Source organism: Pyrus communis, chromosome 9 (assembly GCF_041283825.1).
Source record: "Pyrus communis isolate YQ-2024b chromosome 9, ASM4128382v1, whole genome shotgun sequence".
Classification (NCBI taxonomy): Eukaryota; Viridiplantae; Streptophyta; class Magnoliopsida; order Rosales; family Rosaceae; genus Pyrus; species Pyrus communis.
Window position 1 is genome coordinate 7,400,927 of NC_142573.1, and position 106,269 is coordinate 7,507,195.

Sequence of the window (106,269 nt, forward strand, 5' to 3'; positions counted from 1 at the left end):
ATTATTACATTTTTTGTTAATTTTAAATAAATGTCTTACTCCATAACTTCAAGACCATTCTTCAAATCAACGTAACATATCAATCAAGATCCTCATATATATAAATGGTTGATTTTTCAAACTTGCTGAAATTTTGATTAGTTCAACTTTCTCATCTTTTGAAATTTCTATGGAAGAATAATCCTCCGGATGCCAACAAATCTTTTGGTATAGCCAACTAATACAACAGTCTTCATTTCTAATTGTTTACGTGTTGACTGTTAGGTATCCCAGATTCATGAAGTTTCTTGATTCACCAAGCACTCACGCACGTCCAACTACAACCAAACTATTGTGTTTAGTTTATGATTCACTAGCCTTCATGCACGCGCTCACGCGCGTGCATAAGACATTTTTTGAATTATGGCATGCTACGCTTGACTTACACATTTTAAATGTATTTATATGTGTAAATTGACAAAAGAAAAGTCAAATATTTGAAGTAAATAAATAATCTTAGATCATGCTAGAAGAAACCCCTCATAAATCAATTAAAGTAGATGAATACACATATAAAATTGGTCTCTATTGAATTTATATTAAGAATAGAGAAAATAATATTTAACAAACAATTGATTGAATCACATTATTGCTAGCCCATTGTGAGACTAAGCCCACTCCCATTTTCCGTTAGTATAGATAATATCGTTTGTTAAAAAAAAAAAACAAATAAACAACTGATTGAATCACATCATTACTAGCTTATTGTGAGGCTAAACCCACCCCCTCTCCCTTAACGTATAATATCATTTGTTAAAAAAAACAATCATTTGACAACTAATTTAATTACATTATTATCCACTTACGAAAGACATTTTTTATAACTGGCATTACAGCCTCTTAAGATGCAAATTGCATTATCCCAACTTGGAACCTGCCACTCTTGTTCCTTAAAGACTTAAAAAGTAAACTGTTTGATTTTTCCACTATTTTAGGTAATGTGTCAATGAGTACCCCACCATTTAGACAACCATTTGTCTAATTATTACATTTTTTTGTTAATTTGAAATGAATGTCTCACTCCATAACTTCAAGACCGTTCTTCAAATCAACGTAACACATCAATCAGGATCCTCATATATATAAATAGTTGATTTTTCAAACTTGTTGAAATTTGATTAGTTCAACTTTCTCATCTTTTGAAATTTCTATGGAAGAATAATCTTTTGGATGCCAAAAATCTTTTGGTATAGCCAACTGATACGACAATCTTCATTCCTAACTTATATTGTATGCGTGTTGACTGTTGGGTATCCCATATCCATGAAGTTTCTTGATTAGGAAAACTAATGAAAAGGGCTTGAAAACTTTGAGTTTTAATCAAAATGACAAAAAGCTATTGTGAGTGAATAGTACCAGGAGTGAATTTTTAGAGTAAAATTGTCATTTTTCTTTAAAGTGAACAATACCGGGAGTGTTTCATTAAAACTCCCTTCTTGATTCACCAAGCACCCACGCACATCCAACTACAACCAAACTATTGTGTTTAGTTTATGATTCACTAGCCTTCATGCACATGCTCACGAGCATGCATAATGCATTTTTTGAATCACGGCATGCTACGCATGACTTGCATGTTTTAAATGTATTTATATGCGTAAATTGACAAAAGAAAAGTCAAATATTTGAAGTAAATGAATAATTTTAGATCATGCTAGAAGAAACCCATCATAAATCAATTAAAGCAGCTGAATCCACATAATAAAATCGGTCTCTATTGAATTTATATTAAGAATAGAGAAAATAATATTTAATAAACAACTGATTAAATCACATTATTGTTAGCTTATTGTGAGATACTAATTATTTGAAAAAAAAAGAAAAAAAAACTGTCCAAAAGAATATTAATTATTAAATAACATTGTTAAAATGACGAAAATACTCCTACCACATTTGATGCATTATTTTGAGAGCATTTTTGTCCACTTATTTTTAGTGATGCTTGTGACCTCTAAAACACTATTCACTTTAGGCTTGCCTTTTTATATAGAGATGAAATTGAAATTTGAATACAAGAAAGCAAACGTGTCCTCAACAAACTTAGAAATAAAATAACCCACATCTCCATCCTCATCGCAGAAGGAGAGTCCAATGGAAAATGTTGCTTAGCTTCCTCAAACCCTTTTCCTCGAGTTTGGTAGTGCCATTTGATTATTATTTTTATTTAGGTAAGAAATTAACTTAGCTCCTCAATAGATGAGATTAAGGAGGAGTTTCTTCTCAACATACTTTGTTACTGATGTACAAAATTAAATGCATTTGGTGAAAATCGTTCATATTATAAATCACACTATAAAGATTTTATATTTTATTATTATTATTATTTTGTAGTTATGACCTTTATAATATGATTTAACTTATACACGATTTCGATTATATGCAAGAAGTTTCGTAAGTCGGTATAACAAAGCATATTAAGGAATTACTCCTTCTCAATCTTAAGGAGTCAAGCTTTTCTCTTTAATGTGATTCAAATGCCATACATAAAACATGTGGATATCACCAAAAAAGAAAATTTTAAATTTTAAAGGGCAATAACAATTCTCTGTTAATAATCCTATTTATCATTTCTCCGGAAAAAAATTAATCAAAATCATTCATTACTCCAGCAAATGTCCAACCCTCCCCCCAAACCTCAAAGCAATCCCAAATGGTTCACCACTCTCAAAAGACCAATTTTATTTTCTTTCTTCCCGTTGCTTCTGCTCGACATTGTATTCAATGCACGACGGTGCTCGCTTGTTGCTCGACGATTGTAATTGCCGCAGTGAATCAGAGAGTCAGAGCTCATTGCCCGCCATTTTCTTCATCCTCTGCCCCTCCATCAAGGTTAGTCGGTCATAAGTTGATTTGAACTCTCGAATCAATCCAAGAATTTAACTCCAGAAAACCCAATTCGATGGACAAATTCCTAATTCGTCAGTTTTCGAGTTTGCCCAATTCGATTCCGAAAGAACCCACCGTTACAAACCCCACAATTTCTGGGAAATTGGGGAAAATGAATCGGAATCCAATTCATATACCCCACAGAACGATCCCTTTAACCAAAGGGCAGGACCTTGATTTGCGTAGAGCTGATGTTGCTTTGGCGTTCTATAGAGAAATGCGGCGTTGTAGGATTTCGCCAGATGTTTACACTGGCAATAGCATGTAAAAGTAAGCATGCGCTTTAGATCAAGACCGCAGTTATACCTTCACACTGGCAACGACATCTGTAGCACCCATCCTGACCCTTGCCGAGCCATTTGCCTGGGCAACGGCCACAAAGAACGGAAATTATAACAAAATGTGTAAAATTTCATGTCACACCAAAAAATAAAATCCATTATTTTTGTTGAAACATGACAGGTATTAACCTGGGAAATGACTCCAGTTTTGACATTGATGGGCCGAGGAGTCGATCTTTTTCGGTCATTAGAACGAATGTCCTGAGCAAAGCCACCCTGTATAAAATGTTTTTTCTCCTATGGATAGTCCCACCATTTCTGAACATATGATATGAAAAACCATTTCTGATCTAATTAACTTCATAAATATCAAGAAAAAATAATTATTACAGCAACATAAAAATAATAAAAGCAATAAATTAAAAACTAAAAATAAAGGCAGCAATCCTAAGCGCTCATATTTCACAGAGAAACTCTACAATTTGCTCAATCAACGTAAACAAATAGCTCAACGTAAAGTGAAGATACGTTAATCGTACGGTGAAGATGCGAAAATATGTTAATCGTAAATGAGGGACAAGTAAGTTCTCCCATGAGGCGAACACAAATATTATCCAAAATGTTGAAATTTTGTTGAGTATTTCAAAATACAAATTCAATGCAACCGTTTGTTTTCCTCCCATTCACTATGCCATATTATTGTTTTTTATTTGATATTATTGCATGGTCGTTTCATCACTTATAGTCTTATTTCTAGCTAGCCAATTCATTTCATTCATATTATAATTGAGAGTTAAATGAGGGAGTTATACATTGAAAAGTATCATCTTGATTAACCCATTAATTGGGTAATTATATAGTCTAACGTTTTAGACCATTTTGTTTTCATATAAATATATTCTCATCTATTCCTTTCCCAAACCAAAAAAGAAAAAAAAACACCGCTGTAGCCATCCTTTTATCCATTATTGAATCATCACTCTTCAAAGTGATATATCCTTCAAAAGTTTTACATACCAAAGGAAAGAATCGAGTTGTTTACTCGATCTAAGTATTGAGTGTGTATACTTCCGAGGATTATAGGTTGTTGTATGATGGAGGGTAGGGCGCTATAACCTGTTACACCAAGACATTGTCTTAGATGGGCAAAATCAACTCTTAAGGACAGTGAATTTACACACCTCAACCTCAAATCTTGTTATAATCAGTGATCAATGAAGAGAGTTCTCTACCTACAAGAGATGAGTATTTTATCATATTTGGTTATATTTAATAAATTGTGGTAATAAAATTGTGATATATTAAAATTAATTTTATGTGATTTGTTGTAGAAGAAGTAGCATCCCAATCGCCAATATTTCCATCACAAAAAACTTTATGCCAACACTTACGTCCCCCACTTGAGAGATAGCTCATTCTCCCACTTACAAATAAAGTATCTTTCACTGGAGAATTTTTTAATTAGAATCATTCAATTTCTTAATCTTCATTTGAAGATTTTTTGTGGAGATATTTTGTAAATGAAGATTAAGAAATTGAAAGATTCCAATTATAATATTTATCTATTTGTAAGTGGGAAAATAATCTCATCCCAAAAACGTGAACACAAGTATTATTCTTCACAAAACAAACCTAGAAAAATAAGGGGATGGGATGGGTGATGAGTCATTGAGTGGTGACAAAAAAGAAATGAAAAAGAAAACCAAATAAGGAGACGATGAAGCCAATAAAATGCCGATCTCCATCACTTGAAAACTTAGAAGTCATATGAGTCGTTTGCAAGTAAACATCTCTAGCTAGCCTACAAGAGTCTGCCATTAGCTAGTCTACAAGAATTTACCATTAGTTAGCCAACAAGTAAACATCTCTAGTTGTTACTTGTTGGCGTTGCATAGCAGCCAATTGTTCTCAGTTGAAGTCAAGCTATTAAGGCCAAAATTGCCTTGTCCCACATGATAAGGCATCGCCAATTAGTAATTATCACTCATGTTCTTGTCAAGATAAATACTGAAAGTGACATCAAGAAAATATAGAAATTGCATTCATAATTCAATAATACAAAGGACCAACACAAGGGTTACATCAATAGCATCCAAAAATCTAGAGTTTCTCCGGCCACGGTAACAAAGGGCTAAAGCCCCATCGAAACCCGAAATTACGTACTCCTTTGATGGACAACAATTACTCGTCCCTTCTTCTTACGTCCAAGATGCCACCATTGGATAAACAAAAGAATATGCAGGAGCAGACTTGTTGATCGCAAAACCATTCCTTGGATTGCAACAAGGCAGAGCACTTATCCATGGAGTCAAGTCGATTATTGTACATCCGTATGATTGAAACGGTCGAGCTAGCTAGTAGGTTTAATTCTGTGTTTATCACGCTAACTTCTATCGGCGTAAGTATTTTCATTCGATCAGTCATCAATCGATTATCACCATAAATATTCTAGTCATGCTCAACATGCATTCGAGTCTTACAAATTGTTTTCTGTCCATTTTCAGTACTTTTTTTTGGTTGCACAAACAAAATGTAGATTATACCAACAAAATTTTAATTTTGAGATATGATACAAACGTCCCTACTTTGCCTCTAATATTTTACAAACACTAAGCCATTTATAAAGTTTGGAAGAAAAAAAAAGTTACATTATACATGTTTAATTTCCATACACTAGCCTTCATGTACGGGCTCATGCGCGTGCATAAGGCATTTTTTGAATCATGCTACGCGTGACTTACACATTTTAAATGTATTTATATGCGTAAATTGACAAAAGAAAAGTCAAATATTTGAAGTAAATGAATAAATCATAGATCATGCTAGAAGAAACCCCTCATAAATCAATTAAAACAGTTGAATCCACATAATAAAATCAGTCTCTATTGAATTTATATTAAGAATAGAGAAAATAATATTAAATAAACAATTGATTAAATCATTTTATTGTTAGCCCATTACGAGGCTAAGCCCACCCCCTTCCCCCTTTAGTGTAGATAATATTGTTTGTTCAAAAAAAAAAAAACAAATAAACAACTGATTGAATCACATTATTGCTAGTCCATTGTGAGGCTAAGCCCACATCCATCCCCCTTAGTATAGATAATATCATTTGCTCAAAGAAAAAAAAAACAATCATTTGAAAACTAATTTAATCACATTATTATTTACTTGCGAAAAACCTTTTTTATAACTGGCATTACAACCTCTTAAGATGAAAATTGCATTATTCCAACTTGGAACCTGCCACTCTTGTTCCTTAAAGACTTACAAAGTAAACTATATGATTTTTCCTCTATTTTAGGTCATGTGTCAATGAGTACCCCACCATTTAGACAATCCTTTTTCTAATTATTACATTATTTTTGTTAATTTTAAATGAATGTCTCACTCCATAACTTCAAGACCGCCCTTCAAATCAACGTAACACATCAATCATGATTCTCATATATATATAAATAGTTGATTTTTCAAACTTGTTGAAATTTGATTAGTTCAACTTTCTCATCTTTTGTAATTTCTATGGAAGAATAATCCTCTGGATTCTAAAAAAATCTTTTGGTATAGCCAACTGATACGACAGTCTTCATTCCTAACTTATATTGTATGCGTGTTGATTGTTAGGTATCCTAGATCCATGAAGTTTCTTGATTCACCAAGCACCCACGCACGTCTAACTACAACCAAATTATTGTGTTTAGTTTATGACATGCACGCGCTCACGCGTGTGCAGTAGACATTTTTTGAATCACGACATGTTACGCATGACTTACACGTTTTAAATGTATTTATATGCATAAATTGACAAAAGAAAAGTCAAATATTTGAAGTAAATAAATAGTCTTAGATCATTCTAAAAAAAAATCCTCATATATCAATTAAAGTAATTGAATCCATATAATAAAATCGGTCTCTATTGAATTTATATTAATAATAGAGAAAATAATATTTAATAAACAATTGGTTAAATCACATTATTGCTAGCCCATTGTGAGGCTAAGCTCACCCCTCCCTTAGTGTAGATAATATCGTTTGTTCAAAAAAAAAATAAAATAAATAAACAACTGGTTGAATCACATTATTGCTAGCCCATTGTGAGGCTAAGCCCACCTCCATCTCCCTTAGTGTAGATAATATCATTTTTTCAAAAAAAAAAAAACAATCATTTGACAACTAATTTAATTACATTATTATCCGCGTGCGAAAGACCTTTTTTGTAACTGGCATTACAACCTCTTAAGATGAAAATTGCATTATCCCCACTTGGAGCCTGCCACGCTTGTTCCTTAAAGACTTAAAAAGTAAACTGTATGACTTTTCCTCTATTTTAGGTCATGTGTCAATGAGTACCCCACCATTTAGACAACCCTTTTTCTAATTATTACATTTTTTTTTTGTTAATTTTAAATGAATGTCTCACTCCATAACTTCAAGATCGTTCTTCAAATCAACGTAGCACATCAATCATGATCCTCATATATATAAATAGTTGATTTTTCAAACTTGTTGAAATTTGATTAGTTCAACTTTCTCATCTTTTGAAATTTCTATGGAAGAATAATCCTCCGGATGCCAAAAAATCTTTTTGGTATAGCCAACTGATACGACAGTCTTCATTCCTAACTTATATTGCATGCATGTTGATTGTTAGGTATCCCAGATCCATGAAGTTTCTTGATTCACCAAGCACCCACGCACGTCCAACTACAACCAAACTATTGTGTTTAGTTTATGATTCACTAGCCTTCATACACGCGCTCACACACGTGCAAAAGGTATTTTTTGAATCACGGCATGCTATGCGTGATTTACACGTTTAAAATGTATTTATATGCGTAAATTGACAAAAGAAAAGTCAAATATTTGAAGTAAATGAATAATATTAGATCGTGCTAGAAGAAACCCCTCATAAATCAATTAAAGCAGCTAAATCCACATAATAAAATAAGTCTCTATTAAATTTATATTAAGAATAGAGAAAATAATATTTAATAAACAACTGATTGAATCACATTATTGTTAGCCCATTATGAGACTAAGCACACCCTCTCCTTCTTAATGTAGATAATATCGTTTGTTCAAAAAAAAAAAAAAACAATTGATTGAATCACATTATTGTTCGCCCATTGTAAGGTTAAGCTCACCCAAACAATCATTTGACAACTAATTTAATCACATTATTATCCACGTTCAAAATATTTTTTTTATAACCGACATTACAGCCTCTTAAGATGAAAATTACATTATTCCAACTTAGAACCTGCCAATCTTGTTCCTTAAACACTTAAAAAGTAAACTGTATGATTTTTCCTCTATGACATCCCACATCGATCAACGGAAAGGGTGTGATGTGCCTTATATATACATACTCACCTCCATATAGCACGAGGCCTTTTGGGAGCTCATTGGCTTCGAAGTTCATCGGAACTCTGGACTTAAGCGTGTTCAGGCGTGAACATTCCTAGGATGGGTGACCTACTGGGAAGTTCTCGTGTGAGTTCCCAGACGTGGTCGGAGCCTAAAACGGACAATATCGTGCTACAGCGGAGTCGAGCTTGAGATGTGACATCTTCTATTTTAGGTCATGCGTCAATGAGTACCCCACTATTTAGACAACCTGTTTTCTAATTATTACAATTTTTTGTTAATTTTAAATGAATGTCTCACTCCATAACTTCAAGGTCGTTCTTCAAATCATCATAACACATCAATCAGGATCCTCATATATATAAATAGTTGACTTTTCAAATTTGTTGAAATTTGATTAGTTCAACTTTCTCATCTTTTGAAATTTCTATGGAAGAATAATCCTCTTGATGCCAAAAAAACTTTTTGGTGTAGCCAACTGATATGACAGTCTTCATTCCTAACTTATATTGTATGCTTCTTGATTGTTGGGTATCCCAGATCCATGAAGTTTCTTGATTCACCAAGCACCCACGCACGTCCAACTACAACCAAACTATTGTGTTTAGTTTATGATTCATAAGCCTTCATGCATGCGCTCACACGCGTGTAGAAGACATTTTTTGAATCATGATATGATACTCGTGACTTACACGTTTTAAATGTATTTATATGCGTAAATTGACAAAAGAAAAGTCAAATATTTGAAGTAAATGAATTATCTTAGATCATGCTAGAAGAAACCCCTCATAAATCAATTAAAGCAGCTGAATCCACATAATAAAATCAGTTTCTATTGAATTTATATTAAGAATAGAGAAAATAATATTTAATAAACGACTGATTAAATCACATTATTACTAGCCCATTGTGAGACTAAGCCCACCATTTTCCCCTTAGTATAGATAATATCGTTTGTTCAAAAAAAACAAACAAATAACAAATAAACAACTGATTGAATCACATTATTGCTAGCCCATTGTGAGGCTAAACCCACCCTCTCTCCCTTAGTGTAGATAACATGTTTGTTCAAAACAAAAACAATCATTTGACAACTAATTTAATTACATTATTATCCGCATGCGAAAGACCTTTTTTACAACCGGCATTACAACCTCTTAAGATGTTTTGAACGTGTTTAAAAATAAAGAAAATAATATTTAATAAACAACTGATTGGATCACATTATTATTAGCCTATTATGAGGTGCTAATTATTTGAAGAAAAAAAAAACTATACAAAAAAAAATTAATTATTAAAAAAAAAACACTATTAAAATAATGAAAATACCCCCACCACATTTGATGCATTATTTTGGGTTGCTTTTGAACTTTTTAGCTTTGGAGGCATTTTTGTCCACTTATTTTTTGTAATGCTTGTGACCCCAAAAATACTATTCACTTTAGGCTTGGCTTTATATATAGAGATGAAATTGGAATTTGAATACAAAAATGCAAACTTAGAAATAACCCACATCTCCATCCCCATTGCAAAACGAGAGTCCAATGGAAAAAGTTGCTTGGCTTCCTCAAACCCTTTTCCTCGAGTTTGGTTGTGCCATTTGATTATTATTTTTATTTAGGTAAGAAATTAACTTAGCTCCTCAATAGATGAGATTAAGGAGGAGTTTCTTCTCCACATACTTTGTTACTGATTTATGAAACTTCGTGCATCTGGTGAAAACCGTTCATATTATAAATCATACTATAAAAAATTTATATTTTATTATTATTATTATTATTTTGTAGATATGACCTTTATAATGTGATTTACCATATACACGATTTCAATTATATGCACAAAGTTTCGTAAATCGGTAACAAAACATCTTAAAGAAGTACTCCTCCTCAATCTTAAGGAGTCAAGCTTTCCTCTTTAATGTGATTCAAATGCCATATATAAAACATGTGGATACCACCAAAGAAAAAAATTTGAAATTTTAGAGGGCAATAACAATTCTCTGTTAATAATCCTATTTATCATTTCTCCGGAAAAAATTAATCAAAATCATTCATCACTCCGGAAAATGTCCAACCCTCCCCCCAAACTTGAAAGCAATCCCAAATGGTTCACCACTCTCCAAAGACCTTAGTGTACATAATATCGTTTGTTCAAAAAAACAAAAAAACAACTGATTGAATTACATTATTGATAGCCCATTGTGAGGCTAAGCCCACCCCCTCTCCCTTAGTGTAGATAATATCGTTTGTTCAAAAAAAAAAACAATTATTTGACAACTAATTTAATCATATTATTATCCGCGTGCGAAAGATCTTTTTTTATAACCGGTATTACAGCCTCTTAAGATGTTTTGAACGTGTTTAAAAATAGAGAAAATGATATTTAATGAACAAGTGATTGAATCACATTATTGCTAGCATATTGTGAGGTACTAATTATAAAGAATAAAGAAATGGCTGCTTTATTAGCACCCCACATATTGTTGAATACACCACACGTACTTAAAACACACTACACTTACTTTTTAAACTTAAAAAAATATCTTAATACACCCCACTTACTAACCAAAAATACCCTCACACCCCCACACATTTCATACACCCCACACCGAAATCTACCTAAGTCTTCATCTTGTCCAAAAAATAAATTTAAACCCTTTGCCTTTAGCACACAAACACTCCGCATGGTTCTACTGCTTCAAGGTTTTTGTCAATTTAGGGGAATTAGGCTTTAGATGTGAATTTGTTTTTAAACTCAGAAATGGATACTTTGCTGGCTTTTATGAAAAAAAAAAAAAAAAAAACATGAAAGGGCTAGTTGATCGTGCTATTACTGTGTCCATGCATATTCTCTGTTCTGCAAAATCGCACCACAAACCATCCTAAAAAATAAACAGCAAACATGCCTGAAATTTTTTAGCAAAAGAAAAACAATACTACACTATCTCAAAGAAGATATGAATATTTCAAATACTTCATCTCTTATGTTGCAGAATCCTTAACATTATATATATATATATATATATGTATATAATCACAATCCAAGAAGTTGATTTGAACTCTCGAATCAATCCAAGAATTTAACTCCAGAAAACCCAATTCGATGAACAAATTCCCAATTCGTCAGTTTTTGAGTTTGCCCAATTCGATTCCGAAAGAACCCACCGTTACAAACCCCACAATTTCTGGGAAATGGAGGAAAAGGAATCGGAATCCAATTCATATACCCCACAGAACGATCCCTTTACCCATAAGGGCAGGACCTTGATTTGCGTAGAGCTGATGTTGCTTTGGCGTTCTATAGAGAAATGCGGCGTTGTAGGATTTTGCCAAATGTTTACACTCTTAACATGGTTGTGGCTCCTAATACAGTAGGAGATGGGCAATAGGCTTTTCGAGAAGATGTCGGAGAACCGAGCGAATGCTGATATACCAACCATGGAGAGAGATAATATCATACAATAGAGACCTGGAATGCAAAAGACACCAAAATAATAACTCTTTAACAGCGTAATGATACTAATCTTGGTTAAACGGTGCCAAATATGCGTACAACAAACCAAATGTTTTCGTCAGCTGTGTGTTAAGTATCGGAATTACAATTTTCATCTAGCTAGGACCTGCTCGAACCACCTATTTAGATATAATCAGAGATTCTCACTCAGTCATGATTCATCTTCACCAGCTTCAGCAGCAGCTATCTGGGAATCCAATGTGCCACTGATACCATGTCAAGAATGATGCTTGGATCTAGGCCTGCACCACCCCGTTTGATCAACCCGCAGATGTGCCCCTGCCTATTGACGGAAATAGAAACAGCCGAGCTCATTTGTGATTCCTCTTCTGAAGTGGCATCCACAATATAGTGCTTACCTGCTTGAAAAATATATGCACATGACTCAGTACAGGGCTAAAAAGCATTTGCAATTTGCTAAGGGACAGAAGGGATGGCTAAATTTTGTCACCTTTGTTAATGTAACTATGACAGGGACCTTAGATGTGTCAAACTGCAGAAATTCCTCGTCACTTACATCAACCTCAGGTTGCTCATCACCTGATGCACCAGCTGCAACATTTACTCTTGGGATGCCTGTATCGCTCAAAGCAGCCTTTGGGAACATCAGTTTCTTTTCCTGTCATTTTTTCACTTTATTGGAAACAACAATTAAGTGCACTTTAACTCTTGTTCCTTGCTAGCCACACTAAATTTAATGTGTAAAAATTAAGATGGACAATGAAATTATGAAGACACTTTAGAGACTCTGAGTTGTCAAATACTGCCATCACAAGATACAAATCGTTATAAAGACTGGTTTGCAAGAGCAGTAAGCTCAAACTAGGAAGTATCAGGATAGAATTATTTTTACTTTCTAATTTATTTATGTTCAATGACATTTTATAAGTAATGTATAAAGAAAATCAATTAACTTTATAGCAGCACCTAGGGCATCTAGAAGATTCCCATCTGAACTGACAACAAGGCCGTCAATGTAAAGATCCCAACAGATCTTTCCTTCCACAACTACCAGAGAGGAGAGATCAATTCCAGCACCTGAGACAAACAAGGGCACCTTCATTTTCAACTCTGAAGTTGGATTAAAATACGCTCAACTGAGAATCCATTGCCAAAAGAGAAAACAGACCAGATCCACTTTTACCACCCAAGAGGCAACATCGAAGAGCCACCGAGAGTTCTGCTGACAGCTCCTCACCCCCTCTACCCTGCAGAAGTGAAAAAACAACAGCTTTACAATAAGTATAAATGCATTGGTCCTACAAAAGCAGAATAGATACTCATTCTCTGCAATGGACCAGTAATTCATACACCAAAAGGAGAAGTACAGATTCTATATGCCTTCGTATTTTATCAGAGCATGAATTCAACAACATTGGTGCTGCAGTTGGACTGCAATCAACATTGGTGCTGCAGTAAAACATGAGAAGGAAGATAATAAAAGTGTTAACCTCAAACATTGGTGCTGCAGTTGGACTGCAATCAACATTTATAAATACCTTTCCTTTGTCGGGTTGCAGCGCAGTTGGCCTTCCAAGTTCAGCCTGCACTCGGTCAACATTACCAGCAAATATGATAGTATGAAAAACAGGGGCAGCTCAAATAATTAGACTAACAAATTACCTAAATTTGATCAAGGACATTCCAATAGCATGTAAAAGTAGGTATGCGCTTAACATCAAGATCGCAGTTATACCTTCACACCGGCAATGACATCTGTAGCACCTATCCTGACCCTTGTCGAACCATTTGCCTGGGTAACGGCCACAAAGAACGGAAATTATAACAAAATAAGTAAAATTTCATGTCACACCAAAAAATAAAATCCATTATTTTTAGTGAAACATATGACAGATATTAACCTGGGAAATAACTCCAGTTTTGACATTGATGGGCCGAGGAGTCAATCTTTTTCGGCCATTAGAACGAATGTCCTGAGCAATGCCACCCTGTATAACATGCTTTTCTCCTATGGATAATCCCACCATTTCTGAACATATGATATGAAAAAACATTTCTCATCTAATTAACTTCATAAATATCAAGAAAATAATTATTACAGCAACATAATACGTATATAAAAATAATAAAAGCAATTAATTAAAAACTAAAAACAAAGGCAGCAATCCTAAGCGCTCATATGTCACAGAGAAACTCTACAGTTTGCTCAATCAACGTAAACAAATAGCTCAAAGTAAAGGGCAGCCGCTTGGAGTGAAAAAACATCTGAAGGAAGTACTCCTCCTCAATCTTAAGTAGTAAGCTTTCGTCTTTTATGTGATTCAAATACCATACATAAAACTTAAGGATACCAAAGAAGAAAATCTGAAATTTTAGAGGACAATAACAATTCTCTGGCAGCGGCAAGAATACTTTGTGTGTGCTGAGCTCCAAGGGTAGTCTTGGAGCCTTGTCCTTTGTGTGTTTATGGTCCATTTTTGTTTGTGCTTAACTTGTTTTGGGCTGCTGTACATGTAGGTGATTTTTTATTTTTTTCAAGTAGCTTAAGCTTCCTTAAACCCTTTTTCTCGAGTTTGGTTGTGTCATTTGATTATTATTTTTTATTTGGGTAAGAAATTAACTTAGCTCCTCAATAGATGAGATTAAGGAGGAGTTCTTAACTTAGCTCCTCAATAGATGAGATTAAGGCGGAGTTCTTCTCAACATACTTTGTTACTGATTTACCAAACTTTGCACATCTGGTTGAAACTGTTTGTATTATAAATCACATCATAAAGATCTCATATATATATATAATATGCACTACTTTGATTATAAGCACGAAGTTTCGTAAATTGGTAACAAAACATCTCAAGGAATTACTCCTTCTCAATCTCAAGGAGTCAAGCTTTCCATTTTAATGTGATTCAAATGCCATACAAAAAACATCTGGATACCACCAAGGAAGAAATTTTGAAATTTTAGAGGGCAATAACAATTCTCTATTAATAATCTTATTTATCATTTCTCCGGAAAAAAATAATCATTATCCTTCATTACTCCGGCAAATGTCCAACCCCACCACCCCCCCCCAAAAACTTGAAAGCAATCCCAAATGGTTCACCACTCTCAAAAGACCAATTTTATTTTCTTTCTTCCTGTTGCTTCTGCTCGACATGGGATTCAGTGCACGACGGTGCTCGCTTGTTGCTCGACGATTGTAATTACCGCAGTGAATCAGAGAGTCAGAGCTCATTGCCCGCCATTTTCTTCATCCTCTGCCCGTCGATCAAGGTTAGTCGGTCATAAGTTGATTTGAACTCTCGAATCAATCCAAGAATTTAACTTCAGAAAACCCAATTCGATGAAGAATTCCCAATTCGTCAGTTTTCGAGTTTGCACTATTCGATTCCAAAAGAACCCACCGTTACAAACCCCACAATTTCTGGGAAATTGGGGATAAGGAATCGGAATCCAATTCATATACCCCATAGAACGATCCCTTCGGCGTTCTATAGAGAAATGCGGCGTTGTAGGATTTCGCCAAATGTTTGCACTCTTAATATGGTTATGGCTGCTTACCGTAAATTAGGAAAATTAGAGAACGCTGTTGAGGTGCTCATGGAGATGGAGAGCATGGGTTGTAGCCCTAGTGTGGTTTCCTACAATACACTGATTGCAGGGCACCATGACAAGGGCCTTCTGAGTTCGTCTTTGAAGTTCAAAAAACTTGATGGCGAAGAATGGATTGCACCCGACTGTGGTAAATTTTAGCACACTTATTGATGGGTTTTTCAAGGCAGGAAAACTACAAGAAGAAAATAGAGTTTTTAGTGAGTCAAAGCCGCGAATGTGGCTCCTAATACAGTAACTTACAATAGTTTGATAAACGGATACAGCTGGGCAGGTAGTAGTGAGATGGGCAGTAGGCTTTTCGAGGAGATGTCAAAGGACCGAGTGAATGCTGATATACTGACTTATAATGCACTGATATTGGGACTCTGCAAGGAGGGTAAAACAAAGAAAGCTGCGTATCTGGTTAAAGAACTCGATACAAAGCACTTTGTCCCAAATGCATCAACCCTTTCTGCCCTTATTGTCTGGCAGTGTGTGCGAAAGGATGCAGATCGTGCCCTTGAGAGTCATGTAAAAGCATGATAAGAAGTGGTTATCATCCTGATGAGCAAACCTTAAAGTTGCATATATCAAGCTTCTGCAATAACAGGGATTTTAACGGGGGCAATCCAAGTATTGAAGGAAATGTTCGAGAGATGTATTGCTCTTGATTCAGGTATCTTATCTTATTTATGTCTAGGACTTCGTGGATATGGGAGAGAAGAATTGGTAAAGTAGTTATGTGGTGAGATGGAAGCTAGACGGCTCATGCCTCAAGGTTGTGATATGGTGAAAATTATCTACTCTGGAGTAGAGGGTTTGGACTGAACATTCTTCTTTTCCGAAAACATGTAAACTTGTTTACTGTTTGTAAGGTCTGCAGTGTTTCTATTAGACATGTAGATTGTAAAATTAGTTGATCCAGTTTTGCAACCACAATTTATGGTATACATTACAAGGCCATAACTGTTTCCACTTCCCTCTGTTCTTTTCTCTCTTTTTCCTCCCATCTGTTGCGAATTCCTGTAAAAAATGGGAACTGTTGAGTTTGTCTGCAGGTTTCACATCTAAGTAATACCCTATCCGATATTATACATATACTGCTTACCTCTGAAAAACAGAGGTCCGGTCGAAGCCAAACAGTAATATTGAAATGCACCTAAGATCAAAATAATAACTCTTTAACAGCTTAATAATACTATTCTTGGTTAAACGGTGCCAAATATGCGTACTACCAATCGAACGTTTTCACCAGCTGTGTAGGTATCGGAATTACAATTTTCATATAACTAGGACCTGCTCGAACCACCTACTTAGATATATCATAAGATTCTCAGTGTGTCATGATTCATCTTCACCAGCTTCAGCAGCAGCTATCTAGGAATCCAACGTGTTTATCAGCTGCTCACTTACTGTTTTTGCCACAGATACCAAGTCGAGAATGATGCTTGGATCTAGGCCTGCACCGCCCCGTTTGGTCAACCCGCAGATGCGCCCTTGCCTATTGACGGAAATCGAAACAGCTGAGTTCATTTGTGATTCCTCTTCTGAAGTGGCATCCACAATATAGTGCTTACCTACCTGAAAAATATATGCACATGACTCAGTACAGGGCAAAAAAGCATTTGCAATTCGCTAAGGGACAGAAGAGATTGTTAAATTTTGTCACCTTTGTTAAAGTAACTATGACAGGGACCTTAGATGTGTCAAATTGCAGAAATTCTGCATCGCTTACATCAACCTCTGGTTGCCCATCGCCTGATGCACCAGCTGCAACATTTACTCTTGGGATGCCTATGTTGTTCAAAGCAGCCTTTGGGAACATCAGTTTCTTTTCCTTTCGTTTTTTCACTTTATCTGGAAACAACAATTGAGTGCACTTTAACTCTTATAAATTGCCACCGCCTCCTCATCGGGGACGCAGGCGGAAGATCTGCTAACCAACCTCAACAACCTTTGCAACTGGACTGCCATTGTTTGTGACCGGTGACCGCAATAACAAAACAGTTTCCAAAATAAATCTCTCCAACTTGCAGATCACAGCCACACTAACCCACTTCAACTTCACCCCATTTCTTAATCTCACTCAGTTCTACCTCCATCAAAACAGTTTCCGAGAGCCTATACCATCTGCCATTGGCAACCTCTCTAGGCTGACAATCTTGGACTTGGGCAACAATTTATATTCGTTAGTGTTTGTTTTTGTTTTTGTTTTTTATTTTTATTTTTATTTATTTATTTTTTTTAATTCGAGTAAAAGCTAAAAACAGAAAACTGTATGTAGTTGGAATTCATTTTTCCAACTGGAATCTCTCCCTCCCTCACATCTTCCAATGCAAGATTTTCTCAACAATAGTGAAGAGCAATACTTGTTACTCAAAGATGAGTAAGAACTTTTACTCAAACTTCTTAATGTTTTAATCATAGAGTTTTGTACTTATGATCAGAACCATTCACATTATGAATCACACTGTAAAGATCATCTCTACAAAAAATAATTAAAACTAAGGTCGTTTAGTCAATCCATTCTAGCAAATACATATACAGTCTGTAATGCTCTTACCAATACCGTTCATTTGTTTTTAAACAGTTTGATGACTAAACGATCATAGTTTTAATTGATTTTTTGTATAAGCGATCTTTATAAGGTGATTTATAATATGAACGGTTCTGATTATAAACATAAAGTTCTATAAATTGACAACGAATAATTTTGAGAAATTTTAAATAGAAGTTCTTACTCATCTTTGAATAACCAAATATTGTTTAATAACGCATGCAGCTCATGTAATCACTTTTGAGATTTTAGACGGTGATGTTAGATCCTTTAACTTTTGGCTTTCCGTATAGGTTGGAATATTACCTATTCTAAAATTGAGGAAGGATTTGATTGTAGCTTAGCTACAGTCAAATTTTTGCCCCTTGATTTTGCTTTATCTACACACTGCTGCTACCAAATCAGTGTTGGACTGGGATAATTACTAAAAGTTAGGAGGGTAATATTGTCCGTAGGATTGGGTGCCCTAGGCCTGATTTGGGCCTATTTTGGGTTGCTGGTTTTGGGCCAGGTGTGGGCTTCAGAAGTGGGTTGTCCAATATGTTGGGGTGCGGGTGTAGGGTTGGTTATTTCCACACCAAAAATCATCATCCTCTTTTCAGTAAAAGCTGAACAGAGTTCCTCTCTGCAACTCCTCCTCCATTACTGCATTCGAATTTTCGACAATGGTGAGTAATTCAAACGCTTCTTTTGTTCAATCGTGTTTATTTAATTTAATTTGAATTCTTTCCGATTTTGTTTTCGATGTATGGGTTATGAATTTCCATGTTTCCGGTACTTATATGCAGCTGATTGCTTTCCTCGCTTTTTATCCATACCGTTTGGCTCAAAGAATGAAAACACGCATTGACCTGAGAAATCTTAAGAGTTGTTTACAAATTAGTAATTAACTTTGCAGTGTGGATGGCTGGTGTTTTGTTAAACTCTATACAAAGGCTCTTGATTGTTCCTAATGGTTTTCTCTTGCCTAATAATCGGGTGAACATAAAGGTTTATATGGATTTACGTGTTGGTGATGTCATCCGTTTTGGGCTGTGAGGATCTTCTTATCTTAACTCTCACTCTGCAACGCGATTGACCATCTCTTCGATCTCTGTTTCGTTATCTCTTCAATCCCTGCTTTGCAATCTTCGTTGTTCACGCTGCCTTCTCATCTCCGTTGGTATTTCCACCAACCAATGAAGTGTCCGGAGTTTGAACATGAAATGCCCAGGAGGCCGCCCAGTGCAAGGTAGCTTTTCTTTTTTCACTTTTCTGGGTGAAATGTCAATGTGGGATTGACCTAATTACTGCAATTGATAAATTATTGGTTTTGGTTGATGGTTTACCTTGCGCTGGGTTTTAGTTGATGGGTTTTGCTTGCTTTTGGTTTTGGTTGATGGCAGGTATATTTAATCTCCGTTGCACACCTCGCCTTCTCATCGCCGTCGCACACCTTACCAGAACTTGAATCAATGGTAACGTATAAATTGTATGGATTTTGCGCCTATTTTAATCTTCATTAACAAAATTAGCATTTAAATTGAATAATTCATACTCTTTTGATATTGGAAATTAGGATCTGATTTCTCAGTCCTATGCTTCTTTGCTGTATAAGATGAGTTTGGTTATATTACTCAGAAACGGGATATTTTTTTTTTTTTTTCCAGTGAGAGAGTGAAAATCCCTAGCCTTTAGATTTTCAAGTATTTTGTCAGCAATAATAATTTGTTTTTGCAGCTTTATATGTGTGTCTGTCTCCAAATATGAGGATCTCTTAATTTGCTTGTGTAGCTTTTGTAATATGATGATCTCTTAATTTGCTTGTGTAGCTTTTGTAATATGATGATCTCTTAATTTGCTTTTGCATATCTTCTTTGCTTCCTCTACTAGCTCTATATGTGATTCTATCTCCAAATAATTATTCCATATTTCCTATTTTTATAGGAACCAAATCATTGAATACACATGGAAAATTAAAAGGGTTTTAGTTTTTGGATTGGTTTAAATTTTCTATTGTTATTGGTTGTATTGCTGTCAAATATTTGATGGGAAGTTTGAAATGGAGAACTTGGTTGATTGTAGACTCTGATTTACTGGCTTCGAAATGGAGAAGTTATTTCTTGGTTCACTTCCGCAACATAAACCAGCTTCTCAGTTCAGTTCTCAGATATGAGGTTTCTCAGCTACCTCTTTTCTGTAATGAAACATTTGAATGGTACTCACTGGGATATCCCATTAATTAGGTCAGTTTTTGTGTAATTGGGATTCTTAAATTTGATATTAGGGATTTTAATTTGATTTGGTTTGGATTGCATTGTACACTGTTTCGGGTATCTTTAGCAAAATAGGATCTTTTTTTGGGGACTCTAGAAGTTTAGTTGAACACTAATATTAAATTTCTAACCCCTGTGGTGCCTCTCTCTATTTGAGTTTGAGTTGGGGATGGTGGACAATGAGCAATTCGGAGATTTATCGCAGTGCAATTTGTCATTTCCATGGACCACCTATAATACTGGCTTACATTTTTTTTCTTTTTTCTTTGCCTATAGTAATATTATTGTATCCCATACCAAAAAATTTTGGTTTGGGATTCGGGATACTAGTTTCGGTATGGTATCCCATACCGAACCACCCCTAGGTGCCGTCATGATCGATATGGGGGTAAGGTTCTAGGAGAGGGACGCATGTTTGCTGCACAGAGAGAGAAGGGGGAGATATGGTTTTGTTGGGGGGGGGGGGGGGGGGCGGAGGTCGAGGTGCGGGTGTAGGGTTGGTTATTTCCACACCAAAAATCATCATCCTCTTTTCAGTAAAAGCTGAACGGAGTTCCTCTCTGCAACTCCTCCTCCATTACTGCATTCGAATTTTCGACAATGGTGAGTAATTCAAACGCTTCTTTTGTTCAATCGTGTTTATTTAATTTAATTTGAATTCTTTCCGATTTTGTTTTCGATGTATGGGTTATGAATTTCCATGTTTCCGGTACTTATATGCAGCTGATTGCTTTCCTCGCTTTTTATCCATACCGTTTGGCTTAAAGAATGAAAACACGCATTGACCTGAGAAATCTTAAGAGTTGTTTACAAATTAGTAATTAACTTTGCAGTGTGGATGGCTGGTGTTTTGTTAAACTCTATACAAAGGCTCTTGATTGTTCCTAATGGTTTTCTCTTGCCTAATAATCGGGTGAACATAAAGGTTTATATGGATTTACGTGTTGGTGATGTCATCCGTTTTGGGCTGTGAGTATCTTCTTATCTTAACTCTCACTCTGCAACGCGATTGACCATCTCTTCGATCTCTGTTTCGTTATCTCTTCAATCCCTGCTTTGCAATCTTCGTTGTTCACCCTGCCTTCTCATCTCCGTTGGTATTTCCACCAACCAATGAAGTGCCCGGAGTTTGAACATGAAATGCCCAGGAGGCCCAGTGCAAGGTAACTTTTCTTTTTTTTACTTTTCTGGGTGAAATGTCAATGTGGGTTTGACCTAAGTAGTGCAATTGATAAATTATTGGTTTTAGTTGATAGGTTTTTCTTATGGGTTTTGCTTGCATTTGGTTTTGGTTGATGGCAGGTATATTTGATCTCCGTTGCACACGTCGCCTTCTCATCGCCGTCGCACACCTTACCAGAACTTGAATCAATGGTAACGTATAAATTGTATGGATTTTGCGCCTATTTTAATCTTCATTAGCGAAATTAACGTTTAAGTTGAATAATGCATACTCTATTGATATTGTAAATTAGGATCTGATTTCTCAGTCCTATGCTTCTTTGCTGTATAAGATGAGTTTGGTTATATTACTCAGAAACGGGAATTTTTTTTTATCCAGTGAGAGAGTGAAAATCCCTAGCCTTTATATTTTCAAGTATTTTGTCAGCAATAATAATTTGTTTTTGCAGCTTTATATGTGTGTCTGTCTCCAAATATGAGGATCTCTTAATTTGCTTTTGCATATCTTCTTTGCTTCCTCTGCTAGCTCTATATGTGATTCTATCTCCAACTAATTATTCCATATTTCCTATTTTTATAGTAACCAAATCATTGAATACACATGGAAAATTAAAAGGGTTTTAGTTTTTGGATTGGTTTAAATTTTTTATTGTTATTGGTTGTATTGCTGTCAAATATTTGATGGGAAGTTTGAAATGGAGAACTTGGTTGATTGGGATAGAGAGAATCCGACATCTGTAGACTCTGATTTACTGGCTTTGAAATGGAGAAGTTATTTCTTGGTTCACTTCCGCAACATAAACCAACTTCTCAGTTCGGTTCTCAGATATGAGGTTTCTCAGCTACCTCTTTTCTGTAATGAACCATTTGAATAGTACTCACTGGGATATCCCATTAATTAGGTCAGTTTTTGTGTAATTGGGATTCTTAAATTTGATATTAGGGATTTTAATTTGATTGGGTTTGGATTGCATTGTACACTGTTTCGGGTATCTTTAGCAAAATAGGATCTTTTTTTGGGGACTCTAGAAGTTTAGTTGAACACTAATATTAAATTTCTAACCCCTGTGGTGCCTCTCTATTTGAGTTTGAGTTGGGGATGGTGGACAATGAGCAATTCGGAGATTTATTGCAGTGCAATTTGTCATTTCCATGGACCACCTGTAATACTGGCTTACATTTTTCTTCTTTTTTCTTTGCCTATAGTAATATTATTGTTTATTTCCAAGATCTGAGCTTGTCATTCAGAAGAGATGCTTCATTCATAAAATTGAAATTTCCCAAATCTTTGTTAATAGTTGTACCCCTTGCAGAAGGATTTAATTTTCTTGGATGTCTACTTTGGAGCTTTAAGTTTTCATGTATCCAGCATTACTAGACCAAAAAAAGCGCAGTGTCGTGGAGTAATTAGGACTGTTTCTGTTCCTTTTTTTTAATGTTGAAATGACAAGTGGTTTTAAAAAATGGATAATTTTTTTACTGGATTTAGTTTCTGTTTTTGGCTTGAGAGTAAATTCAGAGAGCTAAAAGGCAGTAAAGTTTGAGTATTTACGTTTAATATTGTTTTGGGTTTGGATTAATTTTGTTTGTTTGATATTAGAAATTGAGTGATAGGGAATTTGCACTTTTCTCCCTTTTGAATAGCGTCGAACTCATTTCTCATTTTCTGTTTGGTTTCCAAGAAAATCGAGGGAAAAAAAAAGATAGAAGATTAATGAATTCACTGAATTGAGTGCTTTAAGTCCATTTATGATTGAAGTTATTCCCTTTGCTTTCATTTCTGTTTTTGTTCTTTTGGGTTTCGAGCACGTTGAGGATGGTAAAATCAATTATTTTGATTTTGGAAGTCTACTTTGTTTTTCAGCTTTAGTGCTTGGGAGAAGCGAAAATGTGATTTCATGTATGGTGGTTGTATTTGTCTGTCATTTGAAAGGAATTCAGACAAGAGAGAGAAGGGAGAGGGTAGGTTTGTTGTCAGTGAGATTGAACTTTGAAGGATGGTCTGATGTATCCTTGCAGGTGAACTATATGCTCGCGCACCCTCATCCAGTGGAACCTATTATCCTAATGATTTAGTGAATCCTATTATCCTATTGTTGGAACAATTCAAAGAGTGTTTTAGCCTGTATTTCCTTTCGTTATTGACTCCTAGGGTAGATTTTCCCCCGTACCCAGTTTACTGTTGTGCATTTGACCTATAATCATACATTGGAGATATTGGGTGAAAAATTGTAAAAGGATGTTTTGAGAATCATCTGGTGAATAGCTCTTTAATTCTCACTTTCTCCTTAGAGTTGTAGTTCTGGGCAGTGTGATGGTGAGATATTTTTAAATTCGTTCCAATTATAATAAAAGGTAGCATACTTTTCTTCCCGTGGTTCACCTATCTCTTGGTTATTTAAATTCTCATCAGCTCGGTTCACCCATCTCTTGGTTATTTAAATACTTATCAGCTCGGTTCCCGCATCTCTTGGTTATTTAAATCCTTATCAGCTTGGTTCCCTCATCTCTTGGTCATTTAAATTCTTTAGAGATGCCTGTATTGATTTGTGATTTTGTTGGATTTACTCTAGTGAAATGCGTGTTATCTGCATTGGTGCATTTTAGGGTGTGACTCCGTTCGTACCGTCTTTGTAGTGCATCTTTTTGTGCAAATTATTCATGCATGTTGTGGATAAAGGTTTTAAAACCCGCAGCGAAGCGCGGGCAATTTTTCTAGTTATAACCTAAATATAAGCTTTTGTCAAATTCGAACCCAAATATAAGTTTCATATAATACACAAGTTATATTGTGGAGCACCAATGTAACAACGAAATATAAATTTTGCCTTCTACAATGCAGGGTATGAACTTTGAACTTAAAATTCAAATTTGAGTGTACAAATTGGAGGAGAAAATGTGAAAACTCAAATCATTTTTCGATCCACTTGTGAGAATATAGGTACGTGAATACGAATTTTAGGATTAATCTGTAGGAGTATACATCCATGTTTTATAACCATTTCTCTTTTTAATATAATATTTGCTTGAGGTTGATTGATGTGATTTGTTCGATACCAAATTAGGTTGTTTATTGTGTGGTTTAGCTGAACTCTTCTTCCTTCTTCTAGTGTAAAATATCGATGTACTAAAAAAAAAAATAATTAAGTTTGGATCCAAAAATTGAAGTTGGTCTTATGGAGGGTTTACACGTGAAAAGTTCCAATAAATTATCCATACTAAAGCTCAATAAGGAAAAAAAAAAAAAATTCCTAAGCACAATTAAAGGACAGAAAAGCCTCTGTTTCACTATTATTATTCAGTGCCATTTTTTTAGCTGCATAGTAAAATGGCCAAAAAGGCCCTGCCTCTTCAATTTGTCCAGAAATTTTTTTCTTGTGCGCGTAACACAAATGATACATCACATGTTATTATATAAATAGTAGAAAATTTTATTTTTTATGTTATTAATTTTTTAATGCAAGAATCTTACCACTTATATAAAGACAAATGGTAAACTATCTTGTGTTCGCGTACATTAAAAAATCTCTTTAGTTTATCGACCCACCGTTTGTTTTTTTCACAGCTAAAACCCTCACCGCGTTGCTTGCCTCTACTCTCCCCGTCTTCCTTCTCGCCTCATTTGCTAAAATCTCTTCGATTCTACCAACCGCCGCAACCGGTGAGACTTGCCCAAAGGTAAATTCTTTTCTCTTCCTTACAAAATTTAATATTGATCTTGAAAATAGTGAAAACCCCATAAAACAAACTGACTTTCTCAACCGAAGATTATGATATATGTTTCTAAGCTGTTTGCCTTTGGAAAGTAAAAAACAAACTGAGCAATTATAAGATTTGACCAAGTAAATGGTTTCGCATTTGATTATTTAGGATAATTACAAGCTTGAGGATTATTAAATGATATATTTGATAAATACGTCCAATTTTAAGGTAGGAGCCTTTAGATTACAACTCACTTTATGGTTTTGCATTAGAAGACAATCTGTACTCAACATCTTAAGTAAGTTTGGAGGAAATCTACTCTTAGTTGATGCTCTGTCTCCATCTTTTTTGCCTGCTTTAATATGCTTTCTTCTGATCTCTAACTTTTTAAATTTTTTATTTTATTAATTTGATTCGGTCGATTTTCAGAGAATAGCTTCAATTGAGTTAGGTTTTGTTCAATTTAATCTTATTAGTTTCATTCCAATTCAATGATTTTCTGTAGCGCTGAGTTTTCTGTTGGAGAATAAATGTTCTTCATGGTTCATTCAACTTTGTTTTATCTTCTGATTTGGATTTTGAAATTGAGACTCCTAGCTTTGCCCTCATCAAGAAAATTTTATTGATTCCAATTGATAATTGTTAACAGGATAGGAAAGGCATCACCAATTTGAAATCAGCTCTTCAGGTATGCATTCATTCCAGATTTAAAACATCACTTCTGTTTAGTATGTTGTTTATCATTTTTCATCATAACACCGTCATGCGGTGTTACTGTCCGTCCTTTTATCATTTTGCAGATCTGAGTTTTCTGTTGGAGAATAAATTTTCTTCATAGTTCATTCAATTTTGTTTTATTTTCTGATTTGGATTTTGAAATTGAGACTCCTAGCTTTGCCCTCATCAAGAAAATTTTATTGATTCCAAATGATAAATGTTACCAGGATGGGAAAGGGATCACCAATTTGAAATCAACTCTTCAGGTATGCATTCATTCCATATTTAAAACATCACTTCCGTTTAGTATGTTTATCATTTTTTATCATAACACCGTCATGCGGTGTTACTGTCCGTCCTTTTAGTTGTTAAAATATGCTTTTTTGAGTTGTACATAGAACTCTTAATGTAGAATTAGTAAAATGCAGGTGCAAAATGAACGACTAATCAATGTGGAAAACTTTTGAAAATGTATATAACTGTAACTTAGAAATCTCCCATTTGGATTGCACATATGCTCTTGATGCAAAGTAAATAAAATGTAATGTAACTTAAAGACCTGTTTTACCTTGTTGGTTTAGCTGTTCTGTTAATTTTTGAAATATTTAGAAATGAATGGGTTGATTTGTGATTTTATGGAATTTTCAGAAGTATCTATTATGTGCATAGTGATATATGTGTTTGTGAATGCAGTTAAGCTGTTGGTAGCTTTTGAGTATCAATTGATTATTATGTATTGTTATTCAAACTCCATCTCTTTTTTTGGGAAATGTTTCATATTTGCTATAAACTATGAATTTAAAACCCACAGCAGAGCATGGCACTTTTGCTAGTTTTGAAGCAAATGAAAACGGGAAATGTAATTCCAACTACTTAGTTGATAACACTGAATGTGATCAAGTAGAAATATTATACAAAGCAAACTTATAGAACCCCATTATTGTAATATAACATAACAACATGCTGAAGCACAAAAATCATAAAAAACATGACATTGGCCTTGAAGGCCCAAACATTTCTCTAGCCGATTGACACATCAAGCTTAAGTTCTGCGTCCCCTCCTCGCCCATGTGGTTGTTGGCTTCCTCATCTTGCTGAATTTCTCCACAAACCATTCATGCTTCATGTCGGCCAATGTGTTTCCAGCAACCACTCCCACTATTAGTCCGCTAACAACTCCGGGCAAGACTACATACCAGGCAAACACAAATGGAAATCTAGCCTCTTCATCTTCTTCAAAGCTTGATGGTGGCGGCAGCCTCGAGCTCGTAGAACCCTCGCATTTGTTGGACAAGGGCTTTCCACAAAGACCTGAGTTTCCTTGGTATGAACCTTCTAGGAATGTACCAAATTGTTGGCCAAGTGGTATAGGCCCCCAAAGATGGTTATGCGACACATTGAAGTACTCAAGGAAAGTGAGTTGTGCCAAACTACTGGGGATCCTTCCTGAGAGCTTGTTTTGAGAGAGATCCAACGATTCAAGAGCAGTCAAGTTCCCTAGAGATGAGGGGATGTGACCAGAGAGAGCGTTGTTGGAGAGGTTTAGGAACCTAAGCGCTCTTAGACTCCCAATGATACTTGCTGGAATCTCTCCTTCAAATCTATTACTTGAGAAATCTATGAGTCTCAGATCATAGGGGGTATAATCATAGTTCAACTCAACACCTTTTACAGGAATTATTATACCGTATGAATATTGAATGTAAGATCCATCTTTATTTATACTGTCGTTCGAGTAGACTTCAAAGTACTGGCTTCCATTGTTTGCGACAACATATTTCATGAAATTCCAGTTCTCCATGTACTTAGAAGGCAACATACCTGAAAACAGATTGTTGGATAAATCAATGATGCACAAGTTTGGGAACTCATGATTAGTTGGAGGCTTCCCAATTATCCCATGAAATGCGTTCGACCCCAAAGTGAGACCCCTCAGTACTAGAAGTACCCCTAACCAAGAAGGGAAGATGTCACTGATCTGATTGTTGCCAATGTCAAGAAACTCCAACTGAGTGCAATTGGCCATTGATCTTGGTAGCTTCCCCTGTAACTGATTGTAACCCAACTGAACCACTTTCAAACTATTTTTGTTAGCACAAAATGGAGGAATATCGCTGTGGAAAGAATTAAACCCCAATTGCAGTATTTCCAAGCTACTGGAGTTCCCCAAACACTGTGGAAGCATACCACTCAGGTTGTTGTTGGCCAAATCAAGAACTTGAAGATCATTCAAGTTGCAGAACAATGGTGAAACTTCTCCACTATAATTATTGTTGTCGACCATGTAAACCGTGATAGATTGTGGTGGAATTGGCAATGACCCATGTAACCGATTATTCTCAAGACTAAAAAGCTGTAGATTTTTCCATGGAAGAGTGACTGGATTTTCCTCAAAGCCTGTTAAGAAGTTAGAGTCGAAGTCGAGATGGACCAAAGTTTCTCTAGTTGCATTCCAGAGCCATTTTGGTATTTGGCCATGAAGGTTGTTATGACATAGGTCTAGGACTTCCAATTCGTATTGATTTTTCAAAAATTCTGGAAACTCTGTCAAGTTGCATTTAGCCAACCCTAGACTTTTGAACTTTGGAAGAGTAGCACTTGAACCAGATTTGACACGCACATATAACTTGTTGTACCCTAAACTAAGTTCCTTTAACTTTTTCAGGTTGGAAAACTCATCAAACTCAACTAATCCACTCAAATTATTACCGGAAAGGCGAAGAAATTCAAGATTTCTTAGCTGGAAAAGCGACTTTGGAACTGCTCCTTGAAAATCGTTGAAGGCGAGGTACAAAAGAGTTAATTGGGTCAACTCTACTGCAAGCCAAGATGGGATTTCACCAGTTAATGAATTGTACAACAAATCTAGGAATGCAAGTTGGGTCAGATTAGCCACAAAACGTGGGAAATTTCCCCTTAAGTTAATATTCGAAAGACCCAAATAGTTGAGATTGGTTAATTTTCCAAAACAAGACAAGGAATCAGGAACGAAGAATTGGCCTGTGGAAACGTCATGAAATGAAGCCATCTCAAGGAAACTAAGCTGGGTAAGGTTTCCGAAAGAAAATGGAACATGGGAATCAAAGCCACAGTTTGAGATATCAAAGTAATTTAAGGAATGAAGGTTTCCGACAGAACTAGGAAGTTCACCAGAGAAATTTGTCCATGAAACAACCAATATTTTGAGGGAATTGGTCCTGTTAAAATTTGGAAAATAACCATTTAGGTCTATGTTCGAATACAATCTAAGCTCCTCTAGGTTTGGTAGGTGGAAAATGCCTACTAGGAATTCCCCATACAACCCACAGTAGCTTAGTTTGAGAGATGTGAGAGAAGATGCATTGACCAAGATATCAGGCAAAGTGGAGTGTATGCCTACACCACTAAGATGAAGTTGTTTTATGCTGGTCAAGTTTTGGACTAGGATTCTCATGTTGGACTTCCTAAGCTCCAAACCATGATTGTAAGACAGAACAAGGGTAGACAGTTTGGATAACTTTGAAATTTCAGATGGAATTTGGCCAGAAAATGCAGACCATGAAAGGTTGAGATAGGATAGACTAGAAAGGTCATGGCCCAATCTCGATGGTATTTCAGAGGAATTGAAGTCGTTATCTGAGAGGTCAAGCATCTGCAAGTGAACAAGTCGGAAGAGGGTGCTGTTGGACTTGATAGAACCGTAGAGACAGCTGCTCTTGAGGTTAAGGCCAATGACGTGGCCAGACTCCGCATGGCACTCAACACCATCCCACGAACAACAGTTACTCTGATTCTGATCTCCTTCTCGAGCCCAAGATGCAACCTTCGGATAAGCAAAAGGAGAATAAGAAGCTGACTTGTTTATCGTAAAGCTTTCCTTGAATTGTAACAAGAAGGAGTGCTCGTCAGCGTGGCAAAGTGTCCGTGTCTGAGTCTGCACAAATGAAAAACAGTGAGTAGCATTGAGTAATAAAAAAAGAAGACAATGGAAACAGGTAAACTTGGACAACCAAGATTCCATTTTCATGGCACTGTGTTTTTCTGGTTATAGGAAATATTGTTTTATGGCTCTCGGATAATTAAGAGTGAAGAAGCTAACTCCTTTATAGACACAACTCATGCAAAGCATAAATAAAAAAAAGTATGAGTCGATCGATGAGTGGGTGGTGAATTGATGTCTCGATCAATTGAAGGCTTGAAGTCATTCATCGTTTGCATGTAATAATTACAAACTCGATCGTTTAGTTTTATCTATACGCTTGTTTGATCTTAAAAAATGCGAACGTAATACTTTGAGTAGATAAAATCAGGTGATCGCTATCACTTGAAGAATTGAAGTCAAGTCGTCGTTTGCATATGTGACTCATCTCAACGCTTATTTATCTTTTTAATACATGTTCTAATTCTGTGTATATATACTCCTTATCCTTAACTCAATTTATTTATCGTTACACTTATTTATCTAATGTTAATTACTTGAGTTGAAGTTCGTCCATGTAGTAGGATTTATTATGTATACACACAATTTATTCATAGTATGTGAATATTAATTAATTTCTCGAGCTTTGCACACATAACTATCAATTAGTTGTCACTCCTACTAATAAAAATGTCACTGAGGCTACTATCTCTTTCACCAACAAAGTAGCTTTTGTTCCATTAATCTTGGGCATGAGGTTTAGTGAACCAGATTATAAGCCACTGATCATCGACATAAACGTTCTTGTAAAGCTAACCATGCTTTCAAAGTGACTGGCCGACGAATCGATGGAAGTCTTTCGAAGCTAGCTAATATCCTATTCAGCACTTAACACAAATTTTTGGGTGCGCACAATATTAATTATATATTGCAGGATGTAACATGATTAATTTTATAAAAAATTAGATTTTAATATTTAAATAAGATAAAGTTTAGAAAAATATCTTATACAAGATTAAAATTTGATTTTAGTCCTTAAATTTTATTTAATGTCAGCATATGTATTTAATGTTTCTCTGTTTTATTTATAATTTTTAATTCTCGAAATTATTAGGTAGTACCGTACTACCACATCAGCACATGATACTTCAACTTAAAAGTTGACACATGTACAATTGTTATACAGCTGGGATTAAAGCTTATTTTAACATAAAAATGAAATTTAAAAAATAAATAAAAACTTGAAGAAAATAAAATACCCATAACCACCTCCATTCCTACGTATTCCCAGTGCAGTTATCCAGAATTCCACCCCTTGCTCTGAGGCTGCCGCCCCTTTTGATCTCTTCCCCAGACTTCAACAAGTTCTTACCCGATAAATTACAATTACAAATAACCATTAGTTTAGACAGGTAATTAGAAAAAAGGGTCATGCCCTTCCAATTCATTGCCAGATTGCGAAATGCAGCACCAAAATCCACAAAATCATCAATAGGGTTCTCATCTATTGAAAGTTATCATTATTCCCTTCGACCCTGATATTTGATAGAGAGTTGTAGAGAGAGAAAGAGGTCGAAGAAGAAAGGGAAAGTTGACAACGGCAGCGATGGCTGCAGAATTATTTTCATTTTTCTTTTTTTTTTTTTTTGAAAATTTTATTTTGTAAGTATAAAATAAATATTTATTCCAACTGTAAATAAGTTGTATACATGGCAAATTTTGAGTGGAAGTATCACAACTGACGTGGTGATACAATACCACTCTATAATTTCTCCTCATTACGGTAAGTATCTTATATAAGAAAATATTTTCGTAGTGATTTTTCGGTACACTTATGATTTTTCGTAGTGATTTTTTAACCATTCATATACATAAAATAAATAAACAATTCATTATGAATATGCTACTTGTTACTATAAACGTTGATTGGCTTTCATGAATGAATGACTAAAAGATCTCTGAATTGAAGGATTTTTGCAGATATGATTATGATAAAGAGGATAAACAATTTCGATATGATGTTTGTACAATGAAGATACGTTAATCGTAAGTGAGAGGACAAACATTATCCAAAAAGGTGTGTGATAATACTTGTACTCCTTGGGAGATGAGCTCATTCTCCCACTTACAAATAGGGGTGTGCTATTCACACAGCCTATTTTACTTCTCATACACCCTTGATAATTTATATCCGTTGATCTTCTTCAATTCATCCGATCCGACGGTCGAAAATTAAAAAGGTGTGTGAGAAGTAAAATGGGGTGTGTGGATATCACACCCCTACAAATAAAGCATCTTAACCGTAGAAATTTCATAATCAAAATCGTTCAATTTCTTAATCTTCATTTGAAAATCATCCCTATAATATCATTCGAATTAGATATTGTCTATTCATCTAAATATAACAAATAAATCAACATTTTATCATAAATATGTTAGTTGGTACTTATACCGTTAATTTGTTTGATACATTTGGATCTAAACGACCTCTAATTCAAATAATTTTCTTGTGGAGATGATTTTAAAATAAAGATTAAAATTTTGAAATGTTCCATTTATAAAATTTATACCGTAAAAATTCACTATTTGTAAGTGAAGAAATAAGATCATTCCAAAAAGCAAGCACAAGTATTATTCTTCACAAAACATATGTAAAAAAAATATGGGGATGAGTGATGAGTCATTGAGTGGTGACAAAAAAGAAATGAAAAAGAAAACCAAACAAGGAGACGATGAAGTCAATAAAATGCCGATCTCGATCATTCGAAGACTTGGAAGTCATATGAGTCGTTTGCAGGTAAACATCTCTAGCTAACCTACAAGTCTACCATTAATGTTGTTGCTAGTTATTGGCATTGGGTATCAGGCAATTGTCGCAGTTGAAGTCAAGCTATTAAGGCCAAATTTGCCTTGTCCCACATGATAAGGCATTGCTAATTAGTAATTACCGCTCATGTTATTGTCATGATAAATACTAAAAATGACATTAAGAAAAAATGGAAATTACATTTATAATTCAGTAATACAAAAGACCAACGCAAGGGTTACATCAATAGCATCTTAAAAATCTTGAGTTCCTCCGGCCATAGTAACAAATGGGCAACACAAGGGTTGCATCAATAGCATTGAAACCCGAAATTACGTACTCCTTTGATGAACAACAATTACTCGTCCCATCTCCTTCTTGCATCCAAGACGCAATTTTTGGATTGAAGAAAGTTAAGGTTCCACCATATGATAAAACTAATTGACAATATGAGGAGTGGTTCAATTTTTTTAAGCTCTTGCAAGGTTTTCTTTCATCAATGCGGAACTCTTTTATCTTCACATTCTCGTACGCCCCTTCACGTGTGGCAAATATTCAAGCCAAACACGTGACCAACAAGAATTGAGTGATGTGAAGCACATGTGGCTATTGAGCCAACCTGCTCTGATACCATGAAGAAAGTTGAGGTTCCATCATAAAACCAATTGGCAATATAGGGAGTAGCCCAACCTCTTATAGCCCTTGCAAGGTTTCTCTTTCACCAATATGGGACTCTTTTACCTTCAGATTCTCACTTGGATAAGCAAAAGGATCTAGAGAAGTAGACTTGTTAATCGCAAACCATTCCTTGGATTGCAACATCGCAGAGCACTCATCAATAGAGTCAAGTCCATTATTGTACATCTGTATAATTGAATCGGTTGAGTTAGCTAGTGGGTTTAATTCCATGTTTATCACGCTAACATCTATCTGAGTAAACAAATTTTAATTTTGAGATATGATACAAACGTCCATAATTTGTCTGTAATATTTTTACAGACACTAAGCCATCTATAAAGTTCGGAAGAAAAAAAAAGTTACATTATACATGTCTAATTTCAATCATACATGTAGTGCTCACATATGTACATGTGTTATATATTACAAACACATGTTATATTATTTTGCTTAGGGTGAAGTGCCGATTTAGTGAACTATCACTTTAGTGAAAAATTAAGTCCGTGGATTATTATTTTGGTAAAATAAGCCCCTAAATTTATTAAAAATCGTTCAACTTGCTTTAATACCATGAAGAAAGTTGGAGTTCCACCATAAAACCAATTGGCAATATGGAGAGTTGCTCAACCTCTTATAAACTTAAGCAAGGTCCTTCCTTCCATCAATGTGAGACTCTTTATCAACAATTATCATCTCAACAAAATGTTAAATAACTGTATGTGGACCTTCTTTCTATAATATTTCGTGCTCAATATGCATCGGTGTGTCCCTCCACAAGAAAATGATTATGTTTCGTGAACATAAACCCTTGCATTTGGAGTTGCCTCCAAGTGTCGAAGAATTCAAATTAGGACATTTATCTGATCTTCACTAGGAGCATGCTCAACATGCTCATCACACTCACATCTCATGTGCAATGTCAGGTCATGTGCGTGACAAAGTAAATTAACTACCCTCCAACTTATAGTACCGCTCTTTGTTTGTTGGAACGTGATCGGGATATTCTCCTTTATGTTTATTAATCTACAGAATTGTAACATTTGCCGGCTTGCAATCGAGGATTTTAGTTTTTATTTTACAAGTCTACTAGATATTTCCTTTGTAATAGAAATAGACCCTGCTTAGATCGAGCCACACCTTCCTTGTACATATCTTAAATTTAATGAAAATTTTAGTTTCTGATTATAATAAAAGTTGGAAATGCTTGTGTTTTGTCATAAAGAAACCTACTTGTGAGAATCCACAGGAAGAACGAACCAGGAGACAATGACTTTTGGGGTTATAAAAAAGGATAGGTGCAGAGACTCAATGGAAGTTGTTCTAACAAATGGCGTCAATCAATCTATCACAGGACAATCTGTCATTGTCTGATTTCTGGTTGTCTGATAAGGGCTTATAGAAAGAATTTACCTTGGTATGACCTTATCTTCTCCAAAAAAAAGTCAAGGATAAGCTTGCATTCCAGAAGCGGTAGCTTCCCGCCTCCTTCATTCCTACCCCCGTATCTTCACTTTACAAACATCATAATCCGACACCGTTTATTCTCTTTATTATCATCTAAAAATCATACATACAAAACATCATTCAATTTGAAGATCTTTGGACTATTCATATGCATAAAATAAATAATAAATAGTTCATTATGAGGATGTTATTTGTTACCAAAATCGTTAATTGGTTTGCCATGAATGAATGATTAAAAGATCTCTGAATTGAAGGACTTGTTGCATATATGATTATGATAAAGAGAATGAAAGGTTCCGATTATGATGTTCGTACGGTGAAGATGTGAAAATACGTTAATCGTAAATAAGGGACAAGTAAGTTCTTCCATGGGTCGAACACAAATATTATCCAAAATGTTGGAATTTTGTTGAGTATTTCAAAATACAAATTCATTGCAACCCTTTCTTTTCCTCCCATTCACTATGCCATATTATTGTTTTTTATTTGATATTATTGCATGGTCGTTTCATCACTTATAGTCTTATTTCTAGCTAGCCAACTCATTTCATTCATATTATGATTGAGAGTTAAATGAGGGAGTTATAAATTGTGAAGTGCCATCTTGATTAACCCATTAATTGGGTAATTATATAGTCTTAACGTTTTAGACCATTTGGTTTTCAAATAAATATATTCTCATCTATTCCTTTCCCATCCCCCACCCCCCCCCCCAAAAAAAAAAAAAAAAAAAAATCACCGCTGAAGCCATCCCTTTATCCATTATTGAATCATCACTCTTCAAAGTGATATCCTTCGAGTTGTTGACTCGATCCAAGTATTACGTGTGTATGTTTACAAGGATCATAGATTGTTGTATGATGGAGGGTAGGGCAGTACAACCTGTTACACCAAGACATTGTCTTAGATGGGCAAAATCAACTCTTAAGGACAGTGAATTTACATGCCTCAACCTAAAATCTTGTTCTAATTAGTGATCGATGAAGAGAGTTCTCTACCTACAAGAGATAAGTATTTTATCATATTTGGTTTATTATATTTAATAAATTGTGGTGATAAAATTGTGATATACAAATATTAATTTTATGTGATTTGTTGTAGGAGAAGTAGCATCCGAATCGCCAATATTTCCATCACAAAAAACTTTATGGCAACACTTATGTCCCCTACTTGAGAGATAGCTCATTCTCCCACTTACAAATAAAGTTTCTTTTACTGCAGAAATTTCATAATCAGAATCGTTCAATTTCTTAATCTTCATTTGAAGACTTTTTGTGGAGATGTTTCGTAAATGAAGATTAAGAAATTGAAAGATTCCAATTATAATATTATCTATTTGTAAGTGGGAAAACAATCTCATCTCAAAAAAGAGAACACAAATATTATTCTTCACAAAACAAACCCAGAAAAATATGGGGATGGGTGATGAGTCATTAAGTGGTGACAAAAAAGAAATGAAAAAGAAAACCAAATAAGGAGACGATGAAGCCAATAAAATGCCGATCTCGATCACTTGAAAACTTAAAAGTCATACGAGTCGTTTGCAAGTAAACATCTCTAGCTAGCCTACAAGAGTCTGCCATTAACTAGTCTACAAGAGTTTACCATTAGTTAGCCGACAAGTAAACATCTCTAGTTGTTGTTACTTGTTGGCGTCGCGTATCCGCCAATTGTTCTCAGTTGAAGTCAAGCTATTAAGGCCAAATTTGTCTTGTCCCACATGATAAGGCATCGCCAATTAGTAATTACCATTCATGTTCTTGTCAAGATAAATACTGAAAGTGACATTAAGAAAATATAGAAATTGCATTCATAATTCAATAATACAAAGGACCAACACTAGGGTTACATCAATAGCATCCAAAAATCTAGAGTTTCTCCGGCCACAGTAACAAAGGGCTAAAGCCCCATCGAAACCCGAAATTACGTACTCCTTTGATGGACAACAATTACTCGTCCCTTCTCCTTCTTACGTCCAAGATGCCGCCATTGGATAAACAAAAGAATATGCAGGAGCAGACTTGTTAATCGCAAAACCATTCCTTGGATTGCAACAAGGCAGAGCACTTATCCATAGAGTCAAGTCGATTCTATGGATGAAACAGTCGAGCTAGCTAGTAGGTTTAATTCTGTGTTTATCACGCTAAGTTCTGTCGGCGTAAGTATTTTCATTCGATCAGTCATCAATCGATTATCACCAGAAATATTCTAGTCATGCTTAACATGCATTCGAGTCTTACAAATTGTTTTCTGTCCATTTTCAGTACTTATTTTTGGTTGCACAAACAAAATGTAGATTATGCCAACAAAATTTTAATTTTGAGATATGATACAAACGTCCCTACTTTGCGTCTAACATTTTACAGACACCAAGCCATTTATAAAGTTTGGAAGAAAAAAAAAAGTTACATTATACGTGTTCAATTTCCATACACTAGCCTTCATGCACATGCTCACTAGCGTGCATAATGCATTTTTTGAATCACGGCATGCTACGCATGACTTACATGTTTTAAATGTATTTATATGCGTAAATTGACAAAAGAAAAGTCAAATATTTGAAGTAAATGAATAATCTTAGGTCATGCTAGAAGGAACCCCTCATAAATCAATTAAAGCAGCTGAATCCATGTAATAAAAATCAGTCTCTATTGAATTTATATTAAGAATAGAGAAAATAATATTTAATAAACAATTGATTGAATTACATTATTGCTAGCCCATTGTGACGCTAAGCCCACCCCCTCCCTCTTAGTGTAGATAATATCGTTTGTTCAAAAAAATAAATAAATAAACAACTGATTGAATGACATTATTGCTAGCCCATTGTGAGGCTAAGCCCACCCCCTCCCTATTAGTGTAGATAATATCATTTGTTCAAAAAAAAAAAAAATAATCATTTGACAACTAATTTATTCACATTATTATATGCGTGCGAAATACCTTTTTTATAACCAGCATTACAACCTCCTAAGATGAAAATTGCATTATTCCAACTTGGAACTTGTCACTTTTGTTGACTTAAAAAGTAAACGGTATGATTTTTCCTTTATTTTAGGTCATGTGTCAATGAGTACCCCACCATTTAGAGTCTAGACAACCCTTTTTCTAATTATTACATTGTTTTGTTAATTTTAAATGAATGTCTCACTCCATAACTTGAAGACCGTTCTTCAAATAAACATAACACATCAATCAGGATACTCATGTATATAAATAGTTGATTTTTCAAACTTGTTGAAATTTGATTAGTTCAACTTTCTCATCTTTTGAAATTTCTATGGAAGAATAATCCTCCGGATGCCAAAAAATCTTTTGGTATAGCTAAATGATACGACAGTCTTCATTTCTAACTTATATTGTATGCGTGTTGACTGTTGGGTATCCCGGATCCATGAAGTTTTTTGATTCACCAAGCACCCACGCACGTTCAACTACAACCAAACTATTGTGTTTAGTTTATGATTCACTAGCCTTCATGCACGCGCATGAGCGCGTGCATAAGGCATTTTTCTGAATCACGGTATGCTACGCGTGACTTACACGTTTTAAATGTATTTATATTCGTAAATTGACTAAAGAAAAGTCAAATATTTGAAGTAAATGAATAATCTTAGATCATGCTAGAAGAAACCCCTCATAAATCAATTAAAGCAGCTGAATCCACATAATAAAATCGGTCTCTATTGAATTTATATTAAGAATAAAGAAAACAATATTTAATAAACAACTGATTGAATCACATAATTGAGGAGAATGTTTGTGGTGACAGTCAAAGGTGTGTAATTTGGTTCCAACAAAGACTTTAAGCCTGAAAAGTGGGAGAAACCAAAGGTAGATGGATTAGCATTTTAGCAATATGAATTAATGGAACAGTACGAGTGGAACATGAGTTCAGCTTGATAAACACCAAAGAAATTAATGGAAGAGTCCATGCATTATGCATACGACTAGAAGGGAGATGGAAGATGAGGGGAAATCAAATATACTTTCAACAAATTTTGTTCAATATAGATCACCTATTTGGTTAATAAGATCCAAATGGTTTATACATCCCTTCCAAGGGGCACAGATCGATAGATTGCCTTTCTTACTTTAAAAATCTTTCTTCACTTGTAAAATATTTTAAGTTCGACTAACATAAATGACGTTGATTCTCCACAATTATGGGAGGGAAATACTAAGGAGACTCTCTAAAAAATGGGACTTTTAATAAACTCTCTGTCACCTCACAGTTTAATCAATTCCCGTGCCAACATTATAAAACATTATGCTAAAAATATAAGGTGGCAGACAGTTCATGAAGAGCCATCGACTTCCCTTAGCATTTCTCTTATGTGAGAGCCATAGACTTCCCTTTAAACATAAAACAAAATTGACATTGTAATGGAGTGGCAGTGGTCAAAATTTACTTTTTGTATATTGTTTAATTTTGCTGTTACTCGATGCTACTCAATTATTTTTCCCTTGTATGGATTCAAAAACTTCCCCACGATGACGAAAAAAGTTGTCATTTTTCAAAATTTCATCATTCATCGAGAAAATATGATTCAAGACTATAAGACTTAATTAATCAGTAGGACTAACACTCTCAAGGGATTAGTGTTTGTCGTTATAGTCAAGGGCGTATAATTTGGTTCAAGACTTTACCAAAGGTAGATAGATTAGCATTTTAGCAATATGAATTAGTGGAAAAGTATTAGTGGAACATGAGTTCACAAAGACATTTTCATTTTTTTTTTTTTTTTTTTACAACTTTCTTCATTTTATGGTCGCTTGTATTGGCCTGGAAAAGACATTTTCACAAAGACAGACCAATCGTTAGCATCTGATTATTCCAGGTCTTGGGTTGGAAAGCTAACCAAACTTGATCATTTGGGCCTTGCGCATACCAACTTAACGGGAAAATTCCCATGTTTTCTTGCTAACTTGTCTCCACTTACAGAACTAGACTTGGGTTCTAATGAACAAACTGGTTAAATCCCATCTTGGGTTACAAGGAATTTGACCCAATTAACTGATATGGACCTTTCCCTTAATAAGTTGAGAGGATTAGTTGAATTTGATCAGCCTTCCAACCTCAAAAGTTTAAAGGCACTTCGGTTATCGTTCAACTAATTTTCTCTGCAACTTAAACCCAATTTGAATGCTACTCTTCCAAGGTTTCAACTTCTGTGGTTGGATTCATGCAACTTAACAAAGTTTACTGAGTTTTTCTAAAACCAGGACGAGTTGTACAATCTTCACCTTTCTGACAACAATATTTATGGCCAAATACCAAAATGGTTCTGGATTGCATCTAGAGAATGTTGAATTTGGGTCTATCGAATAACTTCTTAACGGGCATCGAGTCATTTGACCAGAATCCACTCATTCTTCCATGGAAACATATGTTGTTTTTTGAAATGACGTCCAACTTGTTACAAGGTTCACTGCCAATTCCACCCCAATCAATCATGACTTATGATGTTGCAAACAATGATTATAATGGAGAGATCTCACCACTATTCTGCAGCATGAATCTACAAGTTCTTGATTTGGCTAACAGCCACCTAAGTGGTATGCTTCCACAGTGTTTGGGGAACTCCAGTTCTTTGAAAGTACTCAACTTGCCGAACAATTCTTTTGACGGAGATATTCCTCAACTATGTCCAAATAAAAATAGTTTGAGGATGGTAGATTTTTGGCCCGTTGCACTCAGTTGGAGGAATTACCAGCGTTAAAGGCTCTCATTTTGGGTCATAATGAATTTCATGGAATAATTGGGAAGCTTGCAACTAACCATGAGTTCCCAAACTTGTGCATCATTGATCTATCTCACAATGCTTTTTCCGGTATGTTGCCTTCTAACTACTTGGAGAACTGGAATTTCATGAAATTTGTTAATGAAACCAATCAAACTTATTTTCAAGTCTCTTCGACCAACGCAACTAATGCCACTTATATCTATCAATACAAGATCACAATTCTTGCCAAGGGGGTTGAGTTGAAATATTTGAAGACCCCTTATCTTCTGAGACTTATAGATCTATTATCACACCCTGATCCCGACATACGTCTAAGATCGACACATGACATCACCACATTCCTATTTATCTATCACGTCTCGCCTCTGAGACAAGACCACAACACAATCAATGATTTAACCATGCAGTCATTTTCTTTTATTTTATGGCTGCATCTAACTTTAGCGTTAGACTACCTACGTACCCTAAGAAGGGACCAAGCCATTCGTAGTTCACCAGTTCAATAAACTCCTATGACTACTGCAAGACATTACTACATACATGTAATCAGAATAACTATTAAAAACTGTATGTTTTCTTTGTATAGCTTGTCTAGGCAAATGAGACATATATACATATAGCTTCAGAACGTGAATCATCAACTTGATTTTGGTTTCAGTATAGGCATGCGTATAGATATTTATGTTTAATGGGACATCATTCTACCATTTAAGCAAACAACATGATACGTGTAAAGGTGAAGAACTTAATCGAATAGTAATCACACCACATTGGATCTGTCGACCATTGATATCTATACCAGCCATGACATTACTAACCAATATACTTCAGATAAATTGTAATCAACTACTATAAGCATACCCCTTTCAAATTGTATACCAAAATACAAACCCAATAGTACATATAAAAGCAACAATATAACTATAATCTAATAATAACTAGCTGGACTAGTTATAGCAAATAAAATGGTTTGTTAGAACTAATCCAATTGGAGTATATAATGAAATTGAGTGGAAGATACGTATAATTTGATATATAGGCACATAAAACTAGCTGCCTACATTTTCTCTGTATAAGTAGTTATGTATTTAGCACATAATAGTTTGAAAACAACCACCTCACATAGAATCCAGTATATTTATAACTTCACTAAATTTGATAACATTTATTTGCATTAGTTAATCAAATAAGCATGCCAAACAAACCACAAGAACCTGACCCGCCATATTAAATTGGTCTTGAATTCAGAACATAGTCATATTCAACTAGAGAATAGGTATAATGTTTGATATCAAGGAACTAGTTCTCAGGCCATAGAATAACATGCAATCCCTAAACGATAGCATTCGAATAATTAACATAGAAAACCAAACTGTTTATCCAAGTGCCTCAAAATAAAATATAAATTCCTAGCGGTCTTAAGCTCTTCATCCGCTGAAAGAACGAAATAAAGAACCACCAATAAATCAAAGACCAAAACCAAGAGTCATATACTGCTCTAGTAATAGCATTGTCCAATCAAGTATTTAGCATCAGCATCTGACAATGCCATGGAAAAATATAGAACAACTCAGTAGTTTTAGAACTCTAATTATCTACACAAACCTAGGCTACAACACATACAAATTCAGCAATGTTCTTCAGGGGTAGGACAAATATGGCACACAAAATATTCAAATATATCTGGCCTCCATTCTGGAATAACATTAATACTTATAAAACAAACGCAACTCTTACATTTCTAAAGAGAACCAAGTTAAGGTTAGGATTTCAAGGTTCTTCCCTAAATATGCAACCAATCCTTATTGCCCAGTTCGATTCAACTCCTAAACTATGCAACGAGTATCATCTCAAATATTCATACAGAATACCAAATTCAAATTCAAATTCAAGAACTGATCCCAGAACTGAAAGTTAATACCTTGGGAAAAACTTACGCTATAGGAGAGCCCACGGGGAAAGAATCATTATTTTCACTTGGGTCGAGGCCAGGTTCCAGCGGGGTCGGCCGAAATCGGAGGAAAGTCGCCGGAAAACGTCCATATGTTTGGGCCTCGTTTTCTTTGTACACCCGTTTTCAAAGGGTGGGTATGGTATCAGATTGAAGACGGCTGTGCTACGAAAGTACAGCTTCCGGCCTCGTGTGATTTCATTATCGTATGAGGAAGTTATGTTGAAAATAGTTTGCAAGGGGTGAAGTGAGCAAAGGAGGAAGAAGAAGAAAATGGCCTCTCCCCTTCCATTTTCCCTTCTTTCTTTTCTCGATGGTTCTCCACCCTTCCTCTCTTTCTTATTTTATTATTATTTTATTCTATCATTAATATTTTATATCCAGTGATATTATCTTTTTCCTCCACTTTTAATAAAATGATTGATACTTGTTTTTTAAAATCTTTCTGGTTCCAAGTTCTAATTTTCGCTACCATGTACTCAATCGTTTGTAATGACGAGTAATATACTAATTAATATCTCATACGTGTCCTGAATACTAAATAAATGAAAATTAACACATACCATCTAAGAGCATTTTGATCATTTAACATTTTTCAAAAAAATAAAATACAATAAAATTATAGACGGGTTGTAACATCTATCAAGCAATAGACTTGAAGGAGAGATCCCAACAGGTATCATTGGGAAATTAAGAGGCCTTCATTTGCTGAACCTCTCCAACAACACTCTTAGTGGTCTCATAACCTTATCTCTTGGGAACTTGACAGCTCTTGAATCATTGAACTTAGTGGTCTCACAACCCAGCAACCCTTTCCGGCTGTCTCCTGCCCCAACCTCCCCTGCTGCAAATTCTTCCTCTTCCTGTTGAATTCAAAGGACCTACAAAAATATCATTGAACATACTGCAAAAATTAAAATTCAGAGATAAGAAATACAAAAGCTAACAAGGAATTTAATTGGAGAGGGCGGGGGCTGAAGAAGATTGAGAAGATGCAGGTGTGGTGGTGGTGGGTGCTTCCAAGTGAGGGAGAAAGAAAAGAGTGGAGGGAAGGAGAGAGAAAGAGGTGAAAATAATTTGACCGTTGGATTTGTATCAACGGTTGATATTAATCGGTTAGGAAGATCCTCATGATCCGGAGAGGATCTGAGTCCTACTGCCCCATACCTTTGGTCAGCCTAGGTGTAGGGTTGCTGCCTATTAGCCGCCCTGAAACATCATTTTAATATTATGTGGGCCGGCGCCTTCACCAAAGCAGCCACTAGCCCAAAACAAAGGATTTGCACAATTGGGCTTCCTTTGATTAAGCCCAAGATTAATTATCAACCCAATCACTTGCCAGAGAGGAGGACGCTGAAGGGTGGAGAGAGAGAGAGAGAGACTGAGATTTGAAACCCATGCCTGCCTCATCAAGTCCTTTTCAAATCTTTTGTGTTTACAAACTCTATTTATTTCATACAGCTTCATATTCGAAATTGTAATTGTGGTCAGCAAGAATTCGAAAAATACTTGAGCCATGCAGATGTCTAAGAAGTAGCCATGGATGCAGATGCATATGGCCTTTCCATGGCTGCTGCTGCAAAGAATCAAATGGAAAGTTAAAAAAATATTTTGTTCCTAACCCCAATATCAAGTTTGATTGGCTTGGTCCAACGGATCCTGAGAGAATGATCTGGAGAGGATCTCACCCCGTTTGTGAGGTTTACAGAGTCTGTTTTTTCAATTCTCCTGATACTGTGTTCGAACACAAACTCTTATTCTCTCTAATTTTTACAGAGCAATCGAACATGCAAAGGTAGTGATTGAAGGTTTAAGAAGTAAAGGTGTTTCAGGATTAGTGCTGGAGGCTTCTGTTGGGCCGGTGAGTTCATTTTCTTACGTCAAGGACCATTGTTTTTTGTTGGGATTCCTCTGTTTGGTTGCAAAAAGTTGATGTTGGTTTTTCGCTGAATCTGTCTTCTTGCTCATTTTTTTTCCTGAATGATTGTTATTTTTTATCTCTTTGCTTGCTTGAAAAGAGTCATAATCCAACCATTTGTTATTGTGTGTGCATCAATCAATTAATGGATAATAATCTATCTTCTAAGTTTCTTAAACATTGCCTCGGAAATTTGCATTCGCATCCACGTTTAATGTGGTTATATGGGATACATTGGCTCCACCTACAACCTCACGAGCTTTTACTCTCTCTCTCTCTCTCTCTCTCTCTCTCATATGCCCACCATAGTTATTAACTTTCCTGCTTACAACTAAATTATCAAATGCTCTGAAATCATACTATATTTCAGAGCCTTAAACTCCATAGATCAAAATTCCAACATCACAAAAAAAAAAAATTCACACGTAAAGATGGAGGAAGGCTAAGAGAGGACAGTTTGGGGCACAAAAGGGATCTTTATATTTCCGCAAAAATACTTTGTGCTTTTTAGCTATAAATTATGAGTTTTCATGAATGTTTATGCTTTAATATAGCTGTTATAGGAGGAGTTTTTTACTTACAAATTCGTCTCATCTTCTTGATATATGTTTTATTTTTCTAACTATTAGTTGTTGGTGTTTTGCAAGCTATTACCTATTACAAAATCTTTATTGTTTGGATAGGTTTGTGTTCCTCATTCTTTATATATACTTTTTTTCTCTCTTTTTATAAGGAGTAAAGTTTATGTATATTCCGACTAAGTGATTTGGTATTTGCCTTACCCTACTGTAATTTTGCATCTCTTTAGGAATAAGTATTTTAAAATCTGTTAGCTTGATTACATTGTTGAGGAGTAAAGTTTGGTGATGTCATTATTTTATGTATATTCCGTAGCTTGATTACATTGTTGCCTTACCCTACTGTAATTTTATGTATATTCCAACTAAATGATTTGGTATATGCCTTACCTTACTGTTAACTTTTTATACACACTGCATACAGATACAATATACACTCACACACATCACATACACTTATCCGCACAGAGTACACACACTTACCTACACTTACACACACATTTTATATACATACACAGTACACACATATGCAGTGTCACACAAACACTGTCATGCACTTATACATACACAACACATACAATATATACTCACGCTTATACCTTTTTCTATCACTTGGAAGATATTGTTGGTTTTCCTCGGCAATACAATATACACTCACACACTTATGCAGCACATTCACTCACACATGCAGTACACACATTGTTGTTTTTCCTTATTTGATTATTGGGATGCCAAAGTTTAAGAATTTGTATTTAATTTGATTCTTTGGTATACTCAGTTAATTAGCTAAGAATTGGTTTACATTTAGATAATATATATATATATATATATATATATGATTTTGGACTGTTTCTCTAACTGAATTCGTTTTGATTCGATGGGTTAGTGAGTTAAAACTACAAGTGGGTTTCTTTTGGTTTTTGGGATGTTCTTAACTTTCTGTTTCCTGATTGAATTTGTTTTGATTCAATTGGATTAGTGAGCTAAATTGCAAGGGGGGTTTGTTTTGGTTTCCGAATGGCTCTTATGGGTTGTGTATGAGGTTGGAGGATTTGAACTAAACCATGCAATGGACATTCATAATAATGTGCAAGTAGGTATTACATATATAAATTGCATGTGTTTAATGGTTTGCATTGCTTGCTGTTTTTGCGTAATGGTTGAATCTGTGCTTAGGTTGGTTTAAAACCCAGGTTGTGTGAGTTTATCGGTTTAATTGGGGGAATGAAAAAATAAAGTTTGCCTTTCATTGAAGATGTGACATCCCACATCGCCCAGGAGAGTGATCCTTATATGTATATTCTCATCCCTACCTAGCACGAGGCCTTTTGGGAGCTCACTGGCTTCGGGTTCCGTGGGAACTCCGAAGTTAAGCGAGTAGCGTGCGAGAGGATTCCCAGGATGGGTGACCCATCGGGAAGTTCTCGTGTGAGTTCCCAGAAACAAAACCGTGAGGGCGTGGTCGGGGCCTAAAGCGGACAATATTGTGCTACGGTGGTGGAGCGGGCTCGAGAAGTGATCTGCCCCGGATCGGGATGTGACAATTTGGTATCAGAGCCTAACCCTGATCGCGTGTGTGTCGACGAGGACGTCGAGCCCCTAAGGGGGGTGGATTGTGACATCTCACATCGCCTAGGAGAGTGATCCTTATATGTATATTCCCATCCCTACCTAGCACGAGGCCTTTTGGGAGCTCACTGTGTGACATCCCACATCACCCAGGGGAGTGATCCTTATATGTATATTCCCATCCCTACCTAGCACGAGGCCTTTTGGGAGCTCACTGGCTTCGGGTTTCGTAGGAACTCCGAAGTTAAGCGAGAAGGGGGCTAGAGCAATCCCATGATGGGTGATCCACTGGGAAGTTGCTCGTGAGTTCCCAAAAATAAAACCGTGAGGGCGTGGTCGGGGCCCAAAGCGGACAATATCGTGCTACGATGGAGTCAGGCCCGGGAAGTGGTCCCGCCTGGGGCAGGATGTGACACACTGGCTTCGGGTTCCGTGGGAACTCCGAAGTTGAGCGAGTAGCGCGCGAGAGCATTCCCAGGATGGGTGACCCATCGGGAAGTTCTCGTGTGAATTCCCAGAAACAAAACCGTGAGGACGTGGCCCTGGAAGTGATCTGCCTCGGGCCGGAATGTGACAGAAGATGCTCAAGCAATTGGAGTTTGTTTTATTAGAAAGATGGTTAAACATTCAGTTTTATTGGGAACATGCACACATAGAATTCATCTAAAGGAAGGTTTAGATTCTTTGAGGCTTTTTATCTGGAATTATGTCAATTTGGAATAAAGGAAAGAGATAAAACACAAACACAGGAATTTGATTTGGGGGTTAATACTAAGATTGGGTCAATCAACATTTTATACTTTCAAGTCGAAGTCATTCATTTTCGACAGGAAGTTTTCATTAGAATTGGGGAGAAATTCTGATGAACTACTTAATCTCACAAATTTGTAAAGCTAATCAAAATTAGATTAACATTATATAATTTGGTTTGAAACTCGGGTTTGAATTTGTGCTTAGGTTGGTTTGAAACTCAGGTTGTGTGAATTAGTTTATCAGTTTAATTGGGGGAATGAAAACGAATGAAACACAATGAGGGTTTAGGAAAGTGAAACCCTCAATGTGTTTCATTCATTTTCGACGAGAAGTTTTCATTGTGGAAAATTCTAATGAACTATTTAATTGTGAGAAATTCTAATGAACTACTTAATCTCTAGAAATTCTAATGAACTACTGAATCTCACAAATTTGTAAAGCTAATGGAAAGTAGTTTAACAGTAATGGAAACAGAGAATTTGAGAGATTCAATTTGTAAAGCTACTTTGAAAATGCATTTTCTAGATTAATCCAATTGAAAATGCATTACGTAATTAGAACCCGCTGCAACACGTGGGCCATTTTTCTAGTGAGAGCAAAAACAAATATAATTAGGATTCAGTATAAATCAAATAAACAGCGAGGGGCGTGTGAAAATGTGAGGACAAAGTTCCACATTGGTAAATGACCAAACTATGCAAGAGATTATATGAAGTTAAACTACTCCCTATATTATCAATTGATTTTAAAATAGAACCTCAACTTTCTTCGTATACATTCGAAGAGGTGCAGATGGATGGATTGCCCTTCCTACTTTGAAAATCTTTTTTCACTCGAAAAATTAAACAATTTACAAAAAGTAAAACAATGTACAAAAAGTAAACTTCAACCACCACCATTCCATTACATGAGAGCGAAAAACAAATATAATCAGGAAATAAACAGTCATGGCCCTAGGACGGGATCCTCGGGGTGTAACTTTTGTTTCTATTAGTTGTATTAATACCTTGCTTTTACTCAATGCTACTCATTGTTTTTAATTTATGCAGACACTTTCCATTTCAGAGAGAGCTCCGCCTTGTTGCAATTCAGTGACCAACATAAAATAAAACAACTTATTCTTGGTTGGATAGCCACATTCTTCCCGTGTGTGTGTGTGTGTGTATCTTGGTCAATGCATCAGCATCCCTCATATCTCTCACACTTGCCAAATTGGCTTTAAATTGATATTCATAGATTTCGAGATTGGATTGGGTAGAATATATATATTGCTTGGATCGATTATGTAATGTCAAGAATTGAAAGAAAATTGAAGATTTTAAGCTTGAACCACAATCTGATATGCTAATGCCACTCAAACCTTAACAGCCAAATTACATCAAATGTATTCGGTAGTTTCTCCTACAAGCGATATTTTACTTTAAAGTAATATAAATTGAGGAGAGAAGGATTTGAACTCGGTGTATATGAGGAGTATTTTATTTATGTGGGGAGTATATCCGCTATAGTTCTGCAACATAAATGAAAATCCATACCAGCATAACTCTTCTACTTCGTTGTTCGTATCCTTTCAACTTCCCACTCTTTGTTAGATTCTTACTTCTAGGCAGTCGGTTTCTCTACACGCAACGTACTCCCACCACGGGGCTTATTTATTGATAACTATATCATTTTAAATCTGGGGAATTTTGTTAGAGATGAGAAATGAGAGATGAAGAGAGAAGTTGAGGAAGAAGGTGAGAAAATATTTTTACACTTCAAAGTTAAGTTTAGAATATGTCAATAATAAGGTCTAATAGTACTATTCTTAATTATAAGTGAGAGGTCTTAAGTTCAATTTTCGTCAACTGCAGATTCAAATTATCGACTAGCCAAATGTGAGGTTTAGCCCACTCTCCCACTCTTTAATGTAGATAATATCGAATATCTTAAAATAAAAGTTAGATTTAGAAAATATAACTGGAAAACATTAAGTTATACACACCTTAAATTTTTTTGTTTGTTTGATGCATTCTCTTTCATTTGTCTTACTTCCTTCCCTCACCTGAAAATATAACTGGAAGGTTAACCACCCTTCTAATACAAATGGTAGTAAACCTTGATCTATTTGACTTATGCCCTTATTATACTATCTGCTTTCAACTTTTTAAAGTAACCTGAATATCACCTCAACCAAATGTAAAATAACTACTTGCCTCTTCACTTATTATTAACACTTATTATTAACGTATCTTCACCATACAAACATCATAATCGAAACCGTTTATTATCTTTATTATCAAAGATCATGCACACAAAAAAATTATTCAATTTGGAAATCTTTTAACCATTCATATGCATAAAACAAATAAACAGTTAATCATGAAGATGCTACTTGTTACTAAAACCGTTGATTCGCTTTACATGAATGGATGACTACAAAATCTCTGAATCTCTGAATTTTTTGTAGATATGATTATGATAAAGAGAATGAACGATTCCAATTATAATGTTCATACTGTAGAGATACATTAATCGTAAGTGGAGGGACAAGTAAGTTCTCCAACGAGGCGAACACAAGCATTATCCTAAAAACTTTATGGCAACACTGGTGTCCCCCTTTGGGGGATGAGCTCATGCTCCCACTTACAAATAAAGTATCTGCTCCAAATTCACGAATTTGCGAATGTGTTCGCTCACGTAAACATACATCCATTATCAAGATCAAATACAACTCACATACGTGAATTTACCAAAAAGATGTAACCGAATATTCCGAGAACGAATTAACTCCAAATTCTCCTCTGGGTAAGGCTCGGGATACAAATATCTGCTCCAAATATACGGGATTGAACAAACAACAGACTAAAGATAAAGTACAACCCACACACAATGGCCTTGGAAGTGCGTGTAAAATCTTAGTTTAATGATTAATTTCTCAATCTACATATCTAGAAACTATCATAAACTTGACCTTTCTCATTGCTTAAAACAAAGATGAAACAGGGAACAAAAAAACCTCATCTCAAGAGCTTTCTCTTCATCATAAATAAATTTTGATAGCTTCCTCATCAAGTCTTTTATGTCGGCACCCGCTAGAGCATTGCTTATCTGTTAATATATAGGAAATAATGTCAGTCAAATACATGCTTTCGCAAAGATTATGTTGTGTTTGTGCAAATCTAAGTTTTCAAATAGGTTAATGCTGCTAAAGAAAATTTGGCCTGCCCAACTTTATACAACCTTATAGGGAATGCTCATTATTAGTAACCGACAAATACAACAGTTTGGCCAAACAATTATTGGTCTGAGCCATATGACATTGATGCTCCTATACAATTTTACCTTTGAATTAGAGATTCGTCTGTTGTACGCTTGTCTAATATTGAATTTGCATAAAATTAGCCTTTCAACGTATCTGCAAAAACAAAACGCAAACGAAAAGGAGTAAAATAACAGTCATTTCACTAAGCAAATCGTAAGTTGTTCTTAGAGTTTCTGACAAAACAAACTATAAAACAAAAGAATACAAGGTGATACCAGGCTTTCGAGATTTCAGCTTCTCTTTTCCACGACTCCATCCAAAACTGTACCTAATACATGGCGGGTAAGAAGAAGATAAGGAATACATCCATGCGGCTAGCGGCCAAATTGATGTTTTCTGGTGGCTTAAGAGAAATCAGAACATAAGGACAGGACTAAATTGCCTTACCCACTATGAGGATCTTCAAGTTCCTTCTTCACCTCTTCAGGGAGATTGGCTAATCTAATAAACGAAACGAAGTCTCCCATGACCACTGCTATATCAAACTATCCTCCTAAATTATACGAATTGCAGTTAAAATGAACATAAAAATCCTCTTTAGGAGGTTATTGGAATTTCAAACATGCAGCGTGTTATGTATGAATCGATTTATATAGAGAAGACAATTAAATTCATAATTTACAGAGAGGGGAGAAGATTACCAGAAAATTGAAGCATTTTCCTGAGAAACAAAGGGAGAGTGCTTGATAATTTGAAGAACAGAGAGCAAACAAATAAATACAAGGCTAGAAAATCCCCAAATCGATTAAAAAAAACACAAGACCATGCTGCCTAACCTAACCAAACAGTACAAAAAGATTTGTAAAATAACTTTGGCCTCTCAATCACCACATGCCAGCAGATATAAATGCAAGAAATAATAAAAATTTGATTTTTTATCAGAATCCTGGACTCAGGAGGACCATGCTCGGGCCCTGTTCACCATCCCCACCCTTCCCTCTCTGTTTCTCTCCCCGAAATCATGACGACCCATTCTCTCTCTCACTGTCACCCTCCCAGTCACCGAATCAAACATTGGGGCACTAACATCCTAACCTCTCCCTCTCCCTCTCCCTCTCTCTCTCTCCCTCTCTCTCTCTCTCATTTCTAAACACTCATCCACTCCCACATCGGCTCAGAGAGAAACGAAATGGACCCTCACCATCTGCAACAAACCAAAAATCCTCATCCACTCCCTCGATAGTCAATCCCATCAACCCAGACACCCCAACGCGGAATGACCAAAAGACCCATGCCTTTTTCAATCCATCCGTTGGATTTGGAATGCAGAGAGGGCAAAAAGGGCATGCGGCCTTTGAGGCCTTGAACCTCTTCAATGGGCTGTGGCAGCCACTGCACAAACCAACACCAAATCTCACGTTGGGCCCAAAAAACCCAAAATTGTACATGTCTAATTTTGATCATACATGTGTTATATATCACAAACACGTGTTTTATTATTTTGCCTAAGAATATATTACAAACGCACGGGTCATTTCGGAGACCCGCGGTAACATGTATTACATCTATGAATTGGGATATAGCAAGACAAAACAACACCACACTACATAAAGGATAACAAAATGCAACAGACTCAACCCCATAACAACTTAAACAACAACTAAACATGGAGATCAAATTTACAAGGACTAAAAAGCACTTTATCCCCTCCTCCTCCTCGTGCGTCTTGGCTGCCGCCTCCTGCTGAATTTCTCGACAAACCATTCACGCTTCTTGTTTGCCAGTGTATTCCCAGCAACCACCCCAACTATTAGACCACTGACAACTCCTGGCAGAACCACATACCAGTCTAGTCCAATTTCGAACCCAGAGTCTTCATCTTCTTCCACGGCTGATGGTGGTGGCGGCGCTTCACATTTCCTTGACAAAGGCTTTCCACACAAACCCGAGTTTCCTTCGTATGAATCGTTTTCGAATGTGTCAAATTGTTTGCCAACTGGTATTGGCCCCCAAAGAAGATTATGAGACACATCCCAATATGCAAGGAAAGTGAGTTGCGCCAGATTACTGGGGATCCTTCCTGAGAGCTGGTTGTGGGAGAGATCTAATGACTCGAGCATATTCAAGTTCCCCAACGATGAGGGGATTTGACCGGTGAGACCGTTATTCGAAAGGTTAAGCAAAACAAGGCCTCTTAGATTCCCAATAACACCTGCTGGAATCTCTCCGTCAAATTTATTACCTGATAGATCTATCAGTTTGAGAAGATTTGGGGTCTCTTCATATTTCAACTCAACACCTTTGCCAAAGATTGTGAGCGGGAATGCATCTCTAAAGTGGGTTACAAATCCTTGTGAGTCGATGGAGGAGAAGGTCTCAAAGTACGTGTGCTTGCTTTTGCCAACAAATTTCATGGAATTCCAGTTCTCAAAGTAGTTTGAGGGCAATATACCAGAAAAGTCGTTGTTAGACAAATCGATTATGCAGAGCTTGGGGAACTCATGGGTTGTTGCAGGGTTACCAATGACGCCATGAAATCCATTAGACCGCAAAATGAGAGCCCATAAGACTGGAAGTGCCCCCAACCAAGATGGGAAGATGTCGCTGATGTGATTGTTTGCAATGTTGAGAAACACCAACTGAGTGCAATTGGCAATTGATCTTGGTAGCTTACCCCCTAACTGGTTATAACTTAAATCAACTGATGCCAAACTACTATTTACAGTTGGACATAAAGAAGGAAGACCACCGTGAAAAGAATTGTTCCTCAGACTCAGTTTTCCAAGATTACTGGAGTTCCCCAAACACTGCGGAAGCTTGCCGCTCAAGTTATTGTTGGACAAATCAAGAGTATGCAGATCATTCAAGTTGCAGAATGACGGTGATACTTCTCCACTATAACAATTGTTTGCAACATAATAAATTCTAATGGATTGTGGCGGAATTGGCAGTGATCCTTGTAACTTGTTAAAGTCGAGAAATAAGTACCGCAGATTCTGCCATGGGAAAGTGCCTGGATCTTGCTCAAACCCTGTTAAAAAGTTGTTCTCAAGATTGAGATTCAACATTGTTTCTCTAGTTGCATTCCACAACCACTTCGGTATTTGGCCCCGAATGTTGTTGTTGGAAAGATAGAGGGTGGTCAACTCGTATTGATCATGTAAAAATCCTGGAAACTCGGTCAAGTTGCACGAATCCAGCCTTAGACTCTGAAGCTTAGGAAAGGCAGCGCTCATATTGGTTTTGAAATTCAGAGATAACTTGTTATATGATAAGAAAAGTTTCTTTAAAGATTTGAGCTTAGAAAGTTGATCAACTTCAACCAATCCACTCAAGTTGTTATCGGAAAGGTCAAGGAATTGAAGATCTCGTAATCGGAAGAACGATTGAGGAATTTCTCCTTGTAATTTGTTCTGACTGAGGTCTAGATAGCTTAGTTGGGACAAGTTCATGAGCCAAGAAGGGATTGGACCAGTCATTTCATTACTCCCCATGGATAGATACGAGAGTTGGGTCAGGTTAGCCAGAAAATCTGGGAATTCTCCCCTTATAGCATCATCAAGGCCTAAGAAGAAAAGGTTTGTTAGCTTTCCAACCCAAAACCAGGGACAAGAAGCTAATTGGTTTGTGCAAAAGTTTTTTGTAGAGTCATAAAATTGGGAAATGTCAAGGTAAGTGAGTTGGGTAAGGTTTCTGAGTGAGGATGGAAGACAGGGACAGAAGGTACACTGTGAGAGTCGTAGCTCATTTAAGGAATGAAGGTTCCCGAGAGAAGAGGGCAATTGACCATAGAATTTCGTGAGCGAAACATCCAATCTCTTGATGGAATTGGTCTTGTTAAAGTTAGGAAAATAACCGGTTAGGTCATAGTTTTCAAACAGATAAAGAACTTGTAAGCTTGGTAGGTGGAAAACACCAACTGGGAATTCCCCATACAACCCACATTGAGCGAGTCTGAGGGATATGAGAGAAGATGCATTGACCAAACCATCAGGCAGAGTGGAATATATGTCTACCAAATCAAGATGAAGTTGTTCGATGTTCTTGGTCATATTTTGAACTAGGCTTATCAAGTTGGTTTTGGTCAGTTTCAAAATGTTATTATCGTCATGAAACTTCTGACTGGTTGACAGATCAAGGGTTGAGAGCTTGGATAGCATTGAAATTTCTGATGGAATTTCGCCAGAAAAAAAAGACTTTGAAAGGTTGAGATACGTTAGGCTCGCAAGATCATGCCCCAATCTTGATGGTATTTGGGAAAAATTGAAGTTGTTATCTGAGAGGTCAAGACTCTGCAAGTGAACAAGTTGAAAGAGGCTGCTGCTGGAGTTGAGAGAACCATAGAGACAGCTACTTCTTAGGTCAAGGCCAATAACATGGCCAGAGACCTCATCACACTCGACACCATCCCACGAACAACAGTCACTTGTCTGATTCTGAGCATCTCCTTCTAGTGTCCAAGATGCAACCTTTGGATAAGCAAAAGGAAGTGTAGAAGCTGACTCGTCTATCGTGAAGCTGTCGTTGAATTGCAACAAGGCAGAGCGCTCATCGTCGTGACAAATTGTCTGCGTCTGCACAGAGAGAGAAAATTGACTAGCAATGATTAATAGCAAAGTAAAACAACGTACAGAAATGAACTTCGATCGGCGCGATTCCATTCCCATGACAACTTATGTTTTCTGATTATGGAAGTGTTTATGGCTTTCGCATAATTACGGATGCAGAAATCAACGTCCTTTTATAGACGCAACTCAACTCATTCAAAATAATCAAAAGAATAATGTGGATGAGTGATGAGTGGCTATGATAGATCGATCTCAATCACTCCAAGACTTGAAGTTAAGTCGTCTCCCTCTGCAGTAAAATCTAAGTTTTGAGAATTGCTGTATTCAAAATTATACATCCTGCGTGCTGACAAAATTATACATCCTGCGTGCTGACAAAATTTAGTTTTCAACATTATCTATTCTAAAGTTGAGGGTAATTATTAAATGCCGGGAAGCATGGGCTGCAGAGACGGAGAGGGAGATAGGCGTGGATTTGGGTTTTAATCTTTTTTTTTCCTAATGAATGAAACAGGTTGGATGATATTAGTTAAAACCTCAGTGATTATGAGGATGATTTGAAACAGGTTGGATGATGCATACGTTTCTTGGTTAACCTAATTTTGATTTATTTCAAATGGGGGGTGGGTTTGGGTTTTAATCCCTTTTTCTAATGAAGGAATAGATGAAGAATTTGACCAAGGAAGAATTCGTGCACATACTACGTCGGCAGAGCACTGGCTTCTTTGCGGGCCAGCTCCAGATATGCAGGGGTTACACTGCACAAATGTGGTAGATCGGAAGCTCGAATGGGTAGTTCCTCTGAAAAATAAAATAAAATAAGTGAGGGATCATTTTTATGGAGTTTTCAATTTTGTACTGTATGGTTTGGGTCTAGACCACATAAGCACACTGGCTGTTGGTTTGTACTTTGAACTAAGAATTGATGCAATTTTGGATTCTTAATTTCTTATGGATAACCCAATAGAATTAATACTGAAAATTTACCAATGGATAACACTTCAAAGTTGATTGTATAATATAGTTGTCCTTACTCTATAATAATTTTGAGTTTTCGTATAAAGTTTGTTACTTTGAAGTATACTTATATGGTACTTTCTCTTATATATGATTCGTATAATCAAGTTGTTTGCACGTGCAACAAATTTGATTGTTGGTCTTTCAACATGTGAGAATGACTGTAAGAGTGCATTACTCTTAGTAACCCAACTAATATACTATTTTGTATATCTTTTGCAAACAATGAGTTGACATTCGAAGTGATTGAGAAACCTTGGTGGGCTTAATCAATAATAATTTCAATTTTTTAGTATAATTTCTGTTACTCAAAGTATATGCGTAGAGTATTTCTTCTTATATATGATTGGTACAATTATGTTTGAACATCTCTCAATATGAGTATGAGCTCATTATTGCGCATGGTTATTCGGTTATACCAAACCAATACACTTTCTTTCTATGTTTTTATGAACGGGGAGTTGAGTGCAAGTTTTTATGAACTGTAGTATACTGTATTTTGTTTTTATTTTGCATATGGATCTTATCATGTTTATCTCAATATTAAATGAAATTTCTACCCTTGCCAAGCATGGTGTTCACAGATAGTCGTACTCGCTGGTTTTTCTTGTTATTTCCAGGTATAATTCCCACTTCTCTCTGCCTCCTTCCCCACTCCTCTCTGCCTCCTTCCCCACTCCTTGCTCCTAAGATGGTTTGTCAAGGAGAAAGTTCGTGAACGAAAGAAATCTAATTGAGAGGTATTTTCTTTTTTATGGAAGATATCAATTATATTTGGGTGTTTAAACATATTGTCTAAAAGTATACTCTGTTTTTTTTGTCATCGTAACTTTTAAATTTCACATTCCTATTCTGTACTTTATAGGCCAGGGAGGCCCGAAGGAAATCCATTGAAAAATGAGTGATGAAGCTAAAGCAACATTTGAAAGTTTGAGGAATTACTAAAGTGAAGTAAGAATTATAGTTTAATAAGATGGGTATGTTTCACAATCTAAAGACACATTGAGAATACGAAATATGATAGGCTATCGATAAAGCATGGCTTGAAAGAAGGAAAAAATTCATGCAGACAATTATGGGATGAGCATCCACAAAGAGTTTTTGGTATGCCAAATTATGGAGTCTATGTTTTTGTGTTTGCACATTCCATATCCAAGCGGATTTAACATTTTAGCATGTGGCAATTTGAAGTCTGTGTCTTCGTATCTGAAGTCTTTGTGTCTTCATAAATTTTGGTTCTCACTTCTCTACATATAATCCAAATTGTGACATGACTATATATAGCCCTCATAGTTGATCTAGCTATCAAGAATTTTGGTTCATCCAATTTCATTTGACTCTATATATTCCTAATTTCATGAATTAAACTTGCCATGCCGTCCATCTTGGAGTAAGACTCGAATTATGATTCAATTATAACAACATATTACCAGTTTTTTTAGTTCTTTGGTCATCCTTATATAGTGAACGAAGCTTCAATTAGTTCTACCAAATAAGCCACAAATTCTTTCTGGTAATTGAGATTAGTCTCTGATTGTTTGATCATTTTCTATATATCTGATGAAGCTTCAGCTAGCTTATACCAGAGAACCCCTGATTTCTTTATGGTAATAGAGCTTCGTCTCTAATTGTTTATTGTCTGATTACACATTTAGTCTTGTATTTGAAGACTTAAATACAATACTCCTAGTTTCATATCTAAACTAAACACTTATTGCTTCTCTATGAAGTCTTGATAAAATTTTCAGCCATGAAATTCGTTAGAAATGTTCGGTGAAAAATATGAGTTGAATTACGCACAATCCTTTTGAACACTAATGTGCACTCAAGTGTGTTGTCTTACACATAATTTACCGAATATTATCTCATGCCTTGTGACTTATATTTTCTCCTTCTATCGTCTCTTTTCTTTTTAGCTATGCAATGTTGCTTGACAATCGATATTGTTTATTTTTAAAATTATTAAACGGTTCATGTCATTAAGCAATTACATCGTACTTCGAATTTCTTTTTCCAAGTTTAGATTTTAAACAACTCTAATTAATGAAAAACTAGCCTTTATGCACGCGCTCATGCGAGTGCAGAAGATATTTTTTGAATCACGGCATGTTATGCGTGACTTGCACGTTTTAAATGTATTTATATGCGTAAATTGACAAAAAAAAAGTTAAATATTTGAAGTAAATGAATAATCTTAGATCATGCTAGAAGAAACCCCTCATAAATCAATTAAAGCAGTTGAATTCACATAATAAAATCAGTCTCTATTGAATTTATATTAAGAATAGAGAAAATAATATTTAATAAACAACTGATTGAATCATATTATTGCTTGCCAATTGTGAGTAGGGGTGGAAAAAATTCCCAAAAATCCCGAACCGAACCGAAAAAATCCCAATCCCAAAGCAAAAATTTCCCAAACCGAAATTCCCGAAATTTTCGGGATGCTATCCCGAACCGATCCCAAAATTTCGGTATGGGATTCGGGATTGGCTTCTCAATATTTCGGGAATCCCATATCGAACCGAAAATATATAATGTTAATTATTATATATATATATTATTCTTTTATAATTGATGCTAGTAGTTTCTAATTCATGCTCTGCAACCTGGAATGCCCTACACCTTGCATATTTTTCATGTTCTGTTTGATATTCATGTGGATTTTATTATTGCTGCTGCCATGGCTGATGATTTCAGAAGACTTGATTCTTTTGTCTCTCAACAGATTGCAAAAAGGGTTTAATTAATTTGAATTTTGACTATGATAAAAACAGTCAGACATGCCAGTGTTCAATTAAATGGTAGTGTGAATGAAATGAAATTCCTAGTTCATGAATGTGTTCTTGAATTATATATTTGAAGAACAATTCATAATTTCATATTTCAATTTGGGATTCCCGATTTGTCCCAAAATCCCGAAAATATTTCGGGATTCCCGAAATTTGGATTCAAAATTTGTTGAAAAAAAAATGGATTCAAAATTTGAGACAAAGAAAGGAATGTGATTGAAAGTAGTTGAGAAAATATGAAATTATTGTGTAAGGTAGATGATAATGAGAAGGTATTTATAGAAAAGTAGAAAAGTAAAAACATTTTTTTTACAATTTTTTTCAGATTTTTCAGATATTTTTTTGAATTTTTTTGAATTTTTTACAATTTTTTTAAAATTTTTATTCAATTAATTAATCTCTGCCGTTGGATATAAAAAAAATTGAATTCCAACACTCCAGATTGTGCCACGTGGCACAACGGTAACTTTTCAGATTTTTAAAACAATTTTTTCATTTATTTTTTAATTTATAAAGCATTTTAATATCCACCGTTGATCTCAGATCGAACGATGGATATTAAATCTGACTTAATTTTTTTTTTTTTACCGTTGAGATCGAACGGTCCACATTAAGTGACCGTTAGGATCTAACGCACAGTGGGAAGCCACGTGGCTTCCCAACGGTAACTGACGGATTCTGTTTTTTCTGATTTTTGTGTCGGCGACGCGCCCCCACGCGCGGGTGGGGTGCACGCGCCTGACACAAAAAAATTTAAATAATGCGCTGACGCCACCCTGGCGTCAGCCTTACGTCACCCCCACCTCGGGCTCAAGGGCTGGCAATCCCCCACGGGCCCGGAGCTCGGGCCTGCCCCTTCCATCGGGCTAGGCTACGCTGGACCTCATCACCTGGCCCTCGGGCCCCTTGTTTCTCCCCTGTCCCCCGAGCAAAACCCAACGCTGGGATTGCTCTAATATGAACGGTTCTGATTATAAACATGAAGTTCTATAAATTGACAATGAACAATTTTGAGAAATTTTGAGTATAAATTTTTACTCATCTTTGAGTAGCTAAATATTGTTTAATCACGAATGCATGCAGGTCATGTAATCACTTTTGAGATTTTAGACGATGATGTTAGATCCTTTAACTTTTGGCTTTCCGTATAGGTTGGAATATTATCTAGTCTAAAATTGAGGAAGGATTTGATGGCAGCTTAGCTACAGTCAAATTTTTGCCCCTTGATTTTGCTTTATCTACACACTGCTGCCACCAAATCAGTGTTGGACTGGGGTAATTACTAAAAGTTAGGAGGGTAATATTGTCCGTAGGATTGGGTGCCCTAGGCCTGATTTGGGCCTATTTTGGGTTGCTGGTTTTGGGCCAGGTGTGGGCTCCGGAGTTTGAACATGAAACGCCCAGGCGGGAGTTTGAACATGAAATGCCCAGGAGGCCCAGTGCAAGGTAACTTTTTTTACTTTTCTGGGTGAAATGTCAATGTGGGTTTGACCTAATTAGTGCAATTGATAAATTATTGGTTTTAGTTGATAGGTTTTTCTTATGGGTTTTGCTTGCATTTGGCTTTGGTTGATGGCAGGTATATTTGATCTCCGTTGCACACGTCGCCTTCTCATCGCCGTCGCACATCTTACCAGAACTTGAATCAATGGTAACGTATAAATTGTATAGATTTTGCGCCTATTTTAATCTTCATTAACGAAATTAACGTTTAAGTTGAATAATTCATACTCTATTGATATTGGAAATTAGGATCTGATTTCTCAGTCCTATGCTTCTTTGCTGTATAAGATGAGTTTGGTTATATTACTTAGAAACGGTATTTTTTTATTTTTTTTTTTTCCAGTGAGAGAGTGAAAATCCCTAGCCTTTAGATTTTCAAGTATTTTGTCAGCAATAATAATTTGTTTTTGCAGCTTTATATGTGTGTCTGTCTCCAAATATGAGGATCTCTTAATTTGCTTATGTAGCTTTTGCAATATGATGATCTCTTAATATGCTTTTGCATATCTTCTTTGCTTCCTCTGCTAGCTCTATATGTGATTCTATCTCCAACTAATTATTCCATATTTCCTATTTTTATAGTAACCAAATCATTGAATACACATGGAAAATTAAAAGGGTTTTAGTTTTTGGATTGGTTTAAATTTTTTATTGTTATTGGTTGTATTGCTGTCAAATATTTGATGGGAAGTTTGAAATGGAGAACTTGGTTGCTTGGGATAGAGAGAATCCGACAGCTGTAGACTCTGATTTACCGGCTTCGAAATAGAGAAGTTATTTCTTGGTTCACTTCCGCAACATAAACCAACTTCTCAGTTCGGTTCTCAGATATGAGGTTTCTCAGCTACCTCTTTTCTGTAATGAAACATTTGAATAGTACTCACTGGGATATCCCATTAATTAGGTCAGTTTTTGTGTAATTGGGATTCTTAAATTTGATATTAGGGATTTTAATTTGATTTGGTTTGGATTGCATTGTACACTGTTTCGGGTATCTCTAGCAAAATAGGATCTTTTTTTGGGGACTCTAGAAGTTTAGTTGAACACTAATATTAAATTTCTAACCCCTGTGGTGCCTCTCTCTATTTGAGTTTGAGTTGGGGATGGTGGACAATGAGCAATTCGGAGATTTATCGCAGTGCAATTTGTCATTTCCATGGACCACCTATAATACTGGCTTACATTTTTCTTCTTTTTTCTTTGCCTATAGTAATATTATTGTTTATTTCCAAGATCTGAGCTTGTCATTCAGAAGAGATGCTTCATTCATAAAATTCAAATTTCCCAAATCTTTGTTAATAGTTGTATCCCTTGCAGAAGGATTTAATTTTCTTGGATGTCTACTTTGGAGCTTTAAGTTTTCATGTATCCAGCATTACTAGACCAAAAAAAGCGCAGTGTCGTGGAGTAAGTAGGACTGTTTCTGTTCCTTTTTTTTAATGTTGAAATGACAAGTGGTTTTAAAAAATGGATAATTTTTTTACTGGATTTAGTTTCTGTGTTTGGCTTGAGAGTAAATTCAGAGAGCTAAAAGGCAGTAAAGTTTGAATATTTACGTTTAATGTTGTTTTGGGTTTGGATTAATTTTGTTTGTTTGATATTAGAAATTGAGTGATAGGGAATTCGCACTTTTCTCCCTTTTGAATAGCGTTAAAACTCATTTCTCATTTTCTATTTGGTTTCCTAGAAAATAGAGGGAACATAAGATAGAAGATTAATGAATTCACTGAATTGAGTGCTTTAAGTCCATTTATGATTGAAGTTATTCCCTTTGCTTTCATTTCTGTTTTTGTTCTTTTGGGTTTCGAGCACGTTGAGGATGGTAAAATCAGTTATTTTGATTTTGGAAGTCTACTTTGTTTTTCAGCTTTAGTGATTGGGAGAAGCGAAAATGTGATTTCATGTATGGTGGTTGTATTTGTCTATCATTTGAAAGGAATTCAGACAGAGAGAAAAGGGAGAGGGTAGGTTTGTTGTCAGTGAGATTGAAGGATGGTCTGATGTATCATTGCAGGTGAACTATATGCTCGCGCACCCTCATCCAGTGGAACCTATTATCCTAATGATTTAGCGAATCCTATTATCCTATTGTTGGAACAATTCAAAGAGTGTTTTAGCCTGTATTTCCTTTCGTTATTGACTCCTAGGGTAGATTTTCCCCCTTACCCAGTTTACTGTTGTGCATTTGACCTATAATCATACATTGGAGATATTGGGTGAAAAATTGTAAAAGGATGTTTTGAGAATCATCTGGTGAATAGCTCTTTAATTCTCACTTTCTCCTTAGAGTTGTAGTTCTGGGCAGTGTGATGGTGAGATATTTTAAATTCGTTCCAATCATAATAAAAGGTAGCATACTTTTCTTCCCGTGGTTCACCTATCTCTTGGTTATTTAAATTCTCATCAGCTCGGTTCACCCATCTCTTGGTTATTTAAATACTTATCAGCTTGGTTCCCTCATCTCTTGGTCATTTAAATTCTTTAGAGACACCTGTATTGATTTGTGATTTTGTTGGATTTACTCTAGTGAAATGCGTGTTATCTGCATTGGTGCATTTTAGGGTGTGACTCCGTTCGTACCGTCTTTGTAGTGCATCTTTTTGTGCAAATTATTCATGCATGTTGTGAATAAAGGTTTTAAAACCCGCAGCGAAGCGCGGGCAATTTTTCTAGTTATAACCTAAATATAAGCTTTTGTCAAATTCGAACTCAAATATAAGTTTCATATAATGCACAAGTTATATTGTGGAGCACCAATGTAACAACGAAATATAAATTTTGCCTACTATAATGCAGGGTTTGAACTTTGAACTTAAAATTCAAATTTGAGTGTACAAATTGGAGGAGAAAATGTGAAAACTCAAATCATTTTTCGATCCACTTGTGAGAATATAGGTACGTGAATACGAATTTTAGGATTAATCTGTAGGAGTATACATCCATGTTTTATAACCATTTCTCTTTTTAATATGATATTTTCTTGAGGTTGATTGATGTGATTTGTTCAGTACTCAATTAGGTTGCTTATTGTGTGGTTTAGCCGAATTCTTCTTCCTTCTAGTGTAAAATATCAATGTACTAAAAAAAAAAAAAAATTGAGTTTGGGTCTCAAAATTGAAGTTGGTCTTATGGAGGGTTTACACGTGAAAAGTCCAATAAATTATCCATACTAAAGCTCAATAAGGAAAAAAAAAAAAATATTCCTAAGCACAATGAAAGGACAGAAAAGCCTCTGTTTCACTATTATTATTCAGCGCTATTTTTTTAGCTGCATAGTAAAATGGTCAAAAAGGCCCTGCCTCTTCAATTTGTCCAGAAATTTTTTCTTGTGCGCGTAACACAAGTGATACATCATATGTTATTATATAAATAGTAGAAAATTTTATTTTTTATGTTATTAATTTTTTAATGCAAGAATCTTACTACTTATATAAAGACAAATGGTAAACTATCTTGTGTTCGGAAACATTAAAAAATCTCTTCAGTTTATCGACCCACCGTTTATCTAGATACTTCCGAGTTCCCACATTGTTTTTTTCACAGCTAAAACCCTCACCGCACTGCTTGCCTCTACTCTCCCCGTCTTCCTCCTCGCCTCATCTGCTAAAGTCTCTTCGATTCTACCAACCGCCGCAACCGTTGAGACTTGCCCAAAGGTAAATTCTTTTCTCTTCCTTACAAAATTTAATATTGATCTTGAAAATAGTGAAAACCCCATAAAACAAACTGACTTTCTCAATCGAAGATTATGAGATATGTTTCTAAGCTGTTTGCCTTTGGAAAGCAAAAAAAAAAACTGAGCAATTATAAGATTTGACCAAGTAAATGGTTTCGCATTTGATTATTTAGGATAATTACATGCTTGAGGATTATTAAATGATAAATTTGATAAATACGTCCAATTTTAAGGTAGGAGCCTTTAGATTACAACTCACTTTATGGTTTTGCATTACAAGACAATCTGTACTCAACTTCTTAAGTAAGTTTGGAGGAAATCTGCTCTTGGTTGATGCTCTGTCTCCGTCTTTTTTGCCTGCTTTTAATATGCTTTCTTCTGATCTCTAACTTTTTAAATTTTTTATTTTTGTTTTATTAATTTGATTCGGAAGATTTTCAGAGAATAGCTTCAATTGAGTTAGGTTTTGTTCAATTTAATCTTATTAGTTTCATTCCAATTCAATGATTTTCCGTAGGGCTAAGTTTTCTGTTGGAGAATAAATGTTCTTCATGGTTCATTCAACTTTGTTTTATTTTCTGATTTGGATTTTGAAATTGAGACTCCTAGCTTTGCCCTCATCAAGAAAATTTTATTGATTCCAATTGATAATTGTTAACAGGATAGGAAAGGCATCACCAATTTGAAATCAGCTCCTCAGGTATGCATTCATTCCAGATTTAAAACATCACTTGCGTTTAGTATGTTGTTTATCATTTTTCATCATAACACCGTCATGCGGTGTTACTGTCTGTCCTTTTATCATTTTCTAGATCTGAGTTTTCTGTTGGAGAATAAATTTTCTTCATAGTTCATTCAATTTTGTTTTATTTTCTGATTTGGATTTTGAAATTGAGACTCCTAGCTTTGCACTCATCAAGAAAATTTTATTGATTCCAATTGATAAATGTTACCAGGATGGGAAAGGGATCACCGATTTGAAATCAACTCTTCAGGTATGCATTCACTCCATATTTAAAACATCACTTCCGTTTAGTATGTTTATCATTTTTTATCATAACACCGTCATGCGGTGTTACTGTCCATCCTTTTAGTTGTTAAAATATGCTTTTTTGAGTTGTACATAGAACTCTTAATGTAGAATTAGTAAAATGCAGGTGCAAAATGAACGACTAATCAATATGGAAAACTTTTGAAAATGTATATAACTTTAACTTAGAAATCTCCCATTTGGATTGCACATATGCTCTTGATGCAAAGTAAATCAAATGTAATGTAACTTAAAGACTTGTTTTACCTTGTCGGTTTAGCTGTTCTATTAATTTTTGAAATATTTAGAAATGAATGGGTTGATTTTTGATTTTATGGAATTTTCAGAAGTATCTATTATGTGCATAGTGATATATGTGTTTGTGAATGCAGTTAAGCTGTTGGTAGCTTTTGAGTATCAATTGATTATTATGTATTGTTATTCAAACTCCATCTCTTTTTTTGGGAAATGTTTCATATTTGCTATAAACTACGAATTTAAAACCCACAGCAGAGCATGGCACTTTTGCTAGTTTTGAAGCAAATGAAAACGGGAAATGTAATACCAACTACTTAGTTGATAACACTGAATCTGATCAAGTAGAAATATTATACAAAGCAAACGTATAGAACCCCATTATTGTAATACAACATAACAACATATGTTGAAGCACCGTAAATCATAAAAAACATGACATCGGCCTTGAAGGCCCAAACATTTCTCTAGTCGGTAGACACATCAAGCTAAGTTCGGCATCCCCTCCTCGCCCATGTGGTTGTTGGCTTCCTCCTTCTGCTGAATTTCTCCACAAACCATTCATGCTTCTTGTCTGCCAATGTGTTTCCAGCAACCACTACCACTATTAGTCCGCTAACAACTCCCGGCAAGACTACATACCAGTCAAACACAAATGGAAATCCAGCCTCTTCATCTTCTTCAAAGCTTGATCGTGGCGGTTGCCTCGAGCTCTCAGAAGCCTCGCATTTCTTGGACAAAAGCTCTCCACACAGACCTGAGTTTCCTTGGTATGAATCTTCTAGGAATGTACCAAATTGTTGGCCAAGTGGTATAGGCCCCCAAAGATGGTTATACGACATGTTGAAGTACCCAAGGAAAGTGAGTTGTGCCAAACTACCGGGGATCATTCCTGAGAGCTTGTTTTGAGAGAGATCCAACGATTCAAGAGCAGTCAAGTTCCCTAGAGATAAGGGGATTTGACCAGAGAGTGTTGTTGGAGAGGTTTAGCACATGGAGTGCTCCTAACTCCCAATGATACCTGCTGGAATCTCTCCTTCAAATCTATTACTTGAGAAATCCATGAGTCTCATATCATAGGGGGTCTGAACATATCTCAACTCAACACCTTTTATAGGAATTATCATCTCGTATGAAAATTGAAAGTAATATCCATATTTATTTGTGCTGTCGTTCGATGAGACTATAAAGTACCGGCTTCCCTTGTTCATGACAACATATTTCATGAAATTCCAGTTCTCCATGTACTTAGAAGGCAACATACCTGAAAATAGATTGTTGGATAAATCAATGATTAGTTGGAGGCTTCCCAATTATCCCATGAAATGCGTTCGACCCCAAAATGAGACCCCTCAATACTGGAAGTACCCCTAACCAAGAAGGGAAGATGTCACTGATTTGATTGTTGCCAATGTGAAGAAACTTTAACTGAATGCAATCGGCCATTGATCTTGGTAGCATCCCCTGTAACCGATTGTAACCCAACCCAACAAATTTCAAACTATTTTTGTTAGCACAAAATGGAGGAATATGGCCGTGGAAAGAATTAAACATCAAATGCAGTATTTCCAAGCTACTGGACTTCCCCAAACACTGTGGAAGCATACCACTTAGGTTGTTGTTGGCCAAATCAAGAACTTGAAGATAATTCAAGTTGCAGAACAATGGTGAAACTTCTCCACTATAATTATTGTTGTCGACCATGTAAACCGTGATAGATTATGGTGGAATTGGCAATGACCCTTGTAACCGATTATTAGCAAGATTAAACAGTTGTAGATTTTTCCATGGAAGAGTGACTGGATTCTCCTCAAAGCCTGTTAAGAAGTTAGAGTCGAGGTCGAGATTGACCAAAGTTTCTCTAGTTGCATTCCAGAGCCATTTTGGTATTTGGCCATGAATGTTGTTACGAGAAAGGTATAGGCCTCCCAATTCGTATTGATTTTTCAAAAAATCTGGAATCTCTGTCAAGTTGCATTCAGCCAACTTTAGAAATTGAACTTTGGAAGAGTAGCACTCGAACCAGATTTGACACGCATGGATAACCTGTTGTCCGATAAATCAAGTACCTTCAACTTTTTGAGGTTGGAAAACTCATCAAACTCAACTAATCCACTCAAACCGGAAAGGCCAAGACGTTCAAGATTTCTGAGGTGGAAAAGCGACTTAGGAAATTCTCCTTGCAAATAGTTGGAGGTGAGGTTCAGATGTTCAAGATTTCTAAAGTGGAAAAGCGACTTAGGGATTTCACCAGTTAATGAATTGTAGACAAATATAGGAACGCAAGTTGGGTCAGGTTAGCCACAAAACGTGGGAAATTCCCCTGTAAGTTAATATTCGAAAGATCCAAGTAGTTGAGCTTGGTTAATTTTCCAAAACAAGACAAGGAATCAGGAACTAGGAATTGGCCTGCGGAAACATCATGAAATGAAGCCATCTCAAGGAAACTGAGCTGGGTAAGGTTTCCAAATGAAGATGGAACATGGGAATCAAAACCACAGTATGAGATATCAAAGTAGTTTAAGGAATGAAGGTTTCCGATAGAATTAGGAAGTTCACCAGAGAAATTTGTCGATGAAACATCCAATGTTTTGAAGGAATTGGTCCGGTTAAAAGTAGGAAAAATAAGCATTTAGCTTTATTTTTTAGTATAAACTAAGCTCCTCTAGGTTTGGTAGGTGGAAAATGCCTATTGGGAATTCCCCATACCACCCACGGTAGCTTAGATTGAGAGATGTGAGAGAAGATGCATTGACCAAGATATCAGGCACAGTGGAGTATATGCCTACATCACTAAGATGAAGTTGTTTTATGCTGGTCAAGTTTTGGACTAGGATTCTCATGTTGGACTTCCTAAGCTCCAAACCATTATTTTGAGATAGATCAAGGGTAGACAATTTGGATAGCTTTGAAATTTCAGATGGAATTTGGCCAGAAAGTGCAGATAGTGAAAGGTTGAGATAGGATAGACTCGAAAGGTCATGGCCCAATCTCGATGGTATTTCAGACGAATTAAAGTTGTTATCTGAGAGGTCAAGCATCTGCAAGTGAACAAGTCGGAAGAGGGTGCTGTTGGAATTGATAGAACCATAAAGACAGCTGCTCTTGAGGTCAAGGCCAATGACACGGCCAGACTCCGCATGGCACTCAACACCATCCCACGAACAACATTTACTCTGATTCTGATCTCCTTCTCGAGCCCAAGATGCTACCTTCGGATAAGCAAAAGGAGATTTAGAAGCTGACTTGTCTATCGTAAAGCTTTCCTTGAATTGTAACAAGAAGGAGTGCTCGTCAGCGTGGCAAAGTATCCGTGTCTGAGTCTGCACAAATGAAAAACAGTGAGTGGCATTAAGTAATAGAAAAAGAAGACAATGGAAACAGGTAAAGTTGGACAACCAAGATTCCATTTTCATGGCAGTGTGTTTTTCTGGTTATAGGAAATATTGTTTTATGGCTCTCGGATAATTAAGAGTGGAGAAGTTAACTCCTTTTATAGACACAACTCATGCGAAGCATAAATAAAAAAAAGTATGAGTCGATCGATGAGTGGGTGGTGAATTGATGTCTCGATCAATTGAAGACTTGAAGTCATTCATCGTTTGCATGTAATAATTGCAAACTCGATCGTTTAGTTTTATCTATACGCTCGTTTGATCTTAAAAAATGTGAATGTAATACTTTGAGTAGATAAAATCAGGTGATCGCCATCACTTGAAGACTTGAAGTCAAGTCGTCGTTTGCATATGTGACTCATCTCAACGCTTATTTATCTTTTTAATACATGTTCTAATTCTGTGTCTATATACTCCTTAACTCAATTTATTTTTTGTTACACTTATTTATCTAATGTTAATGACTTGAGTTGAAGTTCGTCCATGTAGTAGGATTTGCTACGTATACACACAATTTATTCATAGTACGTGAATATTAATTAATTTAGTTTTAAATTTTACTGTTTTATTTTCTAGAGCTTTGCACACATAACAATCAATGAGTTGTCACTCCTACTAATAAAAATGTTACTGAGGCTACTATCTCTTTCACAAACAGAGTAGCTTTTGTTCCACTAATCACGGGCATGAGGTCTTGTGAACCAGATTATAAGCCACTGATCATCAACATAAACGTTCTTGTAAAGCTAACCAAGCATTCAAAGTGACAGGCCAACGAATCGATGGAAGTCTTTCGAAGCTAGCTAATATCCTATTCACCACTTACACAAATTTTTGGGTGCGCACAATATTAATTATATATTGCAGGATGTAACATGATTAATTTTATAAAAAAATTAGATTTTAATCCTTAAATGATGACTGCTTGCCGAAATGTTGACAGTAAGAAAGTCAAAGAGAGAAGAACAAAAGTATAAAAAAAAATGAATACTTTACCTGCATATATCGCACGAAAGTGCTAGTATAATCAACTGCTCTCCTCTGTGCAAGCTTTCTCATCTTTTATCCAAGAAAACTGTCAGCATGAGCTGCAACAAACAAACCATTTGTCACTCATTATAAAAAAAGGGAGAATTCATTAAATTCTGCACTAAACTTCTTAAAAAAATTAAACCACTATTTGCAAATATCATTTACACCCTTGGCCTCACTGGCCCACCCTTTTAAATTGCAAATCTCAATAACTTCAAGATCCAAAACCAGTTCTAATGGTTTAATACACTTTAAAGTTGAAAATCCCAGTCAACAAAATAAGTATAAAGCAACCAAATTCTTGTTTAGGTACTTCCCCACAATTCAAATTGTTTTCTTTTATTCTCCATTAATTTCCAACTGAAACAGGAAAGAACCAGAACAAAATAGCAAAGACAAAGGCATAATTTGGTACAAACCATCATTAGGAGGAAGAGGAGGAGCGAGCACAGGCGGGTTGTGTGATACACAGGGGCCATATTGACGGCTGACGCATCATTGGGGCCGGTGGTAATGTTGAGGGTGGTGCTGCTGATGTTGAGGGTGTTGTTGCTGATGTTGCGGGTGCTGTTGTTTGTGGTGTTGTGGATCAGGCTACATCATTGTCGCCCCAAATCAAAGTACTAAGAGGAAGAGAGAGGAGAAAAGAAAAAAAAAAAAAAAAACCAAAACCAAAACCCTAGGATTAGAGAACCAAGAAGTGGAAAGTTGCACCAATTTAAACGCCTTCTGCCAAGCTAAAAATTGAATTCAATTTGCAAAAGCAGTCACACTGGCTATGAATTCAAGTCAAAGAGGGCCTAAAGAGTGAAATTTAGAGTTTCAACACAGTTTGGCCTTCTCGTAGATATGGTTTCTTTTCATATTCTCAACCTATCACAAAAAAAATATTCAAGTAAAAAAAAGGAGAACTTGAACTTCAAAATTAATCAAAAGAACTATAATATCATTTGGGGGTTTCTGCTGAAGTGAAAAGTAAGGGTTTTACATTCTATAAGGATCGATGTCTAAGGAGAGGATCTGTTCGTCTCCGTTCATCTCTATATCTTTACCTTCTTCAATTCGTCGCTGCGATTGGATCTCCAATCTCTCTCTCTCTTTCACAAAATATACCCAAAAACCCAAAAGCTAGAAACTAAAACCTAATCACCCAAAATCCCCAATCCTTAACCAAAAACATAATCAGTCACATATACTACATAGTGAATGAAATGTGGAAACTCAAATCAAACGCCTTCAATTGCTTAAAGTTTCAAAATTTCAATCATTTGTCGAGCCTAAATTTGAAAAATTACAATCCTCTCTTGACTAACTCCATCCAAAGATTCAAAATACCAGAAAGCAAATAATTGTACTAAAAAAATAAGTAAATTCGTTATAAATTCAAATCAACTTAACAAAAAACAACAAAGCTACCAATCAAAATAGGAATTCTGCAACTACACACACTATTTACAGTGCTATGCAAAACTCATATTTGAATGAGGGCCTTTACTATTGAATTGAAAGATGGCTGTTTTTTTTTTTTTTAATTAGGATGACCTTACCAATCAAACTTACAGTGCTATGCAAAACTAATATTCGTAATCTATACCAGCTCTAGCTTGCCTCCACTCGTAACAGCTCCGATCTGAGAAATACAACGCAATTTCTGAAAAAAAAAAAAAAAAAAAGAGTCAGAAAACCTTAAAATCCCCAAGAACCCTAATTTATAAACTCCCAATCAAACGCAAAAAGGATAGAGGAAACCCAAATAAGGGAAATTCAAGAAATTCAACATACCTTCATCGACAATGGAGGCGGTTGTTGACCGTCACTGTACCTCCATTTTGCGCCCACAATGTTTGAGGCTTTCAACCGTCACTAATTGGTTTGTGGGCTTCACATCGAGAGATAAAGGGACTTATGAAAACAGATCCCACTAACCTCCCTATTTAAAAACAGAACATGATTTAGGTGATTAAAACTCATTTGAACAATCAGCGAAACTTGAGTGAAAACAATTAACTAATTAACCACTTGCACCCTGCTCAAAGTGAAAAGCAATTTCAAATCAACAACTATATGAATCCAGATTCATTAACAACCACTTTTGCCATAATTTTCTTCTTTCATTCAATTGTTTGAATGACCAAATGCCAAGTTTGGCACGGTTTCATCTGTGCCCTAGATTCTTGTAAAACACGAAGTTTAAAGAAACATGAAGCTTTAAAGTAACAGAGGCATAAATGAAAAACCCTGGAATAAACTTAACTTAAATGTAAAATGGCAATTGGGTTAACAAATCTTGGAATAAAACTAAATCACAAAATGAAAAGCACCTCCAATAAATTGACATTTTATACTTTTGGCTGGCCAAAAAATATCTATCTTTGCTGGAATATGCAAATAAAATGCAAATTGACAAAAACATTGAAATTGAAATGCACAGAAGCAAAGCAAATTACAAAACCTTAAACCAAATGACAACTTGGAAATGGAAGCAAATGTGAACTGTTTTTAATCATTTAGGTTCAAATGATTGGCAGGAGAAAGGGCCATTCTTTGAATCAACATGATAAAAAACAGAACATGATTTAGGTGTTCAAATCACCGAAACTGAGAAAAACAAATTACGAAAAAATTTGAGAAAAACAATTAAATTGAAATGCACAGAACAAAACAAATTGAGAAAAACACTTATTAAATTGAAAAGCCTTCTTTAGATTAAAGTAATATTTTAAGTCATGAAATTTAGGTCTTGAGTAACATTCACTGTTTATAGACTTAAATTTTGTTTTTTAGTAAACTTAAATATTTGAGTTTGGGGTCTCAGTACTACGGTCTAATATTTGAGTTCGAAGTTCGTGGATGGTGAATTCGATACCAAATTTGGTTGCTCATTATGTGACATAGCCAAACTCCCTCTCCCCTTAGTGTAAAATATCAATGTACTAAAAAAAAAAATTTGAATTTGGGTCCAAAAACTGAAGTTGATCTTATGGAGAATTTACACGTGAAAAGCCCTAATAAATTATCTATACTAAAGCTCAATAAGGAAAATAAACACAGTTTCTAAGTACAGTGAAGGACAAAAAAGCCCTTGTTTCACTATCATTTTTCAGTGCTACTTTTTTTAGCTACATTGTAAGATGGCCAAAAAGGCCATGCCTCTTCAACTTGTCGAGAAATTTTCTATTGTTCATAACATAAGTGGTACACTAAATGTTATTATATAAGCGATGAAAATTTTTATTCTTTATATTATTAATTTTTTAATACAAATATCTTACTATTTATATAAAAACATATAACGACTCACATCGTGTGTTCTGGGCATGTTAAAAAATCTTTCCAATTTGTAAACCCACCGTTTCTCTAGATACTTCCCAGTTCCCACATTGTTTTTCTCACCGCGCTGCTTGCCTCTACTCTCCCCGTTTTCCTCCTCGGCTCATCTGCTAAAATCTCTTCGATTCTACCAACCGCCGCAACCGTTCAGACTTTCTCAAAGGTAAATTCTTTTCTCATCCTTACAAAATTTGATATTGATTTTGAAAATAGTGAAAACCCCATAAAACAAACTGACTTTCTCAACTGAAGATTATGATATATGTTTCGCATTTGATTATTTAGGATAATTACATGCGTGAGGATTATTAAATGATATATTTGATAAATACGTCTAATTTTAAGGTAGGAGCCTTTAGATTACAACTCACTTTATGGTTTTGCATTAGAAGACAGATCTGTACTCAACTTCTTAAGCAAGTCTGGAGGAAATCTGCTGTTAGTTGATGCTCTGTCTCCGTCTCTTTTTGCCTGCTTTAATATGCTTTCTTATGATCTCTAACTTTATAAAGTTTTTATTTTTGTTTTATTAATTTGATTCGGAAGATTTTCAGAGAATAGCTTCAATTGAGTTAGGTTTTGTTCAATTTATTCTCATTAGTTTCATTCCAATTCAATGATTTTGTGTAGCGCTGAGTTTTCTGTTGGAGAATACATTTTCTTCATAGTTCATTCAATTTTGTTTTATTTTCTGATTTGGATTTTGAAATGTTACCAGGATGGGAAAGGGATCGCCAATTTGAAATCAGCTCTTCAGGTATGCATTCATTCCAGATTTAAAACATCACTTCTGTTTAGTATGTTGTTTATCATTTTTTATCATAACACCGTCATGCGGTGTTACTGTCCGTCCTTGTAGTTGTTAAAATCTGCTTTTCTGAGTTGTATATAGAACTCTTAACGTAGAATTAGTAAAATACAGGTGCAGAATGAACGACTAATCAATGTGGGAAACTTTTGGAAATGTATATAACTGTAACTTAGAAATCTCCCATTTGGATTGCACTTATGCTTTGAATGCAAAGTAAATAAAATGTAATGTAACTTAAAGAGTTATTTTAGAAATGAATGGGTTGATTTGTGATTTTATGGAATTTTCAGAAGTATCTATTATGTGTATAGTGATATATGTGTTTATGAATGCAGTTAAGGTGCTGGTAGCTTTTGAGTATCAATTGCTTATTATGTACTTGTTATTCAAACTCTCTCTTTATTAGGGAAATGATTCATATTTGCAATAAACTACGAATTTAAAACCCATAGCAGAGCACGACACTTTTGCTAGTTTTGACCTAGAAGCAAATGCAAAATAGGAAACGTAATTCCAACTACTTAGTGATAACACTGAATTTGATCAAGTAGAAATATTATACAAAGCAAACTTATAGAACCCCATTATTGTAATATAACATAATAACATATGTTGAAGCACCAGAAATCATAAAAAACATGACATCGGCCTTGAAGGCCCAAACATTTCTCTAGCCGGTAGACACATCAAGCTAAGTTCGGCGTCCCCTCGTCGCCCTTGCGGTTGTTGGCTTTCTCCTCCTGCTGAATGTCTCCACAAACCATTCATGCTTCTTGTCTGCCAATGTGTTTCCAGCAACCACTCCCACTATTAGTCCGCTAATAACTCCCGGCAAGACTACATACCAGTCAAACTCAAATGGAAACCCAGCCTCTTCATCCTCGTCAAAGCTTGATCGTGGCAGTCGTCTCGAGCTCTCAGAAACCTCGCATTTCTTGGACAAAAGCTCTCCACATAGACCCGAGTTTCCTTGGTATGAATCTTCTAGGAATGTACCAAATTGTTGGCCAAGTGGTATAGGCCCCCAAAGATGGTTATACGACACGTTGAAGTACTCAAGGAAAGTGAGTTGTGCCAAACAACCGGGGATCATTCCTGAGAGCTTGTTTTGAGAGAGATCCAATGATTCAAGAGCAGTCAAGTTCGCCAGAGATGAGGGGATTTGACCAGAGAGAGTGTTGTTGGAGAGGTTTAGCAACTGAAGTGCTCTTAGACTCCTAATGGTACTTGCTGGAATCTCTCCTTCAAATCTATTACTTGAGAAATCTATAAGTCTCAGATCATAGGGGGTCTGATCATATGTCAACTCAACACCTTTTACAGGAATTATCTTCTCGTATGAAAATTGAAAGTAATATCCATATTTATCTGTGCTGTTGTTCGATGAGACTACAAAGTACCGGGTTTCCTTGTTTGTGACAACATATTTCATGAAATTCCAGTTCTCCATGTACTTAGAAGGCAACATACCTGAAAATAGATTGTTGGATAAATCAATGATGCATAAGTTTGGGAACTCATGATCAGTTGGAGGCTTCCCAATTATCCCATGAAATGCATTCGACCCCAAAATGAGAGTCTTCAATACTGGAAGTACCCCTAACCAAGAAGGGAAGATGTCATTGATTTGATTGTTGCCAATGTGAAGAAACTCCAACGGAGTGCAATCAGCCATTGATCTTGGTAGCATCCCCTGTAACCGATTGTAACCCAACCCAACAAATTTCAAACTATTTTTGTTAGCACAAAATGGAGGAATATGGCCGTGGAAAGAATTAAACATCAAATGCAGTATTTCCAAGCTACTGGACTTCCCCAAACACTGTGGAAGCATACCACTCAGGTTATTGTCCAAAGTAAGAACTTGAAGATAATTCAAGTTGCAGAACAATGGTGAAACTTCTCCACTATAATTATTGTAGTCGACCAAGTAAACCGTGATAGATTGTGGTGGAATTGGCAATGACCCTTGTAACCGATTATTAGCAAGATTAAACAGTTGTAGATTTTTCCATGGAAGAGTGACTGGATTCTCCTCAAAGCCTGTTAAGAAGTTAGAGTCGAGGTCAAGATTGACCAAAGTTTCTCTAGTTGCATTCCAGAGCCATTTTGGTATTTGGCCATGAATGTTGTTACTAGAAAGGTTTAGGGCTCCCAATTCGTATTGATTTTTCAAAAATTCTGGGAACTCTGTCAAGTTGCATTCACCCAACTTTAGAATTTCGAACTTTGGAAGAGTAGCACTCGAACCAGATTTGACACGCACGGATAACCTGTTGTCTGATAAACCAAGTGCCTTCAACTTTTTGAGGTTGGAAAACTCATCAAACTCAACTAATCCACTCAAATTATTACCGGAAAGGCCAAGAAGTTCAAGATTTCTGAGGTGGAAAAGCGACTTAGGAAATTCTCCTTGCAAATCATTGGAGGAGAGGTGCAAATGTTCAAGATTTTTGAGGTGAAAAAGTGACTTAGGGATTTCACCAGTTAATGAATTGCCAGACAAATATAGGAACACAAGTTGGGTCAGGTTCGCCACAAAACGTGGGAAATTCCCCTGTAAGTTATGCGAAAGATCCAAGTAGTTGAGCTTGGTTAATTTTCCAAAACAAGACAAGGAATCAGGAACTAAGAATTGGCCTGCAGAAACGTCATGAAATGAAGCCATCTCAAGGAAACTGAGCTGGGTAAGGTTTCCAAATGAAGATGGAACATGGGAATCAAAACCACAGTATGAGATATCAAAGTAATTCAAGGAATGAAGGTTTCCGATAGAACTAGGAAGTTCACCAGAGAAATTTGTCTCTGAAACAACCAATATTTTGAGGGAATTGGTCCTGTTAAATGTAGGAAAATAACCATTTAGGTTTGTGTTCAAGTATAATCTAAGCTCTTCTAGGTTTGGTAGGTGGAAAATGCCTACTGGGAATTCCCCATACAACCCACAGTAGCTTAGATTGAGAGATGTGAGAGAAGATGCATTGACTAAGATATCAGGCACAGTGGAGTATATGCCTACATCACCAAGATGAAGTTGTTTTATGCTGGTCAAGTTTTGGACTAGGATTCTCATGTTGGACTTCCTAAGCTCCAAACCATTATTGTAAGACAAGACAAGGGTAGACAGTTTGGTTAGCTTTGAAATTTCAGATGGAATTTGGCCAGAAAATGCAGAATGTGAAAGGTTGAGATAAGACAGACTCGAAAGGTCATGGCCCAATCTCGATGGTATTTCAGACGAATTGAAGTTGTTATCTGAGAGGTCAAGCATCTGCAAGTGAACAAGTCGGAAGATGGTGCTGTTGGAATTGATAGAACCATAAAGACAGCTGCTCTTGAGGTCAAGGCCAATGACACGGCCAGTGTGACAACCCGTTCCAAATTTTACGTTTTTATTTTATTTTAAAAGCGTGAATTTACGAAATTTGCCCTAGAGGCAAGGACTTTGACTTCCGTTGACCATCGACTTGAGAGATGTGGGACTTATTCTTTAAGCATATCCTCGTAGTACTCTTTGGTACGAACGTATAGGCGAAATCCGTTTGCGAGTCCGGATTATAACGGTATACTTATGGACGTTTGAAATTGGTTATTTAAATATTTGAATTCTCACCTTGTGGGATTAGTGGACCAATTAAATTAAAGGGACAAGGAACCAATTAGAATATAAGAGTGAAGCTTGCAGCCAATCAAAAAGAAAAGAAGGAAAAAGAAAAGAAAAAAAAAAAAAAAAAAAAAAAAAGGAAGAAAGCTTCCCGTGCACCCATACCCGCACCACCACAAGACCATCTTCCAAGGCCGATTCCGGCCAACTCCGGTGGAGTTTTTGGATGCCACCACCACCATCTTGAAGCTCTCATTCCCCTCTACAAAACCCACCCAAGAACCACCTTGATTAACCATGGTATGGGGCGGTTTGAGGCCACGAAAGTTGACGAAAATCAATGGTGCTCCGGCCACCCTTTTCGATTTTCCGGCAAATCGGCAAAGCAATGGCCGATGCCACCACTTGGGCTTTGTAGCCCATCATCCCAGGAGCAAAACCCAACCAACCTTGACCCCGTTGGACCACCGTAGACGACGAATCGACGTCGGGAAGTTTTAGACACCCGCCGACTTCGTGGGCAAAATTGACCATCTTCCGTCCACTTTTGGACTTCGTGGCAGGTATGAAAGTTGCTCCACTCAATGAGATCTTAATTTCTGTGAAGTTTGAGAATTTTTGGAAATAGTTGGATTTTCCGGCGAGTCGGGGCGGCCGACCGCCACCCGCGGCGGCTCGTGCGGCGGCGCGTGGCCAGTGAGCCGCCAATGCTATTTTTAGGCTATGTCGAATGTTTTGAATTCAGTTTTGTCGTTTGAATGACGTAGGTTGATAGTTGGAACCTAAATTCGTTACGATACGTTACTTGATAAAAATGTGAATCGACGATCCGACCGTTGGATCGTCACCAAAATTGGATACATTATAATATATAATATTTAAGGATCATAGGAATTTACGGATCGGGAATCCGACTTAGGGATCTTCCTGAATTGGATTTGTAAGTTAGTAAAATAAATGTTCACGGCCACTTGTTTTAGGCAATTGGCGGAGATCTGACCGTTGGATCGTAATGAAACTTTAATATGTTATTCTAGAAACATATTGTGGATCGTTGGGAGTTGCGGATGGGAAATCTGATATGCGGATCTTCCAGGTCAAGTTATACAAAAATATGACTATAACAAAACACTATTAGGTTTAATGCACTTTAAAGTTGAAAATCCCAGTCAACAAAATAAGTATAATGCAACCAAATTCTTGTTTAGGTACTTCCCCACAATTCAAATTGTTTTCTTTTATTCTCCATTAATTTCCAACCGAAACAGGAAAGAACCAGAACAAAATAGCAAAGACAAAAGGCATAATTTGGTACAAACCATCATTAGGAGGAAGAGGAGGAGCGAGCACAGGCGGGTTGTGATACACAGGGGCCATACTGACGGCTGACGCATCATTGGGGCCGGTGGTGATGTTGAGGGTGGTGCTGCTGATGTTGAGGGTGTTGTTGCTGATGTTGCGGGTGCTGTTGTTTGTGGTGTTGTGGATCAGGGTACATCATTGTCGCCCCAAATCAAAGTACTAAGAGGAAGAGAGAGAAGAAAAAAAAGAAAAAAACCAAAACCCTAGGATTAGAGAACCAAGAAGTGGAAAGTTGCACCAATTTAAACGCCTTCTGCCAAGCTAAAAATTGAATTCAATTTGCAAAAGCAGTCACACTGGCTATGAATTCAAGTCAAAGAGGGCCTAAAGAGTGAAATTTAGAGTTTCAACACAGCATGGCCTTCTCGTAGATATGGTTTCTTTTCATGAATTGAAAGAAAAACCCATCAATCGATTGACAGACTTGAACAATTAGAGAGTAGTAAAGCATGTAAAAAGCAAAAATTTAAAGCTGTTATGGATCCATATTTCACTAAAGACCACACACGCAGAAACACCCCCCCCCCCCCAAAAAAAATTCGAGCATCACCGCTCAGGCCCCCCCCTTTTTCTTCCTGAAATCCTACACCCACCCCTGCGACTGTGCAAACCATGCAAACCTCTTTGTGACACCGACATCACCCCTCCCCCCCTCCAATTAAACGCATGAAGCAGCACCCATGTGTGCTCAAACGCGTCGAAAAACATATCACGCATTCGTTATACATTTCTCTATTAACTAATCAGCTAACTAAATTTAAAATTAGCTTCCAAACCAAAAAAGTTCTGAACTTTTAATTCTACAATCATATTCAGTTCTTCATCTCTTACTCTAGATCCCAATTACAGAAAGACCTAAACTTTATTTCAATTTAATATTGTTTTCCCCAAAACAGCACAATCCCACAAAAATAAAAGTATAAAAAACAACAATAAATCATGAATTAAATTAAATTTCTCACCTCCACCTCTACCAGAGCTTTCATATTCTCAACCTATCACAAAAAAAAAAAAAAAAAAAAAAAAAAAAAAAAATTCAAGTAAAAAAAAGGAGAACTTGAACTTCAAAATTAATCGAAAGAACTATAATATCAATTGGGGGTTTCTGCTGAAGTGAAAAGTAAGGGTTTTACATTCTATAAGGATCGATGTCTAAGGAGAGGATCTGTTCGTCTCCGTTCATCACTATGATCTTCATCTTCTTCAATTCGTCGCTGCGATTGGATCTCCAATCTCTCTCTCTCTCTCACAAAATATACCCAAAAACCCAAAAGCTAGAAACTAAAACCTAATCACCCAAAATCCCCAATCCTTAACGAAAAACATAATCAGTCACATATACTACATAGTGAATGAAATGTGGAAACTCAAATCAAACGCCTTCAATTGCTTAAAGTTTCAAAATTTCAATCATTTGTCGAGCCTAAATTTGAAAAATTACAATCCTCTCTTGACCAACTCCATCCAAAGATTCAAAATACCAGAAAGCAAATAATTGTACTAAAAAATAAGTAAATTCGTTATAAATTCAAATCAACTTAACAAAAAACAACAAAGCTACCAATCAAAATAGGAATTCTGCAACTACACACACTATTTACAGTGCTATGCAAAACTCATATTTGAATGAGGGCATTTACTATTGAATTGAAAGGTGGCTCTTTTTTTTTTTTTTTTAATTAGGATGACCTTACCAATCAAACTTACAGTGCTATGCAAAACTAATATTCGTAATCTATACCAGCTCTAGCTTGCCTCCACTCGTAACAGCTCCGATCTGAGAAATACAACGCAATTTCTGGAAAAAAAAAGGAGTTAGAAAACCTTAAAATCCCCAAGAACCCTAATTTATAAACTCCCAATCAAACGCAAAAAGGATAGAAGAAACCCAAATAAGGGAAATTCGAGAAATTCAACATACCGTCATCGACAATGGAGGCGGTTGTTAACCGTCACTGTACCTCCATTTCGGCCCGCAATGTTTGAGGCTTTCAACCGTCACTAATTGGTTTGTGGGCTTCACATCGAGAGATAAAGGGACTTATGAAAACAGATCCCACTAACCTCCCTATTTAAAAACAGAACATGATTTAGGTGATTAAAACTCATTTGAACAATCAGCAAAACTTGAGTGAAAACAATTAACTAATTAACCACTTGCACCCTGCTCACAGTGAAAAGTGTTGAAAACCCCGTTCACTGGACCTTATTCTTTGATATAACCAACGGCAATAGACTCAACTAGCAAATATAGAAATACTTAGAAAACACACCAGAAATTATACTGGTTCGGCAGAACTTATGCCTACGTCCAGTTGTGATTTCCCTAGGTAGAGAAATCACCGCTTCTTTGATTAATAATAGAGATTACAGAACTTATGCAAACCCTAGAACTAATCTCAAACCTCTCTGCTGTTTTGCTGTTTTTCTCTCTACAGAAAAAACAGCCTTGCCGCACCCTATTTATAGATATAGGGTTGGCTTACATGTCCTTTACAGATTATAATTCCTATTCTAAGTGGAATAGGAAATTAGACTTCCTTTCCAATTCCAAATAGACTTCTAGGATTTCTACATTGAATAGGAAACTAAGATTCTTTCCTAACCCTAAGTGGAGAAGAATTGGTGCACCTTTTCCTAAAACAATCCTAAACAGAAAAGGACATAATTTACGAACCAAAAACTAACAATCTCCACCTTGGTGAGTCAAACCAAGTCTTGATCGTTTGCACCCCAGAGTATCTTTGAACCTTCTTGAAGTAGCTCTGGAAAAACTTCAAGAGTCTTCACCTTGGCAACTTCCTTCTTGCCTCATTTGCACCTCAGGTGAGGAGGTGCTCCACTTTAATCAATCAACGAGATTGATCAAGTTCAAACAATGCTTGAACTTCTTGGCCGGCACTATCTTTGTAAGGAAATCTGCGGCATTGTCATCCGTATGAACCTTTTCAATCCAAATTTCCTTAGACTTCACCCAATCTCTGATTCTGTGATATCTTGCTTCAATGTGCTTTGATCTTCCAGAAAAAACCTGATTCTTTGCCAAATGAATGGCACTTTGACTATCACACTTAAGCTTCACACAATCTTGAGTGATTCCCATTTGACTTACCAAGCCACTAAGCCAAATTGCTTCCTTTCCAGCTTCGGCCAATGCAATGTACTCTGCCTCTGTGGTCGATAAAGCTGTAATCGGTTGCAGTAGTGCTCTCCAACTGATTGGTCCTCCTGCGCATGTAAACACATAACCAGAAGTTGACCTTCTCTTGTCCAAATCCCCTGCATAATCGGCATCCACATATCCTAACACCCCTGCATTTTCCTTTTGCTTTTCAAACATAATCCTTTGTCGCCAAGAACCCTTCAAATAACGCAAAATCCACTTGACTACATCCCAATGTTGCTTTCCTGGATTTGCCATGTATCTGGAAACGACACTGATTGCTTGAGCTATGTCAGGACGTGTGCATACCATTGCATACATGAGGCAGCCCACGGCATTAGCATAAGGCACCTTCTTCATTTCTTGTTGCTCTTCCTCGGAAGTAGGACACTGTTGTCCACTTAACTTGAAGTGAGCTGCCAAAGGAGTTGAAACTACCTTTGCTTCTTGCATGTTGAACTTCTCAAGAACCTTCTGAATATACTTGGCTTGTGATATCCAAATCCTTACAGCGGTCCTATCTCTCTGAATTTCCATGCCAAGGATCTTCTGTGCGGCACCTAGATCCTTCATGTCGAATTCCTCGCTCAACATCTTTTTCAAGTCTTGAATTCTAGACTTGTCTTGACAAGCAATTAACATGTCATCCACATATAGCAATAGCAATATGATCATCCCATCTTGGAACACATGATAGTACACACAACAGTCATACAAACACCTTCTAAAATTAATTTTCAGCATGAATGAATCAAACCTTTTGTACCACTGTCTTGGAGACTGTTTCAGGCCATACAGGGACTTCCTTAGCTGACATACTAGGTTTTCTTTCCCATATTCAACAAACCCTTCTGGTTGAGCCATGAATATCGTCTCCTCTAAATCCCCATGAAGAAACGCTGTCTTCACATCCATCTGCTCAATCTCCATGTCATGTTGAGCTGCCATTGCTAAAAGCAATCGGATAGAAGTATGCTTGACTACAGGTGAAAAGATCTCATCATAATCCACCCCTTCCCTTTGTGAGTACCCCTTAGCCACGAGCCTTGCTTTGAATCTCACGGCATCTTGTTCATGTAGTCCTTCCTTTTTCCTAAATACCCACTTGCATCCAACTAGCTTTCTGTCTTTGGGTTTAGGAACCAACTCCCAAACGGAGTTCTTGTAAAGAGACTCCATTTCCTCTGTCATAGCACTTATCCAACTATCTCGCTCATCACTTGCTATAGCTTCTCGATAAGTAGTCGGATCTCCTTGACTAATGTTAAGAGCATAATTAACTTCGTTTTGGTCAAACCCAAACCTGTCAAGCTTCTTCTTGTTCCGCTTAGGTCTGTCCAGTGCTATGCATCTTTGGAATGCAGGTGGATTGTTGGGTGGAGTTTGACTCCTTTGGGATATCTGACGGATTGGAGTACCTTCAATCTGTCCTGTTTCTTGCTCCACCTGATTCCTAACTGGTGAATGATGCTGATGCTCTTCTTCTTCCTCAAAACCATCAGATTCGGCCTCTTGCTCAATTTGCTCCACCTGAGCTTCTTCTTCATCTGAACTGATTAATGGAATCTTTGTTGCTTCAATTCCAGCATCATCCTTCTTCTCCCTACTGCTCTCAACTTTATTCAGAGGCATGGTTGTCTCATCAAAGACAACATCTCGACTGACAACCTTTTTCCTGTTGTTGAAATCCCAAAGCTTGTAACCCTTCACTCCTTTTTCAAAACCTAGGAATATGCAATGTATAGACTTCGGTTTGAGCTTGGACCTTTCATCACTTGGAATATGTGCATAAGCACTACAGCCGAATACCCTGAGCTTGGAATAATCCACCGGCTTCTCAGACCATACCTCTTCTGCACTCTTAAAGCCGAGAACTGTAGATGGTGATCTATTAATCAAATAACTTGCATGATTAACAGCTTCTGCCCAAAAACTATCAGGCAATCCTGCATGAAATCGCATGCTCCTTTCTCTCTCCATGAGAGTTCGGTTCATCCTCTCAGCAGCTCCATTTTGTTGGGGATTCTTCTTTACTGTGAAGTGCCTTATGATGCCTTCCTGCTTGCAGTAATCAATGAACTCATTACTTGTATATTCACCTCCATTGTCACTTCTCAGATATTTGATCTTTCTTCCAGTTTGATTCTCGGTTTCTGTTTTCCATTCCTTGAACTTTGCAAAAACCTCGGATTTCTGCTTCATGAAATAAATCCAAACCTTCCTAGAAAAATCATCCATGAAAGTAACAAAATACCTGGCTCCACCATTTGATTTAGTTGGAGCAGGACCCCAAACATCTGAGTGAATATAGCTGAGTTGCTCCTTACTTCGGCTATCTACACTGCTACTTGCGAATGATACCTTTCTTTGCTTCCCAAGAACACAGTATTCACAAAAGTCCAGTTTGCAAGCTGACACGCCTTCCAACAGGCCTTGCTTGTGTAATTCTTGCAATCCCTTCTGGCTTATGTGCCCGAGCCTATGATGCCATAGTTCGGTCTTGTCTTCTATACTTTGATTTACAGAAACAGCTGCTCCCCCGACTATAGTGGTCCCAATTAACTTATACAACTTATTGGGTTGTAGGTCACCCCGCATTACCACTAGTGATCCTTTGGTTACCCTGAGTCTTCCTTTTTTAGACTTGTACCCATAACCGGCCTCATCTAAAGTGCCCAAGGAAATCAAATTCTTTCTTAGTCTAGGGACATACCTAACGTTCCCTAAAGCTCGTATCATCCCATCGAACATTCTGATTCGAACAGTGCCTATTCCTCTTACAGGACATGAAGAATCATCCCCCATTAAGACTTCCCCGCTGCTGACTTCTTTGAAAGTATCGAACCATTCTTTTTCTGCACACATATGAAACGTGCATCCAGTATCCAAAATCCAATTGGAAGCCTTGGAGCCCGATGTTACCGAAAGAAGTTCCCCGTCACTCTCATGTTCGGTGACTGCACTAGCGGAACCTGAGCTTCCTTCCATCTTGGCTTTCTTTTCTTTCCAAATCTTGCAGTTCCTCTTCCAATGATCGGCTGAACCACATTCGAAGCAACCTTCCTTCTTTTCCTTTTTCTTCTTGGATTTTGACCTACCTCTGTTGCCAGTTTTCTCTTCTCTTGTCTTTTCCCGCCCCCTCTCCTTGCCTTTGGCATAAAGGCCTTGAGAGCTTTCAGTTATATCATCTAGTTTAGCATATGACTGAAGAGCTTGAATTACGTCTTCAAGCTTCAAGGACTCTTTTCCAAACATTAGAGTTGTTCGAAAGTGCTTGAAAGACGAAGGTAGAGACCTTAGCAGGATGATAGCCATATCATCATCTTTGTAAGTTTCTTCGACTTTCTGAAGATTAGCTATGCAATTCTGGAACCTGCATACGTGATCTTCAATATCACCTCCTTCTTCTAGTCGAAGCCCGAATAGTTCATCCTTTAGAAATAGTTTATTGGACACGGTTTTTCCCATATAAACATTCTCCAATTTTTCCCATGCTTCCTGGGCAGACATCTTTTCGGTGATGTGTGACCGAACTGATCTTGTGAGATGGATCTCGATGGAACTCTTGGCCTTCTTGAGAACCTTATTCCATGCTGCTTCTGTCATGCTTTCCGGCTTCTTACCATCAAGTGCATCATCCAAATCCTGCTGTATCAGTACGTTCTTCATCATCCTTTGCCAGTCCGTGAAGTCATCCTTGCCGTCAAAGGGTTTTAACGCAGGTCCTTGATCCGCATTCATCTTCCCTTTTAACATCGTAGAACACCTTGATCCTAGCTCTTGATACCAATTGTTGAAAACCCCGTTCACTGGACCTTATTCTTTGATATAACCAACGGCAATAGACTCAACTAGCAAATATAGAAATACTTAGAAAACACACCAGAAATTATACTGGTTCGGCAGAACTTATGCCTACGTCCAGTTGTGATTTCCCTAGGTAGAGAAATCACCGCTTCTTTGATTAATAATAGAGATTACAGAACTTATGCAAACCCTAGAACTAATCTCAAACCTCTCTGCTGTTTTGCTGTTTTTCTCTCTACAGAAAAAACAGCCTTGCCGCACCCTATTTATAGATATAGGGTTGGCTTACATGTCCTTTACAGATTATAATTCCTATTCTAAGTGGAATAGGAAATTAGACTTCCTTTCCAATTCCAAATAGACTTCTAGGATTTCTACATTGAATAGGAAACTAAGATTCTTTCCTAACCCTAAGTGGAGAAGAATTGGTGCACCTTTTCCTAAAACAATCCTAAACAGAAAAGGACATAATTTACGAACCAAAAACTAACAAAAAGCAATTTCAAATCAACAACCATATGAATCCAGATTCATTAACAACCACTTTTGCCATAATTTTCTTCTTTCATTCAATTGTTTGAATGACCAAATGCCAAGTTTGGCACGGTTTCATCTGTGCCCTAGATTCTTGTGAAACACGAAGTTTAAAGAAACATGAAGCTTTAAAGTAACAGAGGCATAAATGAAAAACCCTGGAATAAACTTAACTTAAATGTAAAATGGCAATTGGGTTAACAAATCTTGGAATAAAACTAAATCACAAAATGAAAAGCACCTCCAATAAATTGACATTTTATACTTTTGGCTGGCCAAAAAATATCTATCTTTGCTGGAATATGCAAATAAAATGCAAATTGACAAAAACATTGAAATTGAAATGCACAGAAGCAAAGCAAATTACAAAACCTTAAACCAAATGACAACTTGGAAATGGAAGCAAATGTGAACTGTTTTTAATCATTTAGGTTCAAATGATTGGCAGGAGAAAGGACCATTCTTTGAATCAACATGATAAAAAACAGAACATGATTTAGGTGTTCAAATCACTGAAACTGAGAAAAACAAATTACGAAAAAATTTGAGAAAAACAATTAAATTGAAATGCACAGAACAAAACAAATTGAGAAAAACACTTATTAAATTGAGAAAACACTTAAATTTCTTTATGCACAGAAGCAAAGGCAACACAAAACCTTAAACCAAATCACAGCCTGGAAATGTCAGAGCTTCAAAGCATAGACATACTCTAAATCAAATATAATTAAAGCTAATCAAACGTAATTAAAGCTTATTAAAACAAATAAGAACTTGGAAATAGAAAAGCAGCATAACAAAAAAACGAAGAAGCAAAGATTGAAGATGGAAAAGGAACCTGCAATTAGGTTCTCGAGACGCAAAGAGACCAAGAGAGCGACAAAAAAAATACAATGCAAGAAACCCTAATTTCTTAGCAAAAATCATGAACAGTTAAAACCTAGGTTTATTCGCACAGTAACTTAGGAATTGAAAGAAAGCTTACCTTTTGAATCGAAGGGAAACCAGCAACAAAAGGCTTCAATCACTACCTTTGCATGTTCGATTGATCAGTAAAATACACAGAATAAGAGTTACATCACATAGCAATAAATTAGAGAGAATTCGAAGACAAAAGGAGATTTGAAATGTGTAAACCTCACAAACGTCACAAACCCTAGAATTCTTGCCGACCAAAATCACAATTTCGAATCTGAAGCTGCATGATATGAATAGAGTCTGTAAACCTAATCCTAAAGCACAAAAGATTTGAAACAACCCTAGGTAGAGCTTTCGAAACCAACCCCTTTCTCTCCCTCGAATCGTACACCCCCTGTGACTGTCTGCCTGCAAGCCGCATGCCTTCCTCTTACCAAATCCCTATCTCTCTCCCTCCCTGTCTCTCTTCTCTCTCTGCTCGCTCGCTCGCTCGCTCTCTCTCTCCCGACGGCATGCTCTCACCGAGTCCCACTGCAGCACAGAAAGAAGGGAAATGAAAGTCTCTACACACCCAACCCGTTCGAAACCCTACAGATTAAAATGACCATCGCACCCGTGCCTTTCCACGATCATCAACACGCTGCATGAAGATCAGCGGCAGAGACGGTCAGTGGCAGCCTCGTAAATAAAGTGAAATTCGAGTCCAACGACTATTCGTTTGTACAGTGCAATTGAAAAGCCTTCTTTAGATTAAAGTAATATTTTAAGTCATGAAATTTAGGTCTTGAGTAACATTCATAGACTTAAATTTTGTTTTTTTAGTAAGCTTAAATATTTGAGTTTGGGGCCTCAGTACTATGGTCTAATATTCCTCTTCACAAAGTGAGAAGTCTTAAGTTCGAATTTCGTGGATGGTGAATTCGATATCAGATTAGGTAGCTCATTATGTGACATAGCCGAACTCCCCCTCCCCCTAGGGTAAAATATCAATGTACTAAAAAAAATTTGAATTTGGATCCAAAAACTGAAGTTGGTCTTATGGAGAATTTACACGTGAAAAGCCGTAATAAATTATCTATACTAAAGCTCAATAAGGAAAATAAACACAGTTTCTAAGTACAGTGAAGGACAAAAAAGCCCCTGTTTCACTATCATTTTTCAGTGCTATTTTTTTTAGCTACATTGTAAGATGGCCCAAAAGGCCATGCCTCTTCAACTTGTCGAGAAATTTTTCGTTCATAACACAAGTGATACACTAAATGTTATTATATAAGCGATGAAAATTTTTATTTTTTATATTATTAATTTTTTAATACAAAAATCTTACTAGTTATATAAAAACATATAACGACTCACATCGTGTGTTCTGGGCATTTTAAAAAATCTTTCCAATTTGTAAACCCACCGTTTCTCTAGATACTTCCTAGTTCCCACATCGTTTTTCTCACCGCGCTGCTTGCCTCTACTCTGGCCGTCTTCCTCCTCGCCTCATCTGCTAAAATCTCTTCGATTCTACCAACCGCGGCAACTGTTCAGACTTTCCCAGAGGTAAATTCTTTTCTCATCCTTACAAAATTTGATATTGATTTTGAAAATAGTGAAAACCCCATAAAACAAACTGACTTTCTCAACCGAAGATTATGATATATGTTTCGCATTTGATTATTTAGGATAATTACATGCGTGAGGATTATTAAATGATATATTTGATAAATATGTCTAATTTTAAGGTAGGAGCCTCTAGATTAGAACTCACTTTATGGTTTTGCATTAGAAGACAGATCTATACTCAACTTCTTAAGCAAGTCTAGAGGAAATCTGCTGTTAGTTGATGCTCTGTCTTCGTCTCTTTTTGCCTGCTTTAATATGCTTTCTTATGATCTCTAACTTTATAAAGTTTTTATTTTTGTTTTATTAATTTGATACGGAAGATTTTCAGAGAATAGCTTCAATTGAGTTAGGTTTTGTTCAATTTATTCTCATTAGTTTCATTCCAATTCAATGATTTTGTGTAGCGCTGAGTTTTCTGTTGGAGAATAAATTTTCTTCATAATTCATTCAATTTTGTTTATTTTCTGATTTGGATTTTGAAATGTTACAGGATGGGAAAGGGATCACCAATTTGAAATCAGCTCTTCAGGTATGCATTCATTCCAGATTTAAAACATCACTTCTGTTTAGTATGTTGTTTATCATTTTTTATCATAACACCGTCATGCGGTGTTACTGTCCGTCCTTGTAGCTGTTAAAATCTGCTTTTCTGAGTTGTATATAGAACTCTTAATGTAGAATTAGTAAAATGCAGGTGCAGAATGAACGACTAATCAATGTGGGAAACTTTTGGAAATGTATATAACTGTAACTTAGAAATCTCCCATTTGGATTGCACTTATGCTTTGAATGCAAAGTAAATAAAATGTAATGTAACTTAAAGGGTTATTTTAGAAATGAATGGGTTGATTTGTGATTTTATGGAATTTTCAGAAGTATCTATTATGTGTATAGTGATATATGTGTTTATGAATGCAGTTAAGGTGTTGGTAGCTTTTGAGTATCAATTGCTTATTATGTACTTGTTATTCAAACTCTCTCTTTATTAGGGAAATGATTCATATTTGCTATAAACTACGAATTTAAAACCCACAGCAGAGCACGACACTTTTGCTAGTTTTGACCTAGAAGCAAATGGAAACAGGAAACGTAATTCCAACTACTTAGTTGATAACACTGAATTTGATCAAGTAGAAATATTATACAAAGCAAACTTATAGAACCCCATTATTGTAATATAACATAACAACATATGTTGAAGCACCAGAAATCATAAAAAACATGACATTGGCCTTGAAGGCCCAAACATTTCTCTAGCCGGTAGACACATCAAGCTAAGTTCGGTGTCCCCTCGTCGCCCTTGCGGTTGTTGGCTTTCTCCTCCTGCTGAATGTCTCCACAAACCATTCATGCTTCTTGTCTGCCAATGTGTTTCCAACAACCACTCCCACTATTAGTCCGCTAACAACTCCCGGCAAGACTACATACCAGTCAAACTCAAATGGAAACCCAGCCTCTTCATCCTCTTCAAAGCTTGATCGTGGTGGTCGCCTCGAGCTCTCAGAAGCCTCACATTTCTTGGACAAAAGCTCTCCACATAGACCTGAGTTTCCTTGGTATGAATCTTCTAGGAATGTACCAAATTGTCGGCCAAGTGGTATAGGCCCCCAAAGATGGTTATACGACACGTTGAAGTACTCAAGGAAAGTGAGTTGTGCCAAATAACCGGGGATCATTCCTGAGAGCTTGTTTTGAGAGAGATCCAACGATTCAAGAGCAGTCAAGTTCCCTAGAGATGAGGGGATTTGACCAGAAAGAGTGTTGTTGGAGAGGTTTAGCACATGAAGTGCTCCTAGACTCCCAATGATACTTGCTGGAATCTCTCCTTCAAATCTATTACTTGAGAAATCTATGAGTCTCAAATCATAGGGGGTCTGATCATATGTCAACTTAACACCTTTTACAGGAATTATCATCGCATATGAAAATTGAAGGTAATTTCCATATTTATTTATGCTGGCGTTCGATGAGACTGTAAAGTACAGGCTTCCCTTGTTCTCGACAACATATTTCATGAAATTCCAGTTCTCCATGTACTTAGAAGGCAACATACCTGAAAACTGATTGTTGGATAAATCAATAATGCACAAGTTTGGGAACTCATGATTAGTTGGAGGCTTCCCAATTATCCCATGAAATGCATTCGACCCCAAAATGAGACCCCTCAATACTGGAAGTACCCCTAACCAAGAAGGGAACACGTCACTGATCTGATTGTTGCCAATGTGAAGAAACTCTAACTGAATGCAATCGGCCATTGATCTTGGTAGCATCCCCTGTAACCGATTGTAACCCAACCCAACAAATTCCAAACTATTTTTGTTAGCACAAAATGGAGGAATATGGCCGTGGAAAGAATTAAACATCAAATGCAGTATTTCCAAGCTACTGGACTTCCCCAAACACTGTGGAAGCATACCACTCAGGTTGTTGTTGGCCAAATCAAGAACACTAAGATACTTCAAGTTGCAGAACAATGGTGAAACTTCTCCACTATAATTATTGTTGTCGACCATGTAAACCATGACAGATTGTGGTGGAATTGGCAATGACCCTTGTAACCGATTATCAGAAAGAAGAAACAGTTGTAGCTTTTTCCATGGAAGAGTGACTGGATTTTCCTCAAAGCCTGTTAAGAAGTTAAAGCTGAGGTCGAGATTGACCAAAGTTTCTTTAGTTGCATTCCAGAACCATTTTGGTATTTGGCCATGAATGTTGTTATGAGAAAGGTATAGGGCTCCCAATTCGTATTGATTTTTCAAAAATTCTGGAAACTCTATCAAGTTGCATTCATCCAAGTGTAGAACTTCGAACTTTGGAAGAGTAGCACTCGAACCAGATTTGACACGCACGGATAACCTGTTCTCCGATAAACCAAGTACCTTCAACTTTTTGAGGTTGGAAAACTCATCAAACTCAACTAATCCACTCAAATTATTATCGGAAAGGCTAAGATGTTCAAGATTTCTGAGGTGGAAAAGCGACTTAGGGATTTCACCAGTTAATGAATTGCCAGACAAATATAGGAACGCAAGTTGGGTCAGGTTAGCCACAAAACGTGGGAAATTCCCCTGTAAGTTAATATCCGAAAGATCCAAGTAGTTGAGCTTGGTTAATTTTCCAAAACAAGACAAGGAATCAGGAATTAAGAATTGGTCTGCGGAAACATCATGAAATGCAGCCATCTCAAGGAAACTGAGCTGGGTAAGGTTTCCAAATGAAGATGGAACATGGGAACCAAAACCACAGTATGAGATATCAAAGTAGTTTAAGGAATGAAGGTTTCCGATAGAACTAGGAAGTTCACCGGAGAAATTTGTCCCTGAAACATCCAATGTTTTGAGGGAATTGGTCCTGTTAAATTTAGGAAAATAACCATTTAGCTTTATGTTTGAGTATAAACTAAGCTCCTCTAGGTTTGGTAGGTGGAAAATGCCTACTGGGAATTCCCCATACCACCCACAGTAGCTTAGATTGAGAGATGTGAGAGAAGATGCATTGACCAAGATATCAGGCACAGTGGAGTATATGCCTACATCACCAAGATGAAGTTGTTTTATGCTGGTCAAGTTTTGGACTAGGATTCTCATGTTGGACTTCCTAAGCTCCAAACCATTATTTTGAGACAGATCAAGGGTAGACAGTTTGGATAGCTTTGAAATTTCAGATGGAATTTGGCCAGAAAATGCAGATAGTGAAAGGTTGAGATAGGATAGACTCGAAAGGTCATGGCCCAATCTCGATGGTATTTCAGACGAATTAAAGTTGTTATCTGAGAGGTCAAGCATCTGCAAGTGAACAAGTCGGAAGAGGGTGCTGTTGGAATTTATAGAACCATAAAGACAGCTGCTCTTGAGGTCAAGGCCAATGACACGGCCAGACTCCGCATGGCACTCAACACCATCCCACGAACAACATTTACTTTGATTCTGATCTCCTTCTCGAGCCCAAGATGCTACCTTCGGATAAGCAAAAGGAGATTTAGAAGCTGACTTGTCTATCGTAAAGCTTTCCTTGAATTGTAACAAGAAGGAGTGCTCGTCAGCGTGGCAAAGTATCCGTGTCTGAGTCTGCACAAATGAAAAACAGTGAGTGGCATTAAGTAATAGAAAAAGAAGACAATGGAAACAGGTAAAGTTGGACAACCAAGATTCCATTTTCATGGCAGTGTGTTTTTCTGGTTATAGGAAATATTGTTTTATGGCTCTCGGATAATTAAGAGTGGAGAAGTTAACTCCTTTTATAGACACAACTCATGCGAAGCATAAATAAAAAAAAGTATGAGTCGATCGATGAGTGGGTGGTGAATTGATGTCTCGATCAATTGAAGACTTGAAGTCATTCATCGTTTGCATGTAATAATTGCAAACTCGATCGTTTAGTTTTATCTATACGCTCGTTTGATCTTAAAAAATGTGAATGTAATACTTTGAGTAGATAAAATCAGGTGATCGCCATCACTTGAAGACTTGAAGTCAAGTCGTCGTTTGCATATGTGACTCATCTCAACGCTTATTTATCTTTTTAATACATGTTCTAATTATGTGTCTATATACTCTTTAACTCAATTTATTTTTTGTTACACTTATTTATCTAATGTTAATGACTTGAGTTGAAGTTCGTCCATGTAGTAGGATTTACTATGTATACACGCAATTTATTCATAGTACGTGAATATTAATTAATTTAGTTTTTAATTTAAGGTTAGTGTTTTATTTTCTCGAGCTTTGCACACATAACAATCAATTAGTTGTCACTCCTACTAATAAAAATGTTACTGAGGCTACTATCTCTTTCACAAACGGAGTAGCTTTTGTTCCACTAATCATGGGCATGAGGTCTCGTGAACCAGATTATAAGCCACTGATCATCAACATAAACGTTCTTGTAAAGCTAACCATGCATTCAAAGTGACAGGCCGACGAATCGATGGAAGTCTTTTGAAGCTAACTAATATCCTATTCAGCACTTACAAAAAATTTTGGGTGCGCACAATATTAATTATATATTGCAGGATTTAACATGATTAATTTTATAAAAAACTAGATTTTAATCCTTAAATAAGATAAAGTTTAGAAAAATATCTTATACAAGATTAAAATTTGATTTTAGTTCTTAGATTTTATTTAATGTCAGCATATGGATTTAATGTTTCTCTGCTTTATTTATAATTTTTAATTCTAATTATGGAGAAATTATTAGGTAGTACAGCACTACCATATCAGCACATGATACTTCCACTTAAAAGTTGATACATGTACAATTGTTATACAACTGGGATTAAAGCTTATTTTAACATAAAAAAATGAAATTTAAAAAATAAATAAAAACTTGAAGAAAATAAAATACCCATAACCACCTCCATCCCTACGTAGTTCTCCAGAACTCCACCCCTTGCTCTGAGGCTGCCGCCCCTTTTGATCTCTTCCCCAGACTTCAACAAGTTCTTTACCCGATAAATTAGAATTACAAATAACCATTAGTTTAGATAGGTAATTAGAAAAAAGGGTCATGCCCTTCCAATTCATCGCCAGATTGCGAAATGCAGCACCAAAATCCACAAAATCATCAATAGGGTTCTCATCTATTGAAAGTTATCATTATTCCCTTCGACCCTGATATTTGATAGAGAGTTGCAGAGAGAGAAAGAGGTCGAAGAAGAAAGGGAAAGTCGACAACGGCAGCGATGGCTGCAGAATTATTTTCATTTTTCTTTTTTTTTTTTGAAATTTTTATTTTGTAAGTATAAAATAAATATTTATTCCAACTGTAAATAAGTTTTATACATGGCAAATTTTGAGTGGAAGTATCACAACTGACTTGGTGATACAATTCCACTCTATAATTTCTCCTCATTATTGTAATTATCTTATATAAGAAAATATTTTGTAGTACTTATGTTTTTCTATATTTTTTTATGTACCACTAATTTATTACAATATATTTAGGTATGAACATTTCGGTACATTTATATTTTTCCACATTTTCTTATGTACCACTAATTCATTACAATATATTCAGGTATACAAGGTTAGTATAATAATAATATGTTTAGGTACGGTCATTTCAGTACACTAGTTTAGTATAATATATTTAGGTAGCAACATTTCGGTACACTAGTTTAGCATCATATATTTATGTACGAAATTTTTCGGTACGCTGTGTTGATCACTTGAGTAACAAGTTCTTGCAACATGAACTAATAAATAAATCATGCACTCCAAAAATAACTTGCATAACTAAATCCTAATTAGGGTTTTGGGATCAAAGAGAACAATGGAAGACGTTCGCAAACCTAAAGGCTAAAAGTTATTCAATTTGGAGATTTTTTAACCATTCATATACATAAAACAAATAAACAGTTCATTATGAAGATGCTACTTGTTACTATAAACGTTGATTGACTTGTCATGAATGAATGACTAAAAGATCTCTGAATTGAAGGATTTTTGCAGATATGATTATGATAAAGAGAATAAACAGTTTCGATATGATGTTGGTACAGTGAAGATACGTTAATCGTAAATGAGGGGACAAGCATTATCCAAAAAGGTGTGTGATAATACTTGTACTCCTTGGGAGATGAACTCATTCTCCCACTTACAAATAGGAGTGTGTTATCCACACATCCATTTTACTTCTCACACACCCTTGATAATTTATGTCCGTTGATCTTCTTCAATTCATCTGATCCAATGGTTGAAAATTAAAAAGGTGTGTGAGAAGTAAAATGGGGTGTGTGGATATCACACCCTACAAATAAAGCATCTTAACCGTAGAAATTTCATAATCAAAATCGTTCAATTTCTTAATCTTCATTTGAAAATCATGCCTATAAATATCATTCAAATTAGATATTATTTATTCATCTAAATGTAACAAATAAATCAACATTTTATCATATATATGTTAGTTGGTACTTACACTGTTAATTTGTTTGATACATTTGAATCTAAACGACCTCTGATTCAAATGATTTTCTTGTGGAGATGATTTTAAAATAAAGATTAAAAAATTGAAATGTTCCATTTATAAAATTTATACTGTAAAAATTCACTATTTGTAAGTGAAGAAATAAGCTCATTCCAAAAAGCAAGCACAAGTATTATTCTTCACAAAACATATGTAAAAAAAATATGGGGATGAGTGATGAGTCATTGAGTGGTGACAAAAAAGATATGAAAAGGAAAACCAAACAAGGAGACGATGAAGTCAATAAAATGCCGATCTCGATCACTCGAAGACTTGGAAGTCATATGAGTCGTTTGCAGGTAAACATCTCTAGCTAACCTACAAGTCTACCATTAATGTTGTTGCTAGTTATTGGCATTGGGTATCAGGCAATTGTCTCAGTTGAAGTCAAGCTATTAAGGCCAAATTTGCCTTGTCCCACATGATAAGGCATTGCTAATTAGTAATTACCACTCATGTTATTGTCATGATAAATACTAAAAATGACATTAAGAAAAAATAGAAATTGCATTTATAATTCAGTAATAAAAAAGACCAACACAAGTGTTACATCAATAGCATCTTAAAAATCTTGAGTTCCTCCGGCCATAGTAACAAATGGGCAACACAAGGGTTGCATCAATAGCATTGAAACCCGAAATTACGTACTCCTTTGATGAACAACAATTACTCGTCCCATCTCCTTCTTGCATCCAAGACGCAATTTTTGGATTGAAGAAAGTTAAGGTTCCACCATATGATAAAACTAATTGACAATATGAAGAGTGGTCCAATTTTTTTAAGCTCTTGCAAGGTTTTCTTTCATCAATGCGGACCTCTTTTATCTTCACATTCTCATACGTCCCTTCACGTGTGGCAAATTTTCAAGCCAAACACTTGGCCAACAAGAATTGGGTGATGTTGAGCACGTGTGGCTATTGGGCCAACCTACTCTAATACCATGAAAAAAGTTGCGGTTCCATCATAAAACTAATTGGCAATACAGGGAGTAGCCCAACCTCTTATAGCCCTTGCAAGATTTCTCTTTCACCAATACGGAACTCTTTTACCTTCAGATTCTCACTTGGATAAGCAAAAGGATCTACAGAAGTAGACTTGTTAATCGCAAACCATTCCTTGGATTGCAACATCGCAGAGCACTCATCAATAGAGTCAAGTCGATTATTGTACATCTGTATAATTGAATCAGTTGAGTTAGCTAGTGGGTTTAATTCCATGTTTATCACGCTAACATCTATCTGAGTAAACAAATTTTAATTTTGAGATATGATACAAACGTCCCTAATTTGTCTATAATATTTTTACAGACACTAAGCCATCTATAAAGTTCGGAAGAAAAAAAAAGTTACATTATACATGTCTAATTTCAATCATACATGTAGTGCTCACATATGTACATGTGTTATATATTACAAACACATGTTATATTATTTTGCTTAGGATGAAGTGCCGATTTAGTGAACTATCACTTTAGTGAAAAATTAAGTCCGTGGATTATTATTTTGGTAAAATAAGCCCCTAAATTTATTAAAAATCGTTCAACTTGCTTTGATACAATGAAGAAAATTGGAGTTCCACCATAAAACTAATTGGCAATATGTAGAGTTGTTCAACCTCTTATAAACTTATGCAAGGTCCTTCCTTCCATCAATGTGGGACTCTTTATCAACAATTATCATGTCAACAAAATGTTAAATAACTGGATGTGGACCTTCTTTCTATAATATTTCGTGCTCAATATGCATCAGTGTGTCCCTCCACAAGAAAATGATTATGTTTCGTGAACATAAACCCTTGCATTTGGAGTTGCCTCCAAGTGTCGAAGAATTCAAATTAGGACATTTATCTGATCTTCACTAGGAGCATGCTCAACATGCTCACCACACTCACATCTCATGTGCAATGTCAGGTCATGTGTGTGACAAAGTAAATTAACTACCCTCCAACTTATAGTACCGCTCTTTGTTTGTTGGAACGTGATCGGGATATTCTCCTTTATGTTTATTAATCTACAGAATTGTAACATTTGCAGGCTTGCAATCGAGGATTTTAGTTTTTATTTTACAAGTCTACTAGATATTTCTTTTGTAATAGAAATAGACCCTGCTTAGATCGAGCCACACCTTCCTCATACATATCTTAAATTTAATGAAAAATTTAGTTTCTGATTATAATAAAAGTTGGAAATGCTTGTGTTTTGTCATAAAGAAACCTACTTGTCTTCCCACTTACTATTAACGTATCTTCACTTTACAAACATCATAATCCTACACCGTTTATTCTTTTTATTATCATCTAAAAATCATACATACAAAACATCATTCAATTCGAAGATCTTTTAACTATTCATATGCATAAAATAAATAATAAATAGTTCATTATGAGGATGTTACTTGTTACCAAAATCGTTAATTGGTTTGCCATGAATGAATGATTAAAAGATCTCTGAATTGAAGGACTTGTTGCATATATGATTATGATAAAGAGAATGAATGGTTTCGATTATGATATTCGTACGGTGAAGATGTGAAGATATGTTAATCGTAAATAAGGAACAAGTAAGTTCTTCCATGGGTCGAACACAAATATTATCCAACATGTTGGAATTTTGTTGAGTATTTCAAAATACAAATTCATTGCAACCGTTTCTTTTCCTCCCATTCACTATGCCATATTATTGTTTTTTATTTGATATTATTGCATGGTCGTTTCATCACTTATAGTCTTATTTCTAGCTAGCCAACTCATTTCATTCATATTATAATTGAGAGTTAAATGAGGGAGTTATACATTGTGAAGTGCCATCTTGATTAACCCATTAATTGGGTAATTATATAGTCTAACGTTTTAGACCATTTTGTTTTCAAAAAATTATATTCTCATCTATTCCTTTCCCCAAAAAAAAAAAAAAAAAAAAAAACACACCGCTGAAGCCATCCCTTTATCCATTATTGAATCATCACTCTTCAAAGTGATATCCTTCGAGTTGTTGACTCAATCCAAGTATTGCGTGTGTATGTTTACAAGGATCATAGATTGTTGTATGATGGAGGGTAGGGTGCTATAATCTGTTACACTAAGACATTGTCTTAGATGGGCAAAATCAACTCTTAAGGACAGTGAATTTACATGCCTCAACCTAAAATCTTGTTCTAATTAGTGATCGATGAAGAGAGTTCTCTACCTACAAGAGATAAGTATTTTATCATATTTGGTTTATTATATTTAATAAATTGTGGTGATAAAATTGTGATATACTAATATTAATTTTATGTGATTTGTTGTAGGAGAAGTAGCATCCGAATCGTCAATATTTCCATCACAAAAAACTTTATGGCAACACTTATGTCCCCCACTTGAGAGATAGCTCATTCTCCCACTTACAAATAAAGTATCTTTCACTGCAGAAATTTCATAATCAGAATCGTTCAATTTCTTAATCTTCATTTGAAATTTTTTTGTGGAGATGTTTTGTAAATGAAGATTAAGAAATTGAAAGATTCCAATTATAATATTTATCTATTTGTAAGTGGGAAAATAATCTCATCCCAAAAAAAAGAGAACACAAGTATTATTCTTCACAAAACAAACCCAGAAAAATATGGGGATGGGTGATGAGTCATTGAGTGGTGACAAAAAAGAAATGAAAAAGAAAACCAAATAAGGAGACGATGAAGCCAATAAAATGCCAATCTCGATCACTTGAAAACTTAGAAGTCATATGAGTCGTTTGCAAGTAAACATCTCTAGCTAGCCTACAAGAGTCTACCATTAGCTAGTCTACAAGAGTTTACCATTAGTTAGGCGACAAGTAAACATCTCTAGTTGTTGTTACTTGTTGGCGTCGCGTATCAGCCAATTGTTCTCAGTTGAAGTCAAGCTATTAAGGCCAAATTTGTCTTGTCCCACATGATAAGGCATCGTCAATTAGTAATTACCATTCATGTTCTTGTCAAGATAAATACTGAAAGTGACATTAAGAAAATATAGAAATTGCATTCATAATTCAATAATACAAAGGACCAACACAAGGGTTACATCAATAGCATCCAAAAATCTAGAGTTTCTCCGGCCACAGTAACAAAGGGCTAAAGCCCCATCGAAACCCGAAATTACGTACTCCTTTGATGGACAACAATTACTCGTCCCTTCTTCTTACGTCCAAGATGCCACCATTGGATAAACAAAAGAATCTGCAGGAGCAGACTTGTTAATCGCAAAACCATTCCTTGGATTGCAACAAGGCAGAGCACTTATCCATGGAGTCAAGTCGATTATTGTACATCCGTATGATTGAAACAGTCGAGCTAGCTAGTAGGTTTAATTCTGTGTTTATCACGCTAACTTCTATCGGCGTAAGTATTTTCATTCGATCAGTCATCAATCGATTATCACCAGAAATATTCTAGTCATGCTCAACATGCATTCGAGTCTTACAAATTGTTTTCTGTCCATTTTCAGTGCTTATTTTTGGTTGCACAAACAAAATGTAGATTATGCCAACAAAATTTTAATTTTAAGATATGATACAAACGTCCCTACTTTGCCTCTAATATTTTACAGACACCAAGCCATTTATAAAGTTTAGAAGAAAAAAAAAAAGTTACATTATACATGTTCAATTTCCATACATTAGCCTTCATGCACATGCCCATGCGTGTGCATAAGACATTTTTGAATCACGGCATACTATGCGTGACTTACATATTTTAAATGTATTTATATGCGTAAATTGACAAACGAAAAGTCAAATATTTGAAGTAAATGAATAATCTTAGATCATGCTGGAAGAAACCCCTCATAAATCAATTAAAGTAACTGAATCCATATAATAAAAATCAGTCTCTATTGAATTTATATTAAGAATAGAGAAAATAATATTTAATAAACAACTGATTGAATCACATTATTGCTAGCCCATTAGGACGTTAAGCCCACCCCCTCTCCCTTAAAATAGATAATATCGTTTGTTCAAAAAAAAATATATATAAACAACTGATTGAATGACATTATTGCTAGCCCATTGTGAGGCTAAGCCCTCCCCCTCCCCTTTAGTGTAGATAATATCATTTGTTAAAAAAATAAAAAAACAATCATTTGACAATAATCACATTATTATCCGCGTGCGAAATACTTTTTTTATAACCGGCATTACAGCCTCTTAAGATGAAAATTGCAGTATTCCAACTTGGAACTTGCCACTCTTGTTGACTTAAAAAGTAAGCTGTATGATTTTTCCTCTATTTTAGGTCATGTGTCAATGAGTACCCCACCATTTAGAGTCTAGACAACCCTTTTTCTAATTATTACATTGTTTTGTTAATTTTAAATGAATATCTCACTCCATAACTTGAAGACCGTTCTTCAAATAAACATAATACATCAATCAGGATCCTCATATATATAAATAGTTGATTTTTCAAACTTGTTGAAATTTGATTAGTTCAACTTTCTTATCTTTTGAAATTTCTATGGAAGAATAATCCTCCAGATTCCAAAAAATCTTTTGGTATTGCTAACTGATACGACAGTCTTCATTCCTAACTTATATTGTATGCGTGTTGATTGTTGGGTATCCCGGATCCATGAAGTTTCTTGATTCACCAAGCACCCACGCACGTCCAACTACAACCAAACTATTGTGTTTAGTTTATGATTCACTAGACTTCATGCACGAGCATGAGCGCGTGCAGAAGGCTTTTTTGAATCATGGTATGCTACGCGTGACTTACACGTTTTAAATGTATTTATATGCGTAAATTGACTAAAGAAAAGTCAATATTTGAAGTAAATGAATAATCTTAGATCATACTAGAAGAAACCCCTCATAAATCAATTAAAGCAGCTAAATCTATATAATAAAAATCTGTCTCTATTGAATTTATAGTAAGAATAGGGAAAATAATATTTCATAAACAATTGATTGAATCACATTATTACTAGCCTATTGTGACGCTAAACCAACTATCTCCTCCTTAGTGTAGATAATATCGTTTGTTCAAAAATAAATAAACAACTTATTGAATGACATTATTGCTAGCCCATTGTGAGGGTAAACCCACCCCATCCCCCTTAGTGTAGATAATATCATTTGTTAAAAAAATAAAAAAAAATCATTTGACAATAATCACATTATTATTCGCGTGCGAAATACCTTTTTTATAACCGGCATTACAGCCTCTTAAGATGAAAATTGCATTATTCCAACTTGGAACTTGCCACTCTTGTTGACTTAAAAAGTAAACTGTATGATTTTTCCTCTATTTTAGGTCATGTATCAATGAGTACCCCACCATTTAGAGTCTAGACAACCCTTATTCTAATTATTACATTGTTTTGTTAATTTTAAATGAATGTCTCACTCCATAACTTAAAGACCGTTCTTCAAATAAACATAACACATCAATCAGAATCCTCATATATATATATATATATATATATATATATAAATAGTTGATTTTTCAAACTTGTTGAAATTTGATTAGTTCAACTTTGTCATCTTTTGAAATTTCTATGGAAGAATAATCCTCCGGATGCCAAAAAATCTTTTGGTATAACTAAATGATACGATAGTCTTCATTCCTAACTTATATTGTATGTGTGTTGACTGTTGGGTATCCCGGATCCATGAAGTTTATTGATTCACCAAGCACCCACGCACATCCAACTACAACCAAACTATTGTGTTTAGTTTATGATTCACTAGCCTTCATGCACGTGCATGAGCGCGTGCAAAAGGCAGTTTTTTGAATCACGGTATGCTACACATGACTTACACGTTTTAAATGTATTTATATGCGTAAATTGACTAAAGAAAAGTCAAATATTTGAAGTAAATGAATAATCTTAGATAATACTATAAGAAACCCCTCATAGATCAATTAAAGCAGCTAAATCCATATAATAAAAATCAGTCTCTATTGAATTTATATTAAGAATAGAGAAAATAATATTTAATAAACAACTGATTGAATTACATTATTGCTAACACATTGTGACGCTAAACCCACCCCCTCCTCCTTAGTGTAGATAATATCATTTGTTTAAAAATAAATAAATAAATAAACAACTGATTGAATGACATTATTGCTAGCCCATTGTGAGGCTAAGCCCACCCCCTCCCCCTTTGTGTAGATAATATCATTTGTTAAAAAAAAAAAAAAAACAATCATTTGACAATAATCACATTATTATCCGCGTGCGAAATACCTTTTTTATAACTGGCATTACAGCCTCTTAAGATGAAAATTGCATTATTCCAACTTGGAACTTGCCACTCTTGTTGAGTTAAAAAGTAAGCTGTATGATTTTTCCTCTATTTTAGGTCATGTGTCAATGAGTGCCCCACCATTTAGAGTCTAGACAACCCTTTTTCTAATTATTACATTGTTTTGTTAATTTTAAATGAATGTCTCACTCCATAACTTGAAAACCGTTCTTCAAATAAACATAACACATCAATCAGGATCCTCATATATATAAATAGTTGATTTTTCAAACTTGTTGAAATTTGATTAGTTCAACTTTCTTATCTTTTGAAATTTCTATAGAAGAATAATCCTCCAGATTCCAAAAAATCTTTTGGTATAGCTAACTGATATGACAGTCTTCATTCCTAACTTATATTGTATGCGTGTTGACTGTTGGGTATCCCGGATCCATGAAGTTTCTTGATTCACCAAGCACCCACGCACGTCCAACTACAACCAAACTATTGTGTTTAGTTTATGATTCACTAGCCTTCATGCACGCGCATGAGCGCGTGCAGAAGGCTTTTTTGAATCATGGTATGTTACGCGTGACTTATACGTTTTAAATGTATTTATATGCCTAAATTGACTAAAGAAAAGTCAATATTTGAAGTAAATGAATAATCTTAGATCATGCTAGAAGAAACCTCTCATAAATCAATTAAAGTAACTAAATCTATATAATAAAAATCAGTCTCTATTGAATTTATATTAAGAATAGGGAAAATAATATTTAATAAACAATTGATTGAATCACATTATTGCTAGTCTATTGTGACGCTAAACCCACCCTCTCCTCCTTAGTGTAGATAATATCGTTTGTTCAAAAAATAAATAAATAAATAAACAACTTATTGAATGACATTATTGCTAGCCCATTGCGAGGCTAAGCCCACCCCCTCCCCCTTAATGTAGATAATATCATTTGTTAAAAAAAATAAAAAAAAATCATTTGACAATAATCACATTATTATTCGAGTGCGAAATACCTTTTTAATAATCGGCATTACAGCCTCTTAAGATGAAAATTGCATTATTCCAACTTGGAACTTGCCACTCTTGTTGACTTAAAAAGTAAACTATATGATTTTTCCTCTATTTTAGGTCATGTATCGATGAGTACCCCACCATTTAGAGTCTAGACAACCCTTTTTCTAATTATTACATTGTTTTGTTAATTTTAAATGAATGTCTCACTCCATAACTTAAAGACCGTTCTTTAAATAAACATAACACATCAATCAGGATCCTCATATATATATATAAATAGTTGATTTTTCAAACTTGTTGAAATTTGATTAGTTCAACTTTGTCATCTTTTGAAATTTCTATGGAAGAATAATCCTCCGGATGCCAAAAAATCTTTTGGTATAGCTAAATGATACGATAGTCTTCATTCCTAACTTATATTATATGTGTGTTGACTGTTGGGTATCCCGGATCCATGAAGTTTATTGATTCACCAAGCACCCACGCACGTCCAACTACAACCAAACTATTGTGTTTAGTTTATGATTCACTAGCCTTCATGCACGCGCATGAGCGTGTGCAAAAGGCATTTTTGTTAATCACGGTATGCTACGCGTGACTTACACGTTTTAAATGTATTTATATGCGTAAATTGACTAAAGAAAAGTCAAATATTTGAAGTAAATGAATAATCTTAGATCATACTAGAAGAAACCCCTCATAGATCAATTAAAGTAACTAAATCCATATAATAAAAATCAGTCTCTATTGAATTTATATTAAGAATAGAGAAAATAATATTTAATAAACAACTGATTGAATCACATTATTGTTAGCACATTGTGACGCTAAGCCCACCCCCCCTTAGTGTAGATAATATCATTTGTTCAAAAATAAATAAATAAATAAACAACTGATTGAATGACATTATTGCTAGCCCATTGTGAGGTTAAGCCCACCCTCTCCCCCTTAGTGTAAATAATATCATTTGTTAAAAAAATAAAAAAACAATCATTTGACAATAATCACATTATTATCCACGTGCAAAATACATTTTTTATAACCGGCATTACAGCCTCTTAAGATGAAAATTGCATTATTCCAACTTGGAACTTGCCACTCTTGTTGACTTAAAAAGTAAGCTGTATGATTTTTCCTCTATTTTAGGTCATGTGTCAATGAGTACCCCACCATTTAGAGTCTAGACAACCCTTTTCCTAATTATTACATTGTTTTGTTAATTTTAAATGAATGTCTCACTCCATAACTTGAAGACCGTTCTTCAAATAAACATAACACATCAATCAGGATCCTCATATATATAAATAGTTGATTTTTCAAACTTGTTGAAATTTGATTAGTTCAACTTTCTTATCTTTTGAAATTTCTATGGAAGAATAATCCTCTGGATTCCAAAAAATCTTTTGGTATAGCTAACAGATACGATAGTCTTCATTCCTAACTTATATTGTATGCGTGTTGACTGTTGGGTATCCTGGATCCATGAAATTTCTTGATTCACCAAGCACCCACGCACGTCCAACTACAACCAAACTATTATGTTTAGTTTATGATTCACTAGCCTTCATGCACGCGCATAAGCGCGTGCAGAAGGCATTTTTTTTTTAATCATGGTATGCTACGCGTGACTTACACGTTTCAAATGTATTTATATGCGTAAATTGACTAAACAAAAGTCAATATTTGAAGTAAATGAATAATCTTAGATCATGCTAGAAGAAACCCCTCATAAATAATTAAAGCAGCTTAATCTATATAATAAAAATCAGTCTGTATTGAATTTATATTAAGAATAGGGAAAATAATATTTAATAAACAATTGATTGAATCACATTATTGCTAGCCTATTGTAACGCTAAGCCCACCCTCTCCTCCTTATTGTAGATAATATCGTTTATTCAAAAAAATAAAAAATAAATAAACAACTTATTGAATGACATTATTGCTAGCCCATTGTGAGGCTAAGCCCACCCCCTCCCCCTTAGTGTA

At 35.8% G+C, this 106,269-nt stretch overlaps 4 protein-coding genes, 2 long non-coding RNA genes, 1 other non-coding gene and 2 pseudogenes across 18 annotated transcripts; 3 read left to right on the forward strand and 6 right to left on the reverse strand.

The window, feature by feature from the left end:
• Positions 1–12,047: 12,047 nt before the first annotated feature.
• LOC137741103 (uncharacterized) lies at positions 12,048–14,519 on the reverse strand. The gene is made up of 8 exons (XR_015966354.1): positions 14,399–14,519; positions 13,949–14,076; positions 13,783–13,839; positions 13,538–13,630; positions 13,216–13,294; positions 13,000–13,124; positions 12,537–12,705; positions 12,048–12,448 (listed from the first exon to the last, which is right to left on the reverse strand). It is a non-coding gene; the product is annotated as an uncharacterized LOC137741103 (transcript).
• A 594-nt stretch (positions 14,520–15,113) lies between these two features.
• LOC137740453 (uncharacterized) lies at positions 15,114–16,616 on the forward strand (annotated as a pseudogene).
• Positions 16,617–18,605: 1,989 nt separating this feature from the next.
• On the forward strand, positions 18,606–26,695 carry LOC137741107 (uncharacterized). Of its 4 annotated transcripts, XR_015966359.1 has the most exons (10): positions 18,665–18,866; positions 18,987–19,429; positions 19,584–19,655; positions 21,287–21,616; positions 21,756–21,827; positions 24,478–24,576; positions 25,201–25,313; positions 25,987–26,025; positions 26,282–26,320; positions 26,473–26,695. It is a non-coding gene; the product is annotated as an uncharacterized LOC137741107 (long non-coding RNA). The 4 variants fall into 4 exon arrangements; XR_015966356.1 differs by having other exon boundaries at positions 18,672–18,866; positions 19,097–19,429; positions 26,282–26,695; XR_015966357.1 differs by having other exon boundaries at positions 18,673–18,866; positions 19,189–19,429; positions 26,282–26,695.
• A 192-nt stretch (positions 26,696–26,887) lies between these two features.
• LOC148694153 (receptor-like protein 7) lies at positions 26,888–88,110 on the reverse strand. 2 transcript variants are annotated; one of them, XM_088699693.1, is made up of 7 exons: positions 87,525–88,110; positions 80,957–81,103; positions 80,169–80,833; positions 79,998–80,030; positions 78,993–79,194; positions 69,893–69,984; positions 26,888–29,967 (listed from the first exon to the last, which is right to left on the reverse strand). In XM_088699693.1, the coding sequence occupies exons 6-7, from the start codon at positions 69,953–69,955 to the stop codon at positions 27,097–27,099; spliced, it is 2,934 nt and encodes a 977-aa protein (XP_088555819.1). In that variant the 5' UTR covers positions 69,956–69,984; positions 78,993–79,194; positions 79,998–80,030; positions 80,169–80,833; positions 80,957–81,103; positions 87,525–88,110; the 3' UTR covers positions 26,888–27,096. The 2 variants fall into 2 exon arrangements, with proteins under 2 accessions (XP_088555819.1, XP_088555818.1); XM_088699692.1 differs by lacking the exons at positions 69,893–69,984; positions 78,993–79,194; positions 79,998–80,030; ... (1 more) ...; positions 80,957–81,103; positions 87,525–88,110 and having other exon boundaries at positions 26,888–30,220.
• LOC137741106 (receptor-like protein 7) lies at positions 50,301–55,410 on the reverse strand. Of its 5 annotated transcripts, XM_088699688.1 has the most exons (5): positions 51,362–55,410; positions 51,108–51,213; positions 50,936–50,988; positions 50,741–50,813; positions 50,301–50,506 (listed from the first exon to the last, which is right to left on the reverse strand). In XM_088699688.1, exon 1 carries the CDS (start codon positions 55,325–55,327, stop codon positions 52,361–52,363), a length of 2,967 nt encoding a protein of 988 aa, XP_088555814.1. In that variant the 5' UTR covers positions 55,328–55,410; the 3' UTR covers positions 50,301–50,506; positions 50,741–50,813; positions 50,936–50,988; positions 51,108–51,213; positions 51,362–52,360. The 5 variants fall into 5 exon arrangements, with proteins under 5 accessions (XP_088555814.1, XP_088555813.1, XP_088555816.1 ...); XM_088699687.1 differs by having other exon boundaries at positions 51,108–55,410; XM_088699690.1 differs by lacking the exons at positions 50,741–50,813; positions 50,936–50,988.
• LOC148694154 (uncharacterized) lies at positions 60,422–65,581 on the forward strand. Of its 4 annotated transcripts, none has more exons than XR_015966364.1 (6): positions 60,422–60,483; positions 60,617–60,702; positions 63,337–63,435; positions 64,084–64,196; positions 64,878–64,916; positions 65,173–65,581. It is a non-coding gene; the product is annotated as an uncharacterized LOC148694154 (long non-coding RNA). The 4 variants fall into 4 exon arrangements; XR_015966362.1 differs by having other exon boundaries at positions 60,617–60,688; XR_015966361.1 differs by lacking the exon at positions 60,422–60,483 and having other exon boundaries at positions 60,582–60,688.
• Positions 65,806–68,955, reverse strand: LOC148694155 (receptor-like protein 7; annotated as a pseudogene).
• LOC148694156 (receptor-like protein 6) lies at positions 74,610–77,779 on the reverse strand. The gene has a single exon (XM_088699694.1). The coding sequence runs from the start codon at positions 77,338–77,340 to the stop codon at positions 74,761–74,763; it is 2,580 nt and encodes an 859-aa protein (XP_088555820.1). The 5' UTR covers positions 77,341–77,779; the 3' UTR covers positions 74,610–74,760.
• Positions 88,111–90,158: 2,048 nt separating the features above from the next.
• Positions 90,159–93,360, reverse strand: LOC137741102 (receptor-like protein 41). The gene has a single exon (XM_068480908.2). It carries the CDS (start codon positions 93,229–93,231, stop codon positions 90,343–90,345), a length of 2,889 nt encoding a protein of 962 aa, XP_068337009.2. The 5' UTR covers positions 93,232–93,360; the 3' UTR covers positions 90,159–90,342.
• Positions 93,361–106,269: the final 12,909 nt, after the last annotated feature.

What these genes read in the sequence shown, in the direction of transcription:
- LOC148694153 (XM_088699692.1), bottom strand. Translation starts at nt 30,060, where the DNA reads ATGAAAATGGAATCTTGGTTGTCCAAGTTTACCTGTTTCCATTGTCTT.
- LOC137741106 (XM_088699691.1), bottom strand. Translation starts at nt 55,327, where the DNA reads ATGGGAATGGAATCGCGCCGATCGAAGTTCATTTCTGTACGTTGTTTT.
- LOC148694156 (XM_088699694.1), bottom strand. Translation starts at nt 77,340, where the DNA reads ATGCTTGACCTCTCAGATAACAACTTCAATTCGTCTGAAATACCATCG.
- LOC137741102 (XM_068480908.2), bottom strand. Translation starts at nt 93,231, where the DNA reads ATGAAAATGGAATCTTGGTTGTCCAACTTTACCTGTTTCCATTGTCTT.